The 116001-nt window shown below is 40.3% G+C and overlaps 1 protein-coding gene across 3 annotated transcripts; it reads right to left on the bottom strand.

Annotated features, from left to right (window-relative positions):
- Positions 1 to 12126: 12126 nt before the first annotated feature.
- On the bottom strand, positions 12127 to 87614 carry LOC126194907 (uncharacterized). 3 transcript variants are annotated; one of them, XM_049933282.1, is made up of 3 exons: positions 87236 to 87614; positions 36853 to 37029; positions 12127 to 13273 (listed from the first exon to the last, which is right to left on the bottom strand). In XM_049933282.1, the coding sequence occupies exons 1-3, from the start codon at positions 87509 to 87511 to the stop codon at positions 12968 to 12970; spliced, it is 759 nt and encodes a 252-aa protein (XP_049789239.1). In that variant the 5' UTR covers positions 87512 to 87614; the 3' UTR covers positions 12127 to 12967. The 3 variants fall into 3 exon arrangements, 2 of the variants coding, with proteins under 2 accessions (XP_049789239.1, XP_049789227.1); XR_007538526.1 differs by lacking the exon at positions 36853 to 37029 and adding an exon at positions 73867 to 73926 and having other exon boundaries at positions 13139 to 13273; positions 87236 to 87364; XM_049933270.1 differs by lacking the exons at positions 36853 to 37029; positions 87236 to 87614 and adding an exon at positions 49300 to 51539 and having other exon boundaries at positions 13141 to 13273.
- Between the last annotated feature and the right edge of the window lie 28387 nt (positions 87615 to 116001).

Raw genomic sequence — 116001 nt, 5'->3', positions numbered from 1 at the left:
AAGTATTGCTTGACTGTTAGTTCTGACAACTCTACTAAAACGCCACTGCTGTCAGTCATTAAGTGAAGGCCATTCGGCAACAGTGCTGTCCGTGGTGAAAGGTAATGCCTAAAATTTGCTATTCTCGACACTCTCTTGACACTCTCTTGACTTGCACTCTCTTGACCTCAGAGTATTGAATTCACTAACAATTTCTGAAATGGAATGTCCCATGCATCTAGCTCCAACTACTATTCTGCATTCAGAATCTGTTAATTACTGCCATGTGGGCATAATCACGGTGGAAACCTTTTCACATGAATCACCTGAGAACCAATGACAGCTCTGCCAATACATTACCCTTTTACACCTTGTGTACACGATACTTCTGCCATCTATATATGTGCATATCACTATCCCATGACTTTCGTCACCTCCATATTACAGTAGATGCAGAAGTTCTATCCCCATATATGCTGCACTAGCAGAAAAAACATAAGTAATAAACAAGATATGATCAGTGAAGCCCAGCATGGTACACATCCAAATTGCAACAGAGATGGAAGAAAGTGGTGCTCATCAGACTCAGAATGGACTCTTGTCCTATTCCCCACAGTTAACTTTTTAGACAGTAAGACCACTCACTATTAAGCAATGCTTTCAGTGTAAGCACGTCTGAAAATTGTTTAACATAGTGTGTTTCATTTGCTAACAAGAGAGTTGCCCTAAGATTTCCCAAGAAACTGCCATCAATTTCGTGTGATGCCAACACAAATGTTGCAATTTATTGTTAAGGCAGGCTACCTGCTTAATGTGTTCGGGAGGAGGTGTTATTACAGAGTGACTGGATCAATTTTTTATCAAGTGAACATTCAGTACCATTAATCTCTAGTGTTCTTTTATCAATCACCTCTACTTAGCCTTACCTTCGTTTGCTGTGAACTTTAAAACTTATTAAGAAACATTTGAGCATGTGGTCAAACAAATGTAGGACCAATGTTTTCAAATTATATTTATTGGGACACTTGTCATTATTGCAAAATATATATATATATATATATATATATATATATATATATATATATATATATATATATATATATATGCATTAATACTTGTTTTACTTCTATCTTACTTCCTTGTAAAACTCTTCATGCTTAATATTTCCAATTTATATTTGCAGTTGTTTTGACAAATTTGACTGGAATAGCTTGGTGTATTATGGTTCATTATTTCCACGTGCTATTCAAAGCTGGAACGGTTGAGATAATGGTTCGCAAGTGGTACTTTGGACCCTTTACCAACACTGCAGAGTAATTGTGTACATGTTGATGTCTTTATGCTGATTAGTGAAGATTTGCTTTCTTTGTAATGAGTGCATGATTTCAGTATCAGTCTCACCATATTGTCATAAATAAAATGCACGTGCAGCTTCCCCAGACATTACCGGGGCCAAAATAAGCTGACATATACAGTCTAGCTTGGTTACACAGCCTGCAATTATTTATACAGAATGTACTGTTGTTCCAAGTTGTTTGTATGTATCTTTACTTCCTTTATGTCATTAAAATCTCCCTAATCATTCTGAAGATTGGGTCTGTGACAGGTTCATTCATGACATTCCTGAGCAACTTACAAACAAACTTCTCACCTTCCATGCCATTCTTGAAATTAATGTGCAATCTACACAAATTCAGGAACCAGATAAAAACAATCCTGGAGCAGTATCCTGGAGAGAGAGGAAAGCAATTATGAAGTACGAGACACACAGGCAACATACTTAGTAATTAGTAGACTCATTCAGTTAAAAATAATAGTACTCATTGAGGAAGAACGTAATCAGAATAATGCTGCAGCACTGTTTTTATTTGGTTGCAGAATTTATGGAGACCAATTTATGTCAAATGTAACTTTTAATTTTGCTTACAACACTGTAATCTTGAATGTAATGGTAAGTTAACCTATGATTAATGCTTTGGTTAATATGTATATGCTCTTATTTACAATACATGAATATCCATAAACTGTCATGATGAGAAATAGGCATTTTCTCAATATTTGTAATAACACATATCCCATATCATGAATATGATTTTGTGGATAAATAAATAAATTTCATTCATTAGATTATGCTCTGTTCAGAAACCTTAAACCTGCTGCAGTTCTGATTGAGTACTTGGTACAACATTACTTTTACCTTGTAGATATGGGATCTTGAAATACTCAGGATCCAACAGAATCTCAAATCATATTTTGTACAGCATTTCCAGATAAGTCAGCCCCTTTTTTACACACATAAAAAAAAAGTTTTGCATCACCCCAGTTTCCATAACTCCAGAAGACAGACGTTGACTGTGGATATTGTATCACAGACACAGTCCCTTTCACTGTTCAGAGATGTCACTAAACCCGCCCACAGATGTAGTAAACAACCACGCATGAGCAGCGCCTATTACACAGAAAGGATCCGACAGCCTATCAGTTCCAGTCATTCTACCAGGAAGGAGGTACGCGGCTCGTGTTTTCTGTAGTTCAACCATGCCTAGGCGGTCAATACTGGAGTTTGATCACGTCCACATTGTTACTTCGTGCCAGGAAGGGCTCTCAACAAGGCAAGTGTCCAGGTGTCTCGGAGTGAATCAGAGCAATGTTGTTCGGATATGGAGGAGATACAGAGAGACAGGAACTGTCAATGACATGCGTCGCTCAGGCCACACAAGGGCTACTACTGCAATGGATGACTGCTAACTACGGATTATGGCTCGGAGGAACCCTGACACCAATGCCACCATGTGGAGTAATGCTTTGTGTGCAGCCACAGAATGTCATGTTATGACTCAAACTGAGCGCAATAGGCTGCATGATGTGCAACTTCACTCCCAGTGTCCATGGCGAGGTCCATCTTTGCAACCATGACACCCTGCAGCGCAGTACAGATGGGCCCGACAACATGCTGAATGGCCCACTGTGGATTGGCATCAAGTTCTCTTCACTGATGAGTGTCACATATGCCTACAACCAGACAATCGTAGGAGACATGTTTGGAGGCAATCCGGTCAGGCTGAATGCCTTAGACACACTGTCCAGCAAGGTGGAGGTTCCCTGCTCTTTTGCGGTGGCATTATGTGGGGCTAACGTACGCTGCTGGTGGTCATGGATGACGCCGTAATGGCTGTATGATATGTGAATGCCATCCTCCGACCAATAGTGCATTCGTCTTTATGGATCTTTTGAATGACTTCCTTCAGGATAATGACATTGCTCGACTAGAGTTGCCAGCATTTTCTCCAGACATGAACCCTATCAAACGTGCCTGGCATTGGTTGAAAAGCGCTGTTTATGGACGACATGACCCACCAACCACTCTGAGGGATCTACGCCTAATTGCTGTTGAGGAGTGGGACAATCTGGACCAACAGTGCCTTGATCAACTTTGTGGATATAATGCGACGATGAATACAGGCATGCATCAATTTAAGAGGATGTGCTACTGGGTGTTAGAGATACTGGTGTATACAGCAATCTGGACCAACACCTCTGAAGGTCTCGCTGTATGGTTGTACAACATCCTCTGTGTGGTTTTAATGAGGAATAAAAAGGGTGGAAATGATGTTTATGTTGATCTCTATTCCAATTTTCTGTACAGGTTCCAGAACTCTTGGAACCGAGGCCATGCAAAACTTTTTTTGATATGTGTACATTTCTTTACTACTGGACATAATTTTGCTCAAGGACTCTGTGGTACATAATGGTAAAATGGGAGCTAACTCAGCTCCAAATTTTATATAGAATCTGACAGTGATTCTCTGTAGCCATGTTCAGGATTAGTGATTTCAGTTGTATCTCAATGCTACTGACACTAAAATGTATATCATGCATGTTTTCAGTGATGCGAGAATTAAACTGGGGCAGTACTTCTGTATTTTCCTTTTCAAAGGAACATTTGAAAATGGAATTCAGCATTTCTGCTGTTGCCTTGCTGTCATCAATTCCGGTTCCTATGTCAACCATGAGTGTGTGGACAACAGGTTTGGTGCTACTGCCAGCCTACAGATATGATCAGCATTTCTTTGGGTTTTATGAGACGTCTGTCTTTCAGGTTCTGCAACAGGAGTTACTGACAAAACACACACACACACACACACACACACACACACACACAAGCACGCACATATACATATTCATACAAACACAACTCATACACACTTAACCACTGTCTGCGGCTGCCAAACCCAGACTAGCAGTCAGAAGAAGGCTTTTTGACAGAAAGCTTACTTGTTTTGAAGTCTATTTGTTGTGGCTGTCTGCAACTCAACATCCCCACTATATGTGAGTAGAAATCAATTCTTTTTACAATATTGTCAATATTTCATCCTGAATTTTCCATCAGTTTTCTCAATCCATCTTTACTTTCATCATGCGTAATATTGGTAAACTGCAGGAGTATCCAGGGCAAGGTTCCTGAATTAGTATCGCTTATTGAAGGAAATAGTGCGCATATAGTATTAGGAACGGAAAGTTGGTTAAAACCGGAAGTGAACAGTAACGAAATCCTAGACACAGAATGGAATATATACCACAAGGATAGGATAAACGCCAATGGTGGAGGAGTATTTATAGCAGTAAAGATTTCAATAATATCCAGTGAAGTTAGTAGCGAATGCGAATGTGAAATAATCTGGGTTAAGTTAAGTATCAAAGGTGGGTCAGATATGATAGTCGGATGCTTCTATAGACCACCTGCATCAGCAACCATAGTAGTTGAGCGCCTCAGAGAGAACCTGCAGAACGTCGTGAAGAAGTTTCGTGATCATACTATTGTAATAGGGGGAGACTTCAATCTACCAGGTATAGAATGGGATAGTCACACAATCAGAACTGGAGCCAGGGACAGAGACTCTTGTGACATTATCCTGACTGCCTTGTCCGAGAATTACTTCGAGCAGATAGTTAGAGAACCAACTCGTGAAGCTAACGTTTTAGACCTCATAGCAACAAATAGACCGGAACTTTTCGACTCCGTGAATGTAGAAGAGGGTATCAGTGATCATAAGTCAGTGGTTGCATCAATGACTACAAGTGTAATAAGAAATGCCAAGAAAGGAAGGAAAATATATTTGCTTAACAAGAGTGATAGGGCACAAATCGCAGAATATCTGAGTGACCACCATCAAACGTTCATTTCTGAGGAAGAGGATGTGGAACAAAAATGGAAAAAATTCAGAAACATCGTCCAGTATGCCTTAGATAAGTTCGTACCGACTAAGGTCCAAAGCGAGGGGAAAGATCCACCGTGGTATAACAATCATGTACGAAAGGTACTACGGAAACAAAGAAAGCTTCATCATAGGTTTAAGAGTAGTCGAATCATAGCTGATAAGGAAAAGCTGAACGAAGCGAAAAAGAGCGTAAAGAGAGCAATGAGAGAAGCATTCAACGAATTCGAACATAAAACATTGGCAAACAATCTAAACAAGAACCCTAAAAAGTTTTGGTCATATGTAAAATCGGTAAGCGGATCTAAATCCCCTATTCAGTCACTCGTTGACCACGATGGCACCGAAACAGAGGACGACCAAAGAAAGGCAGAAATACTGAATTCAGTGTTCCGAAACTGTTTCACTGCGGAAAATCGTAACACGGTCCCTGACTTCAGCCGTCGCACGGACGCCAAAATGGAAAATATTGAAATAAACGATATCGGAATTGAAAAACAACTGCTATCACTTAGTAGCGGAAAAGCATCCGGACCAGACGAGATACCCGTAAGATTCTACAGTGATTATGCTAAAGAACTTGCCCCCTTTCTATCAGCAATTTATCGTAGATCTCTGGAAGAACGTAAAGTACCTAGCGACTGGAAGAAAGCGCAGGTCGTTCCCATTTTCAAGAAGGGTCATAAATCAGATGCGAATAATTATAGGCCTATTTCGCTTACGTCAATCTGTTGTAGAATAATGGAACATGTTTTATGTTCTCGTATTATGACGTTCTTAGATAATACAAATCTCCTTCATCATAACCAACATGGATTCCGCAAACAGAGATCATGTGAAACTCAGCTCGCCCTATTTGTCCAAGAAATTCACAGTGCCGTAGACACTGGCGAGCAGATTGATGCCGTATTCCTGGACTTCAGGAAGGCATTTGATACGGTTCCGCACTTACGTTTAGTGAAAAAAATACGAGCTTACGGAATATCGGACCAGGTTTGTGATTGGATTCAGGATTTCCTAGAAGAAAGAACACAACATGTCATTCTTAACGGTTCAAAATCTGCAGATGTAGAGGTAATTTCGGGAGTACCGCAAGGAAGTGTGATAGGACCTTTATTGTTTACAATATACATAAATGACTTAGTTGACAACATCGGTAGCTCCGTGAGGCTATTTGCAGATGACACGGTTGTCTACAAGAAAGTAGCAACATCAGAAGACTCGTACGTACTCCAGGAAGACCTGCAGAGGATTAATGAATGGTGCGACAGCTGGCAGCTTTCCCTAAACGTAGATAAATGTAATATAATGCGCATACATAGGGGCAGAAATCCATTCCAGTACGATTATGCCATAGGTGGTAAATCATTGGAAGCGGTAACGACCGTAAAATACTTAGGAGTTACTATCCGGAGCGATCTGAAGTGGAATGATCACATAAAACAAATAGTGGGAAAAGCAGGCGCCAGGTTGAGATTCATAGGAAGAATTCTAAGAAAATGTGACTCATCGACGAAAGAAGTAGCTTACAAAACGCTTGTTCATCCGATTCTTGAGTATTGCTCATCAGTATGGGACCCTTACCAGGTTGGATTAATAGAAGAGATAGACATGATCCAGCGAAAAGCAGCGCGATTCGTCATGGGGACATTTAGTCAGCGCGAGAGCGTTACGGAGATGCTGAACAAGCTCCAGTGGCGGACACTTCAAGAAAGGCGTTACGCAATACGGAGAGGTTTATTATCGAAATTACGAGAGAGCACATTCCGGGAAGAGATGGGCAACATATTACTACCGCCCACATATATCTCGCGTAATGATCACAACGAAAAGATCCGAGAAATTAGAGCAAATACGGAGACTTACAAGCAGTCGTTCTTCCCACGCACAATTCGTGAATGGAACAGGGAAGGGGGGATCAGATAGTGGTACAATAAGTACCCTCCGCCACACACCGTAAGGTGGCTCGCGGAGTATAGATGTAGATGTAGATAGATGCCTGCACCAAATTGCACAGCATTTACTGATGTACTATCTTTGACTTCCTACTCTCTCTCTGACCCCTTCCCTTTCAACTTTGTCTCCCTTCATCCTCACAACAATTGTATACCTTTCAATTTGGGGTCTGATTCCTTCCAAGTCTTCCCTAACTTATGCTACTTTCTTCCCTGAGGAAGCAACTAGCATTTTCAAAAGCCATGAACCTCTGTTTCTGTTACGATATTATATCCATTCAAGTGGAGTGCCTTTTACACCATAACAAATTTGCAAATCTTGATGTAAAGCTGGGCCTCCATGTTAAATTAGCCTCTCTCTTCCTGCAACATGTCAGGTGTGACAGCCGTGGATGGGCTCCTCAACCACTGCAAATCATGGAGCTCCACCAAACCACCTTCTGATGACCTCACCCTCAGTCCCAGTGACTAACTGTACTTCTGTCGACAACAGATGCTCCATAGACTTTGCACAAGTGTTTGTAAATATTCCCTATAGTTCCTTTCTCTGCAGTGAGAAATTCAATGACAGCACATTGCTTGTAACGTACATCACCTACAGATGCCATTTTGAAACTCCTGCAGCTACACTATCTGTCGGAAGTGACGGAAACTTGGCACACTTACTCAGGAGACTTCAAATAATACATACGTAATGTTTTGCATTCATAGCATTGCTTTCAACTGAGAAATAAAATGTGGTGCATTACTTCCTGGGCACCCCTTGTACTTTGATAAGTTGAAACAACCACAGACTGTTAAGACCTTAGCATTAAGCAATGAATTTTAAACTAGGTGAAAGAAATACAATAAAAGATGAACGGATTTGTATGAGAGATGTAGCAGGGGGGAATATAGGCAAAAAGACAAGTCCAACAGGAAATATAAAAATACTGAAAATGAAACAGGCCAGATGAAATACAGAATTGTGAAAGAGTATATTGACAGGAAGTACAAAGTACCAAGCTGGAATGACTAAAGAAGGATTGCAATGTTGTACATACACGCATGATGAAATAAAAAGTTCTGTATAAACATCAAATGCACAAGTGACAAGCCAGTACCGACAAAGAAGAGAAGTCTGAAAGGCAGAAGTAATTTGTAGAAGAGCTATGTAAAGGAAAGAAACTTGATGACAATATTATGGAAAGAATAAAAGACAGGGGATGGAGATGAGATGGGGAATGTGACACTGTGAGAAGAAATTGACAGCGCACTGAAAGGTCAAAACAAAACAAGGCAGATGAAGTAGACAACACTCCTAGAGAATTATTGAAATCCTTGGAAGAACCAGCCAAAATAACAAGAAGAATGTAATAGTCAACAGTGCCAAAGAAGGCAGATGGTAACAGCTGAGTCTATTCCTAAATCATAGTTTAATAAATCATGGGTGTAGACAGGGTTGTAGTCATTCCCCTACGTTATTCAATCTGTATATTGGCCAAGTAATGAAGGAAATTAATGAGAACTTATGAGAGGGAATCTTTCAGGAAAAGAACTGTAATCTTAAAGGTAGTGGATTGAGTTGGGGAAAAAAGAACTTCACAGCATAATTTATTAAAAGAGAGAGAGATTAACAGAAAAAATTTGAGACACAAAGGAAAATAATCATTCTTCCCACACTTCCCACATTACTGGAATAGGAAGAACTCCTAATAACTCGTACGATGAGAAGTATCTTCTGCCATGCCTTTCACAGTGATTTGCAGAGTATTGGTGTGGATGTAGTTTGCAATTGATGTGAGATGATGAGATCTGCTCAGGATAGACCACCATGGCAAAGTCCATCAAACTGCTCTTTGGACTGAAGACATACATATATTTTTTACAATAAGACTTGTCACTGTTTTTAACTCTCTTGTTTACAATGAAGACAACCTGCATTTCCACCCTGTTCTTTAGTAAAACATATATATGTCCTGGTCGAGGGGCATGAAAGGGAAGCAGTGGTTGGGAAAGGAGTGAGACAGGGTTGTAGCCTCTCCCCGATGTTATTCAATCTGTATATTGAGCAAGCACTAAAGGAAACAAAAGAAAAATTCGGAGTAGGTATTAAAATTCATGGAGAAGAAGTAAAAACTTTGAGGTTCGCCGATGACATTGTAATTCAGTCAGAGACAGCAAAGGACTTGGAAGAGCAGTTGAACAAAATGGACAGTGTCTTGAAAGGAGGATATAAGATGAACATCAACAAAAGCAAAACGAGGATAATGGGATGTAGTCAAATTAAATCGGGTGATGCTGAGGGGATTAGATTAGGAAATGAGACACTTAAAGTAGTAAAGTAGTTTTGCTATTTAGGGAGCAAAATAACTGATGATGGTCGAAGTAGAGAGGATATAAAATGTAGACTGGTAATGGCAAGGAAATCGTTTCTGAAGAAGAGAAATTTGTTAACATCGAGTATAGATTTAAGTGTCAGGAAGTCGTTTCTGAAAGTATTTGTATGGAGTGTAGCCATGTATGGAAGTGAAACATGGACGATAACCAGTTTGGACAAGAAGAGAATAGAAGCTTTCGAAATGTGGTGCTACAGAAGAATGCTGAAGATAAGGTGGGTAGATCACGTAACTAATGAGGAGGTATTCAATAGGATTGGGGAGAAGAGAAGTTTGTGGCACAACTTGACTAGAAGAAGGGATCGGTTGGTGGGACACGTTTTGAGGCATCAAGGGATCACAAATTTAGCTTTGGAGGGCAGTGTGGAGGGTAAAAATCATAGACGGAGACCAAGAGATCAATACACTAAGCAGATTCAGAAGGATGTAGGTTGCAGTAGGTACTGGGAGATGAAGAAGCTTGCACAGGATAGAGTAGCATGGAGAGCTGCATCAAACCAGTCTCAGGACTGAAGACCACAATAACAACAACAACATATATGTCCTGATTTTAATTCTAATTGATTTTCATTTTGTCACTGCACTTCTGATAACCCGACATATTTACCCCAATTGCTCTTACTTATCTTCCAACCCCATTAGCCTATTTTCAGATTCTAAATTTCTGTAATTTCTTGTACCTAAATAAGAAGCAGACAGAGTGATAGGGTTTTCAAGGTCCATAATGTTGTCTGTTTGGCTGAACCTCATGTAGCAAGGTAAGGCTGCTGAAGCAGCTGTGTGTGTCCATGGCCTTAACCATATAGTGGAGATGATGAGTCGCATATAGGTGCAACAAAAAGACACTCACTCTCATAGCTTTCGGCCATTGAGGCCTTTGTCAACAACACACACACATACACACACACACTCTCACACACTCTTGCAAACGCTTCTCACACACACATCTACAGTCTCAGGCAACTGAAACCTTCAGTTGCCTGAGACTGCAGTCGTGTGTGTGAGTTGCATTTGCGTGAGTGTGTGTGCGTGTGCATATGTGTGTCTATTGTTGACAAAGGCCTTAATGGCTGAAAGCTGTAATTTTGAGAGTCTTTTTTGTTGTGCCTATCTGCAACTCAGCATCTCTGCTCTATGGTGAGTAGCAACCTTCCTTCTCATAATATTGTTACATTCCATCCTGGATTTCCATTCTTTGATCATGGCCATAACCCTTTGTCCTAGTTCTCTGTCTGCTATTCCTAATATTTTTTTCACCTGGCTCAGAAGACTTATTGTTATTTGATTTGCACATGACAGCAGGCTCTCCAGAAAAGCTTGTCCACAGTACATTAGCCTGCCAGAGCCTGAATAGTTCAACAATAAATGTCAAACATCAGCAGAGCTATGCAGACCTGAGGGCTTCTGCATCTCAAAGCCTGGGATACAAAAGACCAGTTTTCATACTGATCTTGTGCCAACAGTGCCTTCTCATCCCTAATCAACACCACAATTTAGCAGTCTGCCTGTCTTTGTGTCACCCATAATACATTTAGAAACACATACAAAAACTGTTCCAGTTTTCCAATGTCACGAGAAACAGAACTGATGAGTAATGAAAATTATGGCAGGTTAAAATTGCATGAGGTATCCAGAATGAGATTTTCACTCTGCAGCGGAGTGTGCGCTGATATGAAACTTCCTGGCAGATTAAAACTGTGTGCCCGACTGAGACTCGAACTCGGGACCTTTGCCTTTCGCAGGCAAGTGCTCTACCAACTGAGCTACCGAAGCACGACTCACGCCCGGTACTCACAGCTTTACTTCTGCCAGTACCTCGTCTCCTACCTTCCAAACTTTACAGAAGCTCTCCTGCGAACCTTTGAGTACCGGGCGTGAGTCGTGCTTCAGTAGCTCAGTTGGTAGAGCACTTGCCCGCGAAAGGCAAAGGTCCCGAGTTCGAGTCTCGGTCGGGCACACAGTTTTAATCTGCCAGGAAGTTTCATATCAGCGCACACTCCGCTGCAGAGTGAAAATCTCATTCTGGAAACATCCCCCAGGCTGTGGCTAAGCCATGTCTCCGCAATATCCTTTCTTTCAGAAGTGCTAGCTCTGCAAGGTTCGCAGGAGAGCTTCTGTAAAGTTTGGAAGGTAGGAGACGAGGTACTGGCAGAAGTAAAGCTGTGAGTACCGGGCGTGAGTCGTGCTTCAGTAGCTCAGTTGGTAGTGCACTTGCCCGCGAAAGGCAAAGGTCCCGAGTTTGAGTCTCGGTCGGGCACACAGTTTTAATCTGCCAGGAAGTTGCATGAGGTATGTTTACGGAAAATGGCTTTTATGGGTAAGAGTTGTAGTAGTAGTAGTTTTTGTCTAAAAGATTTACAGCTGTGGTTTCTATTGAGACAAAATAAACAAAGATCTAAAAGTGTGAACTGTGTGTAGTTCAAATCTTCCAAACCGAGATAAAAGATCCAGTGTGCTTTTATGTCAAATATGCTTATGGTTCATATTAATTTCTGTAATAAGTAATCTTTTTTTTTAACAAAAAGATATAATTTAAGAGAAAAATTAAGTAATTTTTATTCACATTTTACAAGGAAAAAAGTAAATAAATAAAAAATGAAAAACCCAATTTATTTACACATATCAAGATAACAGCTGGGCACAACAAAAGAAAATAATGCTAAATGCAAATAATTATAATAAAATCTAGTCAATAAATTGTCAAGTGGGTCTACTATCTACATTCAACATGTGTCAATCTTAGCAGGGAATTTCTTATTGCCTACTTCATCATTTAATGTCCTTTCTTTACATTTTTATTACTTACATTATTAATCTTTTGTTTTGGTGTGATAAATTGCCTCTATGTTACTAAAATTCTCAAAAATTAAATGTAATGGAAACTGGATCAATTATACAGTTTGTGCTGCTATATGTATAAATAAGGTAGATAATATCCAAATATGAAATGTTGAGAACAGTATTAAACTTATTTGCGAAAAGCCACTGATATTAAATAACATCAATGTTCTTTGGTTTGTACACTTATTGATGTTTTCACCAAAAGGAAGGTGATTAGTGTCAAGTGCTAAAACACACACATTCAAGATCACTCTCTGATCCAATAACACAACTTGTCTTGACAAAAATAAATTCAGAAACTAAAGAACATCTTTTGTATGTGTCTGTGTACCAACTAAGACTTCATAATTAACAAGCATAAATTTGTTTATTTCTTCATAACTGTTACTTTTCGGCAAGTGTTTGTGAGAGTTGTTACTGTTATACAGTACACGTAACAGAGAAATACTGTGAGAATGACATACGTCACTAATGTAATGATGAATTATGATCTTGAATAAGAATGATTATCTGAGGATCCATTAAGAACATCAGTGTATCAATGACACATGTCTACAAAACCATTTATCCATTTCTGTCAACCCATGTTGTTGCAACACTATGCCTTTGCTTTATTTTGTATTGGGAGAAATAATTTGAATTCTGCTGGCAGTTCATCCTCAGAATATAACCTGTCTGAGAAATAAACTCTCCTTATTCTACAATTTGCATGAATCTGTACTCGCAAAGTTTCAATATAATTTGTCCCATAAGCTCTGCGAGTAAAATCTGCTAAGTTAAACTGTATTTGGTTCCATCCATCATCCAGCCGCATTGGCATTGTGCAAATAAAAGGCTTAACACGAGTAGTGGATTGGTAGTTACTTGCACGAAATCGTCTGCGAACATTTTTGTCATCCAGAATCTGTAAGAAAAAATTATTCTTCGTTAATACGTTTTTCATTCAAAGACAGAAACGTTTTTAAAGGTATCTGACATTATGTGATACATAACTTAGAAATTCTAAGATGCTTAAAAGAATGAGGCTATTTCCTTGTCTTCATAATCCTTAAGCCCACAATTGAAAATTTGATATTTTATATGCCCCTGTTCATGAGAAACATTTGGTAACATAGCCACAGGAGAAGTAGTAGTTTATTTTATTATTATGCTAAGAATAATAGAGTGGGGATTTTGTGTGTATTGAAGGAAACACATATACAGGAAAAAACATAAGAAATCATGTTTTTCTTATTATTATTATTTAAATTATTATTCTTCAGCTGCCTTATGCTTTCAAGTGTTGGGTCATGTTTAAATTCATGGTGTATTTTGAGCACTGAAAGCTATTCTTCAAGTGATTAACATTTTTTTGTAATTGTCGTTTGTAATAGCAGTTCCTGCTGCTCCGTGGGACAATTGCAGAGACTTGAGTCGCAGATAATTTGTACTGAATTTGTTTGCCCATATTAACATTTTGAATACTTGTGGAGGTTACTAAAATATTTGGTTAGTGCTTCCTACTGGTGCCTGGACAAAGGGAAAAATGTTTTCTCATATATAGAATGCATTCGACCATTTCTTTCTCCTACTCTAGGGATGTTGTCAGTTACAACTGACACACCCACCACTATGTAATGGAAAGTCTCAGTTCGCAATCAGCAGGAGATAATGAGTGGCTTGTTGCTCAGAATGGAATATAACACAGAGCCAATAAAGTGTCAGAAAGGTAATAAGAAGTACATTATCATGAAAGGAAAAGAAAAGAAAAACAAGAAACAGTTCCAAGCACTAGCAAATATAATCATTTGAAAAGATGAGTAATTTTTGAGAAAGTTTAGTTTTAGTTATTTCCATATTATGTTTGCCCATATGTGGAAAATCTTGCTATAATTTGGAAAGCATAAATTCATTTATTTAATCCTTGAGTAAGAGTGCTGATTTTCATAACGTGGGCAGGCTCGCAGTGCACTTTGTGCACATGCAGGGAATAGCCATCTTCGTGTTATCAAGGTAAACATGTATAAGCATAATCACAGTTTAATCTTAGTTTAATTCAACAATGATAAAATAAACTTAAAATATATGGGCTAAAGCACTGTTTAATTAAACAATAATAAAATTAACTTTCCAGAGAAGAAGAAAGAGTGAAAGACATTACAATGGTGAGTGGAGTAGAGCGACATTTTAAGTAAAAGGAGGGTGAGCTAGAGGCTGGTGTGTGTGGGCAGCAGACATGAACTGGGTAGAAACAAAAAGAGAGGCAGACAGAGGATAAGGCCCACAGAGTTGCAGGAACAGAGACTAGACTCCAGTGCAGTGTCACTTACTAGCTGCAGAATTCAGAAAAGATAGTATTGGGAGACTAATCAAAATGGTATAGGTTGTGGAGTAGCCATTGAAGTCACAGTGTGTTAGGTGCAGAAATTAAGGCTTCAGTTGACATTTTGCCAGTTTGATAGTAGAAATTCATCTGAATGGATAGTTTTTTTGTGGTCAAGCCCATGTAGAATGTGCTTTAGTGGTTTGAATGAAATTGGTGTTGTGTTGTGTGGTGTAGTAAGTCGAGGTAGAGATAGAGCAGCAGTGACAAAGGGGAGCAAAGGTCACTATTTTGTCAGGGGTGGCAGGAAGGAAAGCGACACTTTGTGGGTGATGGAGTGGTCGGCTCTTTCCTTGGCTCGGTGGGTGAGATGTGAGCGAAACATTGGTGGTTCCACTATCAGCCATTTATTGAGACATAAGACCCTTTAAACAAACAGAGTAATACAATGTGTTTTAACTTGCTCAATTGCTTGTGACTGCAGAGCGTCATGGGGTTGTAGCGTGCAGATTTCAGTGATCACTGTTATGGTGACAACTTGTGTTGCAGCGGAGCACCAGGGAGCCTATTCTTCCCTCAGCACTGTGCTCATGACCATCTGTGGCGGCAGCGCGGTCTTTTCCTTGTCAATTCGCTTGCTGCGTTATGAAAAAGCAGCTACGGTTTGGCACGGAGTGCTCCATCCCAGAATCGAAACAGTGACCCTCATGTTCGGCGCCTTCATCAGCCTCTAGATTCTTTCCTCAGCCTCTAGATTCACAGGTCACCCATTTGGTGAGGCCGCAATCCCTTTGTCTTCACCAGCCATCTGGGTAAGTACCATGTGAACTTTTTTCTGACAGCATCTTGGGTGGCATCTTCTGCACTGATCTATTGGCGCTGTACCGACATCTACCTCTGTCAAGCAGTGTAGCCAGCTAAGTCGTTGCAGTGAAGTATGATGTACGCTGACTAACAATCAGTCCATCCATCAAGGTGATGCTGCTTCTTTCTCCCCTCAAAGGACCCGCCATGCCTGCTTGTTGGAGGTATTTATTCAATGTTTTAGCCAATGTCACGAAGTTTCTAGGGTGGCAACTGATTTATGATTCTCATATTGGGTAGAAACTTGAACAATGTCAGCACTTGTGCTGGCTTTCCTTTTTTACTTCTATACTGGTGTGGTTGGGCACTGCACTGTCGTCCTCCCCTCCACGTTGCCAGATACGCCATGCACATGAATTCAGTATGCTGACAGCTCCTGGAGCAGTGACCATTGATGTGCAAAAAGTGATGGTCGTTATTCTCCTTGGAAGCATTGCCCGTCTGTTCGGTATTTGATCTGTTGAAATGCTGACTGCTGCTGCGCAAAATTTGCTGGTCATCAGCTTTCTTGTTAGACAGCTGCCACTTCAGAACATTGTGGCTTAATGTGTCAAAGTCTCTAAAATGTTCACTTAACCTATACCCAACATGTAATTATTATTCACAACCATAAATGATACATAATTATTATACAGCTTAAGTGATCGTGCCTTTGGTGGATAACAAATGGGCAGGAATAGATGTTGGTGGGCTAATGTATGCTACAGTTCATGCATGTAAATCTTTCACAAGGATGTGAACCATGGACCAATGTTTGAGAGGGTGAGAGTGACACTGGCATTTGAAGTGCTAGTGGAAACATGATTTAGTTGTTCAGTATGATGTGAAATGTGACCAGCTGTGAAACCAGATTAAAACTGTGTCCTGAACTGGAACTTGAGCCCAGAACCTTGTCTTGTAGGAGCACTGCTTTTACAGTCAGACAGATGACATAAGGTTTTCAGTTGGAGACTTGGTCAGACAATCAGTTTTAATCTGCCAGGAAGCTTCAAAACAGTGTACACTCTGCTTTACAGTGAAGAATTTGTTCTGGAAACAAGCCCTAGTCTTATGTTAAGCTGTTACTCCAATATATCGTTTCTCTTAGTAGTTGTAACCCAACAAGGTATGCAGCTGAGCTGCACTAGATTTTGTGAAACAGGAGATAAGGCTCTGGTAGAATTTAATTTTTGTAGGTGTCTTGTGACAGGATAGCTCATTTGTCATCTGATTGCTCCAGTTGTCAGAATTACTGAGCAAGGAAGGTCCACTTCTTTGTGCCTGCTCAGAAGGTGTGCATTGGGATGGAGAGGGGGGGTGGGAGGGAGAGGGAGAGAGAGAGAGAGAGAGAGAGAGAGAGAGAGAGAGAGGGAGAGGGAGAGGGAGAGGGAGAGGGAGAGGGAGAGGGAGAGGGAGAGGGAGAGAGAGAGAGAGAGGGAGAGAGAGAGAGAGAGAGAGAGAGAGAGTGCTCTGAGGATTTCGTTTGTGAGCTAAGTAACTTTTTCCATCCTACATATCTATGTGTTTGGAAGACAAATGGTAACAAGAGACAGAAGGTAACAAAGCAACTACTGTTGTAGCAAGCCACAACAAAAGAATAACTAGAGTGTTGTAAGTTCTCCCATATCTCATCACTGCCAAGAAACAAAAGGTACAAGCATCTTGATGGGAAATGTAAAGCATAATGAACTAAAGACTTTTGTTATATTAAGACTGTCTTTTGATTCTAGTGAGTTAATGCCTTTGCTAATATATGACATAGCATTTTTCCTAGTTGTGCATATTTTATGAATGGATTCACTGTTTATAACTTTTAGAAAGTTATTATGCAAAATGAAATGAAAGTTGGATTCTTCCAAGGCAGCACAAAAGGTGAGCATGCCTGAGATTTTAACCAGAGGATGAAGGAGGCATACAGAGAGCAGCATTTCACAGCACCATATTTTGCTAAAGTCATTGCTATGAAGTGGAATGCAAAAGAATCAAGGACTTGCCATGGTCCAGACAGGTGCCTGTTGTGACTAACAACACTGGTTTTACTTGTGGATTGTCTTATTCATCAGAATCCTCTTATCGCTGCATCTGAAAATGTGCCAAAGGCCCCAAAAATCACGTGTGTGTGTGTGTGTGTGTGTGTATGTGTGTGAGCGCACGGTGCGCATGCAAGCCAAACCAGAATTAGATACAATATACAAAATATGAAACTGATGTCTTGCCATGATTTGATATGTAATGAGACATCGGCTCACCGCTTTGACCCTGCCTCTAAATAGGTGACCGTGAAGGAGTGCCATACCTGTTTCCATTATCTAATTTGTCATATTGCAATGCAATATTATTGATGGTAATGACCATAACAACAGTGATAACCGAGATAATACAGAATGTACTGTAACAGTAAATGTCATTTGATGTATTTGTAAAAGTGAGAGAAGCATGGACTTGCACCCATCCTCCCCATGCACTGCTGTCATCTTCTGCTGGTGCACATCTCAGAGCTCATGCCACATCTCATCAACTACACATTATATAAGCATGTCTGCATCTTCATGGTTGTGAATTTTCAGACTCATTCCAAATCCATGATAATTCTCCTTTATGATGGTATCTAGGAAGCACTGTGTGTAAATGAATCACAAACACTGGAAGAGGCCAAGTGTTGCTTCCTTCATAATATTCACATTGAACTAATAAACTTTCCTTTTCATAACGATGCATTACTCTGTTTTCATAGCCTCATTCCTCAATCCAGTAGTCAGTTTTCTGATTTCCATTCTTTAATGCTTCTGTAAAGTATTTTACAACATAAATTATTTTGTGCAAGACTTCATCGCACTTTTCCCCAGCAGTATTTCAAATTGTATTGTAATTCTCATAAACTACGTATTTATTTACTTTCATTTTCCTGGTACTCATTTCTCTTAGCTTCTGTAGTACAGGTGTTTTAAAACTTTCTTCTTCTGAGTTGTTTTCTTTCCAATCTTTTATGTCCTCTGCTCATATGATAGGCTTTTGTCTCTTGGTTTATTTTTAACAAAATTTTATGGCTTCATGTTTCTGCTTTTTTTTTATTTCTGTAAAATATTCTATTAAACTGTATCAAAATGATAATTCAATTGAGAACACTACTAAATTATGAGAGAGAATTGCTGGCTAGTACTTACAGTTAAAAAGGAAGGCCAAGTCACTCAGAAATGAATGAGAGAGACCCACTTGTAATGGGGATGAGGGCTTTTGAAGATCACCTATTCAGTTCACATTATCATCAATTATATCGACTATTATCAATTGATTCAGATGCCTACCTAGCAGGGTATAACAACCAATTTTACCCTAATGGAGTTGGTGACACTTTGTGGCACTTCTTGAGACATCAAAAGTATTTTAGGGGCCATCTAGATGATAGACCAGTCAATCATCATCCATAATTCACAGAGATTGGTTGTAGATGTTCACAAAGGACAGACAGTGGCAGACGTACTAGGGCCCAAATTCATACAATATAAACATTACCACACAAAAAATACTTCCAAAGTGTACTTGCCTAGAGCTCATTAGGACATAGAAATCATTGTGGTAATCATTACATTTTACCCTAAGACTGAGGTAGCAATGTATACAATCAGCCCAGGCAACCTCCTTCAATGCTTCAAGTATCCAACTGGCATTTCCCAACACACATACCAGTCTCTGAGACATGTAATATGCAGTGAGCAGAAGTACACTTATAAGGTTGTCACTTTTGTAACCAGTAGCAAGGTAGTAGCGTGGCATGGAATGATTGCTAACGAGTGATTGTTGTTGCACAACATTTAATCAATCAAACAATGGAAAATCCAGGATGGAATGTAGCCGTGTGGTTACAGATGCCTGAGACTACAGTCGTGTGTGTGTGTGTGTGTGGGGGGGGGTCTATTTTTGACGAACGCCTTAAAGGCCAAATGTTATTCGTGACAGTCTTTGTGTTATGCCTATCTGTAACTCAGCATCCCTGCTATATGGTGAGTAGCATTTAATCAGCTTGAGACATTCGGTAAGCTGATAGCAACCACAGTCTTCACGAATTTTATGCTCACTGTGACAGCAGTATTCCCCGAATTAGAGGTGAATCCCATTGGCATACAAAAATCACAATACCCTTACAACCTCAAATATGGAGTATCCCACAAGTTGTGCTCCCACAGTCTGGCCATTTTGCAGTTCCTTATCATGCTGGCCATTTTGTCGTTCTCTATCAAGCTGATTGCAAGTACAAGGTCTGATGACATCTGAGCCATACACGGTAAAGTAGTGAACTTGCTATAACAACAGTACTGTTTTATTTCCAATGCAGCAATGGTGCAACTGATTACTGTGCCAGTGCCTTCTGTCATGATTGTTCCTATGATCACAGTCAATACTGCTATTGGTGGTAAACTGACAACGGGTTGTTTAATCATCATATCAAAGTTTGTTCTGCTAAAAATCAATTATCTACAAACATATGAACTTAACTGAAACATTAAACACATCTGTAATTGCTCATAGTAAGACAGAACATTTGTAGCAATAGAAAAATAGATTTCCAGTTACAAGATATACTCATAATCAACCAGCAAAAAGTGTATGAATTACTATGAGATTCTCATTGGGGAAAGAAGATAACAATATCATTGGTTCAAAACAAGAATTGTGCAACTGCAAATAATATTACTTTCAGAAGCAGAAAACTAGAAAACAATTGTTTTGGTTGACTTTTCAAGACAGTTTATTTACAAAAATTAATTTTTAAAATAGTTTTATATTACTAATAATTTATGCAGTTCAGAAATGGAAAGAGTTTTTACAGTGGGATTAAGATTAACAGAAATTCCAATTTGAAATGCATTTTACATGCAAACGATAATACATTGCAGGCGGAGAAAGATAATGACGTACAAAGGGGAATACATTTATTAGGCAAGATTTGTGAAGAGTACCATATGACAGATGGCCGTACCGTAGGTGCAACCACAACGGAGGGGTATCTGTTGAGAGGCCAGACAAACATGTGGTTCCTGAAGAGGGGCAGCAGCCTTTTCAGTAGTTGCAGGGGCAACAGTCTGGATGATTGACTGATCTGGCCTTGTAAAATTAACCAAAACGGCCTTGCTGTGCTGGTACTGCGAACGGCTGAAAGCAAGGGGAAACTACAGCCGTAATTTTTCCCGAGGACATGCAGCTCTACTAGAGAGCTGCATCAAACCAGTCTCAGGACTGAAGACCACAACAACAACAACAAAACCATATGACAATTTCGGAAAAGAAGACAAAATCAATGGTTTCTACAGGAAAACAACCTGTGTGGACAAAAACTGTTACTAAATAACATAGCAGGTAAAACATTTTAGGTATTTAAATTGAGGCATCACATAAGAATATGATGCAGATACTGATAAAGAATAAGTAAAGTTTAGGAATATATGTGGAACGATTAAAAGATGTCTAAAAAATAAAATGAGGAAAGAAACAATGTTGAAATTATGAGCAACAGAGATGACATTTCTAAGAGCAGTAAAGAAATGCACAAGAGATTGCAAACCTCAAAAATTAGTGAAGAACTGGATATATTTAATATTCTGAATAAAATACAAGTAATTGGAACAAGCATCTCAGAAGAATGAGTGAAGAAAGATTACCTCTCCAGATAAGAAGATTTAACCCATTTTGAAACATAAGTCAAGAAAAACCAAGGAAGCCATGGGAAGTGTAAAAAAAACACCAAATCTGCTATACTTCAGTCATCTGACAGGTTGGTTGATACTCTGCAACGGCCTCTATCAATGACTCTTTTGAAAACATAGCTATTTACTGCATTTCAACTGGATTACCTTCTGAACTGGTGCTCTACAAATTACTGACTGATTTGCTTGACCCTACACTATCTGGATTATTCTCTTGGTGTGTTCTACAATTTATGATTGCCCTGTATGGACTGGAATTGTGAACTTCCAAGTGATTACAATGTGTCCTTATTTTCTGTGTCATAAAGAGTGTGTTGTACCGTAGCGGATGTAATACCGGTGTCAAGAATTCAATATTAAAGAGAGAGAGAGAGAGAGAGAGAGAGAGAGAGAGCGAGAGGGAGGGAGGGAGGGAGGGAGGGAGAGAGAGAGAGAGAGGGAGAGAGAGAGAGAGAGAGAGAGGGAGAGAGAGAGAGAGGATAATGGATTAAGTTCAGTGATCATGTGACCAGAATTTATGAAAGTGTGATTGCAACTTCAAATGCAACACAGGCACAACAAGAGCAATTACAAAAGCAAATGCTGGAACAACCACTACAACAAATGCAGCAGGTGCAAATTATAGAACGATAGCAGCTTATATTATAGCAGAGCTTATATTATAGCAGCTCGTAAAACTAACACAGCACTCCTCTTCATACAGAAAGTGGACTGTGACTGATGCTACATAGTATGTGACGTGTAAAAATTACATATGCACTCAACACGGAAGTTGACGCCCAGGCACTGAAATTTCAAATCCTACTCTCAAAGGAGTGTTAACAACAGTGAAGACTTTTGAAATGTCAGATGCAGCAAAGCACTATTTTTGTACCTTCTATAAAACCATTTAAAATATCTAGTGCAACATGATAGAATTTTGATGAAAATGAAGCAGAACCCATAAAACAACATTCCCATTCATGCCAAAGTAAGTGTGATAAGAACTCATCAAGTTTATCTTCATTATCCAAATTGGGATGCAAACCACAACGTCCGTTTAGGGAGAAAGCGCTTACAAAAAAATCAGCAGAGGCACATATTTAACTCAAGAGTCTTCACATAGTCCCTCTACCAACCAATCTCGCTATAACAACAGTGAAAAGTGGTATCCAGAGAGTCCAGACTGTTTTGCTAAACACATGTGCACTTAGTGCCCGTATAGAGAAATGGGCTGTGTACAGTGCTGTAAACAAAGACAATGCAGTGGAAGTTCACAAAAGTGGCATTATGTCATAACAAAAAATTCCACAGCGGCATAAACATATGCAGCCACAGCTGAAGCATTTTACAGAGCAACCGCAAAAGAGGGGCAGCAGCCTTTTCAGTAGTTGCAGGGGCAACGGTCTGGATGATTGACTGATCTGGCCTTGTAACACTAACCAAAACGCCCTTGCTGTGCTGCTACTGCAATGGTTGAAAGCAAGGGGAAACTACAGCCATAATTTTTCCCAAGGGCACGCAGCTTTACTGTATGGTTAATGATGATGGCGTCCTCTTGGGTAAAATATTCCAGAGGTAAAATAGTCCGGGCGGTGACTACTCAAGAGGACGTCGTTATCAGGAGAAAGAAAACTGGCGTTCTACAGATCGGAGCGTGGAATGTCAGATCCCTTAATCGGACAGGTAGGTTAGAAAACTTAAAAAGGGAAATGAATAGGTTAAAGTTAGATATAGTGGGAATTAGTGAAGTTCGGTGGCAGGAGGAACAAGACTTTTGGTCAGGTGATTACAGGGTTATAAATACAAAATCAAATAGGGGTAATGCAGGAGTAGGTTTAATAATGAATAAAAAAAATAGGAGTGTGGGTCAGCTACTACAAACAGCATAGTGAACACATTATTGTGGCCAAGATAGACACGAAGACCACGCCTAGTACAGTAGTACAAGTTTATATGCCAACTAGCTCTGCAGATGACGAAGAAATTGAAGAAATGTATGGTGAAATAAAAGAAATTATTCAGATAGTGAAGGAAGACGAAAATTTAATAGTCATGGGTGACTGGAATTCGGTAGCAGGAAAAGGGAGAGAAGGAAACGTAGTAGGTGAATATGGATTGGGGGTAAGAAATGAAAGAGGAAGCCGTCTGGTAGAATTTTGTGCAGAGCATAACTTAATCATAGCTAACACTTGGTTCAAGAATCATGAAAGAAGGTTGTATACATGGAAGAACCCTGGAGATACTAAAAGGTATCAGATATATTATATAATGGTAAGACAGAACTTTAGGAACCAGGTTTTAAATTGTAAGACATTTCCAGGGGCAGATGTGGACTCTGACCACAATCTATTGGTTATGACCTGTAGATTAAAACTGAAGAAACTGCAAAAAGGTAGGAATTTAAGGAGATGGGACCTGGATAAACTGACTAAACCAGAGGTTGTACAGAGTTTCAGGGAGAGCGTAAAGGAACAAATGGCAGGAATGGGGGAAAGAAATACAGTAGAAGAAGGATGGGTAGCTTTGAGGGATGAAGTAGTGAAGGCAGCAGAGGATCAAGTAGGTAAAAATATGAGGGCTAGTAGAAATCCTTGGGTAACAGAAGAAATATTGAATTTAATTGATGAAAGGAGAAAATATAAAAATGCAGTAAATGAAGCAGGCAAAAAGGAATACAAACGTCTCAAAAATGAGATCGACAGGAAGTGCAAAATGGCTAAGCAGAGATGGCTAGAGGATAAATGTAAGGATTTAGAGGCTTATCTCACTAGGGGTAAGATAGATGAGGCCTACAGGAAAATTAAAGAGACCTTTGGAGAAAAGAGAACCACTTGCATGAATATCAAGAGCTCAGATGGAAACCCAGTTCTAAGCAAAGAAGGGAAAGCAGAAAGGTGGAAGGAGTATATAGAGGGTCTATACAAGGGTGATGTACTTGAGGACAATACTATGGAAATGGAAGAGGATGTAGATGAAGATGAAATGGGAGGTATGATACTGCGTGAAGAGTTCGACAGAGCACTGACAGACCTGAGTCAAAACAAGGCCCCGGGAATAGACAACATTCCATTAGAACTACTGAGGGCCTTGGGAGAGCCAGTCCTGACAAAACTCTACCATCCTAACGCGAATTATTTACAGACGAATGGAAAAACTAGTAGAAGCCGACCTTGGGGAAGATCAGTTTGGACTCCGTAGAAATATTAGAACACGTGAGGCAATACTGACCTTACGGCTTATCTTAGAAGCTAGACTAAGGAAAGGCAAACCTACGTTTCTAGCATTTGTAGACTTAGAGAAAGCTTTTGACAATGTTGACTGGAATACTCTCTTTCAAATTCTGAAGGTGGCAGGGGTAAAATATAGGGAGTGAAAGGCTATTTACAATTTGTACAGAAACCAAATGGCAGTTATAAGAGTTGAGGGGCATGAAAGGGAAGCAGTGGTTGGGAAGGGAGTGAGACAGGGTTGTAGCCTCTCCCCGATGTTATTCAATCTGTATATTGAGCAAGCAGTGAAGGAACAAAAGAAAAATTCGGTGTAGGTATTAAAATCCATGGAGAAGAAATAACTTTGAGGTTCGCCGATGACATTGTAATTCTGTCAGAGACATCAAAGGACTTGGAAGAGCAGTTGAATGGAATGGATGGTGTCTTGAAGGGAGGATATAAGATGAACATCAACAAAAGCAAAACAAGGATAATGGAATGTAGTCGAATTAAGTCGAGTGATGTTGAGGGTAATAGATTAGGAAATGAGGCACTTAAAGTAGTAAAGGAGTTTTGCTATTTGGGGAGCAAAATAACTGATGATGGTCGAAGTAGAGAGGATATAAAATGTAGACTGGCAATGGCAACGAAAGTGTTTCTGAAGAAGAGAAATTTGTTAACCTCGAGTATTGATTTAAGTGTTAGGAAGTCATTTCTGAAAGTATTTGTATGGAGTGTAGCCATGTATGGAAGTGAAACATGGACAATAAATAGTTTAGACAAGAAGAGAATAGAAGCTTTCAAAATGTGGTGCTACAGAAGAATGCTGAAGATTAGATGGGTGGATCACATAACTAATGAGGAAGTATTGAATAGGATTGGGGAGAAGAGAAGTTTGTGGCACAACTTGACTAGAAGAAGGGATCGGTTGGTAGGACATGTTCTGAGGCATCAAGGGATCACCAATTTAGTATTGGAGGGCAGTGTGGAGGGTAAAAATCGTAGAGGGACACCAAGAGATGAATACACCAAGCAGATTCAGAAGGATGTAAGTTGCAGTAGGTACAGGGAGATGAAGAAGCTTGCACAGGGTAGAGTAGCATGGAGAGCTGCATCAAACCAGTCTCAGGACTGAAGACCACAACAACAACAACAGCTGAAGCATTTTACAGAGCAACCGCAAAAGTTTCCTCTCCCACTAACAATCAACACCCATATAATAAAATTTCTTGTTGACACCATTACACCAACTTCTATGCTCAGATTGATTCTCCATGCCTCTTCTGCCGACACTATAAATGTTATAATCCTACAGCAAGCACCACACTGCACATATGTAGTAAATGCACATTTACAGCATTGTACAATATAAAATTCAGCCATCTGCGTACTTTCGCATCATGCACAAGACATGGATGCTTTTTCGTCTTTAGGTTTTAAAACAGTAGGTGACAGCAACGTTTCCTCGGCAACTGTTCCGTCAATGAGCTTAACTCACTATGTACCAAATTTTCAGACCTATTTGCAACGTTTCCTCGGCAACTGTTCCGTCAATGAGCTTAACTCACTATGTACCAAATTTTCAGACCTATTTTCACCAGACTTAGGGTGTGCAAATATTATGTGACTCACATTCAGCTCAAGTCTTCTTTAGAGTGGCAGAAGAATTGCAAGATGACCTCAAGTCAGAATTAGATCAGCTAGTACATCAAGACTGCCTCACACCCATCACATCTACTCAATGGACAAGACCGCTGGTACTGGTATGAAAATCAAATGACTCCCTTGTGTTTGTGCTGATTTTAAATCAACTATAAAAGCAGTCACATTTTGGCATTGATCCCATTCCAAGGCCATAAGAGCTCATACGTCAATATTATGAGATGGAGAGTAATTCTCTAAAACTGATCTATCTGAAGCTTATTTACTATCATTCCTAGACAAACAGATCCCCAATTCAAGATCATCAACATTCCATTTGGACTGTACAGATACCCCATATTGCCTCTTGGAATTGCCAGTGCACTAGCAATTTTCTAAATTTTTTTGGAGCCGCTAATTCAAATATTCCAAGCACAATTTTATGTGTATGATGCAATAGTAAGTGGCGCTACAAGAGATTGACATCTGGAGAGCTTAGGCCCACTGTTTCAGAAACTACAACAAAACAGACAAAAGTGCATGTAGAGTACGTAGCCTGCATACCAAGTCATAAAGGACTTTAACTCTCTCAGCAACATGTGGAAGCCCTGGAAAAAAAACAAGTGCCTACAAACTCAAAGATCTTCAGTTATTTCTCAGAAAAAAAAATTATTATGCAAAATTTATACCAAATCCCACAAATATACCCATACCCCTAAATAATCTATGCAAGAAAGGTGCAAAATATGAATGGTCACACAGCAGCATCAAGAGCCTTTTCCAAGTTAAAACATTATCTACAGTCCTTATCTAGTGACCTATGACCCAGCAGAATTCCTTATCCTGGCCAACATGTTTTAACATAGCACTGAGGCCGTTCTTTCTCACAAAGGTGATGATGGGCATGAACAGCGCTAATGGAATATGTCTAAAATGCTAACTTCAGTCAAGATCAGTTACAAATTGAAAAGGAGCACTGGGTATCATATTTCGCACACAAAAATTCCATATGTTTCTTTTTGGCACAAAATTTCACCTCATAACAGATCACAAGCCATTAATTTCCTTGTTCAGCCCTAACAACCACCTTCCTGAAAAAATGGCAAAATGTTTAAAATTTCGGGTTCCTCTTCCTCAGAAATTACAATTATTTAATTTTTCTATCAGTGGACTGCACAACAGGCTAATGCTGATGCCCAGTTTAAACTACTTATGGGACTAGATTCCTCATTTGATCTTCGGGACTAGATTCCCCATTTGATCTTTAGAAAATGGTGTGCTTCCAAATAGATGATGTCTCACAAAACTGCCTATGAGAGTTTCCTGCCATGCATCCATAATCACAAAGGATACAACTGAGGACCATAGACTCAAACAACCTGTGAAATACATTTGCCAAGGTTCAGAGCACCGCTCACCCCGCTCCCTTCCAGAACTCAGCACATATTTTTCCCAAAAAAACAGGATCCAGATGGCACTGGAGTACTGATACTGGTATAAGGCGACAATTGCTGCCAGATGGTCATCCAGCCACCACTGCATCAGTGTGTCGTAAATTTCCTCCATGCTCACCACTAGGGGATAACACTCTTGAAGATGCTTACAAGGCAGCACACCTACTGGCCCATCATTATGCAGGATATCAAGAAGACAGCCTTCTCCTGCAAGATGTGTGTGCTGTGTTTTATCCCTATAAGCACCCCCTCAATGGTTCTGTGCCTGGCCAATGCCACAGTGCAGCTGAGAACGCATCCAAGTGAACTTTTGCCAGCTCCTTCCTTAAACAGATGTGAGCCACTGTCATGGACTCTTCCAAGAGCCTTTAAGTAGTTCAAATGTCAAATATCATAGCAAGAGAGACAATATGTGGCTTACAGAAAATATTTGCCACTAAAAGGAGTCCAAAAACAATCATTTCGGACAATGGCCCTCAATTTTCGGACAATATGTTCTGCCTTGTAATGTTCCTGATAACAACACTATACCACCCAGTCTCCAGCAGTGAAACCAAGTAGTTTGTCCACACCTTTAGGATACAGATGCAGAGGACACTGCCAGTTGCACCCAAGACTGCCACAGTGCAGCTGAGAACACATCCAAGTGAACTTTTGCCAGCTCCTTCCTTAAACAGATGTGAGCCACTGTCATGGACTCTTCCAAGAGCCTTTAAGTAGTTCAAATGTCAAATATCATAGCAAGAGAGACAATATGTGGCTTACAGAAAATATTTGCCACTAAAAGGAGTCCAAAAACAATCATTTCGGACAATGGCCCTCAATTTTCGCACAATATGTTCTGCCTTGTAATGTTCCTGATAACAACACTATACCACCCAGTCTCCAGCAGTGAAACCAAGTAGTTTGTCCACACCTTTAGGATACAGATGCAGAGGACACCGCCAGTTGCACCCAAGACTAAGATTATAATCCATAACCTGGGCTCCTAGGGGACCACATCGATACTGGGATGCACTTTGGCAGAATTAAAGCAGCGGTGACACCGGACCCTCTGAGGCCTACACAATATGCCCTTGCCAGTCTGCTCATCAATGCCGCTGTTTGCTGTGTACAGAGGTTTGGGCTCATACCCTTAGAAGAGTCCCAAGATGGACACCAGACGTCACCAGAACTGTCCGGAGATGACCAACATTTACAGCTCATGGCACCATGCTGATATATCACAGCTTTCAGCTACACCCACATTTAGCACACCCCTCAGACTTTTAGCCTCTTGGATTACTGATGAAATATGATGTGCCTTTGTGGACTCAAACAAATCTAGCAATGTTTTTAATGTTGCCAATACTTTTCAAGATTTCATAAATACATATAATTTCTTGTACATATATGTTCTATAGTACAGGACTTGTTCAACATTAAGTATTTTTCATTACTGCTTTATTGTAAACATTTTTAGAAATATCTCTAAATTTATGTATTGTACAGGGAGGTTTTAATTAAACTTTCACCACTTGACAAACATGGTTGTAGAACAATGAAACTTTGTGGAAACATTTGTAAGGACATGCAGAAGAGAAATAATGAATAAACCATTGAAAGAATCAGATTTTCATTTTCATATAAGAGGGTAACATTTGTTAATTGTATACCATGTTTACATTACAGGTTACAATGTTGCTCTATGTGATGACCATCTGCATCCACACTGCACTAGAGATTGCTCTACTGCTGCCCAAAATGATGATGGACCATGGAATGTTCAGCTGTCATGACACAGCTCATACACTGCTTGAAGATACCACATTGATCCAGCATTCTAAGCCAAAGTAACTTCTTCAACATTATTTATTTATCGTAAGGCAATACATATACAAAACTACTACATGTCAACATTTAAACACTGCTCTCTAGCATAAAATAACGCAAATGACAACAGCTATATACAGATATCAAGATCTTTTATGTACTTTATCACATCATTCGTTGCTATCAGCAAATCCGTGAAATGACCTTTACAGGCACCTGTGTGACACGTGAATATGACATGAGCAATTATCATTCCCCACTACAGTCACACAATGATGATGATTTGCCCCAGTCATAGAGAGTGTCTGCGCATCTGCCATGGTCCGTTCGGACTTAGTTTGGGGTAGTTCAAACTGCCCGAGCCTTATTGAATCCAGGGGGTTTCTTTGGATGCAAGGCAATTTCAGGCATTGTGGAGGACAGTTCTGTTTCCAGCAGTACTTCTGTTCATCAATGGTACTGAATTCAGTTTCCATGAGAGTCCTGTCTGTTACGAGAGTGGATGTCTTGGGCTTTGTCTTAGTCTTTCTTGTTCTGCACATAATACACTGTTCAATATTGGGAGGTCACTGTTTTCAGCAATCTTCTGGTATTCACTGCAGTTGAGCACTCTTCCGCCTGATATCAGGTGGTAGAATGTGGCTCAAGACAGCTAACCGGTATGTGGGAGTCAATTGTATTGACCTACTAACAATATGTATAGTCTCATTAAAGTGTATGTCTATCTTTTTTACGTGTGGACTACTATGGCAGACAAGCGCACAATACTCTGCTGCTGACAATACCTAACGAGTGCTCAGAGCTTATGGTGAAAGTTGTTTTGGCTTTTGAGCTCAGCAGAAGTTTGTGTCAAGTGCTCCTTCAAAGACAGTGTCCTATTTATTGTGATCCCTAGGTATTTTGGATGCTAAAGAACAGTCGCTTCAAGGCAAATATCTAAAACCAAGAAGCTGACACACCCAGATAATACAGGACTTACAATCTCAAAGATCTGCTGCCCATAATGAATTTGTCTTCTTCAACAATTTGTGGTACAATTGGCTGTTGGCCTCTCCCAGGAGCAATTACTAAATCGACAGTTAATTCGGACTCCCATGTTCTTCAGTCCCACTGTGGAAAGAGGACTTCTGCTTAATTAATCAATAACTCACAAAGAGCAGCAGCATCACTGCCACTGTTTAAAAAAAAAAACAGCTTTACAAGTAAAGGCCTTTCCACCTCGTCCAGAACCATGTTAACTGTCTGTAACTGTAATGCACAATGATGCTTGCTTGTGTCTCAACCCTACATCACCGTAGCAATACCAATAACTAACCGTACGTCAGGACACACATTACTAACAATGCATATCCTGTAGCACATGCAGCACACCATCTGAACATATTCCTATTAAATGTGGGTACCCATACAGTACATAGTTTTCCATCTACACTGACTCAAGTAGCGAAAGTTTAATTATATCCATCCTGTATATTAACATTGTTGGTGAGATGGCAATTAAATCAAGAAAAACGCTTAATAATGTCTGCATTTTTAATGATATTTACAAATCATGTACTACATAACTATTTTAGATTATATTGTTTTGTAAATTTTGTTAGTGCAGTAGCATTCTGATTCAATGAAGATACTTCTCCCCATACCTGATGCCTCTCCTCCTCCCTCTTCCCACTCCAATTTAAGTTGATTTCTTCTACAGAGAATCAAGAATGCTCTATGTTATTGGCTCTAACCTGTCTGAATTACATTTGCTTTGTGACTTTCCCAGTATTCTCCTCCCTGTCCTCCCTTCATCACCTTTCCATCAGCCCTCATATAAATTACGTGATTTATTGATGTACTTTTATTTATACACTTCTGGCTATTGTTTTATCTTTATACGCACTTGCTCCTACTATCCTTACATTTTTTCTAATATTATTTTTGTTATTAATTTGTCCATTCATTTTTAATGTGCACTTTTTAACAAAACCAACCATACAAATATGCAACCTGGTGACAGGCTTTGGTAGTTTGTTTTTGAAATGGCAGTCCGCCATCAGTTGAGCAGTGATGTTGAGAATGTAATTATATGACAACTATGTATTAAGGCATGTAAATGATACGCAAACTTCAATGTGAATGTTTCTAAAAACATCAGCAAATATAATTTTTAATAACTAGTGATATGTTGATATTAGCGAGCTAATAAAGCAATGATATAAGACGTACTCAGAAGTATCAAGTCATTACAATGTGTCCTTATTTTCCATGTAATAAAGTATGTGTGGCACTACAGAGGGTGTAGTAGCTCCTGTATTCATTCACCAGCCTTTCGATGGTAACCACTGTGAAAATTGGTAAGCTCCTTTTGTATACATATCTGAATGATTGACAATAACCTCAACTGCAACTGGAGCTGTCACGTTCATTAAATCATGAGTGGAGATCAACTTATCAGTACCATTTCCTACTATGGAGACACTGGACCAACACGGTATATATATGGAAACGATGCAGGTTCAAACAAAGAAAATAACAACTAGAAACATAATTTTAAAACATGAAGAGGATCAACTTTAACACTCAGCTATTCTAAAATATTGTTTCCAAATCAGCAAGCAGGATAAAGAAAACCGATGGAACAAAGCAAAAGCTTGGTTTTCCTAAATCAACATCTTATCGTAAAGTAAAAGCGAAAGAAAATGTATTACAGGAAACTGACAATTAAAGATTATCAGTTATTCAGATGTTAACAAGAGATTAAACTGTGTTAAGGTGGCAGAGCAAAGATTATAGCTATCAACACTAAGAACTTGGCATACAGAATACAACAAAATTTGAGAAGTAAAAATGAAATGCATGAGAAGTTTCTGCGATGAATGAACAAACGCTGATTAATGTAAAAAGTAAAATAAGGAGGAAGGTAAAATAGGTAGGCACTTAAGAACACCACCACCAGTTTCAGGGAAAGGGGGGAATATGGGAATAGGAAAAGATAAAGTAGAATAACATGCTAATTGTATAAGCAAGCCTAAGGTGTGCTGTAGGAGACAAAAATTAAATGGTCCACTTGTGAGGAATAGAAGACCAGAAAGGGGCAACAAGAGAGGTAGCAGAGACAGAGACAAATATGTAATGCAAATCTTACTTTTCATCTGAATGATTGGGATTATTCATGGTCACAAAGTAATACTCAGATTATGTGAGTTGTTAGATAATTTGCCTTCAAGCTATACAATATTACAATGCAGAATGCTCGTAGCTTCTAAATGAGGAACTTTTGACTTCAAAATCTAATATGGCCATGCTTCTTTCCAATTTTCCATACGACCATGCTTCTTTCCTATTTTCAGTTCCTCATTAATTGTAATTTTAGTAGTAGCCATTTCTCAGTGACCTTCTTTTTATAATGGATGCAACAGGCAGAGCTAATAATATTAAACTTCTCACAACTGACCAGCAGCTGTAAAAGATTAGTGATGACTACATTCCCAGATCAATGAAGAGTCACAATATGAGTTGCTCTGTGATGAATTAGTTAAAACTGACTACAGCAATAAAAGTTTATGATTGGAACTGAAAATAAATCTTTTTATATCTAGGTAAATGGAGGGGGGGGGGGGGGGCAAGGCTGGTATGGTCTTGAAGAATCTGGCTCCTGCTGGAGGATAAGTCTATTAAAACCTTGAGAAATGTCTCTTCAATTTCTAACTGCATGGCATTCCGGCCCGAGATGCTGGAGTTGGCGGTCGTCTGTGCGTTAGGTGTGCTTGCTTGTGTGTGTGTAAATGATGTGTGTATCTCTCTTTTACTAATGAAGGCTGTGGCTGAAAGCTTTATGTAAGAGTTTTTTAATTGTGCCTGTCTGCAACTTGATGTGTCTTGTTTATGGTAAGTAGCAATCTGTCTTTTCCTACATCACTGAATTTACAAAAGTAGATAGACGAAAGTAAATCTGACCACTTGCTAATAAGAGGAGACTTGAATGGAAGTATGGGGGAGACACCAAGACTTGGAATTGGAGGAACATACAGAGAGCACATACAATAAATAATGATAATGGACAAGAACTAAAACATTTTGCAACTTTCATTCAACAATATGAAAATTACCAACACATTCTTTAGGAAAAAAGACATTTATAAATATACAAGGAGTGCAAGAGGTCATGGGTCTTTTATTGATAATTGTATATTTAACTGAAAACTTAGATCACTTGTCCAAGATGTAAGAGTCCACCAAAGAGCACACAATCTTAATTCAGACCACTATTTTGTTATAGCAAAAACAAACCTGTCAACCAGACAGAAGAAACAGGTATGTAAATTACACAACATCAAAGGAGGAGTATCTGTTATAAGATAACAGTATAAAATGTAAGTACCAACAATAAATTGCACAATATCTACATAACAAAATTACACAAAATAATGTAAACACAGAATGGGAAATATCAAGTCATGCATTAACAGAACAGCAATGGAAGGTATACAGAAAAAGAACAAATCCACAAAAAAAGAAATGTTTCAGAATACGAAATGATGAAATAGAGAATACAATTAAAGAAAAACTAAAAGCTTACCTAATGAATCTACATGATGAGACACAACCAATACATGCAGAAAAATGCAACTTCACCAAAAATAGGAATGAGGAAAGCTCATCAAGAATAATAGGACCAATTTAATTCAACAACAGAAAATTATGTGCATGGCAGACAAGAGATGCCCTATAAACTCATCAAATGACTTAACAAGCAAGAAAGGGATGCTACAAGAACTACGAAGAACTATGGACTCGAAAAGATGACAAAGTTGAAGATATAACAACTTCAAAGGACAGATGGGACCAGGGGGATGACATCATACTACACGTGATACAGGAGGTCCTTAGACAGTTGAAAAACAGAAAAGCTGCAGGATATGATGGAATCAACTTAAACTCCTTAAATACAGAGAATTCATATTATGAATGAGGCTCTTGAATGAATGCTGAGAGATGAGGGTGGCACTTGAATCTTTGAAGACAGTGGAGGTGACACCATTCTACAAAAAAGCAGGAAGAAATGTCTCTGAGAACCAAAGAAGAATAAAACCTACTCAATGCTTCTTACGAACTCCAAGCTAGAATTATTAACAATACGTAGCTGACACCCTCCTCATGGAGGAACAAAATGACTACAGAAAGGGATGTATGACAAACAGAAAGACATTGTACTTTTACATGTAGAGCATGGGAAGCTTTTAGTGAGGTTGCATTTGCTTATGATCCATCAAGTGACTATGTTAATCACTGAACAGTCATCTTAAGGGAACAGATCAAAAATATAGGCAATGTAATGCATTGCAATGGAAAGAAGAAACTGTTGGCATATGTTGCTATGGTGACAATCTCACTTTCAGTAGTCTGTGAGCCAGTAAAACCTCCAAAAACTCTATTTCTGTAGAAATGTAATGAACCGAGGCATTTTTTAAACGTAGTTAGAAAATATAATGCATGCTTTCATATTTGAGATATGACGAAGTAATAGAAACACATTCATTATCTACTTACATAGCTGCACTGCATACTTTTTATACATATACACACACATCTCTACAACACTATACGAACAGACATTTACAAATCACTAGCTTGCTTACTCGCCATCACTCATCATAATAACACTACTGATATGCAAGCACAGCCCCGGGTAACAGCAAATATATACATCACAAAGCTAATAAGCTATACAAACAAGTACCTAAGAAATCTAAAAAGAGTGTAAAGAATGAGTCTCTGAAGTACAGTGTGTTACAATGAGATTCAACACTGAACCCTGAAAGACCACACTTTTTATCTCACCTGGTTTTAACCCAGCCACAAATTCTAGGAGCACCTTGATTCACCAAGTCTTACTCATCCAGTACAAACAAAGCCATTAGACAGTCTTCATTTAACATTAACTTTCTTCAGATACACTTTATAGCAGTGGTTGTCAAACTTTTTTGCTCAAGGGCCAAACCTGACATTTTAGGGCAACCCTTGGACATATGTACAGATCTTATAATTGATAACTTCTGTAAATTGGTATGTTATGAGCCCGCAACAGACCAGCTATAGTAATGGTGTGATAAGATGGCCGCTTAAGTACTGATCAGTAAAAGTCAGCGCCATTCAGTACACTTTCTGTTGACTCTTTTGTTTAAGATTGCAGCCACCCTCCATGATCCCAGATTTGTGACACTGTAATTGACTGATGCAGTACTGTTTTATTCTCTTTGTGAGTGGATTATTAACTGGTTAATAACAGTAACTGTACTTATACTTAAATGCATTATGCAATATGAGACACCAGTGGTTAGCAGATTGGACTCGCACTCGGGAGGATCACGGTTCAAACCCCTATCTGGCCTTCACATGAAGTTTTTCCAAGACTTCTCTAAACTGCTCGTGGCAAATGCCAGTTGGTTCTTGTGAAATGGCATGGCCAATATCCTTCCCCATCCTTCCTTAATTTGAGCTTACCCTCTGTCTCTAATGATCCCGACGTCATCAGTATGTTAATCTCTAATCTTTTTCGTTAATATGATACATGATTAAAAATGTTTGCTAAATGTTTTGAATATCAAGTTTTCTGCTTCTCAATGCACTGTATTACAACAGCCTCCATTTAATTTCACATTCACTGCTACAAACAAAGATGATCATAATAAGCATTCTTGAGTCCCTGCTACTTCAGTGTCAAAATTTATACCATCACAGCTGATTTGTCAGAACTTACAATAAACGAGAAAGCATTCCCTCTTACAAATCCTCTAAGCCGGCAGTGGCAGTGCCACTATCCCCTCTACTCCTGAGGCAAGATGCCAACTTCACTTAGTTCACTTCCAATTTCACCAACGTCAATTAAAATTATGCATATCTAGACAGTACTGTCTCTGTTAGTATTTTTGTTTGTTACTGAACAGGAAAACTATAATTTAAAGATGATCTTTTACTTGATGTTTTTGGATTTGGCTGTTAGCTGCTTGATGTATATTTTTATAAAACATGACTGAGGACCGCATAAATACTCAATTTGGGCCCACTGCTCTATGGCACAACACATCCTCAAACAGTTGACAGCAAATTACATACTGTTAGTGCTTTGACAGTTATATACAGCGAGAGATGCAATATTTATTTTCTCATTAAGAAAGACATAATTTGACAATACTACAGATACACAAGAAATACTTAAGCAGTTCATTTATAAAAGCAGTTTATTTGTTGTATTTTTCATTTTCTTCATAAAAAATTTCAGAAAACCAATTTTAGGTACTACAAGCTACACCCTCAAGGCAACTGATATGGTTACACTTTTTCACACATTGAAATCCAAAATAATTCTGTTTCAAATAATTCATTGAAATTCATTGAAATTTACAGTAAAGTTTTCACAGAAGCATCATTTTTTATTTCCGCACTTCTCATTAGTAACTCCAGTTATGCCTTTTTAGCTCTTCATCAGAATATATTCTATCACAGAAATATATTCGCCTTAATCGGCAATTTGAATGTATCTGAATCCTTACAGTTTCCTTATAGCTTGTTCCAAATGCTTTTTGTGTGAATTCAGCTAGATTTATTTGTATTATATTCCAGCCATCCTCCAGTAACAGTGGAACACTGCAAGTATGCGGTCTTACTGAAGTACCAGAACGAGAGTTGCTTGCACAAAATTGTCGGCGAATATTTCTGTCGTCTAAGACCTATAATAATATAAAAATTTGTTAAACAGGTATAACTTTAACTGATGGGGTCATGCTAACATAGAAGATTAATATGCAAATACACATTGTGTGGGACTGCATACAAACCAGTTGCTATAAAAGTCAGGGAAAATAAAAGCAGCAGAGTTAACAGACTCAGAAACACACTAAGAGAGACAAAACCTTTGACTCTGTCAGAAAGTTTATATCAAGTTCAGAGTCTATCTACCAGGTCCTCTTCTTCTACCACTTTTATAAATGCAATAGAACAGCGAGCAGTTAATATACATAGCAATAAACTGTAGAGCATCTTGTAGAGTATGCAATGAAGCATGGATTGTGTGCAGTGCATTTGTTTGGGGAAAATAGCACACACAGGAAGCAAGACAATATAAATGAGAAAATATAAACGACTGTACAAATAAGGAAAAGCCACCCTAAACCCTGTATCAGGAGAGACAAAAAACTGCATGATGAAAATTAAATGTAACTGAGAAGACTGTTTAGTTAAAACAGACATTATTTGTTGAAGTTACCAGTATTATCAGTAATGTCTTAAAGATGGCTGTAGTTTGAGGAATGTTAAAGTCTGTGGTGTACAGAAATGCAAGATCAATGTTCTAAGCTCATGCTGCATATTAAAAACAAGATGAGAGAATCACAAGAAGTAATGAGGGAAGCCTAATAAAAACTGTTGTATGCATCAGTGAGAAGTTCTCACATTATTCGAAATGGTAATTAGAACAGTGTGGTCCCTGATTCCCAGACTGCTGAGTCCTCTAGCAAAAACATAGCTGCATTGATGTTTTCAACTTCTGGAAACAGTACATTAAGAAACAAGGTGGTGATCAGTTGAAAACCAGTATCACTTTGGCCATGTCATACATTGGCTATTATGACCCAGGACTGGGAAAATGGACAATCCCACCCAAAAACAAGAGCATTCACAAATTTGCAGGTCAGAAAAAGCATGCAGTTTGGTACAAAACTTATCATTCAGCAATTAATGAAAAATTACTGCCAAAAAATGAAAGCTCTTGGCAGCAAGCAGAATCTCTTCCATTACAATCTATGGCCTCAAAAGGTGACAAGTGTCATGAGCTTTTAGGTAAACAAGTACATTGTTATAGCCCCTTCCCACAATAAGCCCTGGTGATGTCACATTTATTTTATTTTATTCTCCTTTCTCTGACTTTCCAGATGTCAAAAATGAACTCAAAGCATGATAATATGACTACTGATGTAGTATAGTGGAGGTCTTAAATGTGGGTTTTGAACTGAGTGAAAAGATAGGACTAGTGTGTATCTATTAATGGTAACTATATTGAAAGCGGAAAAGGCCAGTTTTATATAATTTTTTGATTGATGCAGTTTTTACAGCACTGCATTCAGTCTTATTTATATTTTATAACCATAATATGATCTGCAATTTGTAAGAATCATATTATACAGTACAAATGACAAGTATGCAGGATATGGATCAAAGAGGAAAGCACAGACTGAGGAGGATTTTAATGATACACACTGAGGCGACAGAAGTCATGGAATTGTGTGTGATATGCACACTTGCAGATGGTGCTAGTATCACGTACACAGTGCATCAGTGGAGCTGTCACCTGTTCTCAGGTGATATATGTGAAAAGGTTGCATGGATGCATAATAAGAATTAAGAGTCAGTCAGTCAGGCAGCAGTAGCCGACCGAGACAGACGCAGCAACAGGGAAGTAACCGCTTTTGTGTAATTTACGAGTTCCTAACCAGGAGCAAATTTTATTGTATCACCTGTGTGCTTTAATAGTTTAGTTTCTTGAGTTTCTGTGTGTAAATTTAATATCTAATAGCCACAGTTGTCGCATTTTTGTTTGCTTCGGAAAGTAAACCAGTTTTGTGTGATATTACAAGTTCCTAATCAGGGCAAATTATTTAGTTTCACCTGAGTGCTACTAGACACATTTCATGTGTTTCCGTCAGGGTCTAGAGTAGAGTTGCGCAGCACATGCCGATAGTCCATTTATCTCAAAGTTTAGTTTTCCATGGTCTTTAGTATGGACAGGTACTGTGATTGTTGTGTGTGGATGTGAGCGGAGTTGGTGACACTTCGCTCTCAGCTTCAGGCTGTGATGGCTTCAGTTACACAGTTTGAGGCTGCAGAGGATGGGCACCACTGTTGTGGGCCAACCGTGGGGATCCAATGGACGTCCAGCAAGTCAGAGTCCTCCAATCGGTCCTCACAGGTGGCCAACCCAGTTACTCCTCACACTGAGGCTGACCCTTCACCTGTGGTCGAGTGGGAGGTCGCCCCGGGGCGAAGCAGGTGGCTAAAGACTTCCCAGGCGGCTGCACATAAAGCCTCCCCAGTTTGTCTGACAAACAGGTTCTAGGTGCTGTCTGTGGTTGACACTGTCACTGAGCCAGATGCTGTCGCCTGTCCTGTTTCAGAGGAAACCACTCAGCCTGCAAGATCCAGGCAATTGCAGAGGACAGGATTATTGGTAGTTGGAAGCTCCAACGTTAGGTGCATTATGGGGCCCCTTAGGGACTTGGTGGACAAGAAGGGTAAGAAAACGAATGTGCACTCCGTATGTGTACCGGGTGGAGTCATTCCAGGTGTGGAAAGGGTCCTCCCAGATGCCATGAAGAGCACAGGATGCAGCCAGATGGTTGCTCACGTCGGTACCAATGATGTGTGTCACTTTGGATCAGAAAAGATTCTCTCTGGATTCGAGCGGCTAACAGAAGTGGTAAAGGCTGCCAGTCTTGCTTGCAAGATGATAGCAGAGCTGACCATTTGTAGTTCAGTCGACAGGACCAATTGCGGACCTCTGGCGCAGAGCCGAGTGGAGGGTCTGAATCAGAGGCTCAGACGGTTCTGCAACCGTATAGGCTGCAGATTCCTCGACTTGTGCCAAAGGATGGTTGGGTTTCGGGTTCCGCTGAATAGGTCTGGTATCCACTATATGCAGGAGGCGGCTACACAGGTAGCACAGGTTAGAGGCTCTTGGGAAAACACAAGAAAGGCTTCAGTCACAAAGGGCGCAGGCTAAACACAGGAAGAACATAGATACAGGAACCATTGGTATAACAGTTGTAAATTGTCATAGCTGTGTTGGGAAAGTACCAGACCTCCAAGCGCTAATAGAAAGCAAATTGTTATAGGCACTGAAAGCTGGCTAAAGCCAGATATAAGCTCAGCCAAAATTTTTGCGAAGAACCTAATGGTGTTCCGAAAGGATAGGCTAAACACGGTTGGTGGTGGCATGTTTGTTGCTGTCAGAATTAGTTTATCTTGACGCGAAATTGAAGTAGATACTTCCTGTGAGTTAGTATGGGCAGAGGTTATTGTTGGCAACCAGAATAAAATAATTATTGGGCCCTTTTACTGACCTCCCAATTCAGATGATACAGTTGCTGAATGGTTCAAAGAAAACTTGAGTTTGATTTCAAACTACCCGACTCATACGATAATAGTTGGTGGTGACTTTAATTTACCCTCAATATGTTGGCGAAAATACATGTTTAATTCTGGAGGTACGCAAAAAATATCATCCGAAATTGTGCTAAACGCATTCTCTGAAAATTATTTCGAGCTGTTAGTTCATGAGCCCATGCGAATAGTAAACGGTTGTGAAAACACACTTGACCTCTTAGCAACAAATTATCCTGAGTTAATAATGAGCATCAAAACCGATTCAGGGATTAGTGAACACAGAGTTGTCATAGCGAGACTGAATACTGTAATCCCCAAATCCTCAAAAAATAAGCAAAAAATATACCTATTCAAAAAAGCAGATAAAAATTCACTTGACGCCTTCCTAAAAGACAATCTCCACTCATTCCAAATTAATAATATAAGTGAAATCAGATGTGGCTTAGATTCAGAGAAATAGTATCGGCAGCAACTGAGAGACTAATACCAAATAAATTAACAAACAATGGAGCTGATCCTCATTGGAACACAAAACGAGTTAGAACACTGTTGCAGAAACAACGAAACAAACATGCCAAATTTAAACAGACGCAAAATCCCCAAGATTGGCGATCTTTTACAGAAGCTCGAAATTTAGCGCGGACTTCAATGCGAGATGCCTATAACAATTTCCACAATGAAACTTTGTCTCGAAACCTGGCTGAAAATCCTAAGATGATTGATTTTGGGTAAGGAGACCAGACAGCGTGGTCATCGGTCTCATCGGATTAGGGAAGGATGGGGAAGGAAGTCGGCCGTGCCCTTTCAGAGGAAACATCCCGGCATTTGCCTGGAGTGATTTAGGGAAATCACGGAAAACCTAAATCAGGATGGCCGGACGTGGGATTGAACTGTCGTCCTCCCAAATGCGAGTCCAGTGTCTAACCACTGCGCCACCTCGCTCGGTAAAATCCTAAGAGATTCTGGTTGAATGTGAAGTATGTTAGCGGCAAGAAACAATCAATGCAATCTCTGCGTGATAGCAATGGAAATACTATCAAAGACAGCGCTGCCAAAGCAGAGTTACTAAGCACAGCCTGCGGAAATGCCTTCACAAAAGAAGACGAAGTAAATATTCCAGAATTCGAATCAAGAACAGCTGCCAACATGAGTAACATAGAAGTAAATATCCTCGGAGTAGTGAAGCAACTTAAATCACTTAATAAAATCAAGTCTTCTGGCCCAGACTGCATACCAATTAGGTTCCTTTCGGAGTATGCTGATGCATTAGCTCCATACTTAACAATCATATACAACCATTCGCTCCACGAAAGATCCGTACCCAAAGACTGGAAAGTTGCAAAGGTCACACCAATATTCAAGAAAGGTAGTAGGAGTAATCCACTAAATTACAGGCCCATTTCGTTAACGTCGATATGCACCAGGATTTATCATGTTTGAACATTATGAATTACCTCGAAGAAAACGGTCTATTGACATACAGTCAACAAGGGTTTAGAAAACATCGTTCCTGTGAAACACAACTATCTCTTTATTCACATGAAGCATCGAGTGCAATTGACAAAGGATTTCAGATCGATTCTGTATTTCTACATTTCCGGAAGGCTTTTGACACTGTACCACACAAGCGGCTCGTAGTGAAATTGCGTGCTTATGGAATATCGTCTCAGTTATGTGACTGGATTTGTGATTTCCTGTGAGAGAGGTCACAGTTCGTAGTAATTGATGGAAAGTCATCGAGTACAACAGAAGTGATTTCTGGCATTCCCCAAGGTAGTGTTATAGGCCCTTTGCTGCTCCTTATCTATATAAACGATTTTGGAGACAATCTGAGCAGCCATCTTCCGTTGTCTCAGATGACGCTGTCGTTTATCAACTAACAAAGTCATCAGAAGATCAAAACAAACTGCAAAACGATTTGGAAAAGATATCTGAATGGTGCAAAACGTGGCAGTTGACCCTCAATAACGAAAAGTGTGAGGTCATCCACAGAGTGCTAATAGTAACTCGTTAAACTTCAGTTACACGATATATCAGTCTAATCTAAAAGCCGTAAATTCAACTAAATACTTAGTTATTACATTTACGAACAACTTAAATTACAAGGAACAATTTTGGGGAGATGGCTAACCAAAGACTGTGTTTTATTGGCAGGGCACGTAGAAAATGTAACCTACTAAGGAGACTGCCTACACTACGCTTGTCCGTCCTCTTTTAGAATACTGCTGCATGTGGGACCCTTACCAGATAAGACTGATGGAGTACATCGAAAAAGTTCAAAGAAAGGCAGCACGTTTTTTACTATCGCGAAATATGGGAGAGAGTGTCACAGAAATTATACAGGATTTGGGCTGGAAATCATTAAAAGAAAGGTGTTTTTTGTTGCGATGGAATCTTCGCACAAAATTTCAATCACCAACTTTCTCCTCCGAATGCAAAAATATTTTGTTGACACTTCCGCGCCCTATACGTGATTGGAATAATAGAAAATTGTGAAGGTGGTTCAATGAACCCTCTGCCAGGCACTTGAATGTGATTTGCAGAGTATCTATGTAGATGTAGATGTAAGTGACTCTGAATACACAATGGCAGGTAGAGCTAGGGGCATGGGGCATTACATTTCGGAAATAGTTAGGGAATTGAATGTTCCGTGATCCACAGTGTCAAGAGTGTGTCAAGAATAACAAATTTCAGCTGTTACCTCTCACCACATAAAACGGAATGGCCAATGGCCTTCGCTTAACACTGAGAGCAGTGGCATTGGCGAAGAGTTGTCAGTGCTAACAGACAAGCAACAATCTGCGGAATAACCACAGAAATCACTGTGAGATGTACGATGAACATATCCGTTAGGTGAAATTTGGTGTTAACGGGCTATGGCAGCAGATGTCCAATGAGAGTGCCTTTGCTAACAGCGCAACATCACCTGCAGTAAGCCACATCGAGCTGCTGCACTATGCTGGGCAGGAGGAGGTCTGACATGATGTCACAATGTATCCCGTGACTTTGTCACCTCAGTGTAGGTGGAAAAAAAACTATAGAAAAAGGAAAGGAATAAAAATTCAGGGAGGAGGGGTACAAATTACAATATATTATAAGAAATTATCAAATAGAAGAGCAGCTGATGGAATAACGAAGAATGGTTACAAAGGCAGTTGCAGGAAACAGCAGGGGAGAACTGTGGAGAGAAGAGAAAGTCATAGACTCAAAACGGCTGTCTTGCCTTAATTTTCAATATATCTTTGTTTGTTTTCCTTTCACCTTTACAGTTCTCTCCTACAGTATTTTTGTCTCCCTTTTTTGTGTTTGAATCCTCTCTCCACCAACATCTGTCACCCATCTTGATAATCACTTAAATTTTTATTACAAAGGTTGCAGCAGAAATTTCATTAGTGTATGTAGGAATAGCTCTGCCACTTCATGTACAACTTTAACCATTCAATCTCTCTCTCTCTCTCTCTCTCTCTCTCTCTCTCTCTCTCTCTCTCTCTCTGTGTGTGTGTGTGTGTGTGTGTGTGTGTGTGTGTGTGTGTGTGTGTGTGTTGGGGCTTATGGGCGCTCAACATCGAGGTCTTCAGCGCCCGACACTCAATCTGAAATGATGATGAAACTCAAATGGTGGGTATTACCAATAGCACACTCTCAATCATTCATTCACTGACTGCATCCAGTGTTTTGTGCTCTACATAAATAAGCACTAAAAATAGGAAAAAACAATGGGAATGGCCTGTCATGGTTTCGTGGTATGATTTGGAAACAAAGATTGATGCATTTTCACTGCAAAAAAGAAACCAAATAATGGAAGGTATAAACAAAGCTGAGGTGTTGGATGATCAATAAGCACATAAACAAGACTGACAAAATAATCACATATTAAATAAAGTATCCAAACAAACGACCTACCAACACCAAGAAAAGAAACATGAGCAATAACAACTGCCATATATGCAATGTTTCCTTTACAAACAACAGAGAAAAATTACCTACAATTTGCTTGTTACATATAAAACGGTTTTTGTTGGATCTTGTTTAATTATATTTGACTGAACTTCCAATTTTGTAAGCATGGATATTATTCATATTCTGTTTCTATATGTAACTTGCTTCATTTGAATATTATTTCTCATTTTTCATCTAAAGATTTTGGCAATTTACTATCAAAACTCTATAATCTGAATAAAGATTTAATGTATTCTTTTCTCTATTTCATCCCTTTCCTACTACTTTTCTTTATTTATTACATTCTACTTTCTCCTGCCAAAGGAGTGGATAAAAAATGTTTCAAAATCAACTTTTTTTTTTTATATCCACTGGCACTATGACAGCAATTGTCATACTTGCTCTTTGCTCCTATGTTCAGTGTTACCACATGTTTTTCATTTTACAGACACAGTTTCAGATGAACAGCATAAAATCAAGGGAAATGATAATATGAAAACTGAAGTCATAATGGAAAGGCACACAAATGCAACCAATGTAACTATATGTGGCCTACTTCGTAACATGTTATGTTTATACACAAAAATTCCCCCCCACCCCTTGAACCAAGGACTTCACTCCAGTTATAAGGGTTGCATGTCTCAACAACACAGATAGTTATAGTGTGGGTGCACCCACATCGGAGGTGTAGCTGAGGAGAATGCCAAACTGGAGAAAACGCCAAACTGACATATATGGTTTCTGAAGACGGACAGCAGCCTTTTCAGCAGTACGAGGGTATTCATTCTGCATGATTGACTGATCTGGTCTTGTAACAGCCTACATCACCTTGATGTGCTGAGACTTTGAACAGCTAAAAGCAAGATAAAACTATACTTTTGCATGGCTATTCAATTAATTTCTGATCTGCTTGCACACTGCTAATTCAGTTTCCTTTTTGAGAATATTTAAGTGATTATTATATAATGTTCTGAGTTGCAGGATGCCAGATTTGTTTTTCCTGACAAATGCATGCTTGTGGGTAGTCCCTGCCTGGAGATCCAAATGGGGGCTATTTACCTACAGAATATTATGCCTCAGAGGATGTCACCAGCATTAAGCCTTATAGTAGGGCTGTAGTAGAGTTGCGCATCCTCAGGAATATTATGATTGTAGTAGCAGTGGCAGGAAGCACTGTAGTTATGGTAAGGTGAGTAAAGTTTGGTGACAAGGGAAACGGCCAAACTAGTGGCTGAGAAGCAACATGGCCATGAACTTTTCAAGGTGCTGTCACCATTATTTCCAGCATTTGACTGAAAACTTGAAGCCCCAGAACAAATTACACTGACAGACTGTAATGACATTTCACAACATGTCACGTATCACGTGATGTTGAGCACAAAGTTTTCCTTATTGCTGATGCCAGAACTGATGTCTTTCAGTTCATCAAAAAACTCTGCCTGAAGTTGATCCAATCCTACTCAGAAATTAAAGATAAAGTGGAAGAATATTTTGAGGCTCAAGTAAATGTTGCAGCTGCAGGCATAACTTTTTTCATGTTTTAAGAAATCAAATAAAGGTTACAAAGAGTAGTTAGCACAAATACAGAGCTTAACTGGAGGTAGCAAGTTTCTATGTGAAACAGCAACTGTAAAAAGTCGTATGCACATACCTCTCATTCATGCACTCTCCAAACACTATATTAAAGAAAGAACTGCTTAGCTTAACTAATCCATCTTTGCCAGACTGTCTGTCACTAGGTTAGGAACATGAGGAGATGCAGATATCTGTTGATGTTCTCCAGGGCATGATAATACACGTTTATGTGGCAGAGGCATGGCCTAGCATTCAGAGTGGCTGAATGCACAAGTCACAAAGCATGCAAAGACCACGACAGAATCTATGTTCTGTAAATGGATTACTTAGTACTAAATTAAAGTCTTGTGCACAAGAGACAACATTGTTTCTTTTGAAACACATACCGTAATTACTGTCACGAGTCATCCACATAAAATGTTGATAACTCCAGCTGATGCATCAGACTACTCAACTGGCACCATTTTGTTGCATCGACAACATATTTTGAACAATCACTTGCAATTATTTTTGCAGTTAAAAAACTTCATGAATCTATCTACAGCAGTAAACTCATGCTTCTCATGGCTATCTTTCAACCAAATATTGTTGTTTCTTCCAGGACATGTCAATGATTGCAGTTCTGGGTGCTATTTTTGTCCAATTATGACTCAAATAATTTTCAGGTCCATAGCATAATATGTGAACGCATATTTGCTTTCACCACTGCCAATTGGTCACGATAAAAATTTCGATTCTTTTGCAGATGCATGTTTTTCACTATATTTAATCAGTCAAGACAATCTGGAAAAATTTCCTTTGGATTCTAATTTAATGGCAAAGCTTGTATCAAAGGATCCAGTTTGATCTAAGATTACCAGTGCATTCTGAGTGGCCTACAAACAGAAAGCTGACCAATCAACCTGAAATTAAAGCATACTGACACAGAACATGCTCTCCTAGTGTAAAAAGCTGCTATTCTGGTACATTCAGAATTTGGTAAGACACAAGCAATGTTCCCGAGGTACTTAAATCCAAAGTACTGCAAATGTTACATCAATATGACATGGGCACAGTATGTACCAAACACACTGCCTGAGAGTATTGCTACTGGAAAAATATAGATAAAGACACAGAAATAATGCTCGCTAAATGCCACCAGTCAGCTCCTCCTCGACAATATTTTCCTTGGTCACAGGCATCAGAACCCAGGTCAGGTTTGCACGTCAACTTTGCTGGTCCATTGATAGGAAGCTACTGGCTTACCAATATTTATGTATTTTGAGATTTCCTTTTGTGATCCAAATATCACTGATTATTCTATGAAAATAATTCAGGCTTTGTCTAATATTTTCTCCACTGAAGGTTTGCCTACAGCAATAGTTACTGTCAATGTCACTCAATTTTTTTTCTCAAGAGTTCAAACTTTGTGTGAAAGGAATGGCATTTCATACTTTAAACCTCACCCTTTTACTCAGAAGCCAATGAACTTGTAGAAAAATTTGTATAGATGTTAAAGTCATATGTGACAAAGTTCACTTAGTATAGTAAGGCTAATGCTTCACTAATATTTCTTTCTCAGGACAGGGCCACTTCACATGATGCAAAATGTCCAAACAAATGATACATCGGGGACCACATTGTACTTTAATGTGCTCATGCCTCCATAGTCTGAGCATCAACAATGGTCAACAAAACAGGTTTTTTTAAAAAAAAATTCATGAACTGGTACTCATGACTATGTATAAGTCTAGAAAGAAACCGTACCAACCAAAGTCATATAGCAGCTCGGCAATGTCCTGTATAAAACAGAACCTACTCTGGTGTCACAATGTGCTATAGCAATCAGATGTGAGTGCAACGCAAGTGTTGGGATAAGGGCGATTGGTTAGGTCGAAGTTCACAAGTTAGTGTGGCACAGGGAAGTGTTGAAAATACCATGCGAAATTACATGAGGGAGTAAATGTGACCAACAGGAATAATTATTATTATTATTATCAACTAGAAGAATCTGAGGCATGAGATGCTGCACTACCAATCCAAATCACCATATAGCTGTGTGTGGTGCACAGACGGGACTGCTGCTTTGATGTGTTTCAGATGTTAGAATATGTGGGATTTGGAAGGCGATGAAAAAACACATGAAAGAAGAGTAAGAAAGTACAATAACACTACCTCTCCCAATGTCCTTCAGACTGCAAACCCACTACCTCATTCCTCATACAACTTACTAACTTTATTCTAACGCACACCTATGTCGCCTTTTTCTCCTTTGAAGGGAAAGTAAACAAACAAATCCACAGCACAGCCATGGGCACCCATAAGGTGCACTCTTATGCCAACCTGTTTATGAGCCATCTAGAGGACACCTTCCTAGCCTCCAAAAACCCAAAACCCCTGGTCTCATCCATGTTCCTTGATGAGACGTTAATAATCTGGACTCACGGCCAAGACACCCTTTCTCATTCCTACACAGCGTCGACATCTCTCCCATCCACTTCACCTGGTCCACCTCAAACCTGTGTGCAACCCTCCCAGACATTGATCTCTTCCTCTCTGATGACTCCATCCACACCTCTGTCCACATTGAACCTACTAACCACCAACAGTATCTGCATTTTGACAGTTGCCATAGCTTCTTCATTAAAAAAAAGTCCCTCCCATAGAGCCTGGGCATCAAGGGTCAGCTTATCTGCAGTGGCAAGAACTTCACTGCCCAGTATGCTGAAGATCTCACAAAGGTCTTCACTAACAAGCACTATCCCCCAGACCCAATCTGCAAACAGATTTCCCGTTACATATTCCCACACACCCCAAATCCTTCCACTATCTCCAAGAACCAACTACAAATGAGCACCTCCTTTGTTGAGACTTTGAATACCTATCATCATGCACTGAAATGGAGAGATGGCCTATACCCGGGCGGGTGAAACATGTCACTTGACAGCATGCATGTAGTTGGCTATACTGTGATTGCAAGCTTGCAATAGCCGCAACTGCACACGCCCACAACTCCGAAGTACATTTTGTAAATGTAAGCCACAATCAATGTTTATATGCAAGTGCAACAAAGTACGTTTTTCTAGCAATGGAGAGAACGACGATGAAGACTAAGCGTTTGATAGTATGTGAAACTGAGAAATAAAAACACCCAAAGTAAATGACAATATCTACGAAAAGTCATTCCAAGTTGTTACCATAGTAGCTGCATGTAAAATGTCGTACAATAATGTAAACCTAAGCATACCCAAGAACACACAATCCACAATCATAGAAAGAAATAAAGCAAAAAATGCATAGCCTAGTCGACTGCAGAGAGAAAGAATTAATCTGTATACATTTACACTCACCAATTTACGATGTCAATGGCGCAGTTCCATCCAGTTCTCCTTCACTATCATCAGAATCGGCGCCAAAACCGTTGTCTTCAACTTCATCATCATCACCAAGAGAAATCATTAATTGTTCATTTTCATTTATAATGCTGTCTATAGTATGTGCTTCTCTTATGAGTTCAGCAACATGGTCTACTTTCTTCTCCCATGAGTTAGGGTCTACAATAACAAGACCTTCACGTAGCAGTCTTTCCACTTCTATTATAGTAAAAGTCTTGTTGTTACTTCTAATGTATGCCTTGACTTCACTCCAAACCAATTCAATTGGATTAAAATGGCAGTGAGAAGGGAGTAGCCCAGTTATCAAGTGACCCTGTTTGCTTGCAATTTTGCAAGTGTATTTAGGTGTCACAGGCTTATTTTGTTTTACAAGCGAGTATAACAGCTTTGTCATGCTCATGTCCACAGCAATGTCTCTTGCCTGCAACCACTGCACCATAGTTCCTTTATGGTCACTAGTGGTAGGAGTTTTATCTAAAATCATAGAATGGCAAGGTGAATTGTTCATCACAAACACTGTCGGAATACTAAACTGGAGCAACAAATGTTTAAACCACTGTAGAAACCTTGGGTGGTCCATATCCTCATGATAGTCACCGGTTTTTCTCGATGGAAAAACCAAAAGTCCTTCAGGCACAAAGCCATTTGAAGATCCTGCATGGGCCACAATTAATCGGGATCCTCTTCCTGTTGGCTGATGACCACTGCTATTCGGAGTATCATCTGTCCAGCATTTCTCAACTGATTCTCCAGCGTTGACGCAGGTTTTGTCTAACCATAAGACTGAGTGTATGTCCTTTCCTACAATTCTGTGTAAGATAATAGTGTGAGCTACAATGACATGAGCTTTTTCAAGTAACAGTTTTTGTCCATCTAACTTTTTAAAATAGAAGCCCATACTTTTTAATGCAATCTTAAGTGACTTTTCCCCCCCTGAGAAAAGTTCACCTTCTTTTAAAGAATTTAGCAACTTCGTTATTGTGGGGTATTCTTTCCCTCTAGAGTATCCATATATGTGCTGACGAATTGCATCAGACTGGAAAGAATCAATATCTGTAACAGGATGAGACTGCTTTTCTTTTTCTTTCCAGGAGTACTTAAAAACTAACTGTTTTTTCCCACAGGGGCTTTCTTCCACACTGTTTACTTCAGTGTCTCGTAAGTCTTGAAGTAGCACCCCTTACGCTCTAAAACTTTATTTGCAGGAATCAACACATGCCCATGAACAGAAACAAATTCTTTTTCGTGCTATTGAAACTCATGCATCCTCCATAGCAATTACAAAGCCTGACTATTTAATGGCACTCCATGGCGCAGCAGATTGTCACTTGGTGAACGACATCTTTTTGGTGACATTGTTTAATAAACAGAAACTGTAATCAAGACGGTAACATAACACAACACAAAACAACACAACACAAAAGCAGGTATTCGCGCACATACATACAATGTTTGCACGGAAGCCAGCAATGTGGTAGCGTCAACACCGGAACCAGCTTTTGTTCGGTGCTGTTATTGGTTCAGAAGACGCAGCCCTTCGCATGCCTCACTTGTTTGTCAGTTATATTGCCAACTTTACGGCGCTTGGGGAGTGGCCTTGAAGTGACATGTTTCAGCGGCCAGGGTATAGCCAGGATCCTTCCCACCTGTCCTAGACCGGTGTTCCTTTGCCCAACCAACCTCCACAACACCCTAGTCCATCCCTATGTCATTCCTGATCCCAACCTCTTGCATAGGGATCATATGCCTGTGGAAGACCCAGTTGCAAGACCTGCTCCATACAGCCACTCAGCAGTTCCTATTCCTGTCCTGTATATGGGCTCATCTTATCCTATCAAAGGCAGGACTGCCTGTGAAACCAGCACTATATACTAGATGTGCTGAATCACTGCACAGCTTTTCATACTGGTATGACTACAAACCAACTAACTGTCCACCAAGATGAATGGCCACTGCCAAACTGTAGCCAAGAGCAACAAGCACCACCACGTGGCACAACACGCTGCTGAACATAGGCCACTTGTTTTTGATGGCTGCTTCACAATGCGAGCCATCTGGATCCTCCCTCCACCACCAGCTTTCACTCAAGAAAGAATAGGCAGTCAAAATTGCAAAATGGTTTTTTATTTATTTAATTTGTGACACGTTTCACTTTCACAGGAGCAATGTCAGACATCTGGGGGAAGAACAAGTTTCCTCAGTACCAATTTATGAGCCAGGAATCAGCTATAAAGCTACATTATCAGTTAAATAAAGCAACTGGAACCATGACCTGAGTTGTGAAAAGTGTGTAACCAAAGACAAACTCACTGGCTAAAATCACTCAAGGACCACTGGCATATGTACAGGAAGTCTGCAATCACCAAAAATGGCATGTCATCAAATAAAATTTACAGGACACATCCAGCAGGTAAAAACACTGGAAGACCACTGGAAAGAGTATAGAATGTCCTGCAATTACCTAAAATGGCACTTCATCCAAGATCTCGATTTCATGCTACCCAAACAAAAATGAGATTTTTCCAGCATGTTTTTCAAATTTCCCTGATATTTTCATGATACATTTGAAATTCCCTGATTTCCAGAACTTGTGGCAACCCTGCATAAATTATATAAATAAAAAAACCATTCTGCAACCAAGACTGCTTGTTCTCTCCTGAGCATTTCAAGAGGCTGCTGTACCATTAGTCAAAACATGGAATGGTGTGATTTCCACCAGCTTTTGTGAATTGTGCAGATGGGAGTTATCCTTGCAACACATTCTCTGCTCCCAAAATTAAGCTGGCCTTAATGTACAATAAGCTACTGTCCCCACTCCCTCCACCCAACAGTTCCCTTCCCTTCCCCCCTCCCCACTCCTATCCTATCATCTCATCCCAAGTCACGTTCCTTCACCCTCATTATGTGCTGCTCTCTGCCAATACACCCACTGGTCTTTTCCTTTTCTCTTCTCCTCTTGTTTTCCATTCTTTGTCCTCCCCCCCCCCCCCCCTCCTTCCCACAGCCTCCTGACACCCCACCTGGCAGCCTTATCCTGCAGCCATCTAGTCCCTGTTTGCTCCACCAGACAATGCCAACTTCTCTCCCCCCTCCCCCCCCCCCCCCAACTAGTACCCTACCACCCTACCATCTTTCCCCCTTCCCCACCCCACTCCGAATTGCTGCTTTCATTCAACCCAACAGTTCCATTATTGGTAGAGTGACCAGAGGTAGCGGTCATGCGTGCGTGAGGTGTGCCTGATTGTGCAAATGTGTGTGTGTTTCCTTTTCTGAAGAAGGCTTTGGCTGAAGGCTCAATGTGTAACAGTCTTTTCATTGTGCCTGCCTGCAACTCAATGTGTCATCTGAGTAGCAATCTATCCTTCGCATAATAATGTTCTAGACTTTCTAATATGCCATTCATCTAACGATAGTTCTGTCTGCCAACACGGAGAGCACTGGCAATCAGAAATATTTGAGTCATCCACCCAAGTTACCAAGATTACAATCATATGCCAAGCACATGATTTAAGGGACTGCTCCCAACATATGGCCAGTTCCAGTTCCAACAGCTATCGCCCAGGAATCATCAGCTGTCGAAACCGCAATTCTACAGTTGCCTACAAGTTTTCTGCAGTGTCAACTAGTCTAGTCATTGGACAGTTTATGCCGAGCCTTGCAAATTATTTATGTGATAGTGAAAGTGCATACCTACAGAGAGACTCAAACTCTCTGAATTTCAATTAGCGTAATCAGAAATCATCTACTGCACTGGGGTACATTAGGTTCATCAGTGCCATGAATTCTCACAAAACCACAGGATGAGTATCTAATTTGTGTTCTATATTATTTTAATAAATAAGTGTTACGGTACTCGTGTACTGCCGCTAGTTATTCTGTTTTAGAGACAGTGCCCTCTGAAGGATATGTAAATAGTGTGCAAGTAGGCAACATCAATTTAGCTACAGAGATCACACATAGGGGGTTCACTGCCTGCTAACTCTATGTTGAACATCTACCACTGCTGTACACAATATAGATATGGAGGGAATTAGTAACGTTTACTGGTAGGAAGAACAGTAGTTATGGTCAGGTGATTATACATTTATTGGGGGTCATGCAGAAATAAGTCCAATAATGAATAAGAAAATAGAAATGTAGGTAAGCTACTATGAATGGCATAGTGACTGAATTATCATAGGCAAGAGAGATACACAACCAACTCCCACCATAATAGCACAAGTTTTTATGTCTACTAGTTCAACAAATATGAAGAGACTGAAGAGAGGTATGAAGAGATACAATAAATCACTAACATATTTCATGGAGATAAAAATTTGATTGTGATAATAGACTACAACTGAACATTAGAAAAAGGAAGAGAAGGAAAAATAGTGGGAGAAGTGGGACTGGAGAAAAGGTAGGGATGCAGAAGCTGCCAGGCAGAATTTTGTATATAATTTAAGCCTAATCATTGTTGATATATAATTTAAGAATCATGAAGGAATGTTATGCATATCAAAGAGGTCTGGAGACACCCAACAGTTTTAGATAGATTATATAATGCTACGATAGAGATTTCAAAACCAGATTTTACAATGCAAGATACAGATGCTGGAGAAATACATGCAAGAAATGAATGCTTGAACACAAACTCAATTCTAGTCAAGTTTTGCAGATCACATTGTCGTATTTGATAACAAACAGCACTGTACACTGTCCTCAATATGCTGCAAGTGTCCGTTTTAGTCAAAACAGTGTTCTGTGTAGTTGTGAGTGTATTACGTTCGGCTAAGTGAATCTGAATGTGGGCAACTTGTTGGTGGTGCTTCTGTAACCAAGACAGCCCAAGTGTTTGGCATTCCAAGAGGCACCATATCAAAGATTTACTCTGCATACCGGGAACACAGAAAAATATGATTCACTAAGTCACAACATGGATGAAAGTGTGGGTTGATTGGTTGTGGCAGATGGTCACTGAAGAGGGTTTTGTCAAAAAATAAGAGGACAACTGCAAAAGCCACTGCAGAACTGTGTATTGCACTCATGAACCCTGTCAGCACCAAAACAACATGCAGGGAGCTGCATATGCTGGGAACTGTAGGGCGAGCTGAAATTCCAGAACAACACATCAGTCATAATATGCCTGTAGCACGAAAACATGGTGCCGAAGCCATAAACCTGGACTATGGAGCAACTGAAGAAAGTCATTTGGTCCCATGAATATTGTTTGACACTGCTTTCAACTTCTAGCTGAGTTTATGCCCCAAGAGTGAAATGTGGTGGGGGTTCAGTAACGGTTTGGGCAGCCATATTGTGGTATTCATTAGGCCCCATTGTACTCTGCAAGATCACATTACTGCCAACGATTATGTGACCATTTTGGCTGATCAGGACCATCCTGTGGTACAATGTTTATACCCCAATGGCCAGAGTGTTACAAGATGGCAGGGGCCCTGTTTGCATAGCTCGTATCCTCCAGGACTGGTTTTGTGAGCGTGAGGATGAACTGTCACAGTCCCCTGACCACATCATCGATACCTGATCTTGCCACTATTTTGCAGAAAGAATGGTATAAGATTCTCTTGAAAACCATATGAGGATTTTGTTTAACCATTCAGTGGTGATTGTAAGCTGTTTTGAATGCTAACAGTTTTCCTACATGTATTAGGCATGATAATGTGTTGTGTTTATAGCATTACCATATGTTTGTCCACACACACACACACACACACACACACACACACACACACTCTATCTTCTGGTGCATATGTGAATTCTGACCACAATCTATTAACCATGAACTGCAGATTAAAATTCAAGAAATTCCTGGGTTCCAGGTTTGACCCCAGCCACTGATTACATTTTTAACAAAAATCATCAGTGATGGCGGCGAAAGACTTTTGGTATAGTAATCACTCTCATTCTGCAAATAGCCTTGTCAAAGAGGGTGGAGGAGTGGACAGAGTTTCAGGGCTACCTCTTGCCTTCAGCATGGAGACTGGCCCTAAAAGGCAACCTAATCAGCAATAATCAACAACATGAAGATGCAAGAAGCAATGAAAACTACAGCATTAAATAGACACATAAATTAGATCCACAGGGCAAGTGGCCTGTAATGGTCAAAGTGTCATAATGATCTATCTATTTCTTCAGGTTGTTTCCATCAGGAACACTGTGCTCCACAACCACAGTAATGAGATCCAGGATATGAGGTAGGACAGCATCAGTCATAACGTTTTTAATTTTTTTTAATTAAAAAAGATTTGCAGCTGATGTCCTCACTCTTATCTTGGAGCTTTCTATTGCAAAAAAATTCTAGATTACATCCCCTTTCATACCTTCAAATAGGACCTGCCAACAAGGTGACGACCATGAGGAAAAGACCGAATGACCAATGGAAGTATAAAACTCTACATGTCAGAGTGTAGAATGTCAAATGTTTGAATGTGATGAGAGTTAAGGGCTTGATCATAGGAAAGAGAGGAGAAAGACATATTAGGTTTAATAAATTTCAGCTATTAACTGCAAATACACTGTTCAAAAATCACAAGAGGAGGTGGTGTACTTGGGAAAGGTCTGGAGACATGGGAAGATTCTAGCTGGATTACATTATTGTCAGAAAGAGATTTCAAAATCAGATATTGGATTGTAAGGCGTGTCCAGTAGCAGATATATATACTCAAACTACACTTTAGTAATTATAAAGATGAAACTGAAATTTAAGAGAATGTGGAAACAAGTGGAATACTTAAGTACTGGAAAGATGTGGGATACTTGAGTACTGATGAATGATGAGATGCATTTGAACTTCTCTTAGGTGGTAGGTAATGCTATAATAGATACCACAGTAGGCAGTTCAGTGGGAGAGGAATGGACATATGTAAAAAGGGCAATCTGCGACGTAGGACACGTAGGACAAAGAGGTTAACTGTAAAGAAACCTTGTGTAACAGAAGAAATACTTTGAGTGTTTGAAGAAAGAAGGAAGTACAAAAATGGTCAAGGAAAGATATCAGTCACTTAGAAATGGAATAAATAGGATGTACAGAGAAACTAAGTCGCAATATCTAAAGGAAAAATGAGAAAAAAATCAAAAAAGAAATGGTCATCAGAAGGACCGATTCAACACATAGAAAAGTTGAAATCTTTGTTGAAATGAAAAGCAAGAGCGGCAATATAAAGAGTGCAATGGTAATACCACTGTTAAACACACAGGAGAGAGGGCAGAGAGGTGGAAAGGGTACACTGAAGGCCTCCATGAGAAGGAGGAATTAACTGGTGATGTAATAGAAGAAGAAATGGGAATCAGTATAGATGACATAGGGGATCCAGTATTCAAAACAGAGCTAAACAGAGCTTAACAGAGCTTCTGAGGTAGAAGGGATATGTAACGTCCCTTTGGAATTTGTAAGATCATTGTGGAAAATGGCAACCAAACAACTACTCAAGACGGTGTGCAGATTTTATGAGTCTGGAAACATACTATCAGACTCTCAGACAAATGGGGACAGTAGAACCATACTGATTCATGTTACATTTTTTCTTTATTAGAGCTTTTCATGTGGATACATGGAAGAAAATATAAATTTTCGTGCCACATTAATCTAGGTGCAAAAACCACTGTCTTCTATAAGAATATTTCAGTCTCCCACTTCTGAATTGATCTTACTTTGAAAAATACATCCTACCATACTGACCCAAATGAAAAGCCACGTTTGGATCATTATAGCTCCAAGTTATGGGTCTAATTTAGTGTGAAAGCTGAAGTGATCCAAATGCAAAATATTATTATGACTGTGTCTTATAGTAAGGATTTGTGTAATGTGTTATATAATAGTCAAAAATAGGTGCTCATTTTTTATTGTTGTTGATGTCTTCAGTCACAGGACTAATTTGATGCAGCTCTCCTTACTAGTCTCATCTCTGCATAATGGCTGCAGCTTACATACACTTGAACCTACTTACTGTATTCATTTCTTGGTCTCCCTCTACAAGTTTTACTTCCCTCTATTACCAAACGTATGATTTCTTTATGTCGCAAAATGTGTCCTGTCAACATCCCCCTCGTTTGTCAAAATCCATCATAAATTTCATTTTTCCCCAATTTCATTCAGTACCTCATTATCAGTTACTAAGTCTACCTAGGTAATCTTCAGCATTCTTCTGTTTCACCACATTTCAAAAGGTTCTGCTCTCCTGTTTAAACTCATTGGCATTCATGCTGTCCTCCTTTGTATGGATATTCATTATTACCAGGTACTCCTACGTTTCAAGACTCCAGGTAATCTGCTTTGGAGAGGGACTGCCTTTTCCCGTTACCCTACTATTGAATCAGAGTCTGATAGCAGCTCTACCAGTTTTACCATTATTTTGCATATAATCAATGGCAACCAATACTTATTAAACAAAGGGTTCAGCAGTATTCACATCTGTCAGCACCTGTCTTCTTTGTCTGGGAATATTTTCTTTTTAAAAACTGGGAAGCCATAGTTAGGCATGTAACAACACTTTATTAGCTATTATAGTTATTACAGTTACAGGACAATCATCACTGAAAGCAATATACTGAACGACAAACACAGGGAGAGATAAACACATACAACAAAGCGAAGAGAAAATAGTAAACCAAAATTATTAAATTGTTCATACTTCAAAACTTTCCCCCAGTTTTGTTATTCCACTAATGGGTTTAAAAAAATGACACATACATAGTGATACATTCTAAGCATAAAAATTAAAGCATAAATTATATCTCCATTGTCAGACATAGCAGACTAAACTGTACACTCATAATTCCTATAGCTCAGATATCTGCCACTGGTTCCTTGCAGCTGATATATTTGACATCCAGGTAGCCTTCATTGTACAACCGTCATATAAAATCGTCAGCTGTAGAGTTCCAAGTTCTTACTGCCTGCTTCAACCCACATAAAGCTTTATTGAGTTTGCATACAAGTACTTCCCAATTTTTTTACACCTTGAGGAACTTTCACATAAATTTCATAGTCATATCCTTTTCCCTGTGCACTGTCTTTAATAACTAAGTGTAAATTATACCTTTCAATATTTTCAGATGCATCTCTTTTCACTTTGAATGCCCACTTTCAGTCAATTATCATTTTATTTATTAGAAGTTCCATTGGATGGCACAGAGTACAATTCTTCCTTTATTGCTCTTCTCTAGTCATTCTCATCATGCCAATACTTCACACCTTCAAAATTTTGAGGGCCGTTTTCCATAAATGCTTCTACATTCATTGCCAACAGTGTGTAGTCGCCCAAGTATCTAGGACTTCTCATTATTCTATTGCTTTTCTGCTGAGGTTCTGTTTCCCTCACCTCTTCTAAAGTCACAAGTTCTGAGTTATTTTCAGCAATTTGTTTGGTTATCTCAAAGTTCATTTCATTCTGATGATCTTGATCTGCTTTGTTCTGTGGGTGTCCATTTGAATAGTCTCCTTCATTATCCAGTCCCATATGTCTTGCACACCAGATGGAATAGTTTTGTCACGGCTGGGTTTCCCAAGGATGATGTTGATTCTGAGGAAAGGTTGTCTACTTCATGGCCCTGGTTGACTTAGGTCTTCCAATGTTTTTTTTTTTTTTTTTTTTTTTTTTTTTTTTTTTTTTTTTTTCTCGTAGTATCATATCACCCATCTCATTTGCATCTACCTCCACCTTCAAATAGGAATTGTCCTGAAAGGTAGGAGACGAGGTACTGGCAGAAGTAAAGCTGTGAGGACGGGGCATGAGTCGTGCTTGGGTAGCTCAGATGGTAGAGTACTTGCCCGCGAAAAGCAAAGGTCCCAAGTTCGAGTCTCAGTCCGGTACACAGTTTTAATCTGCCAGCAAGTTTCAGGAATTGTCCTCTTCAAAAATTACATAACTTCCAAATACAATTTTATGTTGTTTGGGACACCATAATCTACAACCATTGGGACAATATCCAGTCATGAAACACTGTAATAACCTGCTGTCAAACTTGCAGCCATTAATTTCTTTGGAATGTGCAAGCATACAACACACCCAAACACATGTAGTTTCTTCAAGTTGGGCTTACTTTCCTGCCACATACTGCTGAAATTTCTGCATATAGAGCTGAGGTAGGTCTATGATGAATTATAAAAACAATGGAAAGTCCAGGATGGAATAATGACAATATTGTAATAAGGATAGATTGCCACTCACCATATAGTGGAGATGTAGAGTCATAGACAGACAAAAAGACTGCTGAACATGTGAGCTTCCAGCCAAAGGGCCTTCTTGTAAAGTAGATAACAAATGCACATTTGTGGAAGCACAACTAATACACAAATGACCATTGTCTCTGGTCACTGAGGTCAGACTGTGAGCAACTGGCAGTTGCTTGCAGTCTGGCCTCAGTGGCCGGAGAAAGTTGACATGGTTCAAATGGCTCTGGGCAATATGGGACTTAACTTCTGAGGTCATCAGTCCCCTAGAACTTAGAACTACTTAAACCTACCTAACATAAGGACATCACACACATCCATGCCCGAGGCAAGATTCGAACCTGCGACCATAGCGGTCGCGCGGTTCCAGACTGTAGTGCCTAGAACCGCTCGGCCACAAAGTTGACATGTCTGTGTGAGTTGTGCTTGGGTGAATGTGTATTTTATCTACTTTAGAAGGATGTCTTTTGTCCAAAAGCTCACATGTTCAGCAGACATTTATTGGGGCCCACTGTGATTCAAAATCTCCATTATATAGTGAGTAGCAGTCTATACTTTTCGTAATAATGTAATTTTTCCAGCCTTGATTTTCTGTTGCTTTTCATAGTATTGCAATCATATAAACAGCTTTCCAAGTTTCCATCCAAGAACCACAAAATGAGCTTTTTCAATGATAGTACTATCTGATGGATTTAGTCTGTTTTGTTGGGTGAACTTTATAATAAACTAAGACTCCAACCTTTTTTCTCAAAGAATTTCATCATTTTATTTGAAATGATTTCACAACCATTGTCACATCTAATTCTGCTAATTGTCATGTTAAAATAAGCTGTAGCTAGTCCATAATATACCTCAAAATAATGAAACAGTTCTGACTGACTGACGAGTACAAGCTGCTGTAAAGAGAATATAATCATCAGTGAAAGTCACTATATATTACTTTCCATCAAAAAACTGGCATTATAGAACCAAGCGTATCACTGTTTCTCAGCTGGCTCAAACCCGAGACTGAATATGTGGTAACCATGCTTATTTACCTTTCATGTAGCTCAAAAATTTATTTACATGTTCAGTAAAATTTACTTTGTCCAGTCAGTCCCTGTGCCAAGTTCAAATATCCTAAACATTTATGCCAGAAGTTTAGATTCCTGTCTGATTCACAAGCACTACCCACAGCACTTGTAGCATGTTTGAACAAAAAGGGTAGACAAGCCTGAGTGTTTTCTTTGAGCTAAAGCTATAACTTTATCACTTTTTTGAAGTGAGCCTGTTGAACTATCAAAAACAATGTGGTATCCAGCCATTTCTAGTTTACATACTGACACAGATTATTTAGTGAATTGACACCAAAAGAACATCTTTTATTTTTATTCAAAATTTCTTGTTGATGTGGTCTTCTGTCCAAAGGCTGGTTTGATGCAGCTCTCCATGCTACTCTATCCCATGCAAGCCTCTTCATCTCGAAGAAACTACTGCAACCTACATCCCTCTGAATCTGCTTACTGTATTCATCTCTTGTCTCCCTCTTTGATTTTTACCCCACATGGTTCCCTCCAGTACTAAATTGGTGATCACTTGATGACTCAGAATGAGCTCTACCAACCAAACTGTCCTTTTGGTCAGGTTGTAGCACAAATTTCTCTTCTCCCCAATTCTGTTCGGTACCTCCTCATTAGGTATGTGATTTACCTATCTAATCTTCAGCATTCTTCCGTAGCACCACATTTTCAAAGCTTCTATTTTCTTCTTGTCTAAAACTGTTTATCATCCATGTTTCACTTCCATGGCTAAAATCCACACAAATACTTTCCAAAAGGACTTCCTGGCACTTACATCTGTTTGATGTTAACAAATTTCTCTTCTTCAGATACTATTTTCTTGCCGTAGCCAGTCTATGTTTTATATCCTCCCTACTTCGAGGTAGCAAATCTCATTTACTACTTTAAGTGTCTCATTTCCTAATCTAATACCCTCAGCGTCACCTGATTTAATTCGACTACATTCCATTACCATCATTTTGCTTTTGTTGATGTTCATCTTATATCCTCCTTTCCAAGATACTGTTCATTCTGTTCATCTGGTTTTTCAAGTCCTTTAGTGCCTCTGCCAAAACTGCAATGTCATCAGCAAACCTCAAAATGTTTATTTACTCTCCCTGGACTTTAATTCCTACTTCAAATTTTTCTTTTGTTTCCTTTACTGCTTGCTCAAAATACAGATTGAATAACACTGGGGATAGGCTACAACGCTGCCTCACTCCCTTCTCAACCACAGCTTCTCTTCCATGACCTTCAACTCTTATAACTGCCTTCTGGTTTCTGTACAAATTGTAAATAACCTTTCGCTCCCTGTATTTTACCCCTGGCATCTTTAGAAATTGAAAGAGAACATTCCAGTCAAGAATGTGAAAAGCTTTCTCTATGTCTACAAATGCTATAACTATAGGTTTGCCTTTCCTTAACTTATGTTCTATGAGAAGTCATAGGGTTGGTATTGCCTTGTGTCTTCCTACATTTCTCCAAAATCCAAACTGATCTTTCCCGAGGTTGGCTTCTACAAGTTTTTCCATTCTTCTGTAAAGAATTTGTGTTAGTATTTTGCAGCCGTGAATTATTAAACTGATAGTTCGGTAATTTTCACACCTGTTAGCACCTGCTTTCTTTGGAATTGGAATTATTATATTCTTTTTGAAGTTTGAGGGTATTTCGCCTATCTCTCACATCTTGCGCACCAGATGGAAAGAGTATTGTCATGGCTGGCTATCCCAAGGCTAACAGCAGCTCTAATGGAATGTTCTCCACCCCTGGAGCCTTGTTTTGACTTAGGTCTTTCAGTGCTTTGTCAAATTCTTCACACAGTACCACATCACCCTTCTCATCTTCCTGCCCTCGAATGCATCTCCCTTGTATAGACCCTCTATACACTCCCTCCACCTTTCTGCTTTCCCTTTTTTGCTTAGGACTGGTTTTCCATCTGAGCTCTTGATATTCATATTTTCTCCAAATGTCTCTTTAATTTTCCTGTAGGCAGTATCTATCTTACCCTTAGTGATATATGCTTCTACATCCTTTCATTTGTCCTCTAGCCATTCCTGCTTAGCCATTTTTCACTTCCTGTCAATCTCATTTTTAGATGTTTGTATTCCCTTTCGCCTGCTTCATTTATTACATTTTTATGTTTTCCACTTTCATCAATTAAATTCAATGTCTTTTGTGTCATCCAATATCTTTTGTGTAACCTTCATCTTTTTACCTACTTGCTTCTCTGCTGCCTTTACTATTTCATCTCTCAAAGCTACTCATTCTCTATTCCTTTACCCTGTTCTTATCAATCATTCCCTAATGCTCCCCTTGAAACCCTCTACTACCTGTGGTTCTTTCAGTTTATCCAGGTCCCATATCGTTAAATTCCTGCCTTTTTTGCAGCTTCTTTAGTTTTAATCTGCATTTAATAACCAATAAATTGTAGTCAGAGTCCACATCTGCCCCTGGAAATGTCTTACAATTTAAAATCTGGTTCCTAAATCTCTGTATAACCATTATATAATCAATCTGAACCCTTCTGGTACCTCCAGATCTTCCATGAATACAAGCTTCTCTCATGATTCTTAAAAAAAACCACCATTACCAATGATTTAATTATGCTCTGTGCAAAATTCTACCAGGTGGCTTCCTGTTTCGTTCCTTTCTCCCAGTCCACATTCACCAACTACTTTTCCTTCTCTTCCTTTTCCTACTATCGAATCCAAGTCCTCCGTGACTATTAAATTTTCTGCTCCCTTAACTATCTGCATAATTTCTTTTATATCATCATACCTTTCCTCAATCTCCTCCTCATCTGCCGAGCTATTTTTTTTTTTTTTTTTTTTTTTTGTTTTAGGGCGCAAAACTGCTATGGTCATTAGCGCCCGGTCCGTGACTTAGGAAACAATAAAAAAACCGAAAATGGAAACCAGCGGCAATGGGAACAAAGTCATAAAATTGGAGAAACTAAAAGCGGAAGGAATGCTTAAAAATCCACTACAGAAAGGGGTTGGTTGTCCCCAAAAAAAGCGTCAAATGACTGACGTCATTTCACTGGCACTAATAAACTGGAGAACGCGGTCGGCTGAGCGCGTGTCATCTGCTAAAATCGACGATAGATCAGGCGATAGCTGTGGACGGGAGCGTAACGGATTAAAAGAGGGGCATTCAATTAAAAGGTGTCTTACCGTCCACAGCTGAGAGCAGTGGGGACAGAGTGGGGGAGGATCGCCGCTTAAAAGATGTCGATGGCTAAAAAGACAGTGCCCTATCCGGAGTCGAGCTAAAATTACCTCCTCCCGACGATGCGTTCGGGAGGAAGAGGTCGAAGCGCAAGGAAGGGCTTTCACTTCCCGCAATTTATTATGGGGAAGTGTTGACCAATGCGCATGCCATAAATGAGCAACTTTGCGACATAAATCGCTCCGTAAATCGGTGAAGGGAAGCGACTGAATAGCTGGCCGAGGACGAGAGACTGCAGCCTTGGCCGCTATATCGGCCGCCTCATTCCCACAGATACCAGCGTGTCCCGGGAGCCAGAGGAACGCCACCGAGACGCCCCCCAGGTGGAGCAAGCGCAGACAGTCCTGAATCCGGTGGACCAGAGGGTGCACAGGGTAAAGAGCTTGGAGACTGAGGAGAGAGCTGAGAGAATCTGAGCAGATAACGTACTGTATCCGCCGATGGCGGCGGATGTAGTGGACAGCCTGGAGAACAGCGTAAAGCTCCGCAGTATACACCGAACACTGGTCGGGAAGCCGAAATTGATTCGGGGTGTCGCCAACAATATAGGCACTCCCTACACCTAACGATGTTTTCGAGCCGTCGGTGTAAATAAATGTGGCGTCCGTCATTTGTGCACATAGAGCAGCAAATGCCCGACGATAAACAAGTGTAGGGGTACCATCCTTGGGAAATCGACAAAGGTCACGGAGCAGGCAGATCCGGGGACGGAGCCAAGACGGTGCTGTACCCCAAGTTGTCAAGAAGGTTTTAGGAAAGCGGAAGGAAAGAGAATGGAGCAGTTGACGGAAGCGGACTCCCGGGGGTAGTAGGGAGGAGGAGCGGCCTGCACACCCTACATCAAAGGAGGCGTCGAAAAAAAGGTCATGGGCTGGATTAGCAGGCATGGAAGACAGATGGCTAGCATAACGACTTAGAAGGACTGCTCGCCGATTGGACAGCGGAGGTTCAGCAGTCTCGGCATAAAGGCTTTCCACAGGGCTAGTGTAAAAAGCTCCAGACACTAAACGTAATCCATGGTGGTGGATAGAGTCGAGACGCCGAAGAATAGACGGCCGAGCAGAGGAGTAGACTATGCTTCCATAATCCAATTTCGAGTGCACTAAGGCACGATAGAGGCGGAGAAGGACCACTCGGTCCGCTCCCCAGGAGGTACCATTCAGGACACGGAGGGTGTTAAGCGATCGCAGACAGCGAGCCGAAAGATAGGAAACGTGGGAGGACCAGCACAGTTTTCTGTCAAACATAAGACCCAAGAATTTAGCGACGTCGGAAAACGGAAGGTTGACAGGTCCTAGATGTAAGGAGGGCGGAAGAAACTCCTTACGCCGCCAAAAATTAACACAAACGGTCTTACTGGGAGAGAAACGGAAGCCTGTTTCGATGCTCCAAGAGTGGAGGCGATCGAGACATCCTTGAAGACGTCATTCAAGAAGGCTGGTCCATTGAGAGCTGTAGTAGATCGCAAAATCATCCACAAAGAGGGAGCCCGAGACATGAGGAAGGAGACAATCCATAATTGGATTTATAGCGATGGCAAACAGTACAACACTCAGCACGGAGCCCTGGGGTACCCCGTTTTCTTGGGAGAAAGTGCGGGAGAGAGTAGTGTTCACCCGCACCCTAAATGTGCGCTCTGCCATAAATGCGCGAAGAAAAAGGGGCAGCCGGCCTCGAAAGCCCCAAGAGAACAGTGTGCGGAGGATGCCTGTCCTCCAACAGGTATCGTATGCTCTCTCCAGATCAAAAAATATTGCTACCGTTTGGCGTTTCCGGAGAAAATTGTTCATGATATAAGTGGAGAGAGCAACAAGATGGTCAACTGCAGAACGATGCTTTCGGAATCCGCATTGGGCAGGTGTTAAAAGACTGCGGGATTCCAGCCACCACGCTAAACGGTAATTCACCATACGCTCCAAAACCTTACAGACACTACTCGTGAGAGAAATGGGGCGATAGCTAGAGGGGAGATGTTTGTCCTTTCCAGGTTTCGGAACAGGAACGACGATAGCTTCCCGCCATCGTCTGGGAAAAGTACTGTCGGTCCAAATTCGATTATAAAGGCGAAGGAGGTAACGCAGACTATGGGTTGATAAATGCAGCAACATTTGGACATGGATACCATCCGGTCCTGGGGCGGAGGAGCGAGAAGAAGAGAGTGCATGTTGGAGTTCCCGCAAGGAGAAAACAGTATTGTAGCTTTAACGATTTTGAGAGGAGAAAGCAAGATGTCGCACTTCCGCTGCACGTTTCTTCGGGAGAAACGCTGGCGGGTAATTTGAAGAGCTCGAAATCTCGGCAAAGTGCTGACCCAACGAGTTAGAAATTGCGACGGGGTCCACTAATGTGTCATGTGCGACAGTGAGCCCAGAGACCGGGGAGAAACTAGGCGCGCCTGAGAACCGTCGAAGTCGACTCCAAACTTCCGAGGAGGGAGTGAAGGTGTTAAATGAGCCAATAAAGAATTTCCAGCTTGCCTTCTTGCTATCGCGGATGACACGACGGCATCGCGCTCTGAGCTGCTTATAGCAGATACAGTTGGCCAAAGTAGGATGGTGACGGAAAATGCGAAGAGCACATCGCCGCTCACGTAGTGCATCACGGCATGCCTCGTTCCACCAAGGAACTGGGGAGCGCCGGGGCAATTCGGAGGTGCGTGGTATTGAATGTTCCGCAGCTGTAAGAATAACGTCGGTAAGATGTGTGACCTCATCGTCGACGCTGGGAAAGTGACGGTCATCGAATGTCGCTAGAGACGAAAAAAGTGTCCAATCGGCTTGGGCAAACTTCCAGCGTCGCGGGCGCATATATGGCTGTTGAGGCTGCAGTCTAAGGACACATGGAAAGTGGTCACTCGAGTGTGTATCATCAAGGGCGAACCATTCGAAGCGCCGAGCTAGCGGAACAGTACCGACCGCAAGGTCCAAATGAGATAAATTTGTCGTGGAGGCAGACAAAAATGTAGGGACCCCAGTGTTGAGGCAAACTAGATCTGCTTGGTGGAAAACGTCTAGCAATAGTGAGCCACGTGGACAAGGATGTCGAGATCCCCAAAGCGGGTGGTGGGCATTGAAGTCCCCAACCAGCAAATATGGGGGTGGAAGCTGACCAAGAAGATGAAGGAGATCAGCTCATGCCATTGGTGTGGACGATGGAATGTATACAGTACAAAGAGAGAACGTGTATCCGGAAAGGGAAAGATGGACGGCGACAGCTTGGAAGGAAGTGTTTAAGGGGATTGGGTGATAATGCAGAGTATCATGGAGAAGAATCATGAGTCCTCCATGGGCTGGAGTGCCATCAACAGAGGGGAGGTCATATCGGACAGACTGAAAATGAGGGAGAACAAAGCAGTCATGGGGACGCAGCTTTGTTTCCTGAAGACAGAAGATGACCGGCGAGTAGGATTGTAAGAGGATCGACAATTCATCCCGATTGGCTCGAATACCGCGGATATTCCAGTGGATAATGGACATAGGGTGAACAGAAAATGGAGGAATGTGACCAAGGTCGCTGTCAACTCAACGACTGCTCTGAGCTTGCGACCGACAGCATGGAATGGCAGTCAGCCGAAGGCAGAAGATCCTGATCCATAGGTTGGTCAGGAGCAGCTCCTGCCACCAGCGACCGGCCGGTTGATCGGCCGCCAGCAGTGCGCCTCGGCGACACAGAAGACGGCCGAGGGCGACTTCCGCCAGGTGGTGCTGTAGATGGGACACGCCTTGGCGGAGAAGGAGAGGAACTGGGTTTCTTTGTAGCCTTCTTGGAAGTATGATGTTTAGAGGAAGGAGGAACCGATGGTTGGGAAGTTGCCGTACGTAAAAACTCTTCACGAGTATGCTCTTTTTTCGAAGTCTTGGTGTCTGACTTTTGGGCTCGAGATTTAGCAGAACTCGACGAAGGGCGAGCCAGAGAGTGGGCAGGCGAAAGTGGTGAGGTTGAACGGGCGATCTTTGCGCTGGCCGATCTGACGACCGTGGCACTAAAGGTGAGGTCACAAGTCTGCGTGGCCGCCTCCTTTGTTGGCCGAGGAGAAGCAAGGACAGTGCTGTATTTTCCTTTCTGAGGCACGGTGGGCTGTCGACTGGCGAATAATTTTCGAGCAGCAAAGGTCGACACCTTTTCCTTTACTCTAATTTCCTGGATGAGCTTTTCGTCCTTAAAAACGGGACAATCTCGAGAGGAAGCAGCGTGGTCACCCATACAGTTGATGCAGCGAGGGGATGGAGGTGGACAAGCACCTTCATGGGCATCCCTGTCACACGTAACACATTTGGCTGGATTGGAACAGGACTGGCTGGTGTGATTGAACCGCTGGCACCGATAGCAACGCGTAGGGTTTGGGACGTAAGGGCGAACGGAAATTATCTCATAGCCAGCTTTGATTTTCGATGGGAGTTGAACTTTGTCAAATGTCAAGAAGACAGTGCGGGTTGGAATGATGTTCGTGTCAACCCTTTTCATAACCCTATGAACAGCCGTTACGCCCTGGTCAGACAGGTAGTGCTGAATTTCTTCGTCAGACAGTCCATCGAGGGAGCGTGTATAAACGACTCCATGCGAGGAATTTAGGGTACGGTGCGGTTCCACCCGGACAGGGAAGGTGTGTAGTAGTGAGGTACGCAGCAATTTTTGTGCCTGGAGGGCACTGACTGTTTCTAACAACAGGGTGCCATTCCGTAATCTGGAACAAGACTTTACAGGACCTGCAATTGCGTCGACACCTTTCTGAATAATGAAAGGGTTGACCGTGGAGAAGTCGTGACCTTCGTCAGACCGAGAAACAACAAGGAACTGTGGCAACGATGGAAGAACTGACTGTGGTTGAGACTCAGTGAACTTACGTTTGTGAGCAGACATAGTGGAAGGTGAGGAAACCATTGCGGAAGAATCCCCCATGATTACCGGCGTCTCCGATGGCGCGCTGCTCCCTTGTGGGGGCCCTCTCTGAGGGCACTCCCGCCTTAGGTGATTGTTCACACCTCAGGTCACACCTCCCGAAAAACAGACGGAGGGACCAATCGGCACTTTCGGAAGGTATCAGCTCGGGTAATCACCCCTCCCTGGGCCTGGCCGTTACCAGGGGGTACGTACGTGTCCTACCCGTCTACCCGGGGCGGGGAATTACGCGTTACCCCGTCACCGGCTACGCATGGAAGTGCGTGGGTCGGCCTTCAGACACGCACAGGGAGGAAGAAAGAGAAAGGGAAAGGAAAGAAGAGGTCTCAAACGCCGCAGCGGAGAAAAGGGTAGAGAGAAGAGGTAAGGAAAAGAGAATGACAAAGGAAGGATGAAGACTTACAAGCAAGGAAGGCGAAGAATCTGGTACATTTACAAGCGTCCGTCTCCGGACGTAGGCACAAACCATACCCCCAGAGGGGGAGAAAGGGAAGGAAAGAACCAGAGGCGAGGGGGGGGGGGGCGAAGATGGGGGATGGGGAAGGATGCGGAAAGGGAAGGTATGCAGCCCGGAAAGGAAGGAGGGCCACATTAGCTCGGGGTTCCGTGCTCGCTACGCACGTGTCCACAAAAGAGTTGTGGACCCCCTGGGGGGATCTGCCGAGCTAGTTGGCATATAAACTTGTACTACTGTGGTGGGCTTCGGGTCAATCTTGGTTACAATAATGCATTCACTATGCTGTTCATAGTAGCTTATCTGCATTACTACTTTTTTATTCATTATTAAACCTACTCCTTCATTACCCCTGTTTGATTTTGTATTTATAATCCTGAATTCACCTGACCAGAAGTCTTGTTCCTTCTGCCACCTAACTTCACTGATTCTCACTATACCTAACTTTAACCTGTACATTTCCCTTTTTAAATTTTCCACCTACCTGCCCGATTAAGAGATCTGACATTCCATGTTCCGATCCATACAACACCAGTTTTGTTTCTTGTGATGACGACGTCCTCTTTAGTAGTCCTCACCCGGAGATCGGAAGGGGGAACTATTTTACCTCTGGAGTATTTTACCCAAGAGGCTGCCATCATCATTTAACCATACAGTGGAGCTACATGCCCTCGGGAAAAATAATGACTGTAGCTTCCCCTTGCTTTCAGGTGTTTGTGGTACCAGCACAGCAAGGCCATTTTGGTTGATGTTACAAAGCCAGATCAGTCAATCGTCCAGACTGTTGCCCCTGTCACTACTGAAAAGGCTGCTGCCCCTCTTCAGGAACCATACGTTTGTCTGGCCTCTCAACACAAATCTCTCCATCATCGTGGCACCTACGGTACAGATATCTGTATTGCTGAGGCACGCAAGCCTCCCTGCCAACGGCAATATCGATGGTTCTTAGTTGTTTTATATTCATCAAAGAAATAAATTTATTAAGTAAATGTTCTGTTGCCTCTGAAAAAAGCAAAATTGTTTTTTATAACAAAAGCTGGTAAGTCATGACTTTCTGCTCAACATTTTTAGTTAATGAATTCTGCAAAACATGAGCAGTTTCCTTGTCATTGGAGTACCCCAAGAGATAGTGTGAAATTCATAGGATTGTTTGTGATTTCGTGTTGTTTTTGAGATGTTCTCTCAAAAGAGCGTTCTTCTATGAAAAAATTATTCAGCTATGTCATCTGGAGCAGGCTCCTCCACTTCCATGTGTGGCTGTTCCAAAACACTCAATAATTCCAACTCACTTAAAACAGCTTCAAACCTCAGTTTCCAATTGCTCAAGTTTCTTGCCAAAGAACAATGGTTCTCTATATTTATGCTGTTTCCTGTGCCATGATTGTAGATTATTAGTGAACCCCCCCCCCCCCCCCCCCCTGAACCATGGACCTTGCCGTTGGTGGGCAGGCTTGCGTGCCTCAGCGATACAGATAGCCATACCATAGGTGCAACCACAACGGAGGGGTATCTGTTGAGAGGCCAGACAAATGTGTGGTTCCTGAGGATGGACAGCACCATTTTCAGTAGTTGCAGGGGCAACAGTTTGGATGATTGACTAAACTGGCCTTGTAACACTAACCAAAACGGCCTTGCTGTGCTGGTACTGCAAGGGGAAACTACAACCGTAATTTTTCCCTAGGGCATGCAGCTTTACTGTATGGTTAAATGATGATGGTGTCCTCTTGGGTAAAATATTCTGGAGATAAAATAGTTCCCCTTTCAGACCTTGGGCAAGGACTACTCAGGAGGACGTTGTTATCAGGAGAAAGAAAATTGCCATTCTATGGATCGGAGGGTGGAATGTTAGATTCCTTAATCGGGCAGGTAGGTTAGAAAATTTAAAAAGGGAAATGGATAGGTAAAAGTTACATATGGCGGGAATTAGTGAAGTTCGGTGGCAGGAGGAACAAGTCTTCTGGTCAGGTGGAATACGGGGTTATAAACACAAAATCAAATAGGGGTAATGCAGGAGTAGGTTTAATAATGAATAGGAAAATAGGTATGTGGGTAAGCTACTACAAACAACATAGTGAACGCATTATTGTGGCCACGATAGATACAAAGCCCATGGCTACCACAGTAGTAGTACAAGTTTATATGCCAAATAGCTCCGGAGATGATAAGGATAATGATGAAATGTATGACAAGATAAAAGAAATTATTCAGGTAGTGAAGGGAGACGAAAATTTAATACTCATGGGTGACTGGAATTCGATAGTAGGAAAAGGAAGAGAAGGAAACGTAGTAGGTGAATATGGAATGGGGGTACGAAATGAAATAGGAAGCCATCTGGTAGAATTTTGCACAGAGCATAACTTAATCATAGATAACACATGGTTCAAGAATCATGCAAGAAGGTTGTATACATGGAAGACGCTGGGAGATACTAGAAGGTATCAGATAGATTACATAATGGTAAGACAGAGATTCAGGAACCAAGTTTTAATTTGTAAGACATTTCCAGGGGCAGATGTGGACTCTGACCACAATCTATTGGTTATGAACTGTAGATTAATAATAATAATGCCGTGTGACGAGGGCCTCCCGTCGGGTAGACCGCTCGCCTGGTGCAAGTCTTTCGATTTGACGCCACTTCGGCGACTTGCGCGTTGAAACTGTAGATTAAAACTGAAGAAACTGCAAAAAGGTGGGAATTTGAGGAGATGGGACCTCGATAAACTGAAAGAAACAGAGGTTGTAGAAAGCTTCAGGGAGAGCATTAGGGAACGATTGATAAGAATGGGGGAAAGAAATACAGTAGAAGAAGAATGGGTAGCTTTGAGAGATGAAATAGTGGGCTAATAGAAATCCTTGGGTAACAGAAGAGATACTGAATTTAACTGATGAAAGGAGTAGGAATTAAAATCCATGGAGAAGAAATAAAAACTTTGAAGTTCGCCAATGACATTGTAATTCTGTCAGAGACAGCAAAGGACCTGGAAGAGCAGCTGAACATAATGGACAGTGTCTTGAAAGGAGGATATAAGATGAACATCAACAAAAGCAAAATGAGGATAATGGAATGTAGTCTAATTAAATTGGGTGATGCTGCAGGAATTAGATTAGGAAATGAGACGCCTAAAGTAGTAAATGAGTTTTGCTATTTGGGGAGCAAAATAAGTGATGATGGTTGAAGCAGAGAGGATATAAAATGTAGACTGGCAATGGCACGGAAAGTGTATCTGAAGAAGAGAAATTTGTTAACATCGAGTATAGATTTAAGTGTCAGGAAGTCGTTTCGGAAAGTATTTGTATGGAGTGTAGCCATGTATGGAAGTGAAACGTGGACGATAAATAATTTAGACAAGAAGAGAATAGAAGCTTTTGAAATGTGGTGCTACAGAAAAATTCTGAAGATAGATGGGTACATCACATAACTAATGAGGAGGTATTGAATAGAATTAGAGAGATGAGAAATTTGTGGCACAACTTGACTAGAAGAAGGGATCGGTTGGTAGGGCATATTCTGAGGCATCAAGGGACCACCAATTTAGTATTGGAGAGCAATGTGGAGGGTAAAAATCACAGAGGGAGACCAAGAGATGAATACACTCAACAGATTCAGAAGGATGTAGGTTGCAGTAGGTACTGGGAGAAGAAGCAGCTTGCACAGGATAGAGTAGCATGGAGAGCTGCATCAAACCAGTCTCTGGACTGAAGACCACAACAACAGTGAACTAATGAATTCATTTTCCCACCATTGTTACTGTCACAATTTAACACTTTGCTCTGAACTCATAACCTACTTTTATAACTAGAAACATATGTGAATATTTTATAGTTAAAAACTAGGAAGCCACACTACCAGATTTAATAGTTTTGTCTTGCCTGACCCTCCCAAGAATCTCCACAATTCTGTGCGAATGTCGTCTACTCCTAGTCTTCCAATCAGCTGTCGAATTCTTCTCATAGTATCATATCACCAATCTCACTTAACTCTACTTCCTCTTCCCTTTCTATACTACAGTTTCCCATTTCACATCTCTTTATTCAGCCCCTCTGTATATTACTTTCCACCTTCTGTTTTCCCTTCTTTACATATCAGGACACAGTATGACCATGACATTCTACATTCCCTTAATCAGTATCAGCTGTGATCTGAAGTCATACCGGATGGAATCTCACACCATAATGACAGGAGTAACATTACTGTAACTGTCAAAAGCATTGCAAGAATGGGAAATCTCCCTAGGTTGCCACCATATTCCCCAATAATAGTCATTCGAGGTAGTGCACAACCACGATTCATCACTGGACACAATGGAACACCATTAACCAACAGTCCATGCTTCCCGGTCACGGAACACTTCAAAAACATCCATTTGTGTTGCAGTGTTAATACAGCATACACATGGGATGATTATGGGATTACAGAATTGTTCAATTCCACTCGTCTGCTCTGGCTCATGACGTCACCAATATGGCAGAAATGACCATTCTCAACGTACTCAATATTGCACCTATGTCGTCATTACATAAACATGACAACAAACACAGCAATAAATATAAAAACAACAAACACATCTCCCTCTAAAAACATAGTCAAACTAACAGCATCAGAGTGGGAAATTGGGGGTTTTTGGGTGGGGACAAACTAAATATAAAAATATAAAAACACACACCATAATCACAAAACACACAAAACGACGACAGAAAAACAACACAAAATTCCCACATTCTGCTATACTCACAATATCCACAGGAATCGGTCACTTCTCTTCACCTACATAGCTCAACAACAGTTGTCAATACTACAAAATAAAAACCAACACACCCAAAAATTATAATCAGATCGCAACTACTCATACCAAAAAACCAACACCTAAAACAACAAAAATTGGAATCACAACTTCATTTGACCTATATAGGTCAATTTCAACTGACAATACCAAAACACACACACCTACGACGACATACATTGGAAATGGACACTTCCCTTGACCTATATAGGTCAACAACAACTGACGATATCAAAACACACAGAGCTAAGCTGACATGTTGCAAATGGACACTTCCCTTGACCTATATAGGTCAACAACAGCTCACAATACCAAAATACATCTACAACTACAAAAACTGGAATCGGATATTTCCCTTAAAGTACATAAATCAACCACAGTTGATACCGAAACATCAAACACCTACACCTACGATAAATAACACCAAACCAACAATACATGAAAAAACACACAAAACATCACAATTCACGAACAATAGACCCAAAAAAAGACTACTTACCATGAAAATATTCTGGCACTACACACTAGGTCAGCCACCCCAATCAAACACAAACACACAAACACACACACACACACACACACACACACACACACACACACACACACACACACAAATAAAAACACCCACCCCCCCTCCCAAACTTCACCCTTCCCCCAAAAACAAAAATCTGCCAACAAATAAAAACCAAAAATTAAATGAAACACAATCACACACTACAACTCAAAAACAACTGCAACAAAACAGATCCTCCGCAACATAATCATAAAACAATCCCCTCCCCCCCCCCATGCAACCCACCTAAATCCACAAACATTACCAACAACCCCGCCCCCCTTCCCCCCCCCCCCCCCCCACGTACAAAAGCCCCTCAACTAACCACCCTTGGCCTGTACTTTTTACTAACAGACCTCAAAAAGGCACAAAAAATGCAATACTCCCCAGGGACACTCCTCTGCCTGCAATACTCACCTAAATGAGATTGCAGGTTAGAAGAGCACCTCTTCCCCCTCCCCATGACTGATTTAACTGCTCCCCCCACCCCCCAAAAGCCATCTACTGTGTTAGTACACGCCCCAGTTTCATAGTTTTTGAACTCTGTGATTTACAACTAAATGATCATAACCCCACTTCCTCAACCCCCTATATGATGAAAAAGCATCTGACACTACCGACTCACCTCCTCTATATACTCTTCAATTAAACCCACCAATTCCTTCTTCATACACCCCTCCAAAACACTGAAAACACAATCTGCATACCCACTCCCCCCCCCCCCAAAAAAAAAAAAAAAATACGGCCCCCCACACCCATAAACCAGCGGAGACTTACCTCTCCCATATTTTCTCTTCCCAAACTGTGGTTCATCTATTTTGACCGGCATCCCCGGCCCACCCAACTTACCCCTATGCTTCACATATTCTGAACACACTTCCCTACAACAAGAAAACCTACCAAAACTGTCCTCTCACTCACACCAGTCTCATGCGCACAAAAACTGATGGAGGATCTATAACAAAAATAACAAGTCATCAAAACAATTTATCTCATGACCAACCTAGACTTCTCAAACTAGGTATTGTGTCTAATGGAGCGCCAAAGATTATGCGTTTGGCACCACCACATGTAAGTCCCTGGTCCGAGACGCCAGAACTCTCGCCAACCGCATATTTTCTTTACAGACACTGTACTTGACTATTTCAGCTAGCAGTCAAAACATCTGCAAAAATTTTATGAGGGACATCATGTCCTCCCCCATCTCAGAAGCTACAAAATAAATTAAATGCCTTACCACACAACAAACAGCAAACCAGTAACACCAATCAACACTGCAACCAGATACACAAAACAAAAAAATTAATTGATAACTCACTGAAACTAATTTCCATTCTTCAATCACAGGCAATCCAAATTACTGCACACTGTGACCAACAACACTCAAATGAATCCAAATAACACTCGGACCGTACACACACAACCAGAGGACACCACCAACCACAACAAGACGACACCTACAAACACAACCAACTCAAACTAAACATCGCGGCATAATGCAACAAGACGACATCCACAAACACAACCAACTCATAAACTAAACTCTGCGCCGTCATGGCATCACACACCACAACACCCTTACGTCAAGGTCAAAGCTGACGGGTGGGATCGGATGCCTCCGTTGACCTCACAATAATTCCTTCATCCAACTACTTCTAATTTCTGACTAACAGCATGGGACGACACAAAATATTGCTTGGAGTCCATTACTTGTTTTGAGGGCAGGAGCACATGTAAAGAGATTGCAAAGTGGTTGGTGCTCCTCCCTTGTGGTGATCAGACATGGTTGACTAGACTCTTTAACAACGAGTAAGCCTGCCAGCACATTCCATGCATTAAAGATCAGGTGACTGTCACATCCTAAATGCCCCACACGTCTGGATGTTGCATGCAATAACAATTAAATCAAATGGAGACCCACCATGTAATCTTTCCGAACTCTTCTCATGTCCTGATAACACTGTCTCATATGAGTATGCGGCATCTACTTGCCCTTTACAGTGATCACTCAACATATGACACTATTCATATTCCTCAAGTAACATACCAGGCCTGATAAGAACACTATACACGAACAACACCTTATGCACTCTAGTGGCCATTCCAACTTTCACAGCGAGCTGTAACTATAATCATTAACATATCTACTGATGGCGTGTATGTTGACATCTCCCCATGCCTTTGGGATGCTTCACTTCATTTAGTGAATTAAATTCATTATCACCTGTGTTATACAAGATTAGGCTTGTCATGTAGCCTATTTCATCTCTGCTGAACTCACTATTTCATCTCTCAAAGCTACCCACTGTTCTTCTACTGCATTTCTTTCCTGTTTCAGTCAATCATTGAATGCTCTCTCTGAAACTATCAACAATCTATGTTTCTTTCAATTTATCCAGGTGCCAGCTCCTTGATTTACTACCTTTTCTTGTAATTTCTTCAGTTTTAATTTAAAGTTCATAACCAATAAATTATTGTCAAAGTCCAGAACCACCCCTGGAAAAGTATTACAGTTTAAAATCTGGTTCTGAAATCTCTATCTCACCATTCAGTAATCGATCTGAAACCTTCTGGTATCTCCATGTTTCCTCCATGTATATAACATACTTACATAATTCTGAAACCAAGTGTTAGTGATGATTAAATTATGCTCTTTGCAAAAATTTACCTTTTACCATTCTTTTTCGTTAGTCCATATTCTCCTATTGTTTTTCTTTCTCTTCCTTTAGATACTTTCAAGTTCCAGTACCCCATTATGATAAAAGTTTCAACTTCTTTAGCTATCTGAAAAATTTCTTTTATCTCATTATACATTTTTTTTATCTCATCATCATTTATAGTGTTAGTTGGTATATAAACTTCTACTACTGTGGTGGGTGTTGGCTTTGGGCCTATCTTGGCTACAAAAACACATTCATGAGGCTTTTCGTATTAGCTTACACACATTCGTATTTTATTATTCAATATTAGATCTTCTACTGCGTTATCTCTGTTTGATATACTGTTTTTATAATCCTGTACTAACCGAAGGAGAAGTCCTGTTATTCCTGCCCCTGCAATTACTGAAAAGGCTGATATCTCTCATCAGGAACTATATGTTTGTGTGGCCTCTACACAGATACCCCTCCACTGTTGTTGCACCTACAGTACAACTGTGCATCACTGATAGTGAGGCGTGAAAGTCACCCCCACCTCGGCAAGGCCCACGGTTCGTGGGGAGATTCCACCTAGTATGTACGATATACGAAACACCCTTACACTTCAAGAAGAATGTAAGAACTGCAGTTCCAAAGTAAGCACTGCTGAGAGTGTGAATGCTACCAGATCATCATTTTATAAGTCTTGGTGGCAAAATACTGGCACAACACAATGAAAAAACAGATAGCAGCCCATCTCAAGGAGGTCAGTTTTGGTTCCATAGAAATGCAGGAATGCACCTGGCAATACTGATCCTATAACTTACTTTAGAAAATAGATTTTAAAAAGGCAAACCTATGTTTTTACCATTTGTACATTTAGATAAAGCATTTGGCAATGTCAACTAGAATGTACTTGTTGAAATTCTGAAGATAGCAGGAACAAAATACTGAGAACAAATGATTATCTACAATTTGTACAGAAATCTGACTGCAGTTATAATAATTGAACATGAAAGGGCGGCAGTAGCTGAAAAGGTAGTGTGCTAGGTTTGAAGCATTCTGTATTTACATTTGTGGGCTTTCCCAACTAACAAACTGTCACCTTCCAACCCAGATTTCTAGATATGCTATAGACCAGTCTGTTAGCACAATCTATATTCCAAAAACTAATACAGACACAAAAGAAATATTGTCACTGTTCTGTTTGCTTCCTGTTTACACAGGTATGAAGTAACAATATTATGTGCAGTTGACCGTCGATGTTATTCAATCTGTACATTGAGCAAACAGTAAAGGGAACCAATGAGGTATTTGGAAAGGGAATTAAATTTCAAGAAGAAATAAAAACTTTGGGTTATGGTGATGACATTGTAATTCTGTCAGTGATGACAAGGGACTTGGAAGGTGGGCTGAACAGAATAGATGGTGTCTTGAAAACAGATTATAAGATGAGTTTCAACAAAAGTAACAACATTAAGGGAAAGCAATCAAATTAAATAGAACAAAGCTGAGGGAAATGAGACAAAATATGAAATGAGTTTTGTTCTTGGACAGAAAATAACTGATCATGGTCAAAATAGAGAGGATATAAGAGGCAAATTAGCAATGGCAAGAAAGGCATTTCTCAAAAAGCAGTTTAAGACAGAATATTGATTTAAATGTGGGGAAGTCTTTTCTCTAGGTATCTGTTAGGAGAGTAGCCTTGCAAAGAAGTAAAATATAGATGATAAACAGTTCAGACAAGAAGGGAATAGAAACTTTTGAAATAGGAGTTACAGTACAAAGCTGAAGGTTCGAGGGGCAGCTCGAATGGCTAATAATGAGGTACTAGGTTTTTGAATTCTGTGTGGGTGTCTGGTATTGAGGACTCCCTACGGGTCAAGTGAAATTTACAATACCAACAGTTTTTATTTTTGAATTTTATTGTTGTGTTGAATGTTGAGAGTTATGCGTGCTTGATATCTGTTTTGGAATGGTGTTCTTATTCTTACTGTCATACATTCAGTTTGTCCCCATCCAAAACTCCCTATTTCCCATGGGTGTCCTGTACATTTCATTTTATTGCTGGAGTTAAATATTATGCATGTCCATCATCCTGATCATGTCACAGGTCAAAGTAGATGAACGAAATCACAGCTTTTGATAATCCCACACACACAAATGGACGTAGGTTGGAGCAGTCATGCTGAGATGAAGAGACTTGCACATGACAGACCAGTGCAGAGAGAGGGTGTATACATGGACATCGAAAAAAAAATCCCAGATTTTTCCTGGATTTCTCAGTTGAAAATACACTTTCTCCCGGGTGAAAACACATTTTTCCCCGTGTTATGTGAGAATATATTTTTCCTCGCTCACCCGGTTGGCTGTGCGGTCGAACGCATGGCTTTCCGGGTGGGAAGGAGCGCCAGTCCCCAGCAAGAATCCGCCCGGCGGATTTGTGTCGAGGTCCGGTGAGCCGGCCAGTCTGTGGATGGTTTTTAGGCGGTTTTCCATCTGCCTCGGCGAATGCGGGCAGGTTCCTCTTATTCCGCCTCAGCTACACAATGTCAGCGATTGCTGCTCAAACAAGTTCTCCACGTATGTGTACACCATCATTACTCTACCACACAAACCTAGGGGTTACACTCGTCTGGTGTGAGATGTTACCTGGGGGGTCCACCAGGGGCCGAACAGCACGATAACTCTGGGTTCAGTGTGGGACAGCGGAGGGGTGACGTGGACTGCAGTAGTCGTCGTGGGGTTGCGGACCACTGCACAGCGGCGGGGGTGTAGCCTATCCACCGTTTCTAGGTCCCCGGTTAACATAACATACTTTTCCTTGGCACTGTAAAACTTATCAGTCTTTTGAATGTTTATGGTTTTATATGCCGACACAGAATTTCCCAGCACTCTAGAAAACAAAACGGGGGGGGGGGGGGGGGGAGGACACCTTTTGGAAAGATCTTTGATGTGCAGCAGCAACATGTACGCTGCATATTCTTTCGTGTTACGAAGATATAAATTCGAATTCCACCAAATACCACATGTTACTTTCCAAGGCATTAAAATCGAGATTGCGACGCACTTTTGTAAGCCAGTCATAGCTCATGTCATGTGATCTCGCCAGCTTATGACAGCATAGGACACGTGATGTAGTCAGCCAATAGCAAGATCACTCTTAAGTAGCACGAACACACAAATAAGAAAAGTTGATGGTTTAAATTAATAAACATAGTGTTGCTACAAGGAAAACAGAGGTTTCACATATAATCGTAGTCTCGAAGATTAATAAGCTGCAAGCAAAGCTAAGCTTCTACATATATTGTTGATCTTTTTGCGACTGTTACACTTTAAGATATATCATACAAATGTGCCAGTAAAATTTTTAATAACGAAGTAAATGTCTGATCTTCTGGGCTCAAAATTCTTCTAGATGGTCATCTACAAAGAGTTGATTTTTAATTGAGAGTCAAACGCTCTGTGATTTAAGAAATTCATTGTACACTCTCGCATATAGTTCATCTAGTGTAAAAGGATATTTACTTTGAAAGTAACGCTTTTCAAACCACCATCCGCAATGTTTTCCCGTGACCTGTTAGAAACTTATTCATTTCAGCAGTTTCCAGAGAGCACCAGATAACAGGCGCCACTGCTCTTGCGCAGCTATGATGACACAGGAAGCCCGTATGTTCGTAGGTGTAAAACATTGAAAGATCTTGCACTATGTCACAAAAGAAACGAGACATCAGAGGACACTTCAAGTTCATTGGAATTTCCTAAAATGCATAATTGGGCTTAAAGTGCACATTCGTATGTCCAGATTTGGATGTAAATTTTCTCGTGTACCAGTACTGTATTATCTCATGTTTGGTTCTTTATTATGGCATAATGCCATGCGAGCTAGAAGATGGAAAACATGCACATGAAATGCAGCGAACAGTTGAAACTAGCCAACAGTGTGAAATTAAACACTTCATTTCAAATAAATTGACTGCCTCAGAGCAAAAGATTAATAAAAGCCAAATCTCTTTAGCAAAGCGACAAAAGTAACTTCATTGTTCTGCAAAGTGATTAATGCTTGACTGTCACAAAGGTGGAAATAAAACCTGAAAATAATAACATATTTTAGCCTTCCGTAATTATGCGAAAGTATTTTAATTCATTTGATAGCTCCCGGCCAAAGAGTCTGTTTAGTTTTCATTTGATGTGAGAGTAATAAATGAAGAGGAAGCAGCACAATCACTATACGCAAACGCAGGTCATGTGGAGAGTACCCACCTTCCCACCACAACTCAGACCGCTCTGTGCATCAGCCCCGGTGCTACGATATTTCCGAACCGAGGCAATACTAGATAGTGGCGCCCAGCCACACATCCGTAGCCAGAAGCGGGAGAAGGTACTACCCATACGCGACTCAAGTGCTCAAACGAATCTAATGTCAACAGCTGTCACGTCACGTTCATCGGAGGCAATTTGTCGTAATGAATAATTGCGTAGTCTTTCTAAAGCCTTTGACACACTTTGCTGTTGACAGACGCTTGTATGAGCACTATGTTTTGTTGTTGTGTATGATGGATTTCCTTTGCGAATTAAGTTTTATTGTCGTTTTTTCTTCCTCTTGTTAATGTTTTGTTGCTGCAGTATTATCCTGCAGACACGGGATACAGTAATATCCTGTGTTGGAGTATTGGTTCTTAGCAGTCAAAATCACAAAAATTTAACTGAAAACTAAAACAATGAAACATTCCCGGAATTCTAAAAAATTCCCAGGTTTTTACCGGTTTTCTGCTGGATGAAAAAATTCCTAGGTTTTTCCCAGATCTCCCAGTTGTCCCAGGTCATATACACCCTGAGAGAGCTGTACCAAAGCAGTCTTCAGACTGAAGATCATGATTACAGCAGTAGCTGGAATTGCACTGTGGCACTGTCATCTACTTACATCTCACCCACCTTCTCTTCCCACTCTGTAACAATGACTTCAAGTTTGTTTTCCTTGAAGTTCTCCAATGTACTCATTCCAGCTTTCAGTTTTCCCCTATTTGCTAACAACCATCTTGCCATCTGAGTTTTATTATTCAGACAGAGGTTTCTCTTTTGTCCAAAGCTCTGTTGAATTTTTTTTTCTGTCAATCTCATTATTAGACATTTGTATTCCGTACTATCTGCTTCACTCAAAGCATTTTTATATTTCCTCTTTTTATCAGTTGAATTCAATATGTTGTGTGTGATTTAAGGATTTCTACCTGGTCTTTGTCTTTTTACTTCTATTAGCATAATCCATATCACTTCAGGCGGGGGAGTTACCTCCATAGTCTCGGATGTTATTGAATTTAGCATATGTTAAAATTCAGGAGTAAGTAGGAAACATATTTTTTTGTTTTCTCAAAAAAAAAATTCCTGCCCCGAGATACAGGCCTCCAAAGATGGCACTGCGAACACCATTTTGAAGATGCGAATTTTGGAAAACTTTTTTAAATGCTGTATCTCTGTAACAGTTATAGATATTTTGTTAGAGTTTTTTTTTTCATTTGAAAGATAATTGCTTTATTATTACAATGGTATCCTCCATTTGGACATATCTGTCAAAGTTCTTTTACTGTCGCCTTTTGAATTTTTTTATAATTTATAGAAAAAACATTTTTTTTTTCAAAAAAGCCAATCCAGAAAAATTTGACTTTTCTTCTGTTGATTAATACCATGTAGTAGTATATTATCTGTAAATGAAAGCTTCCACTTTTAAGTTGGACAGGTTTTTTTAAAAAAAAAATCGTTTTCTTTCCCCCCACTGAAGTTGTTTCTTACTAGTTTCTTCGTTACAATGTTTATTTCTATTGTCTTTGTTGCAGTTACTTCTTATCACTTTCTTTGTTCCAGTTATTTCTTTTCACTTTCACTGTTGCAGATATTACTTACCATTCTTGTCAGTTTCTTTGTCGTGGTTTTTCATTGCAGGTTTCTGTATAGTAGTTGTTCAGTGCTAATTTGTTTACTGCGGAGGTTTCTAAGAAATCTCAGACCATCCAGTGAGTTCTGTGTTTTCATGAGGAATTTGCCAGTTGACACAGTTGCAGTGTGTTTTGTGAAAAGGAATGTTTGAAATGTCTTCTGACTGGGGCCACAGGAGAGTGAAGTGTGCTGACTGTTTGCATATCCACAAAAGAGTGATTTAAAAAAACCAGACTTTGTTCAGGTTGGGAATAAGTGTTACCATTTGAAGACCTGTTTTCTAAGTAAAGATGTTTCCAGTGACGACTTTTTGTGTTCTAAATGTTTTGACAGAATAACAACAATGATAGTATCTGAACAAGGTGAAGTCTTCCATGGTGCAGATTTTGTATCAATAGAGAAAGAATTAAATACCTTGAATCAGTCAACTACAGAGGTAGGCGTTAGTCCTGTTAAGAAACTGTGGTCAGTGAAGCCGAGTTATAAGCTCTATGCATCATGAAAACACAGAGAAATTACTAAAGCTATGGATGAATACATTACAGCAAAACTGGCCAGACTCTTCAAAGCAGAAATCACATCTTCAGAAGAAAATGAACCAAAGCACTCTTGCACCTCTTGCCAGGAATTTTTCACAAATATCCATTCAGCTGTTGTGCATCCTACAGTGAAAAGGTGCAAGTTTTAACTATTATTCCAGAGACATTTTCAAAGAAAACAATTTTGAACCACATTCCATCAGTATCAAAGTACATGGTCGACAATTCAAGAAATGTGAGGTCTGTACATGAAGTCTTTGGAAGACCAGATCCCTATTACGGTCACCCTGTAGACATAGCTCAAGTTCAAATAGTGCAGTCATTGTATCTGGAAGATAAATGGCACTGTTCTCACCAGAGTACCGACAAAAAAGACACTTTAACTGTAACAGTGGAAGGTCAAAAAGTTGTGAAAGTGAAGAGGTACATGACTCGCAGTATTAAAGAAACTTTTGCAATTTATAAGAGCAACTATACAACCTCACATAGTGGAAGATCAAAATTTTATGCACTATACCCTAAGTGGGTAGTTCCACACCCACCGAGAGGTGTTTCTTTATGTGTGTACTGCACAAATTTTGAACTTTGTGTGGTAACTTTGAAGAACTTACTGGAGCACATGACATATGACACCTTGGTTGGGCATGTTAAGTCATTAGTAGTCTGTGACATAAAGTGAGATACTTGTTTGTTTCAAGAATGTGGCGACTGCCCTGGAAAGGGAGGATTGTCTTTACAGACACTTGGCCTGGAAGACGTAGCAGATAACTCTGCAGAAATTACATATGCAACATGGGAGGAAAATAAACTAATTAAGAAAACTGTTGCCTTTGACAGTTTCACTGATGAACTTGGTAAATGGTCAGTGAAAGCAGTAACACAAGAGCACCTGAAGAAATTGTAAACGCAACACATTGCAGAAGTGGAAGGGTGTGTACAGGCTGAAGAACTACGTTTGGTGTTTCACTATGATTTTGCTGAGAACTGGTCTGTAACTCTCCCACAAGAAGTACAAGGGTATCATTGGAGTAACGACCAGGTTTCAATTTTTACAGGAGTGACATATTTTCAAAAGAAGACCACAAGTGTTGAAGTAATAAGTTATGACAGAGGACATAATTCAGCATATGCTTTGCTACCAATGCACAAAATTCTTCACGGGCAGAGAAGATCATCATTATTTCTGATGGTGCTCCTAGTCATTCTAAAAGTCATTACCAGCTGTTTGAATTGAGTAATTCATTTGTGCCAATTGACTGGGTATACAGTGCGACTGGACACAGGAAGGGGCCTTGTGATGGTGTAGGACTGCTGAAGCACCATGCTACAAAAACATAATCTTTCCAGACCCAATACAGCTGTGATTCAGAATGCTGAGGATTTTATGAGAGTCGTGAAATCTTACACATCCACAGCCCTCATTCTTTTGTCCAAAGAGGAAATCAAAGAATTCCTTGAACAGAAAAAAGAAGAACGGTCCAAACAAACTACTCCTGTGGAAGAAATTCAGAAGACACATTTTTGGACTTATAAAGTGATGGGCGAACTCGTATTGCATGCACTTTAAAGAGCAACAAAGAAGAAATTTTGTTTGTTTGGCCAACAACTCAGAAACAGCAGAATAATATTCAGATTCACAATCTGAGAAGGGGGATGGTTGTGGCGTGTGTGTATGACTGTGACTTGTGGATTGCAGAGATTATAGACAGCAATTCTGAGTTAAATGAAATTGTAGTGACCTTCATGCTACCACATGGACCAGTGGTCAGATATATGTTTCCAGCTGAAGAAAAGCAACAACGCCATCAGTGTTCACTTCCTGTCCACAATGTTTTGAAGATTGCTCCAGAGTACTGAAGAAGAGTGCTCCAGTTCCTACTGGTTCAACAGGAAGGCATCACTCTATATCAAAGCAAGATACTGAAGCAGCAGAACACATTTTTTGTTTAATGACTGGCTACTTTCAGTACAAAACAGAGTGCACAAAATTTGTATAAATTGAAACCTTTAAGTCTTTGGACCTTTCACATACATTTTGGAACCATTTAAAATGCTTGAAAAATGAGTATCTTACTCATCTTTCAAAACTAAAATTTTGTTTTCAGCCAAAAAGTGGAAGCTCTCCTTTTCAGGGAATGAAGAACTATATGGTACTAATCAACAGAAAAAAATCAAAATTTTATCGATTGACATACCTGGAAAACAATAAAATCCATACCTTATTTAAAAAAAGTTCAGAATGATATAGTAAAAGAACTTTTACAGGTAAGTCCAAATGGAGGATTTCTTTGTAATCATAATGTAATTATCTCTTAAATAAAAAAAAAAACCAAAGACCGTATCTAGAACTGTTCCAGAGATACAACATTTTAAAAGTTTTTCCACAATTCACATCTTCAAAATGGTATGCGCAGTGTCATCTTTGGAGGGAAGTATAACGGAGCAGAAATAATTTTGGAGAAAGCAAAGAAATATTTCTTCCTTACTTAGTCCTTCATTTTAACATTCAATAACATCCAAGACTATGAAGGTAAGATTTTTTCCTAGCCTGCCTGACTTGCTATGGACTATGCCTATTATGGCCAATTGTCGTCACTAGTTCATCTCTCAGAGCTACTCATCCCTCTTCTGCTGCATTCCTTACCCATTTCAGTCAGTTGTTACCTAATGCTCCCTATGAAACTTTCAACAACCTCTGGTTCTTTTAATTTATCAAAGCCTCATCTCCTTAATTGTTTTGAATCATAAAATTATCCAACCTCTGACTGCTCTGGCATGGCCCATGAAGAATTCCTCTCTTGTGACAGCCTCTTCATCCCAGAGTAACACTCGCATCATAGATCCTCAATTATTTGTTGGATGTATTCCAAATTTTGTCTTCTATTGCAGTTTTTACTCTCTACAGCTTCCTCTACTATCATAGAATTTATTGCCTTATTTCTTAAAGTGTCCCTTCTTCTTCTTCTCATTGTTTTCCATATATTCCTTTCTTTGGCGATTTTGCACAGGACATTAAATATAGCACTAACACAGACATCAGGCTACACTATACATCAGTCTTTTACCACAACATTTATTTTGTATTCACACTGTTGACTTCGCCACAATTTCCAACCAAAGTAGTCAAATTTCCACCTTGACCATGGGCTAATCTACAAATCAGTCTGTCACTACAACCAAGATTTCATGTGTGGGACGGGCACTATCACATTAAAATTTAAAACTGTAAGACAACTTACACATTACATACATAGTACACAATATTTAAATAAAGTCAGAAATTTTTGGACACACACTCCTACAGGCGTAGCACACCGAAGATAATGTGTCACTGTTTTGAAGATATTATAAACAAAACCTCCAGAAAGAAAATGCATGGCATGTAACGATAGGGGCAAGTATAATGTTTGTAAAAATCAAAAAGCCTTCACACAGGATAGCTGTCAAAAGAATCCCTTCTTAGTTCAAATGAACTCTTTCGCACAGTAAACGTAGTTTGTTATCATACAGATCATTGCACAGATTTCAGATATTTACATAACTGACATTTTTTTCTAATACGTGATTAAATGATTATAGTTATCGTCTGGGTGGAATTGGTAACACACCTTTAAATCGGTTACATTAATAAGATAAATAGAGACAGTAAGTACTTAACTCACCTGAACTTCAAATGTAAAATATTTCTTTAAATTCTTTATTATCATGACCAGGAACGGCAACTTAATACCCAGGGTTTTTTTCGGGTCTGCTGGGCACGTTATATACGTTGTGCTTACGTTAGAACCCACTATTTCCAAAACTAAAGATTGGATGTCATTATCTGTTATTCTCTTTATATGACCATTCCTGACTTTCTTGTCCCATATCTGTAGCGGTTTACTTCCGATACTATATAAAATTGACAAGAAGCCACTCTGGAATGTATTTTTAAACATAGTGTTTATCAAATACTGTACACAAATTTCATGTAAACAACAACAAATCTATCTAGCTCTGCCAAAATCAAACGCCAATCTTTACACAAGTACCAACACTGAAAACTGGAATGAGAACTAGCGAGAAGAGGTAAAAATCTTTGGTACATACCAAGGTGATTACAATCTATGGAGGTTAAGGCTGCACACATGCTGTACAATGTTTGTGGAATGCGTGAAATGAGTTGCCCGCAGATGATTTCGTATACGACTGTAGACAAGGAAACACTAGTATACACTTTAATTTTGTTTAAATTAGATTAGATTCACTTTTCGTTCCATAGACCCAAAAACTAGATGATTCAGGAGGGCGTTCGTATTGCCATTGCCATAGTAGTGTCTAAAATAAAATTTTTAGCAGCTGCAGGAGTTGTGTGGGAGTTAATGCTTGTTTACGTAAAATCACTACATAAGAAACGATATAAGAAATGTATTCGGGTACATAAGTGGATAAATATTGTAGTGAAACACCTGAGGAGTTACCTCAGGCATCTAAAAGCCCGTCTACAGGCAACGATGTGTTTTCACAAATGTCTACGCACACCACATCCGCACAGACAGATCTTTGCGTGTGAACAAGAGATTTACAGAAATATGAGATGTGCGAAAACTGGAAGTTGAAGGTTTGAGAGAACTTGCTCAAATCTACGGGTTCAAATAATATCTATGCAGACAAACTGGAGTATGTGGACAGGAGACTACCGCAGCTCTGGTGCGCGAAACACGTTTAGTCGGCTGTTTGTTCAGTCTAGTCTTTCTCTTCTGTGCGTACATAGTGAATTTTGAAATGGCAGATGTACGTCAGTGTTCTGAAAAGTCAACTGCCGAATTTATCGAAATGTACAGTAGTCATTCATGTTGGTGCAAATTCAAGAACAGGGAATACACAAAGAGATAAGAAGGCAGCTGCTTATAATCCTGTAATAGAGAAATTACGGGCGGTTGACTATATAGCAAATGGCAAGGGCAATTAAAAAAATCCTTTGGTATCGTTTACCGGAAAGAGCTGAGCAAATTAACGAAATCTGTTCGAACTGGTGCTGGTGGGATCACTAGCATGGTTTCACTCAGTACTATCCTATGACGTAATTTTATGTGACATTATAGTGAAAAAAAAGAAGATTGGGTATAGACTGTAGTGTTAACCTGGTAATGCAAGATGCAACAGAGCCTGCGGGGACATACGGATTGCGACACTTGCTTTACTGTATTTCTTAATATAGTGTGATTTATAACAAGAGTGATTTAGAGATGAACTGTAGAATTCACAATCACAATGCTAGAAGTAAAACTTTGCAGATAGACCATGAATCCGTGTCTAGTGTTCAGAATAGAATTTTATACTCTGCCACAAAAGTCTAAAAACAAGTTGCTGGTAACCTTCAGGCAGAAACTTGAAAATCCCAACTCAGAAACAAACTAAACTATAGCCCACTGGCCACATATATAATTACTAACAATTTACTGTGTTTCAAACATGGCTGCAACTCTAAAACTATTGTAATTTTCCGCTCATACATTTGCTTAATGAGTTGCAGGGGGAACCCAACAACTGTTATGAAAATGTATAATTATTTTTTGACACTCATAATGCAAGCAGTCGCTTGCTTTATCATAAAAATATGTCCAAGTGATGCTAAATATTATTATCTTTACGTATAGAAAAATATTACCTTACCCACCAGGTTAGCCAAGAGCACTAATACGATGCTTCCTGGACTCAGGTAGGCGCGCCAGACCTGTATCGAATCCGCCCAGCAGATTAATGACGAGGGCCAGTGTGTTGGCCAGCCTGGATGTGGTTTTTAAGGGGTTTTCCACATTCCCCTAGGTTAATACCAGGCTAGTCCCCACGCCCCGTCTCAGTTACATGCCTCACAGACATTTGTAAACGTTCACACTATTTTGTGGATTACACTAGATGCAGGCAGCTGGGGTGCACTAATTCCATCCAGGAGGATACAGGGTGGTGGCAGGAAGGGCATGTAGCCAACCTCTGACACAACATCGCCAAATCTATAGTAAAAAGGAAGAACCCGCATTGAAGTGGGACAAAGGCCCAAAGCAAATGATAATAATAGAAAAATATTATCTTCTCAACAGTCGTCAAATCGTGAGCTACACACTTAATTTTTATACGTGACATTAATGAATTTACTCATGACACTTTTGTTGCCTTAGTCTGTGGTTATTTTCAGAACCCAAATTAATCATCAAGTTAAATAATTTAGTACGATTACATTCTGGATAGCTGGTATATCCATGTATTATCGCCACAATAAAATAAAAAAATTGGATGGCTGCGGGAGTATGAATGGGACAAGTTTTTATTCATTCCTTTACAACTACAATCTTACAAAAAAAAGACAAACATAAATCAGGAAAAGAATGGTACTTGATTGCCAATGCATTCATTGGGGTGGAAACTATACAAGTTCTCCCTCTTCCTTTTACACCTCAGTCAGACTTCATTTACATGAATCCTCTGTGAGGCAAAATTCTATTCGAATGGAATCAACTATGGCCACTTATACCAAAAATTATGGTTCATTGAGAACAGAAAGCTGTGAATATCGTTTAACAAATCTACGCTGCTGCAACAATACTTTACCCTTTCACTTTGGTTGAGGCGGCAGCAGGAAAGGGCACACTGTCGGCAAGGGGCGGAGCGCGGCGGTAGCTGTAATGTTCTGAAACGTGCACAAAACTTGCAAACTACGCGGACTGACGTTCTAATTATTAGAAAGCGGCAAATTTCCCTATCAGAGCCCTTAAATCCCGGCAGATTTCAGTGTGAGGTGCACCCGTTCGCTGTCTGGCCAACCAATTTGGCACACACTGGCACGACGGCGTGTGCTGGAATTGTCAAACATCAGACAGATGACTCACAATGAATAGGTTCACCCTTGTGACACACGATATGTCTGGGATGATATGTAGTTCCTCTTTCGGTATAGTTGGAAACTGCCACTGGCTCTTAATCCACCACAAGTTGCATACCGCAAGTCTCATTCACTAGGGAAAGACCTGAAGTTCTTCACCACGGGAGGACCAGAAGACAAAGAAGCCAAGGAATCACAAAAATCTTCCACCAAGCCTCGTACAGGAGCCGAATTAGCAGAAAAAATCTGCCTCTACATTGTAAAAACCAACTGAACTGTCCTCCACGCACTGAATCTCCCCTCCTGACTGTTCAGGTTGCGTGGTAGCCAATCCCGACAAGGCACTGGGGTTCCCAGACTGGCAGAGCAAGCCTCTGCTTTGCATATTCTGAGGGGAGCCAGTCAGCGACTCAAAATCTCTCTTGTCTGAAAAAAAGATTTTAGACTTTGAAGGCGTGATTCTCATGATAAACATGGCCATGTTTATGCAAAAACCATCTGCCTAGATGGGTCCACAATCCCTCATTTACAAAGAGATCTAGTCTTTCCAGGCTGACCATTTCCAAAATCTGAAAGAGGGCTGTTAAGCTTCCCGGACAGTCGTGTCTGAGAAATATGTTTTTCTTTCACTCTCTAAAAGAACCTGGCGACCTCCTGGCACAATTTTGGGAAGCACACGACTGACCCCATTGGTATGAGAATGTAGTGCAGGCAGTGGCACTTGCTGTGAGGTGGATGGAGGTGTTCTGAGACTATGTGGCGTCTATGTGGTGGAGTTATAATGGATGGCTTGAGCTGTTCGCAGATCATGTAGATGAAGATGTGCTGTGGTGAGCTCATTGAATGTTATTTGTGTCGACTGTCGAAGCATTTCACTGTTCACTTTAAGACAGAGAGACTCTAAGCATTCTTCAACGTAAAAACACTGGTCCTGTTGAATTTGTTCAAGTGTGGTGAGACAGTCGAGGAGATGATGATAATGTGCAGCTGTATCAATATTGTGCCATTCTTTATTAGAAAGAAGTGTGGTGTAAGGGCATGGCTGATGACACCAGAGATTATGTGGCCAGTATCATGTTGGATGAGCATGTCTTTGCCTAAATCTGGTAGTAGCCAAGAGTAACAGAAGAAATCAGCTCTGACAATGGTTTTGGTAACTTACATAATTTGAAACTTCTATAGAATAGTCGTTGTGTAGCCAAGTTCAATGTGTGTGTTTAGGAGCTGTAAACAGTAATTGTAGAGCTGTTTCACTTAGCAAAGTTGCATAGCCATTTTACTGTCATCTGCACTGTTTACAATCTGGAATACCACACTAACGTCTGAGCCAGAATCGATCAAATAATATAGCTGTCCAAGTTTGTCAAGGATGTAAAGCTTGCCAATATTCCTAGTAGTTGGGGCATAATGGTGAACTCTCAACACATGGAAGAAGGCTATTTGCATGTTCAATGCGACTTGATGTACCTATTGCAAGCCAGCTGAATTTTTTGTGTGGTTGTAGGGCAGGCAACAGTTGTAGGTGGGGTCGCTGAACTGTGCATGATACCATCGGCAGTGCATGGCGGTAGCTGGCGGAGCACAGTTGCCAGTTGTTTGTCATGTTGTCCTAGCTTGATGAGGTCACTGTTCCAGGCAGGAGTTGTGACATCGCAGTCGGCAGGCATCAGTCACGGTCGGTTTAGTTTGGTGGGTGCAGGAAGCAGTGCATGGTGAGACTAATGATTCTGCCTGCAGAATGTGGCATTGTTATCAACTTAATTGATAAACTGTCTGTGTTGCGTAACAGCGAAAATTTTGTCTGCCAATTTATGAACGAATGGCTCCAGTCATTGGTGTTCATGGCAACTTGAACCTTAGGTGGAAATTTACCTACCCACAATGTCAGCACTGTATGATCAGGCATTATTTATGAATCAATTGAAGTTCATATCTGGCGCCATAGTTGGAACAGCGTGTTGTTCATTAAATGTTCATCATATATAACATGTTGTAATTATTCTTCTGCCGGTTGGAGTGGCCGTGCGGTTCTAGTCTGGAGCCGAGCGACAGCTTCAGTCGCAGGTTCGAATTCTGCCTCGGGCATGGATGTGTGTGATGTCCTTAGGTTAGTTAGGTTTAATTAGTTCTAAGTTCTAGGCGACTGATGACCTCAGAAGTTAAGTCGCATAGTGCTCAGAGCCAATTATTCTTCTGGCGTCCTGTAGAGATATTGCAGTAGTGTTGATCTTGCTGTCAAATTTTTATTTTCCCTTGGTGGTCTCAGGATAATGTCGCTAATCGCAACTGCATGTTCCCCCAGGTTGGTTAGGGGTGTGACGAATTTAAATGTGTCACTTGTGAGGAAGGATGCTATCCACTGGGCTAAACCATATGAATGACTGATCCAAGCGAAATGATGGTTGAACGCCAAATCGGGAAAGGTTTGATATCGGTGATTGATTGCATCTGTTGGCATGTGTTGGCATGGAAGCATGTGCAGCGATAACGCAATTGAAAGTTCCATTGCCATACAATGCGCAGTTTGTGGTATGAGGATATTGCGTGATTACTGTGGTAGCCTTGATTGGAAATTTAGTTCATGTGGTATGATTGAACTGCCATTCAAATTAGGTGGTTGGACGTATTATATATTGTGTGGTAAACGTTCGGTGTGTACCACCTGCAAAGTGGCGGCAGCGTCGAAGTCATACAGTAAGTCTACCGTTTCCAGATGATGTCAGCGACCCAGTCATATGGCCATCAGGTGTTTGGCTCCATACTAACCTAATTGTTGGGAGTTTGGGCACTTAAAAATGCACTGCCCATGACCACAATCCTATAATAGAGGGAGAGGCTGCTCCAATCAGGGAAATTGCATGGGAGGCATGCTGACTCACCCAAGCCTGCCCAAAGTAAGATCAGTAAACCTCGCAAATTTTCGAGGTTTATAGGAGTTGAAAAGTATGATTGTGAAGGGAGAAACGCATGGAAAACCAGCCCACATTTTGGTGGACACAGGTGAACACCCAAGTTAAGTTTTTATCTGGCCTGGTGACAAGCCCCATTGTTGTCTTACTGGTCCACGTGCCGAAATAATAAAACCTGCAAGAACATGTGCGATGAGCTTGTCGATAGATGATACATTATACGAATTAGAGACGGAGGTTATAAGGGTTAAAAAAGACGTGGCTTTGATGTCATACTAGGAAATGAGTTCCTGCACCATTTTCATGGCGCAGTTGATTACCAATACCTTACTGTCACATTCAGTTGAGTAATCCGCTGAGTAATCCTACATTTTGGTGGCGTAGGCAGTCAGTCCGGTAACCTTAAATAGTGGCATTGCCAGAGTTCTCTGGCTGATTGTCAAAACTTAGGAGCCTAAAGGAACTGTCTTTATAGTTGACCTGTTCATACAAAATGACGTTCTTGATAGAATGGAAGTCCATCTGAAGAGAAGAGAAGGAAGGAACATTGGGTTTAACGTTCTATCGACACCGAGGCAGAGTACAAACTCCCTTTCAAAGGAGACATCACGGCATTTGCCTGGAGCAATTTGGGTAAATTATGGGAAACGCAAATTAGGATGGAATTACACAGGTTTGAACCAACATCCTCCTGAATGCGATTCCAGTGTGCCAACCAGTGCACCACCTTGCTCTATCCCATGTCAAGACAGGTTTGCTTAAAGCCAAAACTGTGGGGACGAAAGTGAGAGTCTCACCTTGCCTAGATAATTTTGATATACAAGACATAGTATTACTGAGAGGAACCATATTGGCCAGTATGCAGAAAATAGCTAAGGATGAGGAACCCTTTTCCAAAGAGACAATTTAGAGTTGAGCAAACAGTGGCCACTGTCTATTTGAGAAGTATTCACAATAATGCTGGCCTTTAAAATGCTGTTGTACAGTAAGCTGATGCATTTAATTGACTACGAACAGAGTCTATAGAACCCAGTTTTGGAGGAATATTCATGGTTTTTTGAGGAGAGGCAGTACTTGCCTGCTACTGGCCTCATACACCATGAGAGACTGAGCGGAAACACAAGGCCAATAGCCCTTAAATTGTACAGAGCTCAGCATCTGCTACCATCTGTTGTCGAAGAAACTATCAAGCATCAACTTGATGCACAACAGCCTGAACTACCTGCCTGACCCTGGTTAACTCCAGTCATACCTCTGCCTAAGAAGTCCATAAGTGGTGAGAAGACCTATCACCTAAGTGTAGATGTGAGGGCAGCAAACAAGTTACTACCCCTGAAATGTACTACTTGTCATCAATCGATGAAACCATTAACATAAGGGGAACATTAAGTTTTCCACTACTCTAGATATGTGATAAGGATATCACCAGATCCCAATAGCCCTTCAGGACCAGCCAAAGATAGCTTTTGTCATATCTTCAGGACTACATGACTTTCCACAGATGCCTTTTGGGCTGATGAGTGTGCCTGCCACATTCCAGAGATTTTGCAATTTGTTATTGCTGGATTGAGACCCACCAGCTGTTTGATCTATTTAGATGAGGTTATAATGTTCTCTGAAACAACTGAGAAGCACGCTGAGTGATTAAGAAATGTGTTGGGGAGGCTGCATAGTGCATGTTGAAGTTTGTAACTGGAGAAATGTACCTTTGCAGAGTCTCAAGTACAGTACTTGGGATACAATAATACTTCTGCCAAGTAAAAGTGGATCCATGGCTGACAGGAGGTCTAGATAAATTCCGTGCACTTGGTAATGTAAAAGAGTGGCACAGTTCCCTAGGACTGGGGACTACTGTTGCCGTTTTGTAGAAGACTATGCTACTGTGACTATACCTTTAACGAAGTTATTTAAAAAAGGAGTAACTTTTGGATGGTCCACCAAGTGTGAAATTGCCATGCAACAAGTTAAAGGTATATTGACAAGTTCACCTTTGCTGGTGAACCATGACTTTGAAAAGCCATTTATTCTGTCCTGCAATGCTTCAAATTTTGCTTTGAGTTGTATCTTGAACCAAGAACATAATAGCGAAGAAAACCGCCTGGTTATGCTTCTCTCCAACTAAATAAGGCTGAAGTTAATTATAGTATCACAGAAAAAGACTTGGAAAGGTTCAGGTGGTGCCAACAGATGAAGTGCTCATAGAAAACGTAAAGGGTGCTCAGAGAGAAGACGCCAGCTGTAAGCTGTATGCCACACTCCCGGATTTTCTGTCCGAAGAAAGTATATTATACTGCAAAACTTCCCTTGGAAACTAGTTGGTAATACCAAAGACACTCCAGACGCATATCATTGCTCAGTGTCATGTTTTCATAGCATCTAACGGCCACAAACACCCATATTGCTACCCACAACTGCTAGCGGAATAAACTCTATGATGCTGATAAGTACGGGGTGTACATAGAGTCCAGAAACACTGTCCATTATTTATTGCACAAGAACCAAACATTGTACAGATGTCATACGTATGTCATTTTGAAGATAAACACTAAACTTTTTCTTTCATGTGTACCGCCACTGCGTAGTTTGGTAATTTGCCGATAGTCAGAGCTAGTCGTAAACATGGCAAGTTCAGGTGCGTAGGGAGCTTTCAGTGTGTTCGAGTTCGACAGGAACAAGTGTGCTACAGCTGTCGTAACGAATTTGTTGTGCCAGTGGTAAATGGCCTTTCTTGTTGGTGGCTTCTTACCGTACTTGGTTCTAAACATCCGTTGAACAGCTGCAGCTCACTTGTTTTTGTCGAACTCCAACACACAGAAAACTCGCTCCAGGCCCCATACGGGGCAGGTCCGACAGCCTTGGTGCAGGTGTTATTACATTCGACGCTACTTTGGGCGACCAGCGCGCCGGATGGGGATGAAATGAACGATGAAGACAACACAACATCCAGTCCCTGAACGGAAAAAAATCCCCGTCCCCGACACAGCCGGGAATCGAACCTAGGCCCGTAGGATGGCAATCCGTCGCAACGACCACTTTTTTATGTTTTTATTTTTTTATTTTTTTATTTTTTTATTTTTTTTTTATTTTTTATTTATTTTGGTGTTGTGGACCGGTGGGGGCTCGGGGGCCAAAGTGGGCAGGGGTCGAAACCCGAGGCCTGGCCACAGTGTCCCCCTCACCACCACCGAGCCTGTGGTGCTTAGGGAAGTGGGAGACACAAGAATCAACAGTAGTGAAGGCGTTGTTGTTATTTATTTATTTGCATGTGTTTTTGTAATATTCACTGTTATCATGAAATTATGTGAACACACCGGCGAAAGAGAAAAAGAAATATAAATTCTGGGTAAAGAAAAAGAAATGAAAAAGGAAACGTAAAAAGAAATAAAATCCGCGCAATCAGCGCCGCGCTTTCTCATCTGCGGAGGTCAGAAGTAGAATCGATCGTAGGCGGCTTAAACTCAGACACCGCCGGGAGAGGAGGGTTATGTGCCCTCTGAGCCAGGCATCCCCCAACTCAGTGAAGGTCTAACAAAGACCGCTAGAAGATAGTTAGCAAATAATGTTCGGTAACATGGCGTGTTTTCGAGAGCTGCAGGGGCTGTTCGTAGATAGGTCCAGAAGTCGAGGCGGGATTTAGGTCCCCCATGAAAGAGATAAGCAACCGCCCACCCTTTGACCCACGTAATAGCGTGACATTTGGCGGCGGGAAAATGTCTGTCCTCCGGGTATAGAAACATTCGAGGTTCGATTGTGTCTGGTGGCACCTGGAGATAACAGGCAATGATTTGCTGCACGAAGCACCATACATCTTGCGAAGAGGCGCATGTTAGACAGTGTTCATCAGTGTCCAATTGCTGGCAAAGGAGACAAAGAGGGGATTCTGACAAGCCAATGTTGTGCAGTCGCTGCTTCGTGGCAAATTTCCTGTTGACTATGTGATACCACCGTGCCCGGATGTTCGTAGGGAGGAAGGGCTGGTGGATGTTGATGCACACTATGGGCCATTGGATGGAGGGATGTTTGGTCTCCATCACATTCCTGGGAACACAGCGCAGCAGCAGGCTGTAAAAATCCTTAGTCCTGGGTAGGCGAGTATCTGGGAGACTGCTATGTATGTAACTGTAGTCGACGAAAAAGGTCGAAATATGAGACAATTGAGGCACGATATGGCCCACAGACACTGGTGGTGAGGTGGATACAGGCAGGACCACCTCAAGCAAGCTGCATGTTAGAGATGTACCCTGGCCAGTCCACTGTTTTCTCATGGTACTCATGTACAAGGCTGCAGCTCGCATACGGACATTGAAGAGCCCGACGCCACCATCGCGCGGTGGCAGGGTAAGTGTCTCATAACGGACTTTAAACATGGAAACAGCCATGAGATATAGCCAAAAGCCGCCTGAAGGTTGCGCCCAATTGCAGTTGGCAGAGGGAGAACTTGCGCGATGTGGACCAATTTTGATGCCACATAAAGATTAAGAAACTCAGCCCGTTGAAGTGTTTCCTGGCGGCGCAAGAGGTTCCGGCGGAGGTCACTGCGGATGGCGTGTAACAGGCGACGGAAATTCGTTGCCGCTGTGCGTGTGACCGTGGGGGTAAAGGTAATGCCCAGGTACTGGAAAGTCCGCACAAGCGGCAGGGGTGCCACTTCACCCTCCTGGAGGCCTCGTCCAATGTGCATTGCAGAAGATTTGGCGATATTCATGGCACTGCCAGCGGCAGCCCCATAACGGGTAATCAATTTGAGGACTTCTCGAATCTCAGAGTCGGAGCGAATGAGGAGGAGGTGGTCATCAGCATACGCCCGACAGTGAAAAGTGTGTTGGCGTAGGGTGAGGCCAGAGAGCTTGGTCGTCAAGCCACCAATAAGGGCTCAAGGGCAATGGCATACAGGAGGGTAGAGAGGGGGCACCCCTGCCATATCGATCGGCAGATGGGTACCGGCACAGCTAAACGTCCATTGACTTGGACACATGAACTGGCATTGTTGTAAAGACGCCGGACGACGTCGAGAAACGGAGGGGGGATGCCCATTCGGGCTGCCACCGAAAACAGGAAACGATGACGCACTTTATCGAAGGCGCTGTCGAAGTCTACAGCGACGACCGCTGCACGGAGTCTGCAGGCCGCCGCCATCGCAATTAAGTCGTGGCATTCCCCTATGGCAGTTTGTATGTTAACCTATCCTCCAGGCGTCGTTTGCTCTGGCGAGAGGATATGAGAGAGTATTGTTCGGAGCCGCATTGCCAGTAAGCGCGTGAAAATCTTGTAATCGGCATTGAGTAGGGTGAGCGGTCTGTAACTTGTGACCATCGAACCACGGGCTGGTTTGAGGACTGGTATGATGATGCCCTCAGCAAAGGCGGGTGGGATTGCTTGGTCAGATGTCATCAGTTCTTGATACATAGTCGTCCACCGTGGTGCCATGAGATCCCGGAAGGTACGGTAAAACTCAATCGGTAAGCCGTCAATGTCGGGCGATCTGTTGACCACTCAGCTATCGGGGCGGTACTAGTGCTGACTATTGGAAAATTACCAAACTACGCTATGGCGGTACACATTAAAAACAACTTTCAGGGTTTCTCTTCAAAATTACATATATATGATATCTGTACAATGTATGGTTCTTGTGCATTAAATAATTGAAAGTGTTCCCGGACCTTATGTACACTCTGTATATAGACAAGTGCTTGCTGTGCACACATCGTTCCCACTACATGCAGCGATAAATTCCATCGCAGACCTTACTGGAAGTTTTGAGATCTCTTGAAACTGTGATTTTATATATAATGGAACGATTTTCTCAAAGGCAGCAAAAAATAAACATATCTTGTCAATTAATGACTGCTTTTCACATTACTTTGTGCACTTATTCCTAGCTGATACAATGGTATAAACTGTGGCAAAGGTATTTGTAAACCACTTGGTACTACCTTCTCGCAGTCGCGAGGCTATATTAACAGATCTAGGAGCAAATTTCATGTCCTCTTTCTTTGTGAAATATTCAGAACAATAACGTGGAGGACCACCACCCTTCTGTCCCAAGGCCAATGACCATGACCAACAGGTCCATAAGGCTACTGTTCGGATGTTATCATATTACATGAATTGAACATAATCCTACTGGAACCATTATATTCCATACATTCAATCTGCTTACAAAAGCCGAATTCATGTGGCAACAGGTCCCACAACCTATGAGATAATATATGACCATCCTATGAAATCACTCTTTGAAAGAGATATACTACATCTGGGAGTAAAACCGAAGGAAGTAAGATGTTTTGTGCACCAAATCAGGATGATCTGGAAGCGAGTACAGAATAATATTAAACCCATAACCAAGCAATTACAGAGAGGGAAATAAAGGAGGACCCCAAATCAGCTTGGTGATGGGATACTACTGAAAAACCTGGTAATTAAGAAGAGCAAGACAGAGAAATTTATTCCCCATATAAACATATCTATCAGGTTACTCATTTAACATCCGATGTTAACGCAGAGATATAGCTGGCTGACTGCTCAGTGATGGTTCATTATGGCAGGCTAAGGCCTTACGTGGAAAACACTGTGCCTCCACCACCTGCTACCACACATTGTTAAAACAGCATCTAAGAGGATGAAGTTACCGCCACCTTCGCTACAATCTACACTCGAAATCTCCTTATGCACTAAGATTCCATGACTAGGAGCAGCTTAGTATTCTCACAAACCGTGCTCTGAGCCCTTATACACCAGGAAGTCACGAATGAAAAGACGTGGCTGGTGTTCACGGACTTTTTCTAGCTGATTGCTACAGTAGTTATTCTCTTTCGTTTTTCTGTTATGACGTTCCCTGCCTACAGTTATTCTTCCTTTGGCGTTTTTTCTGCAGAGGTCTTCATTCTGGGGACAGGTTTCTACAATCCTTGACTAGTCTTTTTTCTGGGTGACTTTTGAGATATATGTGCCGATACTCTACACCCCTGTGTGGGTTTGCAACCAGTATTCTTCTGTATGTTGTATTACCCCATCGTCTGCCATGCCATCAACAAGTCTGCCCTTCCTTTCTTACGGCTCCACGCCAAATTTATGAACGGTACTATCAATTTTTCAACTTCACTGAACACATTTCACAATTGCAATTGTCATGTCTGGCCTCCAAATAAGATACCCTGTCCTCACACTAGAACACACTGCACTAGTAAACTCACTTTTCCATTTGGCATTACTTGGTGCAATGTCTGTCATTGCTGCTGTCCAGCGAATTACATTTAATGTGCTTCTCTTATCATCAAAAATCTGTGTCTGTACTCTCGTCCCCTTGTTGTTGTTGTGGTCTTCAGCCCTGAGACTGGTTTGATGCAGCTCTCCATGCTACTCTATCCTGTGCAAGCTTCTTCATCTCTCAGTACCTAACGCAACCTACATCCTTCTGAATCTGCTTAGCGTATTCATCTCTTGGTCTCCCTTTACGATTTTTACCCTCCACGCTGCCCTCCAATGATAAATTTGTGATCCCTTGATGCCACAGAACATGTCCTACCAACCGATCCCTTCTCCTAGTCAAGTTGTGCCACAAACTTCTCTTCTCCCAATCCTATTATGTACTTCCTCATTAGTTATGTGATCTACCCATCTAATCTTCAGCATTCTTCTGAAGCACCACATTTCAAAAGCTTCTATTCTCTTCTTGTCCAAGCTATTTATCGTCCATGTTTCACATCCATACATGGCTACACTCCATACAAATACTTTCAGAAATGACTTCCTGACACTTAAATCTATACTCGATGTTAACAAATTTCTCTTCTTCAGAAACGCTTTCCTTGCTATTGCCAGTCTACATTTTATATCCTCTCTACTTCGACCATCATCAGTTATTTTGCTCCCCAAATAGCAAAACTCCTTTACTATTTTAAGTGTCTCATTTCCGAATCTAATTCCCTCAGCATAACCTGACTTAATTCTACTACATTCCATTATCCTCATTTTGCTTTTGTTGATGTTCATCTTATATCCTCCTTTCAAGACACTATCCATTCCGTTCAAAAAAATGGTTCAAATGGCTCTGAGCACTATGGTACTTAACATCTTAGGTCATCAGTCCCCTAGAACTTAGAACTACTTAAACCTAACTAACCTAAGGACAACACACACACCCATGCCCGAGGCAGGATTCGAACCTGCGACCGTAGCGGTCGCGCGGTTCCAGACTGTCATTCCGTTCAACTGCTCTTCCAAGTCCAAGTACAAGCAGCCTTCAGCCAGTCAGGCGAGAGAAGCGAGAAGTCACGCTTCCCTCACACATGAAGTTTTATGCATGGCCAGTCATATTGTACCATCTATGAGTGGAAAAGTTTACTGTTTACAGAACTGTAAGGTGCCAATCTGTCGTGACAGTACTTTGTGAGCAGAGGAATGTGACCACCAGCGTCGACGCACTGCACATTCGTTACTTGTGGAGGTGTGGCGTTAGGGTGACACTCTTAGGAATAGATCGAGAAGATTAGTTGCGGACTGAGAACAAGGGCCTCGTTTCCTACTATTCTGATTAGCATGTGAACAAGCAAGTGCGTCGCACCGGCCGTACCGAGAAAACTGATCCTGCTTTTGTAGCTGACTCGTTCCCGGTCGGACAATACGTGAAGTAGTGTCTCACTGTAGTGTCTGGTCCTGTCATGGCGCCGGCTCACTACACACGAAGCGGAAATGGCAGTGTTCCTGAATCATCAACCCTTCAGACTTGCACATATAACCAGAGTCTCGTGAGCAGGCGACGAAATGGGGCCCCCAACTGTTTTCGGCTGAGCTGAAAAGAGGAACTGTGCAGTTAGAATGCGTCCTTACGAAAATGTAACAAGAGGCTAGAAACTTTATTTTATGAACGGTTACAATTGCTCAACTGTTGTTTCACCGACATACATGCAAAAAAGAACCTTGTAAGGGGTTACTCGTCGATTTTAAGCAATTGTTTGTGTCATTTCTCGTGGCTAACCAGTGTTTTCTCTGCCATTGTAACGCAAGATGCGTAACATGAAACAAGCTGGTCACTTAACTGACAGATCCTAACTGATCAACTTGTTACAGAACTACTCAATGTGAGTGAGAGGACTGTCATGAGCTCAGATAACACGTGCTGTAGTGATTCATTCGCCATTGTCGACTAACGCCATCACGGAACAAGCAGGGCTTATCTTCTCATTGTCCTCAACCAGTTTCAGCGGTTGCACGCCACAATCGATACAACAGCTTATACTAATTGACATCTTAAGTAATTCTTTATTTATATTCTCAACTTATAACTACGTTTTTCCAATATATCCCCGCCCATCCTGTAAACATGCCATTAAATTGCCCCCTGAATTGCGAGGAGGAATAACGCACCTACAGGCGAGCAATTCACCATAAAGCACATTCAGTACAATATTTACATATGTGTTCAAATAAAATTCATGGTATACAATATTTGAATGAGGTGCGTGCGGCCAGAAGATTTCAATGTTGGTATTGCGGCCACAGCACATACGCAGTTGCATGTACAAAGACCTTGTAAAAAATAACTAGACTCACTGATGGCGCTGCAGTCGCGGGATAATTTGAACCCAGCTAGTTACAATATATGACATAGCTCCATTCAACAATACTAAACAGTCCTCCAAAGTAGTGCGTCCAGTGAACGATTTAACAATTGCAAATTTCAGGGAAAGCCTACAGCAGTTAGACTGGGATGAGGTGTACCGTGAACCTGATGCCAATTTAAAATATAATTTATTTCATGCCATTTTTGTAAATGCATTTGAAAACTGCTTCCCCAAGAAAATAGTTAAATATACTCGTAAGAAACCTTGTAACAAACCGTGGCTTACTAAGGGTATAAAAATATCTTGTAACCGGAAAAGGGAAATGTATCCGACAGCAAGAAAGAGTAGTGACCCAGAAACTATCAAACATTATAAAAACTACTGTGTTATATTAAGAAAAGTTATTAAAAATCCAGAAGTATGTGTATCATGTCTGAAATCAGAAACTCTGATAATAAAATTAAAACAATTTGGAATATTATTAAAAGGGAAACAGGGCAACCAAGAGCACAGAAGACAGTATTACCATCAAATTGAATGAAAACCTCATGAACAAAAAGTCAGAAGTTGAAAATATTTTTAATAATCATTTTCTAAATGTTGTGGATATAGTAGGATTCAGGTGTTCATTAGAAGATGCTAGGCTGTTAATGGAAGAGGCCATACCTAAGCAATTTGATACAATTGAAATCTCACCCACTTCTCCCTCTGAAATTAGGAAAATAATAAACTTGCTTAAAAGCAAAAACTCACATGGAATTGATGGCATTTCCAGCAAAATACTAAAAGCTTGCTCTCAACAGATAAGTAAGATTCTCAGCCATCTGTGTAATAGCTCTCTGGAACAGGGCATTTTTCCCTGATAGACTGAAATATGCTATTGTTATACCTTTGCATAAAAAGGGGGATGGACCTGATGTCGACAATTACCGTCCAATCTCCCTTCTAACAGCTTTATCCAAAATTTTTGAGAAAGTAGTATATTCAAGAGTAGCTTCACATATCTGTAAAAATGAAGTACTAACAAAATGTCAGTTTGGTTTCCAGAAAGGTTTTTCAACAGAAAATGCCATATATGCCTTCACCAATCAAATTTTGAATGAACTGAATAACCGAACACCACCCGTGGGATTTTTTGTGATCTCTCTAAGGCTTTTGATTGTGTAAATCATGAAATTCTGCTAGACAAGCTCAAATATTGTGGCATGAGTGGGACAGTGCACAAATGGTTCAATTCGTACCTAACTGGGCGAGTGCAGAAAGTTGAAATAAGCAGTTCTCATAATATGCAAAGATCAGCACATTCGTCAAACTGGAGAACTATTAAGAATGGGGTTCCACAAGGGTCAATCTTGGGTACTTTGTTGTTCTTAATATATATTAATGACTTGCCATTCTATATTCATGAAGAGGCAAAGTTAGTTCTCTTTGCTGATGATACAAGTATAGTAATCACACCTGACAAACAAGAATTAACTGATGAAACTGTCAATACTGTCTTTCAGAAAATTACTAAGTGGTTCCTTGTAAACGGACTCTCACTGAATTTTGATAAGACACAGTACAAACAGTTCCATACAGTGAATGGTATGATGCCATTAATAAATATAGACCTTAATCAGAAGCATTTAGCTAAGGTAGAATATTCCAAATTTTTAGGTGTGTCCATTGATGAGAGATTAAATTGGAAGAAACACATTGATGATCTGCTGAAACGTTTGAGTTCAGCTACTTATGCAATAAGGGTCATTGCAAATTTTGGTGATAAACATCTTAGTAAATTAGCTTACTACGCCTATTTTCACTCATTGCCTTCATATGGTATCATATTTTGGGGTAATTCATCACTGAGGAATAAAGTATTTATTGCACAAAAGCGTGTAATCAGAATAATAGCCGGAGTCCACCTGAGATCATCCTGTAGACATTTATTTAAGGATCTAGGGATATTCACAGTAGCTTCTCAGTATATATACTCTCTTATGAAATTTGTTATTAACAACCAAACCCAATTCAAAAGTAATAGCAGTGTGCATTACTACAATACTAGGAGAAAGGATGATCTTCACTATTCAAGATTAAATCTAACTTTGGCACAGAAAAGGGGTGAATTATATTGCCACTTAAGTCTTTGGTCACTTACCAAATAGTATCAAAAGTCTGGCAGATAACCAACAAGTATTTAAGAAGAAATTAAAAGAATTTCTGAATGACAACTCCTTCTACTCCATAGAGGAATTTTTAGATATAAATTAAAAAATATATATATTAAAAAAACACAAAAAAATTAAAAAGTTGTTATATTAACTTAAGTATGTTGTTAAATTAACTTAATTATGTCACATATTGGAAAATTTGACTCGTTCCACATCATTATGAAATATCGTATTCATGATCCATGGAACTAGTATTAATCTAATCTAATTTAATCTAACCTTCGGCTCAGGCCCTCACAACCACACGAGTGGTCGACTGTGAAGAGCGGACAAATTGAATAGCTGGCCAGCGGCCATTAGAGTGGTAAACTGACACGCGGAGTTCGAATGTTTATACATCGCTTTTGGTTATAAAATGCCTTCCCTTGAGTTAGGTCACAAACATAATGCCTCATTTAAATGCATTACTACAATATACTTTTTAATTTATGGTCAAACAGCAACTAGTCACTGTTTATGAATTTATCTTATGTACTACATGGAATCTGCCGTAGCTAAAAGTTATGTACTGGCCCCCTAGCATTTTTCGTAGTTCATTTACGATAGATGTATGCAAAATGCATCAAAATACTCGAAGATTTGCCCACTATGTTAATAGATATTTTCTGACTCTACCTTGCTTTACATTTTATGACGAGAAGAGCGTTATATATGCCATAGTGCTTTGGCAACCCACGACCAAATTATCAAGTTTCAACCTAACATAGACCATGAAAACACTACCGATCAGCCAACTACAACAAACAAAACTTCAGGCAGGCATCCAGTATCGCACAATATTTACTTTAGAAGATGTACACTTCAGTTTGTATGTGTGGTTTCTTCATCAGTTTCTGAGCAACTTCATAGCCCCACTGAATGAAACATGTGAAATAAACAAACATTTGCACAAGTACTGTCAAAAATAACTGTTACTGTTCAAAAATGTAAAGTCAGTAACATATCACTTCTGAAAATTTAAGTCCCTGATCTAATCTAGAGTTACAGCATGTTGAGTAATTTACTCTTTCTGTTATACGTGAACATATTTCCCCCTCTATGAAGGTTAGACTTACAGCACACAAGCAATATTTACTTTTTACTGTCCCTGAAGAATAGTAATACCCTCTTCCCTATGAAGACTATCCAATTTTAGCTTACGAAAAATTTTCATTTCTTAACTGCACGATAACATCACACTTACCTAGGTAAGAGAAAGGTCACCCACAGTGGTAATCAAATAGTAGTTGACAGTTTTACAGAAAAAGTGACTGCTCTGAATAATGAATCAAAGTTCAACCAGCAAAAAATTAAACCCGCTGTTATTGCTACTAAGTTATAACCAGCAAAGTTTTATTGTAGTTTTCAGTCAAAAGTTTGTATTATATTCCAAACAAATGCAGCAAGCTGTCTTATGAAACTTCAAGATTTTTTATTCAAAGTTTACAAATGAAAAGCATTCTAATTTTAAACCACTTTATTATTGATTAAGGAACGAAACATACTTATTAAAGTGTTGCCTTGGCATTTCTTTGTGAAGAGTAAAATTGTAACTACCTGCTACATGATGCAATCTGATTTTCATATAACATGAAATTATGGCCCTTAATAGTAGTACAATATGATTTTCTGTCAGTAAATTGTCTCTGGCATGGACGTTTAATTCTTCAAATACACTGAAGTGCTGTAGTTTCTCCAGTACTTTAATTTCCACTACAAGTTTAACATTGCCTCTACATGGCTTTCCTCCATTTACAGCTTGTATTTCTCTTAAAATAATTTCGCACTGAGACCATACTATTACAACACTATGTGAAGGTATTGTCAAACCTCCATTATTTTTCCTTCTTAAAAACTTGTTATACATTAAATCATTGTAAGTTCCAAAAAGGGAAGAAACACATGTTGAACACACTAAAACATTTTTCAAATGCTGCACAACATAGCCAGCTATGTACACTACAATATTTTCTGAATATTCTGTCAGGATGGAGGGTGACTGAATATAGTCATGGTCTGGTATGTGAGACCAATTTTCATTCAAGTCAGATACAAGGCCTATATCAATATCATTCATTCGGCTTTTTGCAAATATAATGGGATCAAACCACATTTCTTGAAACATATCCTTTTTCCAAGACAATAATGGAGTTACAGATTCTGATGAACAGTTCCCAGTGCTTTTACATTTTATCTCATTCCTCACTAATAGTTGCCTGTAAGCAGAACAGAACTGCAAAGCAGAAGGATTATTATTCCAACCAAACCTACGTCGTATCATACAGAAAAACATCTCTGTATGATCTTGGCGGAATTTATACATTAACAAATATTTGAGGTAATCAGTCTCAACTAGATCAACAAACAACCCCCTAATACTGTTGATGATGCATAAGAATCCTATTATTGGCATTTTACACTGTGTCTTATAGATCTCTTTTCCAGTAATATCTTTCAAACCCAATAAATAATATTCTGCCTTTGATAGAAAAGGCTCCCAGGTGTGTTTGTTTGAGACCCGTAAAGCAGATTTGTAATGAACTGCTAATGGACTTTTGCAATTGCAAATGTCAAATAGTCTATCAAACATTTCACAAAAATCTGCTGTACCTTTAGCATCTTCAAAGGTATCAAGTTGTAGGTCTTCACTTAAGTACCTTCGGCTTGTACAAACTGACAAACTAAGCTCTTGTACAGCTAATTTTACTTTCATCTTTTGTCTCTGAAATGTAACATGATTTCTTTTCAATCTGTTACCCAAAACTAGGCCCTCCTGACACTGTAATTTTTCTAATGCAACTATGTGTTCCCACTTGATGACATTTACATGCACATCTATCATCACTTTCATATCTGAAAATAAATTTCTTACTAATTTTAACATATGACAGGCATCAAGCAATATAAATACTTTATCGGCAGTACTGGGATGCAAAAAGTAAGGCTGTAAATGGTTAACATTTATAATTGTTTTGAGGCAAGTGTCAAGTTAGTGTTTAGACCATCAAATGTGAGGCCCACACACTTCACATTAACTTCGTGCAAGAGTCTGAGTGCATTCTGCACCACACCAAACTTTTCTTCAGAGGACATGCTATTCACTAAAAATATACAATTGGGATTTTCCAATTAGTGTTTACACCAACAACATGAAGCAAAAAATGGTTCAAATGGCTCTGAGCACTATGGGACTCAACTTCTGTGGTCATTAGTCCCCTAGAACTTAGAACTAGTTAAACCTAACTAACCTAAGGACATCACACACATCCATACCCGAGGCAGGATTCGAACCTGCGACCGTAGAACAAGAAGTACCAATGCTTCTTTGGCTTCCACTAACTCTTCATTCTGAACCCCAAAACCTTTGTCAACATAACCAATGAACTAATGCCCATCCCAGTCTAGTCTTTTTTAATTGACATTTCATCAAATGTTAAACAAACGTAAACATCACCATTTACCTGCTTTGCTCTTTCTGAAATTGCTGAAAATGCTTCAGCAGTAAACCCTGGCTTTCCATCTACAGAGTTGTACCAACATCTTAGTGTATTTGGATGTGGCAAAGCTAAGTCTAATGAGTTACGCACGTATTCATATGCACATGGGGAATAAAAATACAAAGTTAATGAAAATGATTTCAGTTTTTCAGAGTATTCATTGTTCTTGCCAGAAAACATTCTCCTAAATTATTCTACAGAGACATCTGAAAAATTCTCCTCAATTAGGACAGCAGTTCTCTCACTGATTAAGTTTTTGGCTTGCAGATCAGTCACAAGCTCCTTTAAACACTTTATTTTCTCTTCTTGTCTTTCACACTTCGCTTTCTTTGCATACAATTTGTTTTTGTATGTTTCTAATCACATAATCCTTCTTTTGTATTATTTCACTACACTGTCTTTTGTATGTCCTTGGACTTTTTTGCAGTGACTAAATGTGATTGTTGTTAACACTACAAGTACTTGTTGTGGGTTCTGCTTCCATTTCTTGTTCAGCTGTGGCAGTGGAACTAGCTGCTTTAGAAGAAGTTTTCGAGGTACGTGGGGTATTTGTCTAAAACAGAAATATTTATCAACATTACTAAAATAGGAGAGTGAAGAATAAAACAGTCTTATGATAATTATTTAGTTGCTTGTTTCATGATTTAAACACAATAAAGATTATGATAAGCACAGTATAAGGGTTATACTACACATATGATTGTAACTTCAACTATATGCTGAGTATTTACAGAAAAAAAAGCACATTTCAAAACACACAAACACACACACACTTACGTTTTTGTTTAGCACTATACTAGAGAGACTTTAAAGTTATTACCAAATAGCTTATGAAGATAAGCTATTTGGTAATATATTTACTTTGAAGCACACTGCTACACTTAGTAGACTATGGATCATATTGTATCCAACTATTTTACAGATTTCTCAGACAGTGAATTGATGATACTGTGCCTAAATTGTGTTTTCCTTATTGTATTGAAATTCCATTTGTCGCAGAAAATGCATGAAAAAATAAAACTCAACAACTGTTCCATCGAGAGAAGTTGTGAGATCAGATTACAATTACACACATTCAGTTGCATTTTATAATGATAAAAAGCCTGCTAACTCAAATTTCGTGTTGCTTGCAACTCAACCTCTTTTAAACTTTTGTAATTAAAATAAAATATGGTTCACAAAGAAAAATTTACCTTCTGTTGTACATGGTTTGTAAAACGAAAGATGGATGGAACAGCATCATCTTTCAGCTTTCTGTGATTTACGTAATTTGCAAGGAAACAACTTTTTTCAAAATGATCGGAACATATAAAATGGTGTTCTGTCGGTCGGAAATCTTGCTTCCTGACAGCGTGTAACCATTTTTGTAACAGCTGTGGTTTTGAGAAAGGAAACCTGCAAATAGATGCACAGACATTATGCTAATACCACGTTCCAAAAACATTTATTAAGCAAGTGCACTGACATACAAAACAACTTAAAATATCTACATACCTGTGAAATGTAATATTCGTTCCTTTCTCGAATTTATTTGTACAATTAATCGCTGCACAACTCTTCACCATTGTACTTCTTTTGATTGGAACGTACAGAAATTAGAATTAGGAGTAACAAATACTGTATGCACGCCCCAACAAATATAGAACGTTGAATCAGGGTCTTCACAAACAACAACACTACACAACACATCAGACTACAACCACTATAATGGCGTCCAGCCGAGCGCATGTATATCAGTGCGGCAGTAGCCGTTGGTGCGTTCACAGTACCGCGCTGCGCGGCTCGCGCGCTGCCCATGTTCATTGAATTCTTCATATTTGGACTGGGAGCGCGCGCTGCGCATGAGCGACGCATCGCGACCCATCTCCTGTCGGATTTTTCAACGAGCACTTTCAATGTTCGCCAGTTCAGATTTGGACGGGAGCGCGAAAGGTTTGCCGTTTTTAGCGCGCATGTTAATATTGTTTTGTTAGATATTAATGACAAAAGAAGGATTTTTTAAGTTGAACTAAGATATTACATTTTCATTAATATTTTTAGATTATTGTCAGGCTTCAATAAAGGGACTTTGTGATTGATTTTCCAGAGATTAAATATGAGTGGTCGGGACTGACTTTAATTAAACTAATTGATGAATATAGAAAACAATCCTTCTTTTCCGATTCTCAGCATAAGGATCATTAGAGGAAACACATGAAAGCAGATGCTTGGCCATAAATATCTGCGGAGATGGATGTATCTGCGGACCAGTGCAGAAAAAAATAATATCCTTGCAGTCTTCATACCGACAGGAGAAGGGCAAATTAAAAAAACAGCATGTGAACAGGAAAAGGTAGGTTGTGAATGTAATAAGATATTATGTACCTAAATCTCTTAATTGTGATAATTAAATCAGTTGGGAAGTTTAGAGATGTGGCCGATCACAACTGTCATTTATTATTATTCGAAGAATTTTGTATTCGGAAAAAAATATATTAAGAAAATTAATGGTATTATAAAATAATAAGCTTCATTTTCATTTTTAAGTGATTTTTTACATACATCATTCAAACTTGTAGAATAACAATCGTAAGTACTGTACAGTTTTGCATTTTTTTAAACTGGGTTTTACTGCATTCAATATTTCATTGTTTCAAGAGGAGACGATGTTTACGTAAGCAGATGGTTTCCTTATGAAACTTTCAAGTTTCTGGAGGACAGGGACGTACCAAGAAAAGGACATCCGACGGTAAAAAATGTTGATATACTCAAGCATATTTGTGTTCCCATTCCTGGAATCCTTCTTTCATACAATAATCTGCAATTTCATCCCTCATTTTTTGACAATAATTTGTGGATCGTCAGGGGACATGTCTCAGTAGTAAGAAAAACGTCATATTATCTTTTCCCTGGACTCTCCATGACCCTTCAATTAAAACTTCATTATCTTCATGCTCAATGCCAGAAGGAGTGTACAAATTAGGCGAATGGGTCCTTAGATAACGACACGACTTAATGTTTTTTAATAGGCTCCTATTTTTACGTTAGTCACGTAATACCAGTAAGACATAATTAATATTGGTTACTATTGATTATTACTTGTAATTTACAGGAGACAGATGAGATTATTAGAAATGAAGAAGACATCGAGTCAGGACTCAACATTTCTAAAGACAGTCAACAAGAGCCAACAAGGTCAACATCTACTGCCAGACCTACTAAACGTAACCGAACTGATGCTAACGACTCAATGATGAGGAGTGCTTTTGACATTTTCCAAACTGCTGCAGAGAAATTGGAGAAAGAGCCGTATAATAAGTCCGACGAAATCGATGCCTTTTTTACGTACGTCGTTGCAAAAGTGTAGAAATATTCGCCTGAAACGCAGAAATCGGTACAGCATGCTGTGTTTGAAGTACTTGTGAAAGCTGATAAAGGGTTTTTTGATTGGGCTGTTCCAAATTGGCAAATCACTCCAGAAAGTATATTTCACCCCACACATTCTCAACAATACTTTTTGCACACTTTGCAACCAGTACCTGCTCCTGTACAATCGCCATCTGATTCCTTGACACCTACCTCTTCTCAACCATCTCTTACTGCATCAATAACTTCAGGACAGTTTTCGGATTTTGTGTAACGTAACTTTAGTTTAGTGGATTTTGATGATCTTGTGTAAAATGCGTTTAATTTTGTATTTATAAAAAATATTTAAAAAAATAAAACAACTTTCAAAATTAAAAGAGTTAAACGGCGGTGTTAATATGTTACCTTGATATATCCTTGTAACTCATGGATGAGAGCTGCACAGACTTGTGGTACTATTAGTGCAATAGAGTGCTTAGAAATACTGAAAGTATACTGCAGGCTAGTAAATGAATCTTCCGTGGCAAGAAATCGAAGTGTTACTGTTAACCTGGAAGAATTAATCATATTGATTTTATTTGCTTTTATTTAATGAAAAAGAAATATACATCTGTCAATTTTTTTATATCCACGCCAACCATTGCTTATTTGGTCAGGATCTTACGACAAATACACAGCGAATTATAAACAAGAAGTAAACAAATTATGTACAACAAATATTAATGCTCACCTGTCTTGAGAGGAATCTGCCGTGCGGAAATTAGCGTCCTCTTTCAAAATATGAGAGTCAAATCTTCTGCAGCCGATTTTCAAAGTCAGAAAGTGATATTCGACAGAAATTTTTATATTGACCACTTATTTGTTGTGACTGTGCGCCTCAATAGCAGCCAGCATGGTAGCTCAGCATGTTCGGTCGTAGGGATAGCTGGCCTCTGCAATAAAAAAAAATTGAGTGTATGGATCATTGATGAACCTGAATGGGTGTCATGTGACGTCCGCACCGAACAAATTGAACAAACAATATCGAGCAAAATGAGATTAAAAAAAAAAAAAAGATCAATGGTCAGCATGACGGACTGCCGTCTTTAGGGGCCCGGTTTCGATTCTCGGCTGGATCGGGGATTTTCTCCACTCAGGGACTGAGTGTTGTGTTCTCTTCATCATCATTTCATCCCCATCCGGCGCGCAAGTCGCCCAAAGTGGCGTCGAATGTAGTAAGACCTGCACCAAGGGGGCCGGACCTGCCCCGTAAGGGGCCAATGACGCCAAACGTTCACTTTTTTCTTTTTTGTTGTGACTTCAAATCCATCATAAGTTCTGCATAAAAGTTTTGTGTGCCACCAACGTCGACGCTTCGTTTTGTTTTTCGACAAACTTGCCATTAATAATGCCGCACCACTCATCGCCATAATCCCGAGATTTTCCCGACTTGGTTACAGCTTGGCTGCAAACTGAATACTTATATGTTCGTGGGTTTCCTGAGGATCACTGTAGGTTCGTTGAAACCCACAGTTCCAACGAACTGAAGGCGAGCGGCGCACGTGCGGCTCGCGCACCGCCAACGCCACCTCTCTAGGTGGCGTTGGCACCGCTCGGAGTTCGTGGTGCGCAAGTGTGGACGCGGCTTTAGATGAAATTGCAACACGGTGATCACAGTTTATATACAGTTCGTATGTATATTGTATTACAATAATAAAAAAATAATCAAAAAATTCAAAGTGTAGTACAAATGCATTATTAGTAAATGTTGTGCATGTACGAGTTTAGGATATTCGGACTTCATCTCTTACATTTCAATTGTAGATGCAGGCAGCCGACTTCAAGGACACAAGTGCGTATCAAAAAATTAAGAATATACTCCCAACTTGGCTCCACTTCACTTTAATAAAAACACTTAATACTGTTGATAAGTCTTCTCTTATTCAGTGTCAAATATAATCATAACACTCGTATACTTCATAGTTTGAGCAATACGTCTTAACCATCCTTCTACAGACGAGAGACTGTGAAAAAAATCATGTACAAAGAAAAGTGAATGTTATTTTTTTTTTCATTTGTCTTCGCCTTACCACGCATTCATAATTAATGTCTTTGTCGACGCTTATGATCGATCGCTGTTTCTTTTTTTAAAAATAAATTTTAACTCTACCATATCCAGGGGGTCTTTCACCTTGTACCTGCATAATTGCTCCACTCTGTAAGTTGACGTGGTATGGAGACGTACAATGTTTCTGTATGTACATGTTTACATTTACATTTGCCGATAAGGGTCGATGCCCGTCTTCATTATGAGTGCAATGTGTGTGTGCCTATTGTTCAAAATCCGACGCTGTGGCAGAAGATCTAAATTTTTACGGTCCGGGTGTCATTATTACCCGTGGTACTCGCATTTTCAGCGGACAGAGCCCTGGCCAACAGCATCCATCGACGAGGTAAGTACCAGTTCAAACGACTATAGTTCACTTATTAATGTATACTATGTAATCAAAAGTATTCGGACACCTGACCTGAAAATTACTTACAAGTTCGTGGTGCCCTCTATCGGTAACGCTGGAATTCAATATGGTGTTGGCCCACCCTTAGCCTTGATGACAGCTTCCACTCTCGCATTCATACGTTCAATCAAGTGCTGGAAGGTTTCTTGGGGAATGGCACCCATTCTTCACGGAGTGCAGCACTGAGGAGTGGTATCGACGTCGGTCGGTGAGGTCTGGCACGAAGTTGGCTTTCCAAAACATCCCAAATGTCTTCTATAGGATTCAGGTCAAGACTCTGTGCAGGCCAGTCCATGTCATTGTCATGTTATTTTCATGTAAACACTCAGCCACAAGCAGTGCATTATGAACAGTTGCGCGATCGTGTTGAAATATTCAATCGCCATCCTCGAACTGCTCTTTAACAGTGGGAAGCAAGAAGGTGCTTAAAACATCAATGTAGGCCTGTGCTGTGATAGTGCCACGCAAAACAACAAGGTATGCAAGCCCCCTCCATGAAAAACACGACCACACCATAACACCACAACCTCCGAATTTTACTGTTGGCACTACACACGCTGGCAGATGACGTTCACCGGGAATTCGCCATACCCACACACTGCCATCGGATCGCCACATTGTGTACCGTGATTCATCACTCCACACAACGTTTTCCACTGTTCAATCGTCCAGTGTTTAAGCTTCTTACACCAAGCGAGGTATCGTTTGGCAATTACCGACGTGATGTGTGGCTTGTGAGCAGTTCCTCAATCATGAAATCCAAGTTTTCTCACGTCCAGCCTATTTGTCATGGTACTTGCAGTGGATCCTGATGAAGTTCGGAATTCCAGTGTGATGGTCTGGGTAGATGTCTGCCTATTACACATAACGACCCTCTTCAACTGTCGGCGGTCTGTCGGCCTCTACACTTTTGTGCAGTGCGTGTCCCTTCACATTTCCACTTCACTATCACATCGGAAACAATGGACCTAGGGATGTTTAGGAGTGTGGAAATCTCGCGTAAAGACGTATGACACAAGTGATACCCAATCATGTGAACACGTTCAAAGTCCGTGAGTTCCGCGGAGCGCCCCTATCTGCTCTCTCACGATGTCTAATGACTACTGAGGTCGCTGATAAGGTGTACGTGGCAGTAGGTCGCAGCACAATGCACCTTATATGAAAAACGTATGTTTTTAGTGGTGTCTGGATACTTTTGATCACATAGTGTATTAAGCGTTGTGAGCGACAACACTCAGAAATTATTTCGTTGCAGTCGTATATTAATTACATTACACTTGCTCGTCCACTTGTTGAAAAACACATAGAGCTGTCTGAAACATTGTATAAATTGTTTGTCTTTGAAGTTCATTCCTTCACATGGAGTTTGGTTTCCAATGAAAATTCATACGAGTATTGAGTTATAACAATATACATTACATGAAGGCTTATACCTGTGGCTGACAATCCATCCGTCGCTTGTAGTTCGAACTTAAATGTCTTAAGTTTTAAAATGTCATACATTTTTCATTAACTGCATTCTGTTAGTACAGTTGTTTGTTAGTTTTTAACTTATCTTGGTTCAC

This window comes from Schistocerca nitens, chromosome 1 (genome assembly GCF_023898315.1).
Source record: "Schistocerca nitens isolate TAMUIC-IGC-003100 chromosome 1, iqSchNite1.1, whole genome shotgun sequence".
Lineage (NCBI taxonomy): Eukaryota > Metazoa > Arthropoda > Insecta > Orthoptera > Acrididae > Schistocerca > Schistocerca nitens.
This window is presented reverse-complemented; position numbering and strand designations above follow the sequence as displayed.

Excerpts from the sequence above, each read along its gene's own strand:
- LOC126194907 (XM_049933270.1), bottom strand. The coding sequence starts at position 50,242 with ATGGGCTTCTATTTTAAAAAGTTAGATGGACAAAAACTGTTACTTGAA.